We start from the raw sequence: 144,179 nt of genomic DNA, 5'->3' as shown, positions 1-144,179 counted from the left end.
ATCCAAAGATTTAAACCATGAGTAGGACAATTTCTTAGCATCAATTTCATTCTTTCCCAAGATTGCTCAACATGTTCATGCTCAAGTTGCTTAAAATTCATGATTTGTGTTCTAAGGGTAATAATTTCCATGGGTGGAAAATACTTAGTAATAAAAGCATCTTTGCACTTATCCCAAGAATCAATACTATTGCAAGGCAAAGAAGAAAACCAAAATTTTGCACGATCTCACAAAGAAAACGGGAATAATTTCAACTTCACAATATCATTGTCCACATCTTTTTTCTTTTGCATATCGCATAATTCCACGAATGTGTTAAGATGGGACATGACATCCTCATTAGGAGTACTGGAAAATTGATCTTTCATGACAAGATTCAACAAAGCGGCATTAATATCACTATACCCTGCACTAGTGGCAGGAGGAGCAATCGGAGTGCTAATAAAAACATTGTTGTTGGTATTGGAGAAATCACACAACTTGGTGTTCTCTCGAGTCATCGTGACTACACAATAAGACTGCAGTCAAAGACAGATCTGGCGAGAAAACGATGAACGAAAAAGGGGCAAATAAAATGGCAATTTTTTGTGAAGTGGGGGAGATGAAAACGAGAGGCAAATGGCAAATAATGTAAATTGAAAGGAGATGATATTTGTGATTAGGAACCTGATAGATGTTGATATTGTCTCCCGGGCAACGGCACCAGAAATTCCTTTTGATTGCGGCTTGAACATCGGTATTTCCCTAAAGAGGAAGGGATGAGATGGTAGGTATTTCCCTCAGTGATGAGACCAAGACTATCGAACCAGTAGGAGAATCACGCAACACTACGTAAACAGTACCTGCACACAATGAACAAATACTTGCAGCCCGACGTGTTAAAGGGGCTAGCAATCCCTTTTGGGTAACGGTGCCAGAAATTGTCGAGTTGACAGGATAAAAATATGATAGATTGGATAAATAGATCACGAATAAATGCAAAATAAAATAAAGTGCAACAAGGTATTTTTGGGTTTTTGGAAATATATCTGGAAATAAAAGCGAATAAAAATAGATCTCGAAGGCAAATATAATAAAGAAGAGACCCGGGGCCATAGATTTCACTAGTGGCTTCTCTCGAGAAAAATAGCATACGGTGGGTAAACAAATTATTGTTGGGCAATTGATAGAACTTCAAATAATCATGATGATATCTAGGCAATGATCATTATATAGGCATCACGTCCAAGATTAGTAGACCGACTCCTGCCTGCATCTACTACTATTACTCCACTCATCAGGCGCTATCCAGCATTCATCTAGTGTATTAAGTTCATGGAAAACGGAGTAATGCAATAAGAACGATGACATGATGTAGACAAGATCTATTTATGTAAAAATAGACCCCATCTTGTTATCCTTAATAGCAACGATACATACATGTTGTTTCCCCTTCTGTCACTGGGATCGAGCATCGTAAGATCGAACCCATCACAAAGCACCTCTTCCCATAGCAAGAAAAATCAATCTAGTCGGCCTAACTAAACCAAAGATTCGAAGAAGAAATATGAGGCTATAAGTAATCGTGCATATAAGAGATCAAAAAGACTCAAATAATTTTGATGGATAAAAACATTGATCTGATCATAAACTCAAAGTTCATCGGATCCCAACAAACACACCGCAAAAAGAGTTACATCAAATAGATCTCCAAGAGACCATTGTATTGAGAATCAAAAGAAAGAGAGAGAAAGCCATCTAGCTACTAACTATGGACCCGTAGGTCTACAATGAACTACTCACGCATAACCGGAGATGCACCAATGAGGATGATGAACCCCTCTGTGATGGAGTCTAGATTGGATCTGTGGTTTCTGGAACTTGTGGCGGCTGGAATTGATTTTCGTCAACTCCCCTAGGGTTTAGGGAATATTGGGGTATTTATAGAGCAAAGAGGTGGTGCGGCATGCCACCGAGGTGGGCACAACCCACGTGGGTGCGCCTGGGGTGGGTTGTGCTCCCCTCGGAGCCCCCCTCTGGTGCTTCTTTGGCCCAACAGGTGTCTTCTGGTCCATAAAAAATCTCCAAAAAGTTTTGCTGCGTTTGGACTCCGCTTGGTATTGTTTTTCTGCGAAGTAAAAAACAAGCAAAAATAGGAACTAGCACTGGGCACTATGTCAATAGGTCAGTCCCAAAAAATGATATAAAGTTGCTATAAAATGATTGTAAAACATCCAAGAATGATAATATACCTGCAATGGGGTCAGCAAAGATCTAGGGTTCGTGCTCGGGGCCCGGGATGGCTCGGAGTTGGTGCTTTGAGTAGGAGAGGTCAGGCTTGGCCCGGGATGTGCTCGTGGATGATGCTCATGCCCCCTTCATGGGAACGGTGCTCGAGGGTGGTGGTCGTAATATCGTTGTGTCGGTGCATGGATCCCTGGCGGTATCCACAGATATGGTGTTGTGTGAGCTCGCCTCGCCATGGGCTTGGGGCTGGCTCGCAGGCGGCCACCAGCAGTCTCGGACCTGTGTGCCCCCCCAGTCCACCGGGTATTGGATGGGAACACATGTGTGGGTGCCTCCTACGATGGAGGCACCTATCCAGACTCGGGGGATGATGCCGGGCTAGGAGTAGATGGAGTGACGTCTCTCCTCCTACCGTGGTTGGGTGCGGTGAGATGTGTGCGGCCGATGGTATCTCATGACAGAGATGCTGCGGCGGTGGCCCTAGATGGAGGTCCACATGGTTTCTCTTCGGCGGGCATCATTGTTGAAAAGGATCAATATGGTTGACTAGAGGGGGTGAATAGGCAACTACCAATTTTTAGCTTTTCTTAAAAAAAATATGATTAGTGGCAATTAGATTGTCTAGATACGCAACTAGGTGAATAACCAATATGATGCTAACTATCAAAATCGGGGCTCCGCAGACCCAAACAAGGTTCGAACTCTAGGTCGTGTACGAAGGACCCCGTTGGGCTACGGCCTGCTACTCACCGCCTCACGGCCTTGCTTCGTCGTGCTTGAGCGAGTGAATGGCACAAGAACACGAGATTTACCAAGGTTCGGGCCACCTTGCGGTGTAAGACCCTACTCCTACTGCTTTGTGGTGGATTGCCTCGCGAGGAGGATGAGTATGAACTGGTACAGTGGTGAGCTGCCTCGCGAGGGCTCAGAGAGTGACTAGATAGGATCAGAGTCCCTTGTCCCCGGCCTCTCTATGGTGGAGACTAGCCTATAATTATACTAGCCCGGCCCTCTTCCCCAAAGGCTTAGACGGGAAGGGATACCACAACAACCCATTTTGAAGGGGGATGGTAGTACACCCCTCCTGACTAAAGGTGGTCTTCGACTCCAAAGCTTCTGGTTGTGACGTACAGGTGGGCTTGGCGATGACCTCCTTCCTACTGAGCCCGTGGTCTTGGTCCTGTTGTACCGAAGGGGAAAGCTTTGGGGCTACCTTGGGAACCCGCATACGTCCTTGCCTCCTTAGCACGAAAGAGAAAACTATCCTCGACTGCGCCCGCTGGCTCCCTGAGTCATAGCTCATGTCACCACGTGCCTCAGGAGGCGGGGTGAGAGCCTAGGGATGTCCGCCCCTCGGGAGGCGTCCTTAGGAGACCACCCCACGGGAGGCCTAGGTGTAGTTTGCCTCACGAGGCCAGGGGGCCCTCGCGAGGGTCTTGCTCATGAAGTCTTGACGCTGGGCCGTGTCGGGCCATTGATGGAGCCACGCGGAGGGCCACAGGCAGACGGGCCTGGGTACCCCCAGTCACAGAGCCCCGATAGTAGCCCCCGTCCCATGGTGCGCTTGACTTGGCTTCAAGGCGAAGGCGAAGAGGAGAGGGCGAAGTGACGCGGGCCCCAATCGCCCGCGTGTCGGGCTTGATACGTGGGACACGATGGGCGTGGGACGCCCCCACTTCCCCATGACCCCTCAGCAACTGCCCGGGCTGAAAAAAGCGTGGCGCATGACGCGGGGCCATCATTGCTCTGAAGGTGAAGGCGCGCTTGTTGGCCTTCTCCAATTACTTATAAAAGGGCGAAGGGGCGGAGCCCTCGGCCCATCTATGTATTCTTGCCTCTCTGTCTTCAACCCTTGCCACTGCAACTATGGCGCCCGTGAGGAGGTTCTCCGCCCTCGAGAAGGGAAAGGCAGTGCAGGAAGGTTCAGAGCTGCCGCAATCCAAGAGTGGGCACGGCCGCCCCCGCAAGTCTGCGGCTATGCCCATGGTGCTTCCCCGGGGATGTGGGCGCCCTCCATTAGCAGTCTGCGCCAGCTCCGGCAGCAGCGTGCAAAACCCCACTCGTGGATGTGGCCATGGGGGTCGAGGCAGCCGTGGCCGAGGAGGAAGAAATTGGGTGGCTTCCTGGCCACCTCGACCATGGACCCACTCTGCCGACTCGGTCGGTGAGTTCATCGTGTGGATGGAGAGCCTGCCCCGCACTTGGCTCCTGCCGCCGAATTCCTTCATGGAGGAGCTAGCGGCAGACGGACCCATCGGGTTGTGGCTGCAGCTAGATGGCTGCTACAATAGGGCCTCCTGGATGGAGGTTGAGGTCACTCCTTCCGGCTTCGTGTGGCTAACTAGAGGGTTGAAGTTGTTCGCCCGCGCCCGTGGCCTGAAGGGGAGGCACACCCTCCACTTCAAGTTTGATGGGGCGATGACGCTCTTCGTGAAGATCTTCGGGGAGGCCAGCGGATGCCTGGGATGCTGCCCGGAGAGCAACAACAGTGGCAGCGGCCACACCTCCTCCATCGACGATGGCCACAATGGCAGCGACGACGTCCTCGGTGGCGAACTTGCCCTTGGCGGCGGTCATGGTGCCTCTAGCAATGACGACACCTCCTCTAGGGGAAGTGGAAGCGATAATGACTCTGACGAGCCGCCACGCCACCGCGTCAAGGTGGAGGACCACTCCGACTAGACGCCAATGGCATCGGAGTTGGGGCCTTGGGAGCGATGGCCTCCCAAAGGAAGCTTCTTTTGTTTTTCTTTATTTCCTGCATCAGACAATCAAGGGCCCCTCGGGAGCGTGTAAAGAACCGTGGCTCTTACGCCTTTGTCCTAGTGTTTCTAGATTGCATTTTTAAGTTATCCTGGCATTTCTCGCTCGGGCTTATCCCCTCTTTATTTACGATTGCTTAGTGCTCTGCATCACCGGGACCCAGTCCCCAAGAAAGCCTCATATGTCGCTGGTATGCAAGTCGCGATGCATGTGGCAAGGCTATGAGGTGAGGGGCTCGAGGTCCGGTGAGAGCTCCTGAGGCACGATGCTCAGGAGACCCCCCTTGACACGCAAGCGACTCAGGATAGAAAAGGAGTTCTCACCCGTACGAGGTTGCGAAACAAATGGAGAAAGGTTATTGTTAAGACTTGCGTAGGGCACGAGGAGGGCGACTTAGCTCAAGGTGCAGAGCGAGGCGTCCGCGGCTTGTGGGGGGTTCATACTTCATGATGCACACTTCCTTGGGGCCTGATTCCCTGTGTGCCTTTGATCTACGATGAGTCAATACAAGTCCCGCGAGGGGTGCGTGAAAAATCGACATTCTTTTGTGTTTCAAACGATTTCAACACAGCTGGACCGTGTTCCTCTTCTCATATTCCCTCTCGAGGTTTGCCTTTGTTTCCCTCGCTCGCCAAGGTGCTCTACGTCCTCAGGACCCGACCCTCGAGCGATGCTCAGCCGCCGCTCGTATGTTAGGTCGCGATGCCTGGGACAAGGCCAGGGGGTGAGGGCCCGAGAGCCAGTAAGAGCTCCGAAGGCGCGATGCTCAAGAGCTCCCCTTTTAAACGTGCAAGCGACTCACGTGGAAAAGAGGTGGCTTGCCTTATCAGGGTCACGAGGGATGGGACTTCGAGCGATAACAGCGCAGTGTATGAGGCGATTATACTTAGCTTTTTGCAGACCAGCCTGTCACCTGATCGGCACCGGCCCTCTTGAGGCAACAAAGCGTTTCCTAGGCGCCAGGAGGATGTTTATCTCCTGAAAACTCCTGCACATCGATAGATTACGAGGTACGAAAGGCGATGCACACTTGCTGTTCTACTTATGATAGTTTCGTGAGGAGACAGGGCACTAAGGACCTGATAAGGTGACGTGCATGGGGCTGGCCCGCAAGCCAGAGCTCATTCACTTAATATTTTTCGGCGCTACAAGGACGGACACGAGCATAGAGGCCGTGCCACCAGCCCCTGCTCATGGGACATTCGGGAGGAGAGTAGCTGGCGCATGAAGCCTCAAGGGGTGAGACCTCGGATCATAACATGGTTATGGAACGCAAGGTTAATGATCATAGCATCTCGTGAAGGCGTAGCAGGTCTTAGTACATGAGCAAAACGATGCGGCTGCAAGGGAAGGCCCTGACACCCTGAGGATGATGCAACCCATGGGGCACTCTCAATTGAACAAACCAAAAAGTCACCTGGCAATGATGCTGCAGGGGCATCAAGGAAGTCGATGAAGCGTGTCACGGAGCCTTGCTCCTCATGAGTCAGACGGCCCTGAGGCTCGGGAGGCTCGCGAGGCGCAAGGGCCTTGTGAGACAGCAGCGCCAGGCGCCGGACCTCATGAGACGCTGATAACCCAAAAGTATTCAACCCAAATTTATAGATTCGACACAAGGGGAGCCAAAGAATATTTGCTAGTATTAGCAGCTGAGTTGTCAATTCAACCACACCTGGAGATTAAATATCTGCAGCAAAGTAATTAGTAGCATAGTAGTATGATACTTTTGGGTGTAGTGGTAACAGTCATAGTAACGGTAAAAGTGATAGCAGTGATTTTGTAGCAAGTGTAACAGTAACAGCAGCAGTGGTAACTTAGCAAGAACGATACGTAGGAAATTAGTAGGCATTGGATCAGTGGATTCATTGGATGATATTCTTCATATAACAGTCATAACCTAGGGCGATACAAAACTAGCTCCAGTTCATAAATATAATGTAGGCATGTATTCCGTAAATAGCCACACGTGCTTATGGAAAGAACTTGTATGACATCTTTTGTCCTACCCTCCCATGGCAGCAGGGTCCATAAGGAAACTAAGGGATATTAAGAGCCCCTTTTAATAGAGAACCGAAACAAAGCATTAACACATAGTGAATACATGAACCCCTCAAACTACAGTCATCACCAGAAAGTATCCCAATTACGGTCACACTGGGGTTTACGGTCATAACACGTAATAGGTCAATATGGCTTGCAAGATTGGATCTAGAACATAGATATAATGGTCAAAACATAAACGGTTCAGATCTAAAATCATGGCACCCGGGCCCAAAGTGACAAGCATTAAGCATGGCAAAATCGTAATAACATCAATCTCAAAACATAATGGATACTTGGGATCAAGCCCTAACAAAACTAACTCGATTACATGATGAATCTCATCCAACTCCTTACCGACCAGCAAGCCTACAAAGGAATTACTCACTCCCGGTGGCAAGCATCATGGAATTGGCGATGAAGGAAAGGTTGGTGATGACGAAGATCGAAGATCCCCCTCTCCGGAGCCCCAAACGGACTCCAGATCTGGCCACGCGATGAAGAACAGGAGGCGGCGGTGGCTGCATATTATGAAACGCGATGAAACTTCCTCTCTGATTTTTCTCCAAATATGAGTATTTAAGGAGTTGGAATTAGGGTATGCAGGGCCACCAGGTGGGCACAATCCACCTAGGCACGCCTGGAGGGGGGCACTCCCTGGTGGGTTGTGCTCACCCAAGGGGCCCCTCCGGTGGTTCTTGGCTCCAGTATTTTTTATATATTCTGAAATAATTCTTGAAATTTTTTTGTTCGAATTCGAGAACTTTTATTTCTGCAAAAAACAACACCATGGTAGTTCTGCTGAAAACAGCGTCAGTCCGGGTTAGTTTCATTCAAATCATGCAAATTAGAGTCCAAAACAAGAGGAAAAGCATTAGGAAAAGTACATACGACGAAGATGTATCAACTCCCCCAAGCTTAAGCATTTGCTTGTCCTCAAGCAATTCAGTTGATAAAGTGAAAGTGAAAAAGAAAAAACTTTTATAGAACGCTTTGGCTCTTGTTTACATAAATAAACTTAAGTAGCACCTAGGTTTTCAGCAAAGATCATGACTAACCATATCAGCAATAACTCTTAAAAATTGTATTAACTCATATCAATGGCATAATCAACTAGCGAGCAATAACAAGATGTCTCAAATGCCAACACTTTGTCAAAACAATCATGATGTAATATGACAACAGTGGTATCTCGCTAGCCCTTTGTGAGATCACAAAATATAAGTGCAGAGCACCTCCAAAGTTTAAGAAGAGACTAAACATTGTAATTCATGGTAGAGAAGATCCAGTCATGATGCATCCAACATTAACTATACACAATGCATGAGGATGATAATATTGCTCTCAGATCTGGCGCTTATTTGAGAAGGTGATGGCTCAACATAAAATTAAATGGATAGTCCCTTCATAGAGGGGAGCAGGGATTTGAAGAGGTGCCAGAGCTCAAAGTTTTAAAAACAAAGATAATTGAATTTTTGGGAAATGCACCCTTCTTGTTTCCTTCACGACGAAAGTTATCAATATCTTCCATGCTAAACACATTAGTGGCGGTTCCCAAGTGATAAAAAATTTATCCATAAAATGTTTGCCAACAAAACTTCACAAGATTGATAGCAACTACTCATAGAGATGCATAGAGGCCATATCAAGCATTCAAACTACTTAGAACTCTAAGAATTCAAAATGCAAGCTCATCTACAGCAGCACCAGGAGTAGCTAATTATTGAAAATATAATCCTCTAAAGCCAAAACTAATTGGAGCAATGGAGGAGTCACATACCAAGTAGCAATCCACCAAAACAATTTTGGAAATGGAGCTTTGAGCAAAGAGATCGAAATCTGCGGGTTTGAGAGCAAGAACACGAGAGAGAGAGAGAGAGAGGTGAATGAGAGAGAGAGAGAGCAATGGTGATTGAGGGAGTCCTGGATTAGGGGGTGTTCGGATAGCCGAACTATGCCTTCAGCCGGACTCGTGGACTATGAAGATACAAGATTGAAGACTCCGTCCCGTGTCTGGAAGGGACTTTCCTTGGCGTGGAAGGCAAGCTTGGCGATACAGATGCTCAGATCTCCTACCATTGTAACCGACTTTATGTAACCCTAATCCTCTCCGGTGTCTATATAAACCGGAGGGTTTTAGTCCGTAGGACAACATACACATCAACAATCATACCAAAGGCTAGCTTCTAGGGTTTAGCCTCTCTGATCTCGTGGTAGATCAACTCTTGTACTACCCATATCATCAATATTAATCAAGCAGGACGTAGGGTTTTACCTCCATCGAGAGGGCCCGAACCTGGGTAAAACTTCGAGTCCCCTGTCTCCTGTTACCATCCGGCCTAGACGCACAGTTCGGGACCCCCTACCCGAGATATGCCGGTTTTGACACCGACATTGGTGCTTTCATTGAGAGTTCCTCTATGCCGTCGCCGTCAGGCCCGATGGCTCCTACGATCATCAATGGTGATGCAGTCCAGGGTGAGACCTTCCTCCCTGGACAGATCTTCGTCTTTGGCGGCTTTGCACTGCGGGCCGATTCACTTGGCCATCTAGAGCAGATCGAAAGCTACGCCCATGGCCGTCAGGTCAGATTCGGAAGTTTAAACTACACGTCTGACATCCGCGGGGACTTGATCTTCGACGGATTCGAACCACTGCCGAGCGCACCGCACTGTCACGACGAGTATGATCTAGCTCTGCCGCCGAACAGAGCCCTGGCGGCCGCACCCGCATCGGCTCCGACCCCTAGTTCGAAGCCGACCGCGTCGATGGAGGATGGGCGGTTGGACGCCACCTTGGGGGCTGCGATCCCAACGGCGGTTGAGCCGAACACCAGCCCCGTACTCTGCAAGACTCGTGACTCCATGGAGCCAGATTCTTCTCCAGACTCCGAACTCTCCATGCCCCTGCCGAGCGAATCCGATTGGGCGCCGAGCATGGAGTTCACGGCCGCGGACGTCTTTCAGCACTCGCCTTTCGGCGATATCTTGAAATCACTAAAGTCTCTCTCTTTGTCAGGAGAGCCCTGGCCGGATTACGGTCAGCAAGGTTGGGGTACGGACGATGAAGAAATTCAAAACCCACCCACCACCCACTTTGTAGCCACTGTCGACAAATTAACCGACATGCTCGACTTCGACTCCGAAGACATCGATGGTATGGACACCGATGAAGGAGATGATGAAGAACCAGCGCCTACTAGGCCCTGGAAAGCCACCTCGTCATATGACATATACATGGTGGACACCCCAAAAGAGGGAGAGGGCGATGGAACAGCGGAGGATGACCCCTCCAAGAAAAAGCAAAAGCGTCGGCGTCAGCGGCGCCGCTCAAAATCCCGCCAACACAAAAACGGTGATTCAAGCACGGGAGATAATAATACCTCGGAAAGCGCCGAAGAACATCCCTCCGAGCAAGATTTAGCACAGGGGGATGGAGAAACCAGCCCCCATGGGAGAGCGTCTGACAGAGAGGTCGAGGACGATAATCATATGCCTCCCTCTAAAGACGAGGCAAGCCTCGACGACGACGAATTCGTCGTGCCAGAGGATCCCGTCGAACAAGAGCGGCAAGAAGCCTCAAGAAAAAACAGCAATCGCTTAAAGCTGATCAAGATCGGCTAGTCGATAGATGGACTGAAGTCCTTGCGGCCGAAGAGCATAAACCCGAACGCCCCTCCAAGGGCTACCCAAAGCGCAAGTTGCTACCCCGATTAGAGGAGGAAGCACTCGACGCGGACGACAGGCCACCTCGTGGCCGCGACAGAGAGGCCTCATGGCCCTCCACCCAAGCCGCAGCCCGTACCAAGGCACGGGAATATGCACCGGACTTACGTAATATGTTGGAGGAAAAGGCAAGGCAAGCAAGATCGATCTACGGATCGCGTGGGCGCCCCACGGCTCGAGACGGTAACCATCACGCCGGTCACAAATTTGGTAGGGCCGAACACAGTAGACAAAGCTCATTGGAGCTACGTCATGATATAGCCCAGTACAGAGGCGCCGCACACCCATTGTGCTTCACAGACGAAATAATGGATCATCAAATCCCTGAGGGTTTCAAACCTGTAAACATCGAATCATATGATGGCTCAACAGATCCCACGGTATGGATCGAGGATTATCTCCTTCATATCCACATGGCCCGCGGCGATGATTTCCACGCCATCAAATACCTCCCACTCAAGCTTAAAGGACCAGCCCTGCAGTGGCTTAACAGCCTGCCAACAGGGTCAATCAGTTGTTGGGAGGACCTTGAAGCCGCATTCCTCAACAATTTCCAGGGCACTTATGTGCGACACCCAGACGCTGACGACCTAAGCCACGTAATTCAGCAGCCAGAAAAATCGGCCAGGCAATTCTAGACACGGTTCCTAACAAAGAAAAATCAAATACTCGACTGTCCGGACGCAGAGGCCTTAGCAGCCTTCAAGCATAATATCCGTGACGAGTGGCTTGCCCGACACCTAGGACAGGAGAAGCCGAAATCTATGGCAGCACTCACGGCACTCATGACCCACTTTTGCGCGGGAGAAGATAGCTGGCTTGCTCGTAGCAACAATATGACCAAGAACCCTGGTCGTTCGGACACCAGGGACATTAGTGGCAGGTCGCGTCGCAACCAGCAGAAGCGCCGCATCAACGGCGACAATGCTAAGGATACAACAGTTAATGCTGGATTCAGAGGCTCTAAATCCGGTCAGCGGAAAAAGTCATTCAAAAGGAATCCTAGGGGCCCGTCCAGCTTGGACCAAATACTCGACCGCTTGTGCCAAATACGTGGCACCCTCGAAAAGCCGGCCAATCACACCAACACGGACTGTTGGGTGTTCAAGCAGGCAGGCAGATTAAGCGCCGACAATGAGGACAAGGGGCTCCATAGCAATGACGACGAGGAGCCCCGTCCGCCGAACAACAATGGACAGAAGGGTTTTCCCCCACAAGTGCGGACGGTGAACATGATATACGCCACCCACGTCCCCAAGAGGGAGCGGAAGCGCGCGTTAAGGGACGTATACACGGTAGAGCCAGTCGCCCCAAAGTTCAACCCATGGTCCTCCTGCCCGATCACCTTTGATCGAAGAGACCATCCCACTAGCATCCGTCATGGCGGATTCGCCGCATTGGTTCTCGACCCAATTATTGACGGATTTCATCTCACTAGAGTCCTTATGGACGGCGGCAGTAGCCTGAACCTGCTTTACCAGGATACAGTGCAGAAAATGGGCATAGATCCCTCGAGGAATAAGCCCACCAAAACTACCTTTAAAGGCGTAATACTAGGTGTAGAGGCCAGCTGTACAGGCTCAGTCACACTTGAAGTGGTCTTCGGATCTCCGGATAATTTCCGAAGCGAGTTAATCTTCGACATAGTCCCGTTCCGCAGTGGCTATCATGCACTGCTCGGGCGAACCGCATTCGCCAAGTTCAATGCGGTCCTGCACTATGCATTCCTTAAGCTCAAGATGCCAGGCCCTCGAGGAGTCATTACGGTCAATGGAAACACCGAACGCTCCCTCCGAATGGAGGAGCACACGGCGGCACTTGCAGCGGAAGTACAAAGCAGCCTCTCCAGGCAGTTCTCCACTTCGGCCATTAAAAGTCCGGACACCGTCAAGCACGCCCGGAGTAACCTACAACAAGATCGCCTGGCACGTTCCGAGCAGGCGTAGCAATGCGGCCCCAACCCCCGCAAAAAGGCAACGCTAGTACTTCGCGTACATAACTACGCTCTAGAAATACCATGGGCATAGGGGGAGGGGCACCATCACGGCACGCCCAAAACTCGGCTTAAACCGCACCAGGGGCTGCCAATTTTTTTAATATACTTTTCTCTTACTTCCAGGACTCTACTCTTCGGAAGGCCTGTTCGACAGTTCAACTGCCGCACAAAACGATGCAAGGACCAGGGAAGCAGACAAGCCATGCCGCATTACGGAAATCCCAGGTGGTCTCTATCACGAGCAGTATACCTGTTTCGCATACTATTCCGCAGCTTGCCCCTGGAACAGACATGTTAAATAGTCCAACTTTTCGTTTATCGCATTACTTGTATCGTTCTGCTTTGATCGCAGCTATTTTAATGAACAATGCATAGCTTTTATCTATTTTTTGCATTACGCTTTTTTTATATATATGTTGCTTAATGACATGTTGCACCCGTACACTTTGGTACGGCCAAAATACGCCAGGGGCTTCAGTACCCCTCGAGATGGTGTGAGAAGTCCGAACACTTTCACAAGTGCGGCACCCCGAACTTATAGCACTATATGCATCGGCTCCGAATCATGTCTTGGGTCAATAGTTGGGTTTTCCCGGCTCCTATGTTTTGGTGCCTTACGTTCCGCTATATCGGCTAAGGTAGCACTAGGAGAACCACTGCGATTGTGCCCCGGTTGAGCTGGGTCGAGCACCTCAATGGAGAAAGCTAAAACTGACCGCCATGATGAGGCGAGAGCTGGTCGCTGTTCGAGAGGTCTTTTCGAGTCCTTAAAGACTTATGCCGCTTAGGGCGAGGAGTCGGCTCTGTCCGGCCAAGGCAAGGATAGTGCCCCGAACTCGGTCTTCCGAATACTAGGGGCTTCGCTGAAATTTAAAATTATAGAATTCTATGGCTAAGTGAGAGTGTTCATGCATTATAGTCCGATTGCCTCGTTCGTTGGGCTGAGCGCCTCCCTCGAAGGACCCAAATATGGGGAAAAGAGCGCCCAGGTTTATCCCTGAACACCCCAGCACTAGCGGCAAGGGGGCAGAAGCCAATGACTCGCCATCTCTCAGTATTGATAAACAGCCACACAGAAGGTAATATTTTAAATTCAAGCAGCATTGCTTAGCGCATATGAACAAGTTTTCAGCGCACAGGATAACACGAGCGGGTTTTACTCAAAAAATACATCCTTGGTACATTCATCCGCAACAAGGCGGGCACCCTTCAGAACATCCTTATAATAATTCTCAGGCTTGTGATGCTCTTTCCCCGGCGGTGGCCCGTCCTTCACAAGCTTCTCCGCATCCAGCTTGCCCCAGTGCACCTTAGCATGGGCAAGGGCCCTACGGGCACCTTCAATGCAGACGGAGCGCTTGATGTCTGCAAGCCTCAGACAGGCCTCCACCAGCCGCCGCACCAGCCCGAAATAGCTCCCAGGCAGAGCCTCTCCAGGCCACAGCCGAACTAGGAGGCCCTTCATGGCCTGTTCGGCCGCCTTGTGGAGCTCGACCAGTTGCTTCAGCTGGTCGCTCAGGGGCACGGGGTGTCCGGCCTCAGCGTACTAAGACCAGAACACCTTCTCCGTCGAGCTGCCCTCCTCGGCTCGATAGAATGCGGCGGCATCGGATACATTCCGGGGAAGATCTGTGAACGCTCCTGGAGAGCTCCGGATTCGGGTAAGTAACAGGTAACTCACGTTTATGTGTTTGCTTTGCATAAATAATGCTTTACCCACCGCAATCTTCTTCGCCTCATCCAACTCCTGGAGGGTCTTCTGGGATTCGGCCTTGGCAGATTTGGCATTTTCAATAGCCACCGCAAGCTCAGACGCTTGCGTCTTCGAGTCACGCTCTAAACTCTCATGTTTTTCCATGAGAGCCTGAAGCTCTTGCCGCACCTTGCCAACCTCGGCCTCATACTTCACCCGCTCGGTGCGCTCCAAGGCCGAATTCTTCTCGGCCTCATCCAGCGCTTGCTTAAGGGTCGCCACCTCAGACGTGGCCCCTACAATAGCCACGATAATGCTGTCATTTTTCGCAATCGCACCTTTTTTATATATATACTTTCAACAAGGTATTTCTTACCTTCATTGTCCTCGAGCTGCTTCTTGGCACGCTCGAGCTCTTGCTCGCACCTTTCGAGGTCCTGCTTTAGCGCATCCACTTCCGCAGTCAGTGCAGCGGACGAAAGTAGGGTAGCCTGCACATGCATATTGACTCATTTTTGTTAGACTCCTGCGAATTCTATTTGATCCTCTATTCGGCTTTTCTTCCTGAACGCCAAACAGAGCATCAGGGGCTACTGTCTATACGGTACTATTATTTACGCATTCTTTACTTACCTCAAAGCCTGTTAAAAGGCTTGTACAAGCTTCAGTCAGTCCACTTTTGGCGGACTGAACCTTCTGGATCACCGCACTCATAATAGTGTGGTGCCTCTCGTCGATGGAGGCACCTTGGAGCGCCTCCAACATATTGTCCGGTGCCTCCGGTTGGACGGAGGTCACCCGCACGGTAGGCTTGCTCCTCTTGGAAGGAGGTCGCCCGCCGGACTCTGGAACCTTTCAAGATTCCGGAGCTGTGTCCGGCCTTAAGCCGGACTTGGAGCCCTAGGGGGTTTCCTCCCCTTTACTCCTAGATTCCGGGAGGTCGCCTTGCGGCGCCTCCAGGACCACCTCCTCCTTGCTTGGAACCTGTTGGGACAACACTTCGGTGTCGCCCGTAGGGCGGGGGGAGGAAGTCGTCGGAAGCGAGTTCACCTCCGACGAGTCCAGTGAGCCACTCGACGACGCGTCGAGCCGGTCTTTGGGTGGGCTGCATAAACGTATTCGACATAAGGGAAAGTTGTGCAAAAAACGAATACTATGAATTACTCCGGTATCCGGACACTTACGATTTCGCCAGGGACTCCGGTATCCTGAGCCGGTCTTCGTCGTCGTCGGCGTCGGTGGAGCAGTCCGGAGGAAGGGTTTTAGCCTTCTTGGACCCTCCGGCCTCCTTAGAGAGGGCGGCCTTCCTTTTCTTTTCTCCTCCCGCTGGAGGGGGAGAGGTCTCTTCTTCTTCCTCCTCGTCTTCACGAGAGGAAGGCGCTTCGGGACCGTCGGATGACGAATCCGACACCTCCTAGCGCCGGGCACTCTTTCGAGTCCCCGTGGCCCTTTTCATGGCCTTCTTCTCTGGCACCACATAGGGTGCCGGGACTAGCAGCTTCGCTAAGCGAGCGTCCGCTGGGCCTTCGGGCAGAGGAGCCGGATAGTTGATCTGTCCGGACGTCACCACCCAGTCCTATCAAAGATAAGGGAACACAGATCCCGCATAGAGTCAAACTATGAAAAACTGATACCCTGTAAAAGGACAAAAATGGCTTACCGCATGAGCGTGATGCTGAGTACTGAATCCGCGATCCTCGGCAGTGGATGCGGGAGCCTCGGTCCCCTTGAAAAGCATCCTCCAGGCATCTTCGTACGTCGTGTCAAAGAGCCTGTTTAGAGTTTGATGTTGCGCCGGGTTGAACTCCCACAGGTTGAAGGCCCGTCGTTGACACGGGAGGATCAGGCGGATGAGCATAACTTGGACTACGTTGACAAGCTTGACCTTCTTGTCCACCAGGGTTTGGCTGCATGTTTGGAGTCCGGTCGGCTCTCCCTTTTTACCCCACGACAGGTCGGTCTCCTTCCAGGAGGTGAGCCGCGTAGGGGGTCCGGACCGAAACTCGGGGGCTGCGACCCATTCGGGGTCGCACGGCTCGGTGATGTAAAACCACCTTGATTGCCACCCCTTCAGGGTCTCCACAAAGGAGCCCTCGAGCCACAGGACGTTGGCCATCTTGCCAACCATGGCACCGCCGCACTCCGCCTGGCTGCCGCGCACCACCTTCGGCTTGACGTTGAAGGTCTTTAGCCATAAGCCGAAATGAGGGCGGATGCGGAGGAAAGCCTCGCACATGACGATAAATGCTGAGATGTTGAGGACGAAGTTTGGGGCCAGATCGTGGAAATCCAGGCCGTAGTAGAACATGAGCCCCCGGACAAATGGATGCAGAGGGAAGCCTAGTCCGCAGAGGAAATGGGGGAGAAATACCACCCTCTCATGGGGCCTAGGAGTGTGGATGAGCTGCCCCTTCTCGGGGAGTCGGTGCGCGATGTCGCTGGCCAGATATCCGGCCTTCCTCAGCTTTTTTATGTGTCCCTCCGTGACGGAGGAGACCATCCACTTGCCTCCCGCTCTGGACATGACTGGAGAAGGTCAAGGTGGTAGTGCAGACTTGGGCGCTGGAGCTTGAGTGCGCAAGAATGGATAGGCAGAGGAGGAAGAAGGTGTGGGTGAAAAGGTGGATCCTTATCCCCTTATATGGGTGGGTGCGGTTATGTGTCCCCACCAGCCTGGTAAAACTTTCTTATCTCCAAGCGCCGTAATCAAAGGCGCGGTTGGGTTACCCACGCCTGTATTGATGAGAATCCCAAAATGAGGGGACATGATCTCTGCTTCAACAAGACGTGCCAAGGAAACCGCCTCGCACAACGTGCTGAGGTGGGATAATTAAATGGATAATGGCTTGGCCATGGCGTGTCGCACCACGGAATACGTCAGCAAATTAGATTTGTGTTAATATTATTATTCTCTCTATGGCAATATGTGGAAACTTATTTTGCAGAGCCGGACACTATCTTTGTGTTCAAAATCTTCTACGAAGTACTTGGAGGAGGAACCCGCCTTGCAATGCCGAAGACAATTTGCGTGCCGGACTCGTCGTCATTGAAGCCTGGTTCAGGGGCTACTGAGTGAGTCCTGGATTAGGGGGTGTTCGGATAGCTGAACTATGCATTCAGCCGGACTCCTGGACTATGAAGATACAAGATTGAAGACTCCGTCCCGTGTCCGGAAGGGACTTTCCTTGGCGTGGAAGGCAAGCTTGGCGATACGGATGTTCAGATCTCCTACCATTGTAACCGACTTTATGTAACCCTAACCCTCTCCGGTGTCTATATAAACCGGAGGGTTTTAGTCCATAGGACAACATACACATCAGCAATCATACCATAGGCTAGCTTCTAGGGTTTAGCCTCTCTGATCTCGTGGTAGATCAACTCTTGTACTACCCATATCATCAATATTAATCAAGCAGGACGTAGGGTTTTACCTCCATCGAGAGGGCCCGAACCTGGGTAAAACTTCGAGTCCCCTGCCTCCTGTTACCATCCGGCCTAGACGCACAGTTCGGGACCCCCTACCCGAGATATGCCGGTTTTGACACCGACAGTGATTTTCTCTGGAGGTAAGAGATGACATGGGCTAAAGAGATAAGTGAGGTGGCCCATGTGGCAACCACAACCCACCAGGGTGCGCCTGGGGCTGCTGGCGCACCCAGGTGGGTTGTGCCGACCTGGTGAACCCCCCTCTGATGTTATTTGTACTAAAAGTTTAGAAATATTCGGGAAAAATCATATTAAATTTTTAGGGCATTCTGAGCACTTCTATTTTTGGGTCATTTTTTATTGCATGGACAATCCAGAAAATAGGATAAACATGGCATTTTATTTTATTTAACTAAGATAAACAGAAAACAAAAGGTAGGGACAAAAGGTTGTGCCTACTAAATTCATCAACTTCATACCTCTCAAAAATGATCCACTAATAAGGTTGATCAAGTCTTATTGACAACCACCTTCGATTAGCATGAAACCTGTAACGCCCATGATGCGGCTGTATCTCCCACGTGTCGAGGCACGACTTAGAGGCATAACCGCATTGTGGTTTTGTCGCAAGAAGGGTCATCTTCACACAATCCCATGTAATGAACAAGAAAGAGATAAATAAATATTTGTCTTACAATCGCCACGTCACAAAATGAACAAATAATTCATACATCATTCAGAGTACACACATAGTCCGACTACGGACAAATCCAAATGAAAATAAGATAACCCCAAATGCTAGATCCCGATCGTCCCAACTGGGCTCCACTACTAATCATCAGGAAACGATACATAGTAACGACCAAGGTCCTCGTCGAACTCCCACTTGAGTTCGGTAGCATCATCTGCGCTGGTATCATCGGCACCTGCAACTGTTTTGCTAGTACCTGTGAGTCACGTGGACTCAACAATCTCAAAACCCGCGAGATCAAGAGTATTTAAGCTTATGGGTAGGATGTGGTTATGAGATGGAGTTGCAGCAAGCACTAAGCAAATATGGTGGCTAACATATGAGTACGAGAGTAAGATGAGAAACTACGCAACGGACGTAAAGCTAGAAGTGATCACGAAGTGATCCTGAACTACCTACGTTCATACATAACCCAACCGTGTTGACTTCCCGGACTCCGCCGAAAAGTGACCATCACAGTTACACACGTGGTTGATGCATTTTAATTAAGTCAAGTGTCAAGTTCTCTACAACCGAATACTAACAAATTTCCATCTGCCACATAACCGCGGGTGAGGGAGTCCTGGATTAGGGGGTGTTCGGATAGCCGAACTATACCTTCAACCGGACTCTTGGACTATGAAGATATAAGATTGAAGACTCTGTCCCGTGTCCGGAAGGGACTTTCCTTGGCGTGGAAGGCAAGCTTGGCGATATGGATGATCAGATCTCCTACCATTGTAACCGACTTTATGTAACCCTAACCCTCTCCGGTGTCTATATAAACCGGAGTGTTTTAGTCCGTAGGACAACATACACATCAACAATCATACCATAGGCTAGCTCCTAGGGTTTAGCCTCTCCGATCTCGTGGTAGATCAACTCTTGTACTACCCATATCATCAATATTAATCAAGAAGGACATAGGGTTTTACCTCCATCGAGAGGGCCCGAACCTGGGTAAAACTTCATGTCCCCTGCCTCCTGTTACCATCCGGCCTAGACGCACAGTTCGGGACCCCCTACCCGAGATCCGCCGGTTTTGACACCGACATTGGTGCTTTCATTGAGAGTTCCTCTGTGTCGTCGCCATCAGGAAGGATGCCTCACCCCGTCTTTAAAGACGGCACCGTTGCTAAGGGAGCTTTGGCTGTCGGCCAAACCCTCCGGCTAGGTGGTTTTCTTATGACCAACTGTTCGGCTTCTACGCCGACGATGACCTCTCGAGCCATCGAAAACAATCTTCGTGTCAACTCGGAACTTGCCGAGCAGTTAGATCCAATAGACATTTCCTCCATAAACGAGCTCTTGGATCGCTTCGCCCCCTGGGAGTCGCTACGGATTACGACCAGATTGGGCCTAAAACCGATCTGAGAGAGATTAACTCTCCCCAAGCCACCCATCATGTTGCCGTGGTAGAGGGACAGTGCGGCGACCCTTCATCTATCCTAAGGACTCGCTACATTCGGATTCCCGATCCCTCCGAGCCGGATGTCCGCGGAGGGGAGGATATCACTCAAGACCTGAACCTAGAATCAGGCGACGGACTGGATTCATTGGATGACATCCAGGAATCCAAATTTTAGTTCGGAAATTCCTCGGCCTCTGAGCATTAGAAGGGGTAAGGCTCCGGATTCAATTCCACCCACCCACCCGAACATTAGCGATCTATCCCAAATCAGGCAAGAGCCCAAAGAAACAGTACATCATTACTGGGCCAGATTCCTCCTGGTTATGCACAGGATAAAGGGCTGCCGCGAGGAAGACGCAATTTCATCCTTCTGCAATAATTGCACGGACAAGGGAATACTCAACGCCATAAGTCGCCGTGATATTACACGCTTCGTTGACTTAGCGTCCATAGTACGAAAGTACTGTGCGATGGAAAGCGCCCGGAAAACCGAAACAAAATTTTGGGACAATCCGGCCCTTAATGCAAGCCCAGTCCGAAATAAAAGGGTGCATCATCGCCAGACACCCGGGTCAAACACCAAAAGGCAAAAACCCTCTACAGGGCATGGAACCGTACTGGAAGGATGGCTTAATGGACCCTGTAAAATTCATAGTACAGAGGACGCCACACCAACTCACAGCCTTAGAGCATGTTGGATACTCCGGCAGGTGGCCAAAATTGGCGAAAACCTCCTAATCCCGGAGGCCACAGAAAGCCACCCCAGAGACACCAATACGGTATTAACAGTCTTCGAGACCTTCGCATCAAATAATATGCGAAAAAGGACACTCCGCAGCCTTGCCGAAGTCTACCAAGTAGCAACAATAAACCCATGGAGTGACACGGCCATTACCTTCAACGCCAGTGATGAACCTAAATTCCGAACAGCCCGAGCACCAGCCGCATTGGTCCTCAGTCCAATAGTGGACGGCTTTCGTCTCACCAAGGTACTCATGGACGGCGGCAGCGGATTGAACCTCATCTATGAGGAAACTCTCCAAAAAATGGATATAGACTGGAACCGCATCACGCGAAGCAGCACAACCTTTAGAGGAACAATCCCCAGTCGGGAAGTGCACTGTACAGGAAAGATCACACTAGATGTGGTGTTCGGCACGCAGGACAATTACAGGTCCGAAGAAGTCACGTTCCACGTGGCCCCGTTCAGCAGTGGTTATCACGCTTTGCTAGGGCGGGAAGCATTCACAATCTTCCAAGCAATACCCCATTACGGGTACATGAAGCTCAAGATGCTCGGGCCTAACGGGATCGTCACTCTCGCTAGTGATCCGGATGTAGCACTCCGCGCCGAAAACAAGACAAACGCACTGGCCCTCGAGGCACTATCCAAAGCCCTAGCGGCCGAGGAACTGACTGCGCTGTGCTCTACCGTGAATAGGGACGACGTGGTACTCGACAAAAGATCCAAGTCCACCTCCTTTAAACCAGCGGACGAAATAGTCAAATTCCAAGTCCATCCAACGAACCCCAACAAAACAGCTTCCATCGAGGCACAGTTAAACCCTGATGTCGACGCCACATTGCGAGAGTTCCTACGAGAGAACTGGGACATTTTCGCCTGGCATCCTTCAGACATGCCAGGAATCCCACGCAGGCTGGCCGAGCACAACTTAAATATCCAAACAGGATTCAAACCTGTCAAACAGGCACTTCGGCGTTTTTTCGAACCTAAGAGACAGGCTATGGGAGAAGAGCTAGCAAAGCTATTGGAGGCCGGATTCATCAGAGATATAAAACATCCGGACTAGCTAGCAAACCTGGTGATGGTACCAAAGAAGGACAAATCCTGGCGCCTGTGTGTTGATTTTAAAGACCTCAACAAGGCTTGCCCAAAGGATCCCTTCCCTCTCCCCCGCATCGATCAAATTATCGATGCCACCGCAGGACACGATTCGTTGTGTTTCCTTGACGCATATTCTGGCTACCATCAAATCAAGATGGCAGAATCAGACCAAGCCGCAACGGCATTTATCACACCATACGGGCCATTCTGCTTCAACACGATGCCCTTCAGGCTCAAAAACGCCGGCGCAACATATCAGCGCATGATTCAGACATGTCTGGCAAGCCAGATCGGTAAAACAGTGGAGGCATACGTAGATGATGTGGTCGTCAAAACAAGACATGTTGAATCTCTAGTAGACGACTTGAGGCTCACATTTGATAATCTCCGAACATACGACATCAAGCTCAACCCGGAAAAATGCGTTTTCGGCGTTCCAGCCGGAAAGCTCTTGGGCTTCATTGTATCCAGTAGAGGAATTGAAGCAAATCCAGCCAAGATCCGAGCTCTGTCGCAACTGGATATCCCAAAGGACCTCAAACAAATACAAAAGTTAACCGGATGTGTGGCAGCTCTAAGCCGCTTCATCTCCCGCCTGGGAGAAAAGGCCCTTCCCCTTTACCGCCTCCTTCGTTGCACCGAACACTTCAAATGGACGGACGCAGCCACGGCCGGACTCGATGAAATAAAAGCCATACTGGCAACAAACCCAGTCCTGGCCGCGCCAAACACCGGCGAACCAATGCTATTGTACATCACAACAACACATCAGGTTGTAAGCGCAGTGCTCGTCGTCGAACGAGAAGCGGATGGACACAAATTCCCCCTTCAAAGGCCTGTCTATTATGTGTCCACCATCCTCACTCCCTGCAAATCACGATACCCGCATTATCAAAAGATTGCGTACGCGGTATTCATGGCATCCCGAAAGCTACGACACTACTTTCAAGAGTGCTAGATAATAGTAACCTCGGAAGTACCCCTTAACGACATTATAAACAACCGTGACGCAACGGGCCGGATTTCGAAATGGGCCATTGAGCTCCTCCCGTTCGATGTAACTTATAAGCCACGACGAACCATCAAGTCACAAGTTTTGGCCGATTCCGTCGCAGAATGGACGGAGGCCGAACTACCCAAAGAGTACGACACATATTCAAATTGGATCATGCATTTCGACGGCTCCAAAATGTTGGCCGGACTGGGGGCTGGCGTCGTTTTGACGCCCCCCACAGGAGACACAGTTCAATATGTACTACAGATTTTGTACACGGACTCCAACAACGCAGCCGAATATGAGGCCCTTCTACATGGTCTCCGGATGGCAGTATCCATGGGCATCCAACGCCTAGAGGTGCGCGGGGACTCGAACCTCGCAATATCCCAAATAAACAGAGACTTCGATGCCAAGGATCCGAAAATGGCAGCTTACTGCAATGCCGTCCTAAAAATATCAGCTCGGTTCGAGGGACTTGAATTTCACCATATAGCCCGGGAAAATAATCAGGCGGCAGATGTCCTGGCACGCATCGGCGCAAAACGCGATGTAGCCCCCCCCCAACATCTTCTTGGAAAGGCTTTTTAAGCCATCCATGGCATGGGAAGGGGAGCCAAACAATAGCAACCCGGACCCAACCGCACCGCCCGACTCCGAACATTCTGACACAATCGGCGGCTCTGCCATTGAAGTAACACCTTCAGCCCACGTAATAATGGTCGTCATTGCCCCATGGATGGAACCATTCCTCGCCTACCTTACTAGGAAGGTACTCTCCGAGGACCAGAATGAGGCACGCTGCATAGTGCGGCGATCCAAAGCCTACAGAGTCCATGAGGGGGAGCTTTATAAGAAAAGCACTACCAGAGTCCTTCAAAGGTGCATCTCCGAAGAGGAGGGGCGGAATCTCCTGGCTAAAATCCATGCCGGACTCGGCGGTCATCACGCTGCAGCCCGATCCCTGGTAAGCAAGGCCTTCCGTACAGGCTTTTATTGGCTGACGGCCCGGGCAGACGCTCAGGACTTAGTCCAGTGATGTACCGGTTGCCAGCTCTTTGCAAACCAAAACCATATGCCACCAACCGCCCTCCAAACTATCCCCATCACTTGGCCCTTTGCGGTCTGGGGGCTTGATATGGTTGGACCCCTTAAAGGCGGAACCCACAAGCACAAATACCTACTCGTCATGGTGGATAAGTTCACCAAATGGATAGAAGCCAAGCCTGTTAAGACGGCCGAATCCGGACCTGTGATAGACTTCATATCCGGGGTTGTACACCGTTATGGCGTCCCCCACGACATCATCACTGATAATGGCACGAACTTTACGGCCGACGAGGTAAAACTCTGGTGCAAAAACTTGGGCATCAAGCTCGATTACGCTTCTGTCTATCACCCACAGACTAACGGCCAGGTCGAACGTGCAAACGGTCTTATCATGAGCGGCATTAAACCCAGATTAGTACGGTCCCTCAAGGAATCTAACACACACTGGGTAGAGGAGCTCGACTCCGTACTCTGGGGGCTGCGGACCACACCGAATCGCACCACCGGATATACACCATTCTTCATGGTGTACGGCGCTGAGGCAGTTTTGCCTTGCGACATAATTCATGACTCACCTCGAGTGCGCATGTACGAAGAAAGAGAAGCCGAGCTCGATCGGCAGGACAGTTTGGACGCATTAGAGGAGGAGCATGACGTGGCAAAAGCCCGTTCCGCATTTTATCAATAGCAGGCTCGAAGATACCAAAGCAGAGAAGTACGGGCCAAAAATTACAACATTGGCGAATTAGTTCTACGCCTGCCGGACAAGAAAAAGGACAAACTCAAGCCCAAGTGGGAAGGTCCCTTCATCATCGACCAAGTCCTGACTGGTGGTGCGTACCGCCTGCGAAGTGCATCGGATAACCGACTCGAGCCAAACCCATGGAACGCAGCCCGCCTCCGAAGATTCTATGCCTAGCGCCGGATCCTGTGTTCGTCTCCTTACTCTGTCCATTTTTATATATACCTTCTGTCTTACATTTCTCTCCTTCTCTCTCTCTTTCCCTCTTATAGCCTTTAGAGGCTCACAAAGTGACGCGCTATCCGCGCTCAGCAAACCTGGGGGCTTCTTTCAACAGAAGCTTATTTCTACGGGCTTCACGCCCAACACATGTGTCAAACTTCCGCATGTACCTTTTATTCACCACTATATGCATCGATATGACTTAAGTTTTGGCCAAGCTGGGTTGCCTGGCTCCTGTGCTTACCCCTACGTTCCCGATTGTTCGGCTAGGCTGTAAAGGGAGCACCTCTGCGATTGTTACTGCCGGGTCAGCCGGACGTGTACCTCAGACTGGGTGAAGCCGAAAGCTAGCGTTCTTAAGGGAATATTCGGTCGGTGAACTAAAGACGATCTTTTTTATTTTTCCACGTGCCCCCAGATGTTTTTCCTGCGTTTCTCTTCGCAACATGGACATGCACTTTAGGGCATGCCTCCCAGGGAAAGGAACCCCTAACGGAACTATTCTCCTTGGAAGATGTTTCTTACTAACCATATAATATAACATAACTAGTCGGGCACTTGTCTGTTCACGCCATACCCCTACGCCTGGTCTCCACGCATTCCCCGGTTCCTATATAACCGCATGGGAATTCAGACACACTCCGGACCGTCAGGTCCCGAGGCTGAAGCGAAAAGGTCGGTCATGAAAAATGATCTACAATCCGGCTAGAAGGCATTATAAATGTCAATTAAGTTACATAGTCGTTTTGACTGAGTGTACTCCTCTTCAATACCATCTAACAGGCTGTCTAATTTACAGTCCTGCTGGGAATACTTTGCGGCCAACTCTACTTGGCCGTATACTAAGCTCACAGGGATCTCCTTCCCATTGGGCCCTACAGGACCAACCTCGGCCATATGGTTGGGGTCAGCCTGTGAATACCACGTCTTCACCATGGCCCAATCCTCCCTAGTGCCTTGACGGCAGGCTGATATCTTCCACAACTGGAAGCGCCGCCGTGCTCCCCTCAGCTTCTCCGCAAGCTCTCCAAGACTTTCGGGCATGGAGACGGATGGCCACAGGACCTGGGCGACGCCTCGCATCGCCTGCCGAACTCGATCGAGCAATTGCAAGAGCTCGGGAAGAAGGTCACCCGTAGAACTGGGCATCTCCTCTGCAGGATGACCTGTTAACATACCTACGGATATTGCTCTGTTAATCGATGGCACCGCCGAACTTTCTTTTAAAAGGTTCGTTCAAGTACTTACTAAATATGCCGCGCCGAAGCCGTTGATTCTCCTTCACGGAGTCCGACGGCTGGGCACGAACATCTTTTAGCTCGACGCCCAGCCGGGTGTTGGCATCTTGGAGAATGTTCTTCTCCCCCATCACCTTTAATAGCACCCTCTCACCAGCCTTTAGTTGGCGTTCGAGGTGTTGCCTTTCCGGATTCAATCTGGCGCCATCTGCAATTTTATTTGTCAGATTCGCACCAAAGTCGTGCTTCGCCACATACTTATCTTTCGAAATGTATATTACCAGAGGGGGTCTCCTTAGGCTCCCCTGCCGCGGCTAGTGCGGCCTCCAGTTGGGCCTTGCACTCTTCCAGCTCCTGGGACAGTAGGGAATTCTTTTCTGTAAGAACCTGCATTTCAAATGATCCTTAAACCAGTTATTCTAACTGTTTTCAGTCTCGGGGGCTACTGCTACATATATATTTACCAAATTTTTCTTACCCGTATGTCTTTTACATATTGCTCCGTGGCTCTGGCTAGACCATTTTGAGCGGCACGGAGGTGTGCATCTCCCGAATTGAAGGCATCTAATGCCTCTTGGGAGAAGCAAGCGTCGCGAAGAATTGTCCAGCGACGCCTGTGGTTCATGGCACTTTCCACCTCTGAGTTGGTGGCAGATAACCCGTCCGCATCCTCCATCGGAGGAACGTCTGGCACACGCCTTGCATTCGCTTCCGCCCCCGGACCAGGCTTTGGAGCCTGGCTGGTGGAGGCGCGATTAGCAGCCTCTCCGGATATAGTCCGGCGAGGTCTCTTTGTCCTGAAAAGGGCACGAGTGTCAAATGTGCCTCGAAGGTATAACAACTGGGATAAAGGGGCACGCCATACCTTCGCGTTGATGCCTCGGTCCGGACTGCACCTCTTTTCTGCCCATGGGGCCCTGCGGCCCCTGGTTGGCTTGTCGCCGCAGGTTCGGCCTTCTGCCTCAAAAACCTCCCCTGCAAAGTTCGGTTGCAATTAGGAAATTAAACACGCGTGGACGGACCCCTGTCCGGGGTACAGGGACTTCGGTCTCAGGTACCTGGGGTGTTCGGATTAGCCCTGGGTAATCGGCCGTAATGGCCACCAAGGCGTTGTCCTCACTCAACTGATGGAACACTCCATCAATCAGCTCCACAGATATGTCCGAATCCTCTTGAGAGGCGGGGTCGAGAGACCGTCCTGGGTCCTCGGGTTGTGGAGGCGGGCTGCTTATGTCCTTAACGGCCCGGCGCAGTTCCTGTGTTGAAGTCATCAGACTAAGTATTTAACAATGGGAACACTAAATGGATGAGCAAGTAAATGCGACCACTTACCCAGCTTGGGGGATTGTGCATAGAGAATCCACCCTGTGGGTTGACGCGGAGAAATTCCTCCTCTTCTCCCTTGTACAAAGTGGACAAGATCTTTAATAGAGCGGAAACTGAATCTGGCTCTTTGCGGCCGTAGCGGGTGGCGTCGTCCTCCCCGTTGAAATCCCACATGGGGTGGCTTCTGTACTGAAGCGGCTGCACCCCCCGCATGATGCATTCGGCCATAACTCTGATCATGGTTAGTCCGGAATGGGCCAGCAATCTTATTCGGCCAATAAGATAAACGATGTCCCTGTCACTTTCCCTTTGAGGGCTCCGTGGACGCCAGCTTAGGCACTTCTTTAAAGGAGCACTATTGAACTCTGGGAGGCCGATCCGGATAGGATCCGGCAGCGGGACATCTTCTATATAGAACCATTTCGAGGGCCAGTCTTCGGACGCCTTCTTTGGGGTTCCGGACAGATATCCGGTCCCGGCGATGCGCCATACTTCGGCTCCGCCCACTTGATACATTGACCCTTTCTTGGAACGGGGCACGAGGCAAAATAGCTCCTTCCACAGTCCGAAATGATCTTCAATACCCAAGAACATCTCGCAAAGGGCTACAAAGCCCGCGATATGCAATACTAAGGCAGGCGTGAGATGATGTAGCTGGAGGCCGAAGAACTCCAGCAGCCCCCGGAGAAACGGGTGGATGGGAAATCCGAGCCCCCTTATTAAGTAAGGGACAAGGCACACCTGCTCTCCTTTGGATGGATTAGGGGCATTCTCTGCTTGCTCTCTGCCATTGTAGACGGCAAGACCGGCTCAGACCGGGACCATATAGGCCGGGGGGAGAAATCCCTTGGTCTGAAGCGTCACTAGCTCGCTATGCGGAGTAGAACATCTCTCCCAATATCCAGGCTTAGGGCTAGAAGGGCGAGTGGAGGAGTTGCGGCGGCTGGCCATGGTGGAATGGACCTTTGTCGGGTGCGCTCTGATGGACACTCGTGGAGGGGAGAAGGTGTGGATTGGATATAAATCCTCGTCCCCTTAAAAAGGGCAACTCATTTACGCGGCTAGGGGTGTGAACATAAAAACACTCAGACTTTTCATATTCGTTTGACACGTGGAAAACGGCCATTATTGGGCGTAGAAGCCAAGGAGCGCAACATCTACAAGAAACCGGACTTTATTCAAACAGGTACACGGAATTTGGAGGAGAACCCGCCTTGCAATGCCGAAGACAATCGTCATTGAAGCCTGGTTCGGGGGCTACTGAGGGAGTCCTGGATTAGGGGGTGTTCGGATAGCCGAACTATACCTTCAGCCGGACTCCTGGACTATGAAGATATAAGATTGAAGACTCTGTCCCGTGTCTGGAAGGGATTTTCCTTGGCGTGGAAGGCAAGCTTGGCGATACGGATGATCAGATCTCCTACCATTGTAACCGACTTTATGTAACCCTAACCCTCTCCGGTGTCTATATAAACCGGAGGGTTTTAGTCCGTAGGACAACATACACATCAATAATCATACCATAGGCTAGCTTCTAGGGTTTAGCCTCTCTGATCTCGTGGTAGATCAACTCTTGTACTACCCATATCATCAATATTAATCAAGTAGGACGTAGGGTTTTACCTCCATCGAGTGGGCCCGAACCTGGGTAAAACTTCATGTCCCCTGCCTCCTGTTACCATCCGGCCTAGACGCACAGTTCGGGACCCCCTACCCGAGATCCGCCCGTTTTGAAACCGATAGCGGGCATGACTGTCGAAAGTTTATAGCCTGCAGGGATGTCCCAACTTAGCCCATCACAAGCTCTCACGATCAATGAAGGATATTCCTTCTCCCGGAAAGACATGATTAGTCTCGAAATCTCGGTTACAAGACATTTCGGCAATGGTAAAACAAGACCAGCTAGACCGCCCAAATGTGCCAACAAATCCTGATAGGAGCTGCACATATCTCGTTCTTAGGGCACACCGGATGAGACATCCTACGAGTAAAACCAACCCTCAAGTTTCCCCGAGGTGGCCCTGCAGTCTACTTGGTTCGGACCAACACTCAGAGGAGCACTGGCCGGGGGGGGGGGGTGTTGAGTGAAGATGATCCTCGGGTTAATTACTCCCTAGGCAAAATTTTAGGTTATTGTTAGGAAAATGTTAAAACCAAGTTGCTGGAGAAGTTTTATTCAAAGTAAATTTTCAAGGGGGTCCCATAACCCCAACCGCGTAAGGAACACAAAATCAAGGAACATAACACCGGTATGAAGGAAACTAGGGCGACAAGAGTGAAACAAAACACCGAGCAAAAGGCCAAGCCTTCCACCCATTGCCAAGTATATATATGCATTAATTAAAGTAAGAGATAATGTGATATCCCAACATATCCATGTTCCAACATGGAACAACCTGCAAGGCACCTGCAACTAGCAACGCCATAAGAGGGGCTGAGCAAAAGCGGTAACTTAGCCAGACAACGGTTTGCTAGGCAGGTGGGTTAGAGGCTTGACATGGCAATATGGGAGGCATGATAAACAAGTGGTAGGTAGCGCAACATAGCGATAGAATGAACAACTAGCAAGCAAAGATAGAAGTGATATCGGGGGTAATGACCATCTTGCCTGAAATCCCGCTAGGAAGAAGATCGAGTCCAGGAGTTAGACAAACCAACATAGTCGGACGAATCCTCACAATCGCGACATAACCATAACTATGAAGGAGAAGCGCAACCGGAAAGAAGCAAACATCATGGTAATCAACCATCACATAAACATGGCATGATGCACAATCATGTATGATGCATGTCTGTTTTAATGAGGCATGGCATGGCAAAGTGCCACAAACAATACTACAAATTAAGTGGAGCTCAATATGCAACAAGTTGCATATTGACGAAACACCACATTCATATATTTAGTTCTCTCTCGTTTATGTACCCAACAATATTAAATGTTGATTAACATGGCAAGAGGAGAAGCAAAAAGAAACTATCTATTTAGGCAAGTTTAAATGAGGCCGGAACACCAAACAACAATTCCGGTAAATCCCCGTATGCATTTAGCAATTTAAAGCAAACAACAGTTTTAAACATTTTAAATGTTGTTAACATGATGCGGATGACATATGCAAGTTTATACATTTTTTATGAAAATGTTGACATTTAATATTATAGGGAGCATTTTGTCACCATGGCAGAAAGAAAGGGCTGCCACGGCGGGGAATCCGAAAATGCTACCACGGCAACATTTTGGTGATCCGGCAACTCGATTGAGATGCTGGAGAAAGGAACAAGTGTGAGTGCGCGAAACATGCAAGAGTGGCGGGGAGTGATTGATAACCCACAAGTATAGGGGATCACAACAACTTTCGAGGGTAGAGTATTCAACCCAAATTTACTGATTCGACACAAGGGAGCCAAAGAATATTCTCAAGTATTGGTAGCTGAGTTGTCAATTCAACCACACCTGGAAACTTAGTATCTGCAGCAAAGTGTTTAGTAGCAAAGTAATATGATAGTGATGGTAATGGTAACAAAAGAGTAACGAAAGCAAAGTAATGTTTTTGGTATTTTGTAGTGATTGTAACAATAGCAACGGGAATGTAAATAAGCGTAAAGCAGTATATGGAAAGCTCGTAGGCATCGGATCAATGATGGATAATTATGCCGGATGTGGTTCATCATGTAACAGTCATAACATAGGGTGACACAGAACTAGCTCCAATTCGTCAATATAATGTAGGCATGTATTCCAAATATAGTCATACGTGCTTATGGAAAAGAACTTGCATGACATCTTTTGTCCTACCCTCCCGTGGCAGCGGGGTCCTAATGGAAACTAAGGGATATTAAAGCCTCCTTTTAATAGAGAACCAGAACAAAGCATTAGCACATAGTGAATACATGAACTCCTCAAACTACGGTCATCACCGGTAAGTATCCCGATTATTGTCACTTCGGGGTTAATGGATCATAACACATAATAGGTGACTATAGACTTGCAAGATAGGATCAAGAACTCTCATATATTGATGAAAACATAATAGGTTCAGATCTGAAATCATGGCACTCGGGCCCTAGTGACAAGCATTAAGCATAGCAAAGTCATAGCAACATCAATCTCAGAACATAGTGGATACTAGGGATCAAACCCTAACAAAACTAACTCGATTACATGATAAATCTCATCCAACCCATCACCGTCTAGCAAGCCTACGATGGAATTACTCACGCACGGCGGTGATCATCATGAAATTGCTGATGGAGGATGGTTGATGATGACGACGGCGATGAATCCCCCTCTCCGGAGCCCCGAACGGACTCCAGATCAGCCCTCCCGGGAGGTTTTAGGGCTTGGCGGCGGCTCCGTACCGTAAAACGTGATGATTTCTTCTCTCCTATTTTTTCTCTCCCCGAAAGTAGTTATATAGAGTTGGAGTTGGAGTCGGGAGGTCTCCAGGGGGCCCACGAGGTAGGGGCGCGCCATAGGGGGGGCGCCCCCACCCTCATGGCCAGGGTGTGGGCCCCCTGGTCTTCATCTTTGGCGAGGATTTTTTATTATTTATTGTAAGATATTCCGTGGAGTTTCAAGTCATTCCGAGAACTTTTGTTTTCTGCACATAAAACAACATCATGGCAATTCTGCTGAAAACAACGTCAGTCCGGGTTAGTTCCATTCAAATCATACAAGTTAGAGTCCAAAACAAGGGCAAAAGTGTTTGGAAAAGTAGATACGACGGAGACGTATCAACTCCCCCAAGCTGAAACCCTTGCTTGTCCTCAAGCAATTCAGTTGACAAACTGAAAGAAATAAAGAAAAAATTTTACAAACTCTGTTTGCTCTTGTTGTTATAAATATGTCAAGCTAGCATTCAAGTTTTCAGCAAAGATCATAACTAACCACATTTGCAATAATTCTCAGGTCTCATGATTACCCATATCAATAGCATAATCAACTAGCAAGCCATAATAATAAATCTCGGATGACAACACTTTCTCAAAACAATCATAATATGATATAACAAGATGGTATCTCGCTAGCCCTTTATGAGACCGCAAAACATAAATGCAAAGCACCTTTAAAGATCAAGGACTGACTAGACATTGTAATTCATGGTAAAAGAGATCCAATCATAGTCACACCCAATGTAAACTAACAATAATGAATGAAAATGACAGCGGTGCTCTCCAACTAGTGCTTTTAATAAGAGGGTGATGACTCAACATGAAAGTAAATAGATAGGCCCTTCACAGAGGGAAGCAGTGATTTGTAGAGGTGCGAGAGCTCGGTTTTGAAATAGAGGTGAATAACATTTTGAGCGGTATAATTTCATTGTCAACATAACAACCAAGAGATGGCGATATTTTCCATGCTACACACATTATAGGAGGTTCCCAAACAGAATGGTAAAGTTTATACTCCCCGTCCACCAACAAACATCAATCCACTGCTTGCTCGAAACAACGAGTGCCTCCAACATACATCAGGTCCCAGGGGGAGTTTTGTTTTGCAATTATTTTGATTTGGTTTGCATAAAGCATGGGACTGGGCATCCCGGTGACCAGCCATTTTCTCGTGAGTGAGGAGCTGAGTCCACTCCTCTTGAGAATAACCCGCCTAACATGGAAGATACAGGCAGCCCTAGTTGATACCTGAGCTATTCGAGCATACAAAACAGGATGATTATTTGAAGGTTTAGAGTTTGGCACATACAAATTTACTTGGAACGGAAGGTAGATACCGCATATAGGAAGGTATAATGGACTCATCTGGAATAACTTTGGGGTTTAAGGAGTTTGGATGCACATGCAGTATTCCCTCTTAGTACAGGTGAAGGCTAGCAAAAAACTGGGAAGCAACCAACTAGAGAGCGACAACAGCCATGTACATGCATTAAAATTAATAAACATTGGATGCAAGCATGAGTAGGATATAATCCACCATGAACATAAATATCGTGAAGGCTATGTTGATTTTTTTCAACTACATGCGTGAACATGTGCCAAGTTAAGTCACTTAAATCATTCAAAGGAGGATACCACCCCATCATACCACATCACAACCATTTTAATAGCATGTTGGCACGCAAGGTAAACCATTATAACTCATAGCTAATCAAGCATGGCACAAGCAGCTATGATCTCTAATTGTCATTGCAAACATGTTTATTCATAACAAGATGAATCAAGAACGATGAACTCATCATATTTACAAAAACAAAAGGGCTCGAGTTCGTACCAGCTTTTCTCATCTCAGGTAGTCCATCATATATCATCATAATTGTGTTTCACTTGCATGACCGAACGATGTGAATGATAATAAGAGTGCACGTGCATTGGACTAAGCTGGAATCTGCGAGCATTTAATAAACAGGAGAAGACAAGGCAATATGGGCTCTTTTGTCAGATAAAAAATAATGCATATAAGAGCCATTTCAACAATTTAATCATGGTCTTCTCCTACTGACCCCCAAAGAAAAGAAAAGAAATAAAACTATTTACACGGGAAAGCTCCCAACAAGCAAAAGAAGAACAGGAAATATTTTTGGGTTTTCTTTTAATTACTACTACAAGCATGCAAAGTAAATTAATTAAAAGCTACAACTATTTTTTTGGTTTTTTCTTAAGGTTTATTAAACACACAAGAAGAAAGCATAAAAGGAAATAAACTAGCATGGATGATACAATGAAAAAGTATGAGCACCGACATCTAGCAATGAGTGTGTGTGAACATAAATGTAATGTCGGTGAGAAATACGTACTCCCCCAAGCTTAGGCTTTTGGCCTAAGTTGGTTTATGGCCACGGCTGGCCTGGCCGATATCCATAATAATAGTTGGGGTCGTACTGCGATGGGGAAGAAGAAGGCTCCAATTGCCACTGGCTGGCAATCATCTCCGGATCCCACTAATAGTTAGACTGTCGTGAAGGATCAAATTGTGGTTCCGGTTCTGGCTCCTTGGCTGGTGCAGGGTTCCGGTAGGCGTGGATAGCCGTCAACGGAACAAGGTACGTGCCTACAGTCAAATCAAACAAAGAAGGAGCAGGCAAGGTAATAGTCTTAGGATGATGTTTATTAAAGAACAATTGATATTTAGGCTCTCCTGCCCTATTCTTAACAATAAAATCATGTGCCACCATACTTTTATAATCTGAATAAACATGAGGCAGCACTTTTTCTTCCTTCTCAGCATGCCTAATAGGTATGTTAAAATGTGCAGCTAGGCGTGTAGCATAGATGCCTCCAAAGATGGGACCCTTAGTACGGTTCATACTTAACCGTCTAGCAATAATGCCGCCCATACTAAAAGTGTTATCACTGTATAAACCTTGGAGCAAAATAATAATATCAGGGATACTAAGGTTTCCACAGTTTCCGTGACCAATTAAGCAATGACTAGCAAATAATGCAAAGTAACGTACGACGGGAAAATGTATGCTAGTGATTCGTGCATCGGAAACCTTCCTAGTTTCCCCCTACATTGATAGTATTAATAAATCCCTCCACATCATCATGATGTGGTTCTTCTGTCTTACCCTCCAAAGGGACTAAACAAATCCGACAAAAATCATAAAGTGACATCTCCTTATGCTCATCATATAAATGAAACTCCCCCGTAGGTGGTGAGTTCCTAGAATGAAAATGAAAGTTTTTCACAAAGGTATTTGTGAGTAAGAGATACTGATCGCATTGGTCGTGGAGGAAAGCGGTGAGGCCTACATTATGAGCCAACTCATGAAAATCTTCATAAATCCCGGCTGCTCGTAAGAAATCCTCGGAAGGCCATTCACACGCCCGAACCTCCGCGGTGCGCGGCAAATTATACTTAGGCTTCGGTGCCTTTTCCTTCGAGCTTTGGCTCGATGAGCCCCTCAATAATCTCCTCATCATTTTCTGAAAAATTCTGAAATTTTTAGTAACTTCAAAATAAAAGTAAACCAAACTCAATAATATTGATAGCAACTACTCCTACAAGCGCCTAGAGCCTATATCATGCATCAAAACTACTTTTGACCATATAAATTTGACATGCAAGCTCAAGAACAGGGTCATCTAAGCAACACAAATTTGCAATGAATGAAGCACTAGAACAAAAACTAATTGGACCAATGGAGGAGTCACGTACCAAGGAACAATCTCCCCAAGCAGTTTTGTGAGAGGTGCTTTGAGCAAGGAGATCGAAAATGGCAGCAAAGAGGGCTGGAACTCGTGCTTGAGTTGGTTTTTCGTGTTTGTGGGAGGAAGAAGAAGAAGAGGATGGGTGCATGAATAAGTGGAGGAGGGCCACCGTGGGCCCACGAGGCAGGGGGCGCGCCCTCCATCCTCGTGGCAAGGTGGTTGGCCCCCCTGGTGTGATTTTTGCACCATAAATCCTCAAATATTCTAGAAAAAATCATATTTAATTTTCAGGGCATTTGGAGAACTTTTATTTTCGAGGTATTTTTATATTGCATGGATATTCAGATAACAGACAGGAAATTGTTTATTTTTACTTTATTTCAACTAAATAACAGAAAGTATAGAGAGGGTACAGAAGGTTGTGCTTCTAGTTTCATCCATCTTATGCTCATCAAAAGGAATCCACTAACAAGGTTGATCAAGTCTTGTTAACAAACTCATTCCGATTAACATGAAACTAGAGAAATTTCAAATAACACTAGGTTACCTCAACAGGGATATGCACATCCCCAATAATAAGTATATCATATTTCTTCTTGACAGTAGGAAGAGGAAATCAAAACCTCCAAATATAATCGATGGAATTTTTTCGATAGAATTGATACTATGACCTTGAGGTTGTTTCCTCGGAAAGTGTACCGTATGCTCATTACCATTAACATGAAAAGTGACATTGCCTTTGTTGCAATCAATAACAGCCCCTAGAGTATTAAGAAAAGGTCTTCCAAGAATAATAGACATACTATCGTCCTCGGGAATATCAAGAATAACAAAGTCCGTTAACATAGTAACGTTTGCAACCACAACAGGCACATCCTCACAAATACCGACAGGTATAGCAGTTGATTTATCTTCCATTTGCAAAGATATTTCAGTAGGTGTCAACTTATTCAAGTCAAGTCTATGATATAAAGAGAGAGGCATAACACTAACACCGGCTCCAAGATCACATAAAGCAGTTTTAACATAGTTTCTTTTAATGGAGCATGGTATAGTAGGTACTCTTGGATCTCCAAGTTTCTTTGGTATTCCACCCTTAAAAGTATAATTAGCAAGCATGGTAGAAATTTCAGCTTCTGGTATCTTTCTTTTATTTGTAACAATATCTTTCATGTACTTAGCATAAGGATTCATTTTGAGCATATCAGTCAATCGCATACACAAAAAGATAGGTCTAATCATTTCAGCAAAGCGCTCAAAATCCTCATCATCCTTTTTGTTGGATTGTTTGGGAGGAAAAGGCATGGGTTTCTGAACCCAAGGCTCTTTTTCTTTACCATGTTTCCTAGCAACAAAGTCTTTCTTATCATAACATTGATTCTTTGATTGTGGGTTATCAAGATCAACAGCAGGTTCAATTTCTACATCATTATCATTACTAGTTTGAGTATCATTATGAACATCATCATTAACATTTTCATTAGGTTCATGTTCATTTCCAAATTGTGTTTCAGCATCAGACATAGAGATATCATTTGGATTATCAGGTGGTTCAGCAATAGGTTCACTAGAAGTTTGCACAGTTCTATCATTTTTCTTTTTCTTCCTTTTAGAAAAACTAGGTGCATCAATATTATTTCTCTGAGAATCTTTCTCAATTCTCTTAGGGCGGCCTTCAGGATACAAAGGTTCCTAAGTCATTCTACCAGTTCTAATAGCCACTTTAACAGCATAATCATTTTTCTTATTGTTCATCTCACTGAGCAATTCTTTTTGAGCTTTAAGTACTTGTTCTACTTGAGTGGTAACCATAGAAGCATGTTTGCTAACAAGTTTAAGTTCACCTCTAATATTAGCCATATAATCACCCAGGTATTTAATCATATCAGCATCTTGTTTTAATTATCTACCAAAATAAGCATTGAAGCCTTCTTGTTTAAACATAAAATTATCAAACTCATCCAAGAACTGACTAGCAATTTTAGTAGGAGGGATTTCAGCTTTATCATATCTATAGAGAGAATTTACCTTTACTACCTGTGTCGGGTTATCGAGGTCTGGAGGTTCTTCAATAAGTAAAGGATTAAGATCATATGTTTCTTCGGTAGGTGGTAAATTAAGACCATGTATTTCTTCAATAGGAGGTAAATTCTTAACATCTTCAGCTTTAATACCCTTTTCTTTCATAGATTTCTTTGCCTCTTGCATATCTTCGGGACTGAAAAATAGAACACCTCTCTTCTTCGGAGTTGGTTTAGGAATAGGATCATTAATTGGAGCAGGAGCTGGCTCAGGAGGTGCCCAATTATTTTCATTTGTCAACATATTATTCAATAAGATTTCAGCTTCATCCGATGTTCTTTCCGTGAAAAGAGAACCAGCACAACTATCCAGGTAATCTCTGGAGGCATCGGTTAGTCCATTATAAAAGATATCAAGTATTTCATTTTTCTTAAGAGGGTGATCAGGCAAAGCATTAAGTAACTTGAGAAGCCTCCCCCAAGATTGTGGGAGACTCTCTCCTTTAATTTGCACAAAGTTGTATATTTCCTTTAAAATAGCTTGTTTTTTATGAGCAGGGAAATATTTGGCAGAGAAGTAGTAAATCATATCCTAGGGACTACGCACACAACCAGGATCAAGAGAATTAAACCATATCTTAGCATCACCTTTAATGAGAACGGAAATATTTTAAGGATATAAAAGTAGCGAGATCTCTCATCATTAGTGAACAGGGTGGCTATATCATTTAATTTAGTAAGATGTGCCACAACAGTTTTAGATTCATAGCCATGAAAAGGATCAGATTCAACCAAAGTAATTATATTAGGATCAATAGAGAATTCATAATCCTTATCAGTAACACAGATAGGTGAAGTAGCAAAAGCAGGGTCAGGTCTCATCCTAGCATTTAGAGATTGCTTATTCCATTTAGCTAATAACCTTTTGAGTTCATATCTATCTTTGCAAGCTAAAATAGCTAAAGAAGCTTCTTGATCAAATAAATAACCCTCAGGAATAACAAGTGATTCTTCATCATCACTTTCATCATTATAATCAGATTCAATATTTTCAATCTCTCTAGCCCTAGCAAGTCATTCCTCGAGAAAATCACCAAGTGGCACAGTAGTATCAAGCATAGAAGTAGTTTCATCATAAGTATCATGTATAGCAGAAGTAGCATCATCAATAACATGCGACATATCTGAACGAATAGCAGAAGCAGGTTTAGGTGTCGCAAGCTTACTCATAACAGAAGGTGAATCAAGTGCAGAGCTAGATGGTAGTTCCTTACCTCCCCTCGTAGTTGAGGGATAGATTGTTGTCTTAGCATCTTTCAAATTCTTCATAGTGTCCAGCAGATATAAATCCCAAGTGACTCAAGGAATAGAACTATGCTCCCCGGCAACGGCGCCAGAAATTAGTCTTGATAACCCACAAGAATAGGGGATCGCAACAACTTTCGAGGGTAGAGTATTCAACCCAAATTTATTGATTCGACACAAGGGGAGCCAAAGAATATTCTCAAGTATTGGCAGCTGAGTTGTCAATTCAACCACACCTGGAAACTTAGTATCTGCAGCAAAGTGTTTAGTATCAAAGTAATATGATAGTGATGGTAACGGTAACAAAAGAGTAACAAAAGCAAAGTAATGTTTTTGGTATTTTGTAGTGATTGTAACAATAGCAACGGGAAAGTAAATAAGCGTAAACCAGTATATGGAAAGCTCGTAGGCATCGGATCAATGATGGATAATTATGCCGGATGTGGTTCATCATGTAACAGTCATAACATAGGGTGACATAGAACTAGCTCCAATTCGTCAATGTAATGTAGGCATGTATTCCGAATATAGTCATACGTGCTTATGGAAAAGAACTTGCATGACATCTTTTGTCCTACCCTCCCGTGGCAGCGGGGTCCTAATGAAAACTAAGGGATATTAAAGCCTCCTTTTAATAGAGAACCGGAACAAAGCATTAGCACATAGTGAATACATGAACTCCTCAAACTACGGTCATCACCGGTAAGTATCCCGATTATTGTCACTTCGGGGTTAACGGATCATAACACATAATAGGTGACTATAGACTTGCAAGATAGGATCAAGAACTCACATATATTGATGAAAACATAATAGGTTCAGATCTGAAATCATGGCACTCGGGCCCTAGTGACAAGCATTAAGCATAGGAAAGTCATAGCAACATCAATCTCAGAACATAGTGGATACTAGGGATCAAACCCTAACAAAACTAACTCGATTACATGATAAATCTCATCCAACCCATCACCGTCCAGCAAGCCTACGATGGAATTACTCACGCATGGCGGTGAGCATCATGAAATTGGTGATGGAGGATGGTTGATGATGACGATGGCGACGAATCCCCCTCTCCGGAGCCCCGAACGGGCGGCTCCGTATTGTAAAACGCAATGATTTCTTCTCTCCTATTTTTTCTCTCCCTGAAAGCAGTTATATAGAGTTGGAGTTGGAGTCGAGAGGTCTCCAGGGGGCCCACGAGGTAGGGGGCGCGCCCTAGGGGGGGGGGGCGTCCCCCACCCTCGTGGCAAGGGTGTGGGCCCCCTGGTCTTCATCTTTGGCGAGGATTTTTTATAATTTATTGTAAGATATTCCGTGGAGTTTCAGGTCATTCCGAGAACTTTTGTTTTCTGCACATAAAACAACTTCATGGCGATTCTGCTGAAAACAGCGTCAGTCCGGGTTAGTTCCATTCAAATCATACAAGTTGGAGGCCAAAACAAGGGCAAAAGTGTTTGGAAAAGTAGATACGACGAAGACGTATCTGTGATCCTGGATACCGGGTGTCCCACATGTAGGTGGCATGGCTTACGGCGAACGTGCAAGTAACAATTCGAACACGGTGCAAACATAGGGTGCATCTCATGCAATACATGCATTCAGTCCACGGGCGATCATCTCGGCGTTATACCTTCGAAGCATGCATTTTGGGGTGGATCGATTTCGTAGTGGAAGCAGTCGTTCTCGCAACGGTAGTGGAAGTAGTGATACACGTTTCGTAGATGTTCGGGGTCACGGCGAGGAACTTGACGTCCATGGGGTCTTCGGGGGTCGACGATAGTGGTACACACGAAGGTAGTCGAACTTGACGGTTCCGGTACACTTTTCTTCGGCGACGGTAGTGGTACACACGTTGTCGGGGTACTTGTCGGTCCTGGCGGTGTAGATGTAGACATGGTCGGGGTATTTGTCGCACTCCGGTTGTGTAGTCGTACTAGACATCGGTGCAGTGTACTTGGCGATCCAAAACGAAGCAGAATAGAGGTCCCGGTTGCGGTCATGTTTTTTGGACTTGGTGGACATCCGAGTCTCGCGGGTATCTTGTCGGTGTTGGGGGTACTTGGAGCTGTGGGCATAAGACAAACAGGGACTTGGCACCTAGTGCAACCGGCGATCTACGAGGCGGAGATGGAGCAGGTCCGGCAAGAGGAGGCGCAGGGTGCCGGAGCAGGGGACTTCAAGGGTCAACGCTGCACTTGGCGTGCCACTTCTGAAGGTAACCAGAGGCGAGTTGACGAAGGTGTTCACCACACAGATGCATCGAGGGTGCTCGAAGGCAGCAGCAGGGCAGGAGGAAGACGAGGTCACCCAGCGGCACTAGAACGAGGCAGAGCTGTGGGCGAGTCAACAGGGCGGCGCTCGCCGGAGTCGGGGCTGAGAAGGGTACGGATCGAGGGGCTCCTCCCCTGGCTACGGAGCTAACGAGGCGATGGCGCCGGGTAGATGAGGAGGCGGGCGAGGAGGTCCTGTGTGCGGCAGCGCGCGATGTCGGGGCGTCAAAGGAGGACAGTTCCGGGCCGGAGGTGTCCGGCGGCGGCCAGCAACGGCTCCGGTGGCCGGCACGGTCGAGGGGGAAGCCGAATAGGAGCGGCTCCATGGCGAGGTGGCAACGCAGAGAAGGGCCGGTGAGGCGAAGCAGGGCTGGCGGGAAGGAGAGGCGAGGACGAGGTCGCGGGGGTAGGAGATCCTGTGGGGGCACGAGGGCGCAGGGCGTCGGGGTGGCTGGGCAAGGTGGAGTAGCAGGCAGAGGGGATCGGGGACGATCCCGATTGGGACAAGTGTCTGGCGGCGCTGCGGGATCAAGAGGGAGAGATCAAGAGGACGGGGGTCGGAGCTAGGTTTAGGAAGGGCTTAGGTGGGCTTGGGAGTTTGGCCCAATGGAGAGGGAGGCTGCTGGGCTCTCCACTCCCTCGCTCATATTTTCCAAAACAGAAAAAAGGAAGAAAGTAAAGAGAGAAAGGAAAAGGTTAGAGAAGGAACTTTGGCTTGCAGATAATTTTCCTGGACTCGCAAAAATGTGCATGTGCACAGAAAAAATAGAAGTGGCATGATTACAGAAATTAAATTCAAACTCATTTGAATTTAATTCAAATGGTTTGAATTAGGATGAGGTTTTAGGAGCGTCCAAAAATGTTGAAATTTTTTGGAGGAACCTCGATAAAAGTGATAAGAATTGTTGCCAAGGTTTGGAGGTGAAACTTGAAGTGGAATAGGCATGGGAATTATTTTGTAAGCGTGTTCCGGTTAATTCCAAACAAATGGAATATTTATAATAGCTCCATAATATTTGGAGGATAAGTTATAGAGAGAAATCACCATCTGAATTCCCTCGATTTAAATAGATCAAAAGATCTATGCATTTTATCTGGTCGAGTTTTAAAAACTAAATGACATACTGGCATGATGGCATGATGCAATGCAAAAATAAATAGAGCAAGCACAAATGAAACACACGGAGATTATGACTCTCCCACACTAACAAAGGATCTTGACCCGAGATCCTAGGGATGGCACCAGAGAGAAACAGAAAAGGAAGAGGTAAAACAAAGTTGCATCTCCGACAAGCGAGTGAAACCAACAAACCTTGGGAGGTTGAACAACTTGAAAGAAAGAATACAATGGAGATGAACGAAATTGCAAACACTTCGTTAGCAAAGAGGATCAAGAAACATTACGAGAACCTTTTAGGTTGCAAGGTCATGAACCAAGAGCTCGAGGATCACGAAAGAATATAAAAACCTCTCTGGTTAAACTAAGATAGAGAAGGAATAAGAACGAAAGAATTCGGATAGCACTCCGACTGAAAATGGAAGGAATTAACATGAACTTGAGAAGATTGGATGATACTTGACGAAATGTAACGCCCACGATCCAGCTATATCTCCCATGTGTCGAGGCATGATTTAGAGGCATAACCGCATGGTGGTTTTGTCGCAAGAGGGGTAATCTTCACACGATCCCATGTACTGAATAAGAAAGGGATAAAGAGTTGGCTTACAATCGCCACTTCACACAAACATACATCATCCAGAATGCAATCAAGGTCCGACTACGGAACCAAAATAAAAGAAGACAACCCCAAATGCTAGATCCCGGATCGTCCCAACTGGGCTCCACTACTGATCATGAGGAAACGAAACATAGTAACTTCCAAGATCCTCATCGAACTCCCTCTTGAGTCCGGTAGCATCACCTGCACTGGTATCATCGGCACCTGCAACTATTTCGAAGTATCTGTGAGTCACGAGGACTCAGCAATGTCACACCCACGGGATCAAGACTATTTAAGCTTATGGGTAGGATGTGGTAATGAGGTGGAGCTGCAACAAGCGCTAAGCAAAATATGGTGGCTAACATACGCAAATAAGAGTAAGATGAGAACTACGCAATTGTCGTGAAGCTAGAAGTGATCAAGAAGTGATCCTGAAACTACCTACGTTCAAACATAACACAAACCGTGTTCACTTCCCGGACTCTGCCGAAAAGAGACCATCATGGCTACACACGTTGTTGATTCATTTTAATTAAGTCAAGTGTCAAGTTGTCTACAATCGGATATTAACAAATTCCCATCTGCCACATAACCGCGGGCATGGCTCTCGAAAGTTTATACCCTACAGGGGTGTCCCAACTTAGCCCATCACAAGCTCATAATCCGCAGAGACAATCCTCCATCATGGGACACCCGATCAGACTCGGAATCCCGGTGCACAAGACATTTCGACAATGGTAAAACTAAACCAGCAAGACCGCCCGACTGTGCCGACAAATCCCGATAGGAGCTGCACATATCTCGTTCTCAGGGCACACCGGATGGGAAAAAATATGAGTAAAACCAGCCCTCAAGTTTCCCCAAGGTGGCCCCGCAGGCTGCCCGTTTCGGACCAACACTCAGAGGAGCACTGGCCCGGGGGGGTTAAAATAAAGATGACCCTCGGGTTTGCAACCCTAAGGAAAAGTTATAGGTGGTTAGGCAAATGTAAAACGAAGGTTGGGCCTTGTTGGAGGAGTTTTATTCAAAGGGAACTGTCAAGAGGGTCCCATACCCCTCATCGTGTTAGGGACGCAAAATCAAGGAACATAACACCGGTATGACGGAAACTAGGGCGGCAAGAGTGGAACAAAACACCAGGCATAAGGTTCAGCCTTCCATCCATTACCAAGTGTATAGACGCATTAATTAAATAAGAGATAATATGATATCCCAACATATCCATGTTCCAACATGGAACAATCTTCAAGTTCACCTACAACTAACAACGCAATAAGAGGGGCTGAGCAAAAGCAGTAACATAGCCAAACAACGATTTGCTAGGAACGTGGGTTAGAGGCTTGACATGGCAATATGGGAGGCATGATAAACAAGTGGTAGGTAGCGCGACATAGCGATAGAGCGAACAACTAGCAAGCAAAGATAGAAGTGATATCGAGGGTATGGTCATCTTGCCAGAGATCCCGCAAGGAAGAAGAACGAGTCCATGAATAAGACAAACGGACGTAGTCGAACGGATCCTCACAAACGCAACGTAACCGGAACTATCGAGAAGAAGCACAACCGGAAAGAAGCAAACAACATAGTAAACAACCATCACATAAACATGGCCTGATGCACAACCAAGTATGATGCATGTGTGATTTAATGTAACATGGCATGGCAAAGTGCACAAACAAAACTACAAGTTAAGTGGAGCTCAATATGCAACGAGTTGCATATTGACGAAACACCGCATGACTTATTTAGTTCTCTACCGTTTATGTACTCAACAATATTAAATGTTGGTTAGCATGGAAAGGGGTGAATCATAATAAAACTACCTATCTAGGCAAGTTTAAATGAGGCCGGAACAACAAGCAACAAGTCCGGAAAAATCCTCATATGCGTATTATGAATTTGGTACTGTTCTGCCCTAAACCATATTATAGAGTTGTTAAACATGCAAGATGAGTGCATCATGTTAAAGTAGGCATTTTTCTACCCCATTTGCATATATAATTTATTTAAAACCGAGCTACGATTAATTAGTTATGAATTATACCATTTTAGCTTGTCATTAGAGCAAATTTAAACAAACATCATTTTAAACATTTTTAACATGGTTAAAAGTTGCATATTACGAAACTAGAAGAAATTCTAAGCATTTTACAAATATAAGTTGTCTTAAACCGATGCATGGTTGTTTAGTTATTAAGTGCGTGAGCTTGAAGGACTTTTCTGCAAAAACTGCACACTCTGGAAAAACAGTAAATCGTTGCGTAGGAAAAAAATACCATGGGCCGAAACTGCTGGGCCAAAGTGCATAGGAGAGGGGCTGGAGGGGATCTGCTCACTTTGGGCCTGGCCCGGTCAGACGGAGAGGGAGGCCTGCAGGGGAATCTAGCAACAGGTGGCTGGGCCTTGGCGCGGCCCATGAGCGCATGGGAGGATGGCCAGTTGCACGACGAGGAGGGGCGCGGTCAACGCGCACGGTCGCGCAAGGGTCAAGCAGTTCGATCTGGCATCGGCATGAAGCAGAGGAGTCCATGGCGCGGCGAGGGACTTGGCGGCGGGCGGCAAAGCGGACGGGCAGATCCGGGTGAGGGCGACCGCGAGGCACCGGATCTGAAGCAGAACGTGATGGTGGCAGAGCTGCTCGAAGTGCTCCCATGGAGCTCCTGCGGGGAAGAACACAGAGAGATGGAGCGAGATGTGAGACGAGGAGAAAGGGGAAACGAAGGAAGAAGAAGGCGCAGACTCATCTCCGACAAGAGGGCTCCGGCGGCTTCGCTCACCGGCGACGACTGGTCGCCAGAGGAGCTCCTCGCAGCTGCGGTGGCGGGGTCGAGCGGGGGGGACTCGAGAGGAGCGGGGCGACGGGCAGTGGCGGGCAAGGGCTTTGTCCAGGCCTAGATCAACCCGGGGCGGGCCACGGATAGGCTCCAAGGGCCGCGACGAAGTAGGGAAGGCAAGGTTGACGTGGGAGCGCAGGATTGGAGGCGAACAGCAGCTCAGGTGGTTCCCGGTGGCAGCGCGGCGATTGGGGCGGTGACAAGTGGCAACGGGGAGTGGGCAGGCATGGAATTTGAGGAGGGAGGTGGAAGAAGGCCAGATTTGCCATGGAGAGGTGTTTAATATAGTAGGGGCTAGGGTTTGAGGGTTTTCGGATCCTCCGATGACGATCGGATGGCTCCGGGCGGAGGAGAAGGGTAGTTGGGCTTAGGTGGGGCTAGAGGGTTGTGTAGGAGAGGCCTCGGGCTGAGAGGAAAGAAGAGAAAGCGGCCTTGCATGGGTTTTCGGAGACCGAAATGTCCGACGCTTGACCGACTATAATGCTGCTATAGTTATCCGTTGGTGCATCAAACGGACTCCGAATGCGATGAAATTTGGCAGGCGGTCTACCGACAACATAACAACACCGCATGCCAACTTTCATCCCATTCCGAAAACATTTTCCTACCACTTAGAAAATAATATTTCAGACGTGTTGCGGGCGCGTGCAAGTGTATTTGGACTCAGAACGGACAACGGAAGGAACTAGAAGACCCGGACGGATGCAAGTTTTGAAAACATGCAGATGCAATGCGGATGATGACATGGCAAAATGCAACACGCAAGAAGAAAGACATGGAAATGATGGCGAATAAAAGGGATACACCTAGCGCATCGGTCTCGGGGCGTCACAACACTCCTCCACTTATAAGATATCTCGTCCCGAGATTTAAGGATGGCACCGGATAGAAGCGGAAGAGCAAGAGGTAAAACAAAGTTGCTTCTTTGACAAAATAGTGAAACCAATGAACCTTGAGAGGTTAAACAAATTGAAAGAAGGAATCCAACAAAGATGCAAGAAGTTGAAAACACTTCGTTATAAAAGAGGAACAAGGAACATTACAAGAACCTTGTAGGTTGAAAGACATAAGAAAAGGGTTACAATGGACAAGAAGTACATGCAAGCACTCCAGTTGAAATGAGATGTACAAGGAACAATAAGAAAAATTACGAAAACACTCCGGTTGGAAATGGAAGGCAAAGAATATGAACTTGGCAAAATGAAAGCACTTGGATGAGAGTCCGGTTAGAAGAGGAATGATAGACACAACACTCCAGTTAAAACAAGATAGATAAGTAATAAGAATGATATAATTTGGACAGCACTCCGACTGTAAATGGAAGGAATTTAACATGAACTTGACAAGATGAGAGGATACTAGATGAAATCAACAACACACTGCCTCCGGAACTATTGAAAGAATGGCACAAGGGGTAAGAAAGATTTCAGACAGCACACCGGTTGAGAAGGGAGGCAAAACTTGATAAGATGAGAGAACTTGAATGGAGGACATGACACTCTGGTTGAATGGATAAGCAAAGGAAAGAACATGATCTTTGACAAAAATGGGATGATGGGTCGAAGAGTGCAACATCACAATGCCTCCGGAAGAAAGAATAGAAGATAGATCATTGGAATAAAAGAATGGAGAAGAAAATGCCAACTTCTGCCACAAATGGGCCTCGAAAGCACCCTTCCAAGAAGGTTAAAACGGAGTTGTTGGAAAACCAACAACGAAACGAGTAAGCTTGTAGTGGGCTTATGGAAAACATCTCAAAACTGAGGTGAAATTCTGCCACTAACGGAAACAATAGATTGGATTGATTTCCACAAGGAGACGAGAAACTTATTTCACCGGGAGGATAAATGAATAACTTGGGTCATTTATAAGCACCATAAATAGCAACAATCCTTAGGGAAAGCTTTAGGTGAAATATAACCCAAGATGACTCCAATGAAGAGATGATGACTTGCAAAGGATCTCATGAATGAATTGAAAATGATGGGTTTAAAATATATCGTTCCGGACAACTTGTGAATCATGAAACACAAAGGGAAATTGTCAAGAGTGACATAACACCATCTCAAAAGATAAGGTAGAAAGAATTGCACTTCAAAATGCAAGATGAAGAATGTTTGAACTCCTCAACACAAAACATGTGTTGGGCACCATGTTTATTTTAGAGTATAGCTTGGCGGATCTTCGCTTCGAGAGAAATCTTGAAGAGCAATTAAAGAATGAAAGAATCCTTGACGAACCACCATGAAGAACCTCCCTAAAGAACTCCGGTATGGTAATAAATGATTGGAAGGAGGTGATGGTTGAAAAGAACAAGATGAAGCCTTGCGATGATTTGGATGGAGCTTTGCGATGATATAATGCAGAAAACTTGGAACTCCGGAAAAGAAAAAGATGAAACACTAGAACCAAGAATGTGATATGATGAACAACTCCAGGAAGAAAGATGAATCACTATCAAGAATTTACTCATCATGAACAATGTCCGGAAGAAAAGAATTGAATCACCTCGAGGAAATAAGAATAAGATTTATTGTATGCTTATCCTTCATCAAATTAAATTGATGACGAGCAATGGATTTTTGGCATACTACTAATTCTCATCGAAAAGGATTAAGGAGAGATATAGCATAAACTTGAGAAAGGTCTTCAATGATCCACCAGTAGGATTTGGAAACAACGAATGAATTGATATGATAACAAAGGAAGAGAAATCTTGAACGAACCACCGTAAGAATTGAAAATGAATGTAGCAAAGGCACAATTCACTAGGAAGAATTAGAAAATGAACAAAGATACTTGGGGAAATTCATATACAAGAGAATGAAGAGATCAGGAGCCGACTAAGGAATACTTGAGCGATGCACCGGTTAGATTTGGAGAACGAGAGCTGAAAGCTGAGAATGAATAATTCTGAGATGATGGGCTCCAGAGAATTAAACTGAAAAGACTCCTGAATTGCTCTGAATGGGTGAAAAGGATTCTCACAATCGAAAACAATTATGAGAGGATGGCATAAAGCTAGAACCATGAATCTTCAAGAGAACGGATATGATTTGGAGAAAACTCTTCTTCGGTCTTCAATGCTGAGAATGACGACGAGAAACACCATCAAAATTATTGAGACGCTCCGGAACAATGAAAAATATTAATGTTGGACCAAAGATGAAAAGAATTTGAAAGAAATCTCAGAGAAGGCAATTGACTGATGAAAATTCATTCTTACGTCAAACTATGAAAAGAATTTGGGAATAGCCCCGGGAAAATTAGAAGAGTCAGGTAAGATCCTGGGAAAACACCTATGGGTTAGGGCCCACTCAAAAGAAACACCGCTGGAAAAGATTGCTTAGGAAAAAATAATGCACCGGAAGAATTGCTTGTATGAGATAACAACCTCAAAATACCTTGAACGGATTGAGAATGGAAACGAATATTCTGAGATATCTATAGCACTCCGGAGAAGAAATAGAGGGAGATGAATAAATAGGAGAGCCTTGGATAGAACTTCCAACATGACAAAGCGTTTAAAAAAAGGAAGGGATATGATCAACACTGAAACTTGAATTGAATCCACATGAGAAGAAAAAGAATGAAGAATGATGAACTTGAAGCTTCCTTAGTATCTTCCTGAGAATCACCGGATAAGAACATTGACGGAAAAGGATGGAGAGACTTCCCATCAATAAAAAGGAAACTTGGTTAAGAAATCTGAGTTCTTGAATAAAAGGGTGGGAAGGCGGGAAAACAAAGACAACTTGGGGACGGATGAAACAAACAATGTTGGGAAAACTAATAAGTGTTCTTGCAAATGGGGAAAATGATAGGATCATCTTGACGAGAAGTGAACCGGTCGGAAAAGAATTGACATGACAATCTCGATAAACAAGAAGGATTGCTATTCACATAGGAATATGAGAACACCGCTTAGGAAAGGTATGGAATCCACACTTGACTTTGAAGCAACTTGAATACCACAACTCAAAACAAAACAAAGGATTGGCTTAGAAAATAAGCCGGAACAAACATATGATATACCCCATATCGTATCATGTGTCTGCTGGAAAGAATACCTACGTGATACTTGAATTCCCACCTAAAAACTCTCGAAACTTTCTGGTTATGCAATCTGGTGTTGGGGATACAGGGAGGCACAATATATATCACACAACTGACAAGCCCTACGCTCCAACTGTATCCATCTGTCAACACATAACCAAGAAAACTCTGGAAATCGTGTACCTCAACCTTCAAAAAGCATCTGTTATACGAGCTATGGCAATACTCCCGAACTCCTGCCCCAATACTGGGTGGTGTCGAGGTTATCTCATCAAAAACTACATAAAATAGATTTTGGATGTCGGGGAACTCAGGTATTCCAGAACTGCAACGATAAAATTGTGACGACAACACCTCGGAGCTCAACTCCTTGGGACACTGCCACAACCCCTAAATGTCAGGAGGCACCAAGAACAATGTTTTCCTCACAAGAATTTCAGAACGATCCCAAGATACCCGCGTGATCCTAAAAAAATTCATGAAATTTGAGGAGAGGAAAGTCAAAACATCTACGCCAGGAGGACTCACCAGAGCGACGAAGGGACTCAGGAGTAAAAAGAATCCTACTCTCTGATATATATATAATCCTAAGACTCAAAATATTTTTGTTCTAGACTCAACAACGTCAGCGATTCGATCAAGCAGGGGGCTCCTAAGTCGGGGATGGCTCTAATACCAACTTGTAACGCCAACGATGCGGCTATATCTCCCACGTGTCGAGGCACGACTTAGAGCCATAACCGCATGGTGGTTTTGTCGCAAGAGGGGTAATCTTCACACAGTCCCATGTACTGAATAAGAAAGGGATAAAGAGTTGGATTACAATCGCCACTTCACACAAATAACAAGTTAAAAATACATCATCCAGAATGCAATCAAGGTCCGACTGCGGAACCAAAATGAAACAAGACAACCCCAAATGCTAGATCCCCGAGCGTCCCAACTGGGCTCCACTACTAATCATGAGGAAACGAAACATAGTAATGACCAAGGTCCTCGTCGAACTCCCTCTTGAGTTCGGTAGCATCACCTGCACTGTTATCATCGACACCTGCAACTGTTTGGAAGTATGCATGAGTCACGAGGACTCAGTAAGCTCACACCCGCGGGATCAAGACTATTTAAGCCTATGGGTGGGATGTGGTAATGAGGTGGAGCTGCAGCAAGTGCTAAGCAAAATATGGTGGCCAACATATGCAAATAAGAGTAAGATGAGAAGCTACGCAGCGGTCATGAAGCTAGAAGTGATAAAGAAGTGATCCTGAAACTACTTACGTTCAAACATAACACAAACCATGTTCACTTCTCGGACTCCACTGAAAAGAGACCATTATGGCTACACACGCGGTTGATCCATTTTAATTAAGTCAAGTGTCAAGTTGTCTACAACCGGATATTAACAAATTCCCATCTGCCACATAACCGCAGGCACGGCTCTCGAAAGTTTATACCCTGCAGGGATGTCCCATCTTAGCCCATCACAAGCTCACGATCCACAGAGACAATCTTCCATCATGGGACACCCGGTCAAACTCGGAATCCCGGTGCACAAGACATTTCGAAAATGTTAAAACTAAACCAGCAAGACCGCCCGACTGTGCCGACAAATCCCGATAGGAGCTGCACATATCTCGTTCTCAGGGCACACCGGATGGGACAAACTATGAGTAAAACCAGCCCTCAAGTTTCCCCGAGGTGGCCCCGCAGGCTGCCCATTTCGGACCAACACTCAGAGAAGCACTAGCCCGGGGGGGTTAAAATAAAGATGACCCTCGGGTTTGCAACCCCAAGGGAAAGTTATAGGTTGTTAGGCAAATGTAAAACCAAGGTTAGGCCCTGCTGTAGGAGTTTTATTCAAAGCAAACTGTCAAGAGGGTCTGATACTTCCATTCTGCATCATGCTTTTATATCGATATTTATCGCATTATGGACTGTTATTTCACCTTATGTCACAATACTATGGCTATTCTCTCTTATTTTACAAGGTTTACATAAGGAGGGAGAATGCCGGCAGCTGGAATTCTGGGCTGGAAAAGGAGCAAATATTAGAGACCTATTCTGCGCAACTCCAAAAGTCCTGAAACTTCACGGAACATCTTAAAATAAATAAAGAAAAATCCTCGCCGAAGATAAACGCCAGGGGGCCCACACCCTTCTCACGAGGGTGGGGGCGCCCCCCCCCTCCTAGGGCGCGCCCCCTACCTTGTGGGCCCCCTGGTGGCTCTCCGACGTCCATCTTCTCCTATATGAGGTCTTTCGATGAGAAAAAAAATAAGAAGGAACTTTTCGGGACGAGACTCCGCCGCCACGAGGGGAACCTTGGCGGATCCAATCTAGAGCTTCGGTAGAGCTGTTCTACCGGGGAAACTTCCCTCCGGGAGGGGGAAATCATCACCATCGTCATCACCAATGCTCCTCTCATCAGGAGAGGGCAATCTCCATCAACATCTTCACCAGCACCATCTCATCTCCAAACCCTAGTTCGTCTCTTGTATCCAACTCTTGTCTCAAAGTCCAGGATTGGTGCTAGTAGGTTGCTAGTAGTGTTGATTACTCCTTGTAGTTGATGCTAGTTAGTTTATTTGGTGGAAGATCATATGTTCAGATCCTATATGCATATTATTACCCCTCCGATTATGAACATGAATATGCTTTGTGAGTAATTACGTTCGTTCCTGAGGATAAGGGAGAAGTCTTGCTATGAGTACTCATGTGAATTTGGTATTCGTTTGATATTTTGATAAGATGTATGTTGTCTAGCCTTTAGTGGTGTTATGTGAACGTCGACTACATAACACTTCACCATTATTCGGGCCTAGAGGAAGGCATTGGGAAGTAATAAGTAGATGATGGGTTGCTAGAGTGATAGAAGCTTAAACCCTAGTTTATGCGTTGCTTCATAAGGGGCTGATTTGGATCCATATGTTTCATACTATGGTTAGGTTTGCCTTAATACTTTTGTTGTAGTTGCGGATGCTTGCAATAGAGGTTAATCATAAGTGGGATGCTTGTTCAAGTAAGAACAGCATCCAATCACCGGTCCACCCACATATCAAATTATCAAAGTATCGAACGCGAATCATATGAACGTGATGAAAACTAGCTTGACAAAATTCCCATGTGTCCTCGGGAGCGCTTTTCCTATTATAAGAGTTTGCTCCGTCTTGTCCTTTGCAACAAAAGGATTGGGCCACCTTGCTGCACTTTATTTACTTTTGTTACTTGTTGCTCGTTACAACCTATCTTATCACAAAACTGTCTGTTACCACTTATTTTAGTACTTGCAAAGAATACCTTGCTGAAAACCGCTTATCATTTCCTTCTGCTCCTCGTTGGGTTCGACACTCTTACTTATTGAAAGGACTATGATAGATCCCCTATACTTGTGGGTCATCAAGACTCTTTTCTGGCGCCGTTGCCGGGGAGTGTAGCGCCTTTGGTAGGTGGAATTTGGTAAGGAAAAATTTATATAGTGTGCTGAAATTTACTGTCACTTGTTACTATGGAAAGTAATTCTCTGAGGGGCTTGTTCGGGGTATCTTCACCCCATCCAGTAGAGCAAAGAGTTGCTCCTCAACCTACTGAACCTATTGAAAATGAAACTCCTTTTAAATTTCCTTCGGGTATGATGGAAAAACTGCTAGCTAACCCTTTTACAGGAGATGGAACAAAGCATCCTGATGAGCACTTAATATATGTGGATGAAGTTTGTGGATTATTTAAGCTTGCAGGTATACCCGATGATGTTGCTAAGAAGAAGGTCTTCCCTTTATCTTTGAAGGGAGACGCATTGATATGGTATAGGCTATGTGATGATATGAGATCATGGGACTATAAAAGATTGAAGCTGGAATTTCATCAAAAGTATTACCCTATGCATCTTGTTCATCGTGGTCGCAATTATATATATAATTTCTAGCCTCGCGAAGGAGAAAGCATCATTCAAGCTTGGGGGAGGCTTAAATCAATGTTATATTCATGCCCCAATCATGAGCTCTCGAGAGAAATAATTATGCAAAGTTTTTATGCTTGGCTTTCTGATAATAATCGCACCATGCTTCATACTTCTTGTGCTGGCTCTTTTATGATGAAGACTATTGAATTCAGATGGAATTTATTGGATAGAATTAAACGCGACTCTGAAGATTGGGACCTCGACAAAGGTAAGGAGTCAGGTATGACACCTAAGTTTGATTGTGTTAAATCTTTTATGGACACCGATATTTTCCGCAAGTTTAGCACTAAATATGGACTTGACTCTGAGATAGTAGCTTCTTTTTGTGAATCTTTTGCTACTTATGTTGATCTCCCTAAGGAGAAGTGGTTTAAATATCATCCTCCCATAAAAGTAAAAGTAGCTGCACCTATTAAAGTTGAAGAAAAGACTGTCGCTTATAATGATCCTATTGTTCCTACTTCTTATATTGAGAAACCACCTTTCCCTGTTAGAATAAAGGATCATGCTAAAGCTTCAACTGTTGTTCGTAAAAGCAATATTAGAACTTATACGCCTCCTGAGCAAGTTAAAGTAGAACCTAATATTGCTATTGTTAAAGATCTCTTGTCTGATAATATTGATGGGCATGTTATTCAGTTCGAAGGTGAAACTGCTAGAATTGCTAAACCTTGTGCTAAAGATAAACATAGACCTGTGGTAGGCGTGCCTGTTATTTCTGTTAAAATAAGAGATCATTGTTATCATGGCTTATGTGATACGGGTGCTAGTGCTAGTGTAATACCTATTGACTTATACGAAGAAATTAAGAATGAAATTGCACCTGTTGAGTTAGAAGATATTGATGTTACTATTAAACTTGCTAATAGAGATACTATTGCACCAATTGGAATTGTTAGAGATGTTGAAGTCTTGTGTGGGAAAACTAAATATACTGCTGATTTTCTTGTTCTTACTTCTCCGCAAGATAGCTTTTGTCCCATTATATTTGGTAGACCCTTTTTAAATACTTTCAATGCTACCATAGATTGCATAAAGAATGTTGTTACTGTTGGCTTGGATGATATGGTTCATGAGTTTAATTTCTCTAAATTTACTAAACAACATCGTGAGGAAGAATTATCTAGTAAGGATGAAATTATTGTCTTGCTTCTATTGCCGTACCTCCTAGTGATCCTTTAGAACACTATTTGCTAGACCATGAAAATGATATGTTCATGAATGAAAGAAGGGAAATAGATGAAGTATTCTTTAAACAGGAACCTATTCTGCAACACAATTTGCCTGTTGAAATCTTAGGGGATCCTCCTCCACCCAAGGGTGATCCCGTGTTTGAGCTTAAACCTTTGCTTGATAATCTTAAATATGCTTATCTTGATGAAAAGAAGATATATCCTGTTATTATTAGTGCTAACCTTTCAGAGCATGAAGAAGAAAGATTATTGAAAACTCTGAAGAAGCATCGTGCTGCTATTGGATATACTCTTGATGATCTTAAGGGCATTAGTCCCACTCTATGTCAACATAAAATAAATTTGGAAGCAGATGCCAAACCAGTTCGTGATCCTCAACGACGTCTGAATCCTAAAATGAAAGAAGTGGTAAGAAAAGAAATACTAAAGCTTCTGGAGGCAGGTATAATCTATCCCGTTGCTGATAGTGAGTGGGTAAGTCCTGTCCATTGTGTCCCTAAGAAGGGAGGTATTACTGTTGTTCCTAATGATAAAGATGAATTGATTCCACAAAGAATTATCACAGGTTATAGGATGGTAATTGATTTCCGCAAATTAAATAAAGCTACTAAGAAAGATCATTACCCCTTACCTTTTATTGATCAAATGCTAGAAAGATTATGCAAACATACACACTATTGCTTTCTAGATGGTTATTCTGGTTTCTCTCAAATACCTGTGTCGGCTAGAGATCAATCAAAGACTACTTTTACATGCCCTTTTGGTACTTTTGCTTATAGACGTATGCCTTTTGGTTTATGTAATGCACCTGCTACCTTTCAAAGATGCATGATGGCTATATTCTCTGACTTCTGTGAAAAGATTTGTGAGGTTTTCATGGACGACTTTTCCGTCTATGGTTCCTCTTTTGATGATTGCTTGAGCAATCTTGATCGAGTTTTGCAGAGATGTGAAGAAACTAATCTTGTCTTGAATTGGGAAAAGTGCCACTTTATGGTTAATGAAGGTATTGTCTTGGGGCACAAAGTTTCTGAAAGAGGTATTGAAGTTGATGAAGCCAAGGTTGATGCTATTGAAAAGATGCCATGTCCCAAGGACATCAAAGGTATAAGAAGTTTCCTTGGTCACGCTGGATTTTACAGGAGGTTCATTAAGGACTTCTCAAACATTTGTCGGCCTCTGACTAATTTATTGCAAAAAGATATACCATTTGTCTTTGATGATGATTGTGTAGAAGCATTTGAAATACTTAAGAAAGCATTAGTCACTGCACCTGTTGTTCAGCCACCTGATTGGAACCTACCCTTTGAAATTATGTGTGATGCTAGTGATTATGCTGTATGTGCTGTTCTAGGGCAAAGAATTGATAAGAAATTAAATGTTATTCATTATGCTAGTAATACTCTAGACAATGCTCAAAGGAATTATGCTACTACTGAAAAAGAGCTTTTAGCAGTTGTATTTGCTCGTGATATGTTCAGATCTTATATTGTTGATTCTAAAATAACTATTCAAACTGATCATGTTGCTATTAAATATCTTATGGAAAAGAAAGATGCTAAACCTAGACTTATTAGATGGGTTCTCTTGCTACAAGAATTTCATTTGCATATTGTTGATAGAAAGGGAGCTGAGAACCCCGTTGCAGACAACTTGTCTAGGTTAGAAAATATTCTTGATGACCCACTACCTATTAATGATAGCTTTCCTGATGAACAATTAAATGTTATAAGTACTTCCCGTAGTACTCCATGGTATGCTGATTATGCTAATTATATTGTTGCTAAATTTATACCACCTAGCTTCACATACCAACAAAAGAAAAAGTTTTTCTATGATTTAAGACATTACTTTTGGGATGACCCACATCTTTATAAAGAAGGAGTAGATGGTGTTATTAGACGTTGTGTACCTGAGCATGAACAGGAACAGATCCTACGCAAGTGTCATTCCGAGTCTTATGGAGGACACCACGCTGGAGATAGAACTGCACATAAGGTATTGCAATCTGGTTTTTATTGGCCTACTCTCTTCAAGGGTGCCCGTAAGTTTTTCTTGTCTTGTGATGAATGTCAAAGAATTGGTAATATTAGTAGACGTCAAGAAATGCCTATGAATTATTCTCTTGTTATTGAACCATTTGATGTTTGGGGCTTTGATTATATGGGACCTTTTCCTGCCTCTAATGGATACACACATATTCTAGTTGCTGTTGATTATGTTACTAAGTGGGTAGAAGATATTCCAACTAGTAGTGCTGATCATAACACTTCTATTAAAATGCTTAAAGAAGTTATTTTTCCGAGGTTTGGAGTCCCTAGATATTTAATGACTGATGGTGGTTCACACTTTATTCATGGTGCTTTCTGTAAAATGCTTGCTAAATATGATGTTAATCATAGAATTGCATCTCCTTATCACTCACGGTCTAGTGGTCAAGTAGAGTTGAGCAATAGAGAGCTCAAATTAATTTTGCAAAAGACTGTTAATAGGTCTAGAAAGAATTGGTCCAAGAAACTTGATGATGCATTATGGGCTTATAGAACTGCATATAAAAATCCTATGGGTATGTCTCCGTATAAAATGGTTTATGGAAAAGCATGTCAGTTACCTCTCGAACTAGAACATAAGGCATATTGGGCTATTAAAGAGCTTAACTATGATTTTAAACTTGCTGGTGAAAAGAGGTTATTTGATATTAGCTCACTTGATGAATGGAGAACCCAAGCTTATGAAAATGCTAAGTTGTTTAAAGAAAAAGTTAAAAGGTGGCATGACAAGAGGATACAAAAGCGTGAGTTTAATGTAGGTGATTATGTATTGCTATACAACTCTCATTTAAGATTTTTTGCAGGAAAACTTCTCTCTAAATGGGAAGGCCCCTATGTTATCGAAGAGGTCTATCGTTTCGGTGCCATAAAAATCAACAACTTCAAGGGCACAAATCCGAAAGTGGTAAACGGTCAAAGAATCAAACATTATATCGCAGGTAATCCCATAAATGTTGAAACCAATATTATTGAAACCGTAACCCCGGAGGAATACATAAGAGACACTTTCCGGAACGTTTCAGACTCCGAAAAGGAATAGGTATGTGGTACAGTAAGTAAACCGACTCCAAAACAATTTTAAGGCAATATTTCTCCGTTTTGGAATATTTAGAAAAATAGAAAATTAAGTAGCAGTCCGGGAAGGACACAAGGGCCCCACGAGGGTGGTGGGCGCCCCCTACCTCGTGAGCACCTCGTGTGCTTTCCGGACTCCATTTTCTTGCACGATACGTATTTTGGTCGGTAAAAATTCATTATATATTCTCCCGAAGGTTTTGACTCCTGTATCACGCAAACCTCCTCTGTTCTTGTTTCGAGCTGTTTTCTGTCAGGGTTTTTCAGGCTAGGCATCATGTCGTCTCCCTCCTCCAACAATGGTGACAACGATGCTTGGCTAATGAAGATAGATCTGAAGAAGGAAGAACCCACGAGGGTCAACAATGATGAAAGGATTAAGAAGTCCACGGAGGATCAAGCTCCAGCGGCAAAAGACACCCTTCAAATTGATCATAACCTTCTTACCCCAACTGAGATTGAAGCTTTCAAGATGATTGAGTTAGCTCGTGTTCAAAACAAGTATCTCACACAAGAAAATATTTTGTTGAAGGAGCATATTGTTGCACTTAAGGGCATTATTCGCAAGCTGGAGGACCTCTTACGCTCGATGAGCGATTATCCGTCACCGCCACCTTCTTCACCAACCAAGGAGACATAATCACATGGGTATGGGCACTCCCCTTGGCAACTGCCAACCTTGGGGGAGGTGCCCCGGTATCGTATCACAATCACAACTCATATCTTTATCGTTTTTCTTAGTTCGATCTTATTAGTAGTATCTTGATCTAGTAGAATAAAGTTTATGGCATGATCTAGTTTTGAGTTTTGCTTTATGATCCCTCTATGTAATCGAGTCCGTGAGTTATATAAAATAAAGATTAGTGTTGAGTCAAGGGCTTGATTATTTTTCCATGATCTTGGGTGAATAAAAGAAAAGAGAAAAAGAATAAAAAGAAACAAAGAGTTCATATTGATCTTATTGAGAGTAATGACTTCACATAGAAAGAGTATGATCATTAAAAGTTGTTGGGAGTTGGTAGACATAGCTTTGGTCATTGTTGAAATTAATAGGAAGTAATAAGGAAAGAGAGGTTTTCACATATAGATATATTATCATTGACATCTTTTATGATTGGGAGCACTCATTAAAATATGACATGCTAAAGAGTTGATGTTGGACAAGGAAGACAACGTAATGAGTTATGTATTTCTTATATCTGAGATAAAGTATGTTGTCATGGATCCTCTAACTTGTTGAGCTTGCCTTTCCCCCTCATGCTAGCCAAATTCTCAGCACCAAGTAGAAATACTACTTGTGCTTCCAAATACCCTTAAACCAGTTTTGCCATGAGAGTCCACCATATCTACCTATGGATTGAGTAAGATCCTTCAAGTAAGTTGTCATCGGTGCAAAGCAATAAAAATTGCTCTAAATATGTATGATTGATTGGTGTGGGAGAAATAAGCTTTATATGATCTTGTGATGTGGAAGTAATAAAAGCGACGGACTGCATAATAAAGATTCATATCACAAGGGGCAATATAAAGTGACGTTCTTTCGCATTGAGATTTTATATATCCAACCATAAAAGCGGATGGCAACCTCTGCTTCCCTCTGCGAGGGGCCTATCCTTTATTATTATCTTCTACCTTATGCAAGAGTCATGGTGATCTTCACCTTTTCTTTTTCATTTTATCCTTTGGCAAGCTCAGCATGTTGGAAAACATGATATATATATCTAATTGGATGTAGGGGAGCATGAACCATTATTGTCGACATTACCCTTGAGGTAAAAGGTTGTGGGGCAAAACTATAAGCCCCTATCTTTCTCTGTGTCCGATTAAAACTCCGTAACCACAAGTATCGCGTGAGTGTTAGTAATTATGGAGGACTAAATGATAGTTGAGTATGTGGACTTGCTTTTTAGCTCTGACATAGACTCTTTCCGATGTTATGATAAATTGCCATTTCTTTAATGACTGAGATTATAGTTTGTCAGAGCCCAATAAGGTTTATGATTTATACTTTTGCATTGTGAATAGATCATCACTTGAACATAAGTAATCATATGACAAAATCTATATATGTTGCTGTTATGAGAATAATCATGATGCCTTCATGTCCGTATCTTATTTTTTATCGATGCCTCTACCTCTAAACATGAGGACATATTTATTGTTATCGGCTTTTCGCTTGAGGACAAGCGAGGTCTAAGCTTGGGGGAGTTGATACGTCCATTCTGCATCATGCTTTTATATCGATATTTATCGCATTATGGACTGTTATTTCACTTTATGTCACAATACTTATGGCCATTCTCTCTTATTTTACAAGGTTTACATAAGGAGGGAGAATGCCGGCAGCTGGAATTCTGGGCTGGAAAAGGAGCAAATATTAGAGACCTATTCTGCGCAACTCCAAAAGTCCTGAAACTTCATGGAACATCTTAAAATAAATAAAGAAAAATCCTCGCCAAAGATGAAGGCCAGGGGGGCCCACACCCTTCTCACGAGGGTGGGGGGCGCCCCCCCCTAGGGCGCGCCCCCCTATCTCATGGGCCCCCTGGTGGCTCTCCGACGTCCATCTTCTCCTATATGAGGTCTTTCGATGAGAAAAAAATAAGAAGGAACTTTTCGGGACGAGACTCCGCCGCCACGAGGCGAAACCTTGGCGGATCCAATCTAGAGCTCCGGCAGAGCTGTTCTGCCGGGGAAACTTCCCTCCGGGAGGGGGAAATCATCACCATCGTCATCACCAACGCTCCTCTAATCGGGAGAGGGCAATCTCCATCAACATCTTCACCAGCACCATCTCATCTCCAAACCCTAGTTCATCTCTTGTATCCAATTCTTGTCTCAAAGTCCGGGATTTGTGCTAGTAGGTTGCTAGTAGTGTTGATTACTCCTTGTAGTTGATGCTAGTTGGTTTATTTGGTGGAAGATCATATGTTCAGATCCTATATGCATATTATTACCCCTCAGATTATGAGCATGAATATGCTTTGTGAGTAATTACGTTCGTTCCTGGGGATAAGGGAGAAGTCTTGCTATGAGTAGTCATGTGAATTTGGTATTCGTTCGATATTTTGGTAAGATGTATGTTGTCTAGCCTCTAGTGGTGTTATGTGAACGTCGACTACATAACACTTCACCATTATTTGGGCCTAGAGGAAGGCATTGGGAAGTAATAAGTAGATGATGGGTTGCTAGAGTGACAGAAGCTTAAACCCTAGTTTATGCGTTGCTTCGTAAGGGGCTGATTTGGATCCATATGTTTCATACTATGGTTAGGTTTACCTTAATACTTTTGTTGTAGTTGCGGATGCTTGCAATAGAGGTTAATCATAAGTGGGATGCTTGTTCAAGTGAGAACAGCACCCAAGCACTGGTCCACCCACATATCAAATTATCAAAGTATCGAACGTGAATCATATGAACGTGATGAAAACTAGCTTGACGATATTCCCATGTGTCCTCGGGGGCGCTTTTCCTATTATAAGAGTTTGTTCCGGCTTGTCCTTTGCTACAAAAGGATTGGGCCACCTTTCTGCACTTTATTTACTTTTGTTACTTGTTGCTCGTTACAACCTATCTTATCACAAAACTGCCTGTTACCACTTATTTCAGTACTTGTAGAGAATACCTTGCTGAAAACCGCTTATCATTTCCTTCTGCTCCTCGTTGGGTTCGACACTCTTACTTATCGAAAGGACTACGATAGATCTCCTATACTTGTGGGTCATCAGGGTCCCATACCCCTCATCATGTTAGGGACGCAAAATCAAGGAACATAACACCGGTATGACGGAAACTAGGGCGGCAAGAGTGGAACAAAACACCAGACATAAGGCCGAGACTTCCACCCTTTACCAAGTGTATAGATGCATTAATTAAATAAGAGATAATATGATATCCCAACATATCCATGTTCTAACATGGAACAATCTTCAACTTCACCTGCAACTAACAAAGCTATAAGAGGGGCTGAGCAAAAGCGGTAACATAGCCAAACAATGGTTTGCTAGGAATGTGGGTTAGAGGCTTGACATGGTAATATGGGAGGCATGATAAACAAGTGGTAGGTAGTGCGACATAGCAATAGAGTGAACAACTAGCAAGCAAAGATAGAAGTGATATCGAGGGTATGGTCATCTTGCCTGAGATCCTGCAAGGAAGAAGAACGAGTCCATGAAGAAGACAAACGGACGTAGTCGAACGGATCCTCACAAACGCAACGTAATCGGAACTATCGAGAAGAAGCACAACCGGAAAGAAGCAAACAACATAGTAAACAACCATCACATAAACATGGCATGATGCACAACCAAGTATGATGCATGTCTGATTTAATGAAACATGGCATGGCAAAGTGCACAAACAAAACTACAAGTTAGGTGGAGCTCAATATGCAACGAGTTTCATATTGAAGAAACACCGCATGACTTATTTAGTTCTCTACCGTTTATGTACTCAACAATATTAAATGTTGGTTAGCATGGCAAGGGGTGAAGCATAATAAAACTACCTATCTAGGCAAGTTTAAATGAGGCCGGAACAACAAGCAACAAGTCCGGAAAAATCCTCATATGCATATTATGAATTTGGTACTGTTCTGCCCTAAACCATATTATATTGTTAAACATGCAAGATGAGTGCATCATGTTAAAGTAGGCATTTTTCTACCCCATTTGCATATATAATTTATTTAAAATCGAGCTACGGTTAATTAGTTATGAATTATACCATTTTAGCTTGTCATTAGAGCAAATTTAAACAAACATCATTTTAAACATTTTTAACATGGTTAAAAGTTGCATATTATGAAACTAGAAGAAATTCTAAGCATTTTACATATATAAGTTGTTTTAAACCGATGCATGGTTGTTTAGTTATTAAGTGCATGAGCTTGATGGACTTTTCTGCAAAAAACTGCACACTCTGGAAAAACAGTAAATCGCAGCGCAGGAAAAAAATACCATGGGCCGAAACTGCCGGGCCAAAGTGCACAAGAGAGGGGCTAGAGGGGATCTGCTCACTTTGGGCCTGGCCCGGTCGGACGGATAGGGAGGCCTATAGGGGAATCTAGCAGCGGGTGGCTGCGCCTTGGCGCGGCCCATGAGCACGTGGGAGGCTGGCCAGTTGCACGACGAGGAGGGGCGTGGTCAACACGCATGGTCGCGCGGGGCTCGAGCAGTTCGAGCTTGCGGTGGCGCGAAGCAGAAGAGTCCATGGTGCGGCAGGGACTTGGCGGCGGGCGGCAAAGTGGACGGACAGATCTGGGCGAGGGCAACCGCGAGGCACCGGATCTGAAGCAGAACGCGACAGCGGCAGAGCTGCTCGAAGTGCTCCCATGGGGCTCCTGCGGGGAAGAACACACAGAGAGAGGGAGTGAGATGTGAGACAAGGAGAAAGGGGAAATGAAGGAAGAAGAAGGCGCGGACTCATCTCTGGCGTCTTCTCTCACCGGCGGCGACTAGTCGGCGGAGGAGCTCCTCGGAGCTGCGGTGGCGTGGTCGAGCGGGAGGGGGGAGCCGGGAGGAGCGGGGCGACGGGCAGCGTCGCGCACGAGCTCCGTCCGGGCCCAGATCGTCCCAGGAAGGGCCACAGATGGGCTCCGAGGGCCGCAACGAAGTGGGGAAGGCAAGGGTGACGTGGCAGCGCAGGATTGGAGGCGAACGGTGGCTCAGGTGGTTTCCAGTGGTGGCGCGGAGATTGGGGCGGCGACAAGTGGCGGCAGGGGAGCGGGAAGGCACGGAATTTGAGGAGGAAGGTGGAAGAAGGCCAGATTTGGCATGGAGAGGTGTTTAAATAGAGTAGAGGCTAGGGTTTGAGGGTTTTTGGATCCTCCAATGACGATCGGATGGCTCCAGACGGAGGAGAAGGGTAGTTGGGCTTAGGTGGGGCTAGAGGGTTGTGTAGGAGAGGTCTCGGGCTGAGAGGAAAGAAGATAAAGCGGCCCGACATGGGTTTTCGGAGACCGAAAACATCCAACGCTTGAGCGACTATAATGCAGCTATAGTTATCCGTTGGGGCGTCAAACGGACTCCGAATGCGATGAAATTTGGCAGGCGGTCTACCGACAACATAACAACACTGCATGCCAACTTTCATCCCATTCCGAAAACTTTTTCTGGCCACTTATAAAATAATATTTCGGACGCGTTGCGGGCGCTTGCAAGTGTGTCTGGACTCAGAACAGACAACGGAAAGAACTGGAAGACCCGAACGGATGCAAGTTTTGAAAACATGCAGATGAAATGCGGATGATGACATGGCAAAATGCAACACCCAAGCAGAAAGACATGGCAACAACGGCGAATAACAGGGATACACCTGGCGCATCACTCTCGGGGCGTCACACGAAATCAACAACACACTGCCTCCAAAACAATTAAAAGAATGGCAGAAGGGGTAAGAAAGATTTCAGACGGCACTCCAGTTGAGAAGGGAGGCAAACTTGATAAGATGAGAGAACTTGAATGGAGAAGACAACACTCCGGTTGAATGAATAACTAAAGGAAAGATCATGATCTTTGACAAAAATGGGATGATGGGTCGAAGAGTGCAACATCACAAAGCCTCTGGAATGAAAGAATAGAAGCTAGATCATTAGGGAAGAAAGGAAGTATAAGAAAATGATAACTTCTACCACCAATGAATTTGAAAGCATCCTTAGAAAGAAGGATTGAATGGAGTTGTTGGAAAACCAACAGGGAAAAAATAAGCTTGTTGAATTATGAGGTGACAACCGGCCACCAACGGAAACAATTGCTTGCTTGAGAGAAACGAATAGATGAAAACTTCTTTCACCGTGAGAATAGGAGGAAACTTGGATTATCGATAGACCCACAATTAGCAACATTCCTTAGGGAAGGCTTTAAGTGAAATTAGTACCAAGATAACACTAACGAAGAGATTGATGGATTTAAAATATCTCATTCTTGACAATATGTGAATCATGAAACACGAACTCAAATTGTCAAGAATGACATAACACCATCTCAAAAGACAAGATAGAAAAAAACTGCACTTCGGAATGCAAGATGAAGAATACTTGAGCTCCTCCAACAAGTATCTTGAAGAACACTTCGAGAATGAATTAAATTGTAACATCCCAAAATTATAAATTTTGGAATGTTATATTAAATAAATAGTTTTGATTGATTGTTTGGTTGTGGAGTGGTTGCTTGAGTGAAACTGAGTGAAATTTGAAAACTTTTTACAAGTTAAATGAGAGGGAATAAAAGGACTTCCCCAAACTTTCATCTTGCATTTATGATCTCCATGAATTCAAATTCATTTCATCACAAAACCCTAGAGAGAAGATGACATGACTTCTTCCATTTAAATAAATGAAAAGGGTTATTTGAAAAGGTTTGAATTTCATTTGGAAATATTTCAAATTCAGAAACTTTAAGCAACTCAATGATTTTCATGAGAGAAGATAAAATGACTTCTTCAAAACATGTGAAATATTAGTTGGAAGTTTAAAAGAATCAAATTTAAAGTCCCATTGAAATTATTTTCAATTTGGAGTTATTTGGGTTTTATTCTAATTATTTTTCTCCAAAAATAAAATAAATGGAAAATAGGGTAAAATGATTCCCTACATCAAAAAATTGGATAGAAATAAATTTGAAATCATTTTGGTATTTTTTAAATGATTTTTATTGGGTTTTATTGCATCAGTAGCACTCTTTGCTTTATATAAAATTTTGTATATTTTATTTGACATTAGTAAAATGTTCATGTCGTAGAAAATCTTTTTCTGAAAATTTTGACATATAATATGCCTAGATAAAATTTTAATTTATTTTTGTTATCCGATTTTCCTTCTATTTCTATTTTAAAAAACTGTATGTACGGCCCATAATTATTTGTCGCCCACACGCGTAGCATAGTGGAAGCGGGCATCTCATCTTATTTTTTTCTCCTAAATGGGCCAGGCCCAGGCAGCCTTTTTTTTATTTGACCGAATATTGTTTTAAAAAAAACTACGGCGCGGCCGGGCTTAACATTTAGCCTATAATATTTTTCAAATTTCATCTACATACATATATGTTTAGTCCCACATTGCCCAGCATTTGATCTCTAAACCTCTTTTCCACCTATAAATATAGACCCACAGAGCCTCCAAAAATCATCCGATTCGGGTTAAATCAATATTTTGGTTTGACTAGATTCATTAAAGAAAAAAAATATTTTTCTCCTCTCCAGCGGGACTTTTGGAAATTGTCTTCTCTCTTCGAAGTCCTTTTTTTCTTTACCATCTTCATATTTTTTTATAATCCGTAGCCTATTACTTCTAGACTAGTACGGTAGGATAATTTGATTATCAATTAGTTTCAGTATTTATACATTAGACCTAGAATTCTTTTAGCCGTAGCTATTTTTCTTCCGTAAAACAATTTGGCCCTGATTTTTCAAATAGCCATAACTTTTTACTTGTTCATCCAAATTAGATGAAACCAACGCCTATAGTTTTGTCTTATTTTCACCTATCCAGTGAACCTGTCACATCAACTTTTTGAAATTTTCAAATTTTTAAATTTCTTCAGATTCATATTCAAACTTGTTTTTGATCATAACTTGAGTTTCGTAACTCCGATTGAGTTGATTCTTTTTGCAAATCGAAGCTCTTGACCTAAACTTTATGATAAGGCCAAATTCACCCAATTTTGGTAAGGTTTTGTTTTCTGTTGCAAGAGTTATTTGTCTGTTTTCGAAGTTTTTTCCGATATCTTTTCTTTGATTCTTTTGCATGAGTGCTTATGTATGCAATTGCTTGCTTACGATAGATTAACCAGAGTGTGACGAGTAGAACTATCAGGAGTTATGAGTGCGAATCATCTTCATCAACAGTACGAGGTAAGTTCACACTTTGATCATATCCCTTTTACCCAGTTTTTATGCATTAGTTTCAACCCTCAAACATTGCATGAGTAGGATTTGTTAACTTGTGGGTATTGGGAAGTAGATGATTAGGTAGGAACCTATTGCCCTTTTATTCAAACCTTGGGAGTTACTTCTACGTTATGCTTATACTTCTATGCTATGATCGTAGACGTGGATTGGTTTGAGAGAATTCATGAAAGATGTGAGAGATTATTGTTAACTAAGGTTTAACTTAAGGTGGCTACTTTAATACACATCTGGGTGGATTGTTAGGGGCACCCTGGGGATATACTAGTGGACTTGCCCGGGCACCTTGAGAACCCAGTGCTTGCCCAAGGGGATCCCGGAGGACCCGTGTGATCACCCTATGGATTGCCACCCAGGCTCAAAGGGATCATAAGATTATTCATGCTGGAAACTTCCGTGTGCAGCCACAAGATATTATGGGCTCTAGCATAGTGGAGTAAGTTGCATGACCTCTTCCAGTGGTAGGCTAGCAAATGTAGGGGATGTAGGTTGGTACTGTCTACCCAGGGTTAGAGTTAATGCTTCTGAAAGACTGTGTCTCGGTCATCCGTTTCTCAAACACCCTGTAGTGCGAGAAATCCAACGGAGGAGATCGAGTCTTGTGGGGAAAGGTGTGCAAACCTTTGAAGAGTGTACAAACTAATCATGATTAGCCGTGTCCCCGACTATTATTCATCATTATCCTATGGTGTGAATTTCCCAGTACATTCAATATACTGACCCTTTGTGGCTGCAACGTCTCATGTTGCAGGAATCTTACGACGAGTAAGTGATACGTTAGGGTTACAATTTCTGCACTCAACTTTGTCATTGGTGTTGATGGGAATCCTCAACCTTGTTGTTACTTCCGCTATTTGGATTGAGGTAATAGTATTTACATTACTTTATACATGTGATTTACCTCTGTTATAAATCCTCGAGTACTGTGTGTGTCAGCATACTGATCCAGGGATGACACTTAAGCACAGAGACTTGATCCATTCGGGTCAGGTCACTACATAAATCCTTGATGAACCATCATGAAGAACTCTGGTAACAAAAGGATGATGAGATAGAATTGAAGGATGAACAGAATAAGATTAAAGCCTTGTGGTGATTTAGATGGAGGTTCCGACAAGATGGCCTTGGAAACTTGGAACTCCGGAAAACAAAATACAAACAACTTAGAACCGAGAAATTATTCATCATGAACAATCTCCGAAGGAAGGAATTACTTCACCATGATGAAATAAGAATAAGAATTACGTTATGCTTATCATCATCAAATTTAATTGATGACAAACGGATTTGGCATGCAAAGTATTCCTCTTGAAAAGGATTGAGGAGAGATATAGCGCAAACTCAACAGACCACCGGTAGGATTGGAAAAACGAATGAATTGATATGATAAGAATGGAAGTGAAAATCTTGAATGAACCACCGTAAGAATTGAAAATGAACATAGCAAAGACACAATTCCCCGGGAAGAATTAGAAAACGAATAAAGATCCTTGACGAAATTTAGATACATGAGAACAAAGAGATCACGAACTGACTAGAGAATACTTGAACGATCCATCGGTAAGATTTGGAGAACAAGATATGAAAGCTGAGAATGAATAATTCTGAGATGATGGCATCCGGAGAATCAAACTGAAAAGGCTCCTGAATTGCTCTGGATGGGTGAAAAGAATTCTCACAATCGAAAACAATTATGAGAGGATGGCAGCAAGCTTGAACTACGCATCTTTGGAAGAACGGATAAGATTGAAGAGAAACTCCTCTTCGGTCTTCAAATCCGAGAATGATGATGAGAAACACCACAAAAATTGTTGAGATACTCCGAGAGAATGAAAAGCGAAGAGGTTGAGCAAACAATGAAAATAATTTGAAAGCGAGCTTGAAAGAGACATTTGACCGATGAGGATTTATACTTATGTCAAATTTCAAAAAGAACTTGAGAATAACTCTTGGAAAAAATAGAAGAGTCAGGTAAGATCCTGGGAAAAGACCTGTGGATTAGGGCCCACGCTCAAGAGAAACACTGTTGAAATGATTTGAAGAGAGATTGCATCGGTTGAATTAAATGGCTTGAATGAGATAACAACCTCGAAATAGCTTGAACGGATCTTGAATGAAAAGACGAGCCTTCTGAGATATCTTTTGTACTCCGAAACAAATGAATAAAGAGAAGTGAATGATTATGAGATGCTTAGATAAGAGCTTCCAACATGGAAATCATGTGAAACAAGAGGAAGAGATATGATCAACAATGAAGCTTGATTTTAGACCACCGAAGAAGAAAGAGAACGAAGAATGATGAACTTGAAGCTTCCTTAGTATCTTCCTGAGAATCACCGGATAAGAACATTGATAGAAAAGAATGGAGAGACTTCCCATCAATAAAAAGTATACTTGATTAATAAATCTGAGTCCTTGAAGAAAAATGGTGGGAGGGCGGGAAAATAAAGGCAACTTGGGGACGGATGAAACAGACAACGTTGTGAAAACTTAGAATTGATCTTGCAAAAATTAAAAGGATAGGGTTAACTTCAAGAGAAGCACATCGGTTGGAAAAGAATTGTGAAGACAATCTCGATGGTTAAGAAGGATTGGAATTCACATAGAAGTATGAGAACACCAGTTAGGGATGGTATGGAATCAACACTTGACATAGAAGCAACTCACAACTCAAAACAAAACAAAGGATTTGGCTTGCAGAATAAGCCGAAAACAAACATATGATAGATCCCATATCGTATCATGTGTCTGTTGGAAAGATATCCTACGTGATACTTGAATTCCCACCTAAAAACTCCCGTAACTTTCTGGTTATGCAATCTGGTGTTGGGGATATAGGGAGGCACAATATATATCGCACAACTAACAAGCCCTACGCTCCAACTGTATCCATCCGTCAACACATAACCAAGAAAACTCCGGAAATCGTGTACCTCAACCTTCAAAAAGCATCCGTTATACGAGCTATGGCAATACTCCTGAACTCCCTCCCCAGTACTGGGTGGCGTCGTGGTCATCTCAGCACTAACTACATAAAAGAGATTTTCGATGTCGGCGAGCTCAGGTATTCCAGAACTACAACGATAGAATTGTGATGACAACACCTTGGAGCTCAACTCCCCGGGACACTGCCACAACCCCTAAATGTCAGGAGGCACAAATAACAATGTTCTCGTCACAAGAATATCAGAACGATTCCAAGATACATGCGTGATCCTAAAAAAATCGTGAAATTTGAGGAGAGAAAAGACAAAACATCTACGTCAGGAGGCGTCACCAGAGCGATGAAGGGGACTGGGGAGTAAAAAGAATCCTACTCTCTGATATATATAATCCTAAGACTCAAAACATTTTTGTTCAAGACTCAACAACTTCAGCGATTCGATCAAGCAGGGGGCTCCTAAGTCGGGGATGGCTCTGATTACCAACTTGTAATGCCCACGATGTGGCTATATCTCCCATGTGTCGAGGCACAACTTAGAGGCATAACTGCATTGTGGTTTTGTCGCAAGAAGGGTCATCTTCACACAATCCCATGTAATGAACAAGAAAGAGATAAATAGATAGGCGGCTTACAATCGCCATGTCACACAATGATCAAATAATTCATACATCATTTAGAGTACACACATAGTCCGAATACGGACAAGTCCAAATGAAAAGAAGATAACCCCAAATGCTAGATCCCGATCATCCCAACTGGGCTCCACTACTGATCATCAGGAAATGATACATAGAAACGACCAAGGTCCCTGTCGAACTCCCACTTGAGTTCGGTAGCATCTCCCTGCGCTGGTATCATCGGCACCTACAACTATTTTGTAGTATCTGTGAGTCACGAGGACTCAAAAATCTCAAAACCCGCGAGATCAAGACTATTTAAGCTTATGGGTAGGATGTGGTTACGCAACAGATGTAAAGCTAGAAGTGATCACGAAGTGATCCTGAACTACTTACGTTCGTACATAACCCAACCGTGTTCACTTCCTGGACTCCGCCGAAAAGAGACCATCACGGTTACACACGCAGTTGATGCATTTTAATTAAGTCAAGTGTCAAGTTCTCTACAACCGGATATTAACAAATTCTCATCTGCCACATAACCACGGGCACGACTCTCGAAAGTTTATACCCTTCAGGGGTGTCCCAACTTAGCCCATCACAAGATCTCACGATAACGAAGGATATTCCTTCTCTTGGAAAGACCCGATCAGTCTCAGAATCCTGATTACAAGACATTTTGGCAATGGTAAAACAAGATCAGCAAGACCGCCCGAATGTGCCGACAAATCCCGATAGGAGCTGCACATATCTCGTTCTCAAGGAACACCGAAAGAGACATCCTACGAGTAAAACCAAACCTCAAGTTTCCCCGAGGTGGCCCCGCAGTCTACTTGGTTCAGACCAACACTCAGAGGAGCACTGGCCCGGGGGGGTTGAATAAAGATGATCCTCGCGTTACTTACTCCCTAGGCAAAATTTTAGGTTGTTGTTAGGCAAATGTTAAAACCAAGGTTGGGCCTTGCTGGAGGAGTTTTATTCAAAGCAGACTGTCAAGGGGGTCCCATAACCCCAACCGCGTAAGGAACGCAAAATATAGGAACATAACACCGGTATGACGGAAACTAGGGTGGCAAGAGTGGAACAAAGCACCAAGCAAAAGGCCAAGCCTTCCACCCTTTGTCAAGTATATAGATGCATTAATTAAAATAAGAGATAATGTGATATCCCAACATATCCATGTTCCAACATGGAACAACCTGCAAGGCACCTGCAACTAGCAACGCTACAAGAGGGGCTGAGCAAAAGTGATAACTTAGCCAGACAACGGTTTGCTAGGAAGGTGGGTTAGAGGCTTGACATGGCAATATGGAAGGCATGATAAACAAGTGGTAGGTAGCGCGACATAGCGATAGAACGAACAACTAGCAAGCAAAGATAGAAGCGATATCGGGGGTAATGATCATCTTGCCTGAAATCCCGCTAGGAAGAAGTCTGAGTCCATGAGTTAGAAGAACCAACGTAGTCGAACGAATCCTCACAACATAACCGTAACTATGAAGGAGAAGTGCAACCGGAAAGAAGCAAACATCATGGTAAACAACCATCACATAAATATGGCATGATGCACAATTATGTATGATGCATGTTCATTTTAAGGAGGCATGGCATGGCAAAGTTCAACAAACAATACTACAAATTAAGTGGAGCTCAATATGCAACGGGTTGCATATTGACGAAACACCACATTCATATATTTGGTTCTCTCTCGTTTATGTACCATTTAATGTTGATTAACATGGCAAGAGGAGAAGCATAAAGAAACTATCTATTTAGGCAAGTTCAAATGAGGCCAGAACACCAAACTACAATTCCGGTAAATCCCCATATGCATTTAGCAATTTAAAGCAAACAACAGTTTTAAACATTTTAAATGTTGTTAACATGATGCAGATGACATATGCAAGTTTATACATTTTTTATGAAAATGTTTTCATTTAATATGATAGGGAGAATTTTGTCGCCATGGCGGAAAGAAATGGGTGCCATGGCGGGGAATCCGAAAATGTTACCACGGCAATATTCCGGTGATCCGGTAACTCGATTGAGATGATGGTGCAAAGGAACAAGTATGGGTGCTCGAAACGTGCAAGACTGACGGGGAGTGATCCCGGATACCGGGTGTCCCACATGTTGGTGGCATGGCTTACGGCGAACGTGCAAGGAACAATTCGGACACGGTGCAAACCTAGGGTGCATCTCATGCAACACATGCATTTGGTCCACGGGCGATCATCTCAGCGTTATACCTTCGAAGCATGCATTTTGGGGCGGATCGAGTTCGTAGTGGAAGTAGTCATTCACGTGACGGTAGTGGAAGTAGTGGTACACGTTTCGTAGATGTTCGGGGTCACGGCGAGGAACTTGACATCCACGGGGTCTTCGGGGGTCGACGGTAGTGGTACACACGAAGGTAGTCGAACTTGACGGTTCTGGTACACGGGTCTTCGGCGACGGTATGGTAGTGGTACACACTTTGTCGGGGTACTTGTCGGTCCGGTCTTGGCGGTGTAGATGTACACGTGGCCGGGGTATTTGTCGCACTCTGGTTGTGTAGTCGTACTAGGCATCGGCGCGGTGTACTTGGCGATCGAAATCGAAGTAGAACAGAGGTCCCGGTTGCGGTCGTGTTTTTTGGACTTGGTGGACATTCGAGTCTCGCGGGTATATTATCGGCGATGGTGGTACTTGGAGCTGCGGGCATAAGACAAACAGGGACTTGGCGGCTGGTGCAACCGGCGACCGACGAGGCGGAGATGGAGCAGGCCCGACAAGGTGAGGCGCAGGGTGTCGGGGTAGGGGACTTCAAGGGTCAATGTTGCACTTAGTGTGCCACTTATGAAGGTGACCAGAGGCGAGTTGACGAAGGTGTTCACCAGACAAATGCATCATGGGTGCTCGAAGGCAGTAGTAGGGTAGGAGGAAGACATGGTCACCCGGCGGCACTCGGACGATGCAGAGCTGTGGGCGAGTCAGCGGGGTAGCGCTTGCCAGAGTCAGGGCCAAAGGGGACAGATCGAGGGGCTCCTCCCCTGGCGACGGAGTTGACTAGGCGATGGTGCCGGGTAGATGAGGAGGCGGGCGAGGAGGTCCTGGGTGCGGCAGCGCGCGAGGTCGGGGCAGCAAAGGAGGATGGTTCCGGGCCGGAGGCGGCCAGCAACGGCTCCGGTGGCCGGCACGGTTGAGGGAGAAGGTGAACGGGCGTGGCTCCATGGCGAGGCGGCGACGTAGAGAAGGGCCGGCGATGCGAAGCAGGGCTTGCGGGAAGGAGAGGTGAGGACGAGGTCATGGGGGAAGGAGGTCCGGCGGGGGCATGAGGGTGTAGGGCGTCGGGGTGGCCGGGCGAGGTGGAGTAGCAGGCAGAGCGGATCGGGGACGATCCCGATTGGGACTAGTGGCTGGCGGCGCTACGGGATCGAGAGGGAGAGATCGAGAGGACGGGGGTCGGGGCTAGGTTTAGGAAGGTCTTAGGTGGGCTTGGGAGTTTGGCGCAATGGAGAGGGAGGCTGCTGGGCTCTCCACTCCCTCTCTCATATTTTCCAAATCAGAAAAAATGAAGAAAGTAAAGAGAGAAAGGAAAAGGTTAGAGAAGGAACTTTGGCATGCGGATTATTTTCCTTGACTCGCAAAAATGTGCATGTACACAGAAAAAATAGAAGTGTCATGATTGCAGAAATTAAATTAAAGCGCATTTGAATTTAATTCAAATGGTTTGAACTAGGACGAGGTTTTAGGAGTGTCCAAAAATGTTAAGAATTTTTGGAGGAACCTCGATAAAAGTGATAAGAATTATTGCCAAGGTTTGGAGGTGAAACTTGAAGTGGAATAGACATGGGAATTCTTTTGTAAGTGTGTTCCGGTTAATTCCAAACAAATGGAACATTTATAATAGCTCCATAATATTGGGAGGATAAGTTATAGAGAGAAATCACCATGTGAATTCCCTCGATCTAAATAGAGAAAAATATATATGCAATTTATTTAGTTGAGTTTTAAAAATTAAATGACATGCTGGCATGATGCAATACAAAAATAAATAGAGCAAGCACAAATGAAACACATGGAGGTCGTGAAAAAATGGAAGTATTCTGGAGCGTCAGTCTTGGGGCGTCACAAAACCGAAGAACTTTCATAAAACACTAAGGTACCTTCACGGGGTTATGCATGTCCCCAACAATAAGTATATCATATTCCTTTTGGGGAGTAGGTAGGGGTAGTTGAAAACTTCCAATAGTGTTTGTCGGAGATTTTTCAATAACATTAATACCATCCACTTGGAACTGTTTCTACGGAAAGTGCACCTTATGCTCATTACCAATGATATGAATAGTGACCTTGCTTTTATTCCAATCAATAACAGCCCCTGAAGTATTCAAAAAGGGTCTACCAAGGATAGTCGATATGTTGTCGTCCTCAAGCATCTCAAGTATAACAAAGTCTGTTAAGATAGTAACATTGGTGACAACAACGGGCACATTCTCACAAATACCGATAGGTATGGTAGTTGATGTATCAACCATTTGCAAAGATATTTCAGTAGGTGTGAGTTTATTCAAATCAAGTCTTTTATATAAAGAGAACGACATAACACTAACACCTTCTCCTAAATCACACAAAGCAGTTCTAACATAATTTCTTTTGATGGAGCAAGGTATAGTTGGTATTCCCAGATCAACAAGTTTTTTAGGTACTCCATCCTTAAAAGAATAATTAGCAAGCATGATGGAGATTTCAGCTTCTGGTATCTTTCTTTTATTAGAGATTATGTCTTTCATGTATTTAGCATAAGGGGGCATCTTTAAAATATCAGTCAAGCGAGTGCAGACTGGCCTAAGCATTTCAGCAAAGCGTTCAAATTCTTCATCATCTTTCTTCTTAGTTGGTTTAGGTGGAAAGGGCATGGGTTTTTGAACCCATGGTTCTCTTTCTTTATCATGTTTTCTATCCACAAAAGTCTCTTTTATCATATCTTTTATTTTTAGGTTGTGGGTTATCAATATCAATAGCAGGTTCTATCTCAACATCATTATCTGGTTCTTTATCATTGTTTTGTTGAGTGTCTTCATGAACATCACCATTATCTTTTTCATTATCACTAGGTGAATGTTCATTACCAGATTGAGTTTCAGCATCAGAGATAGAAACATCATTATTATATTCAGGAGGTTTTTCTATTTCAGGTTGACTAGAGGTATGCAAAGTCCTATCATTTTTCCTTTTCTTTTTCTTTCTAGAAGGACTAGGTGCATCAGTATTAATTCTTTGATAGTCCTTTTCAATTATTTTTAGGGTGTCCCTTAGGATAAAGTGGTTCTTGAGTCATTCTACGTCCTCTAGTCATTACTCTAACAACATGATCATTGATATTATTGTTCATTTCATCAAGTAATTCTCTTTGATATTTAGCAACTTGTTCTAACTGAGTATGAACCATAGAGGCATGTTTTCCTACACCTCTAACAACATTAGAGATTCTAAATAACAAGTCACTCAAGTGAGCAATCATATCAGAATTGTTTTTCAATTGTTTCATAAAATTTTCATTGAAGTGATCTTGTTATCTAATGTAGTTATCAAACTCATAAAGGCATTGACTAGGGTGCATATTATAAGGGTTGTCCCTCTCATCAAATTCCATTAAAGAGTTTACCTCCACCACCTTTGGTGGTGGTGTATCAAGTCCATGTATTTCTTCAATAGGAGGTAAATTTTTAACATCCTCTGCTTTAATACTTTTTCCTTCATACATTTCTTTGCCTCTTGCATATCTCCAGGACAGATATAAGATACCCCTCTTCTTCGGAGTGGGTTTAGGTGGTGGTTCAGGAAGAGTCCAATTATCATAATTTTTCAATATGTTATTCAATAATTCCTCATCTTGTTTAATAGCTCGTTCCCTGAAAACACAACTAGCACAACTATCTAGGAAGTCCCTAGAAGCATCGGTTAGTCCATTATAGAAGATATCAAGTATTTCATTTTTCTTAAGAGGATGGTCAGGAAAAGCATTAAGCAGTTGGAGAAGCCTCCCCAAGCTTGTTTCTTATGAGTAGGAAAATATTTTTCAAATAAGTAATAAATCATATCCTGGAGACAACACACACAACTAGGAGCAAGAGTATTGTACCATATCTTAGTATAACCCTTTAATGAGAACGGAAATAATTTCAGGATATAGTAGTAGCGAATTTTCTCATCTTGGGAAAAAAGGGTGGATATATCATTTAATTTAGTAAGGTGTACCACAACAGTTTTAGTTTCATAGCCATGGAAAGGATTGGATTCAACCAAACTAATTAACTATGGGTCGACAGAGAATTCATAGTCCTTATCAGCAACAAAGATAGGTGAAGTAGTAAACTTAGGATCACATTTCATTCTAGCATTCAAAGATTTTTCTTTCAGTTTGCATCATAATTTCTTAAGATCATCTCTATCAGTGCAAGCAAGAAAGTCTCTAGCTATCTCCTCATCTATAAAATAACCTTGAGGTATCAATACGTCCATTTAGAATCATGTTTCCTACAGTTATTTACAATATTGTTATGCATAATAATGCTTTATGGAATAATTCTAATGCATTTTTCCCTCATAATATGCAAGGTTTACACAAAGAGGGAGAATGCTGGCAGCTGGAATTCTGGTCCTGAAAAAGCTACGTCAGAGTCACCTATTCTGCACATCTCCAAATGAGGTTAAAATTTACAGAGAATTGTTTTGGAATATATGAGGAATATTGGAGCAAATAACTACCAGAGGGGGCCCACCAGATGGGCACAACCCACCTGGGCGTGCCAGGCTGCCCAAGCATGCCATGGTGGGTTGTGCCATCCTCGGCCCACCTCCTATGCCCCTCTTCTTGTATATATGTCATTTTGACCTAGGAAAAAAATAAGGGGAGGACTTTTGGGATGGAACATCGCTGTCTCGAGGCGGAACTTGGGCAGGAGCAGTTTTGCCCTTTGGCGGAGTGATTCCGCCGGAGGAACTTCTCACACGGAGGTGGAAATCATTGTCATCATCATCACCAACAACCCTCTCATCATTGGGAGGCCAATCTTCATCAACATCTTCAACAACACCATCTCCTCTCAAACCCTAGTTCATCTCTTGTGTTCAATCTTTGTACCGGAACCTGAGATTGGTACCTGTGGGTGACTAGTAGTGTTGATTACTATATGATTTATTTGGTGGAAGATTATATGTTCAGATCCATTGTTCTATTTAATACCCCTCTGATCTTGAGCATGATTATGATTTGTGAGTAGTTACTTTTTTCTCTTGAGGTGACGGGAGAAGTCATGTGGCAAGTAACCATGTGAACTTGATGTGTGTTCGATATTTGATGATATGCATGTTGTGATACCCTTAGTGGTGCCATGTGAACGTTGACTACATGGCACTTCACCATATTTGAGCCTAAGGGAATGCATTGTGGAGTAGTTATTAGATGATGGGTTGCTAGAGTGACAGAAGCTTAAACCCTAGTTTATGCGCTATTTCGTAAGGGACTGATTTAGATCCAAAAGTTTAATGCTATGGTTATATTTTATCTTAATACTTTTCTTGTAGTTGCGGATGCTTGCGAGGGGGTTAATCATAAGTAGGAGGTTTGTTCAAGTAAGAACATCACCTAAGCACCGGTCCACCCACATATCAAATTATAAAAGTAGCGAACACGAATCAAAACAACATGATGAAAGTGACTAGATGAAATTCCCGTGTACCCTCAAGAATGCTTTGCTTATTATAAGAGACCATTTTGGCCTGTCCTTTGCAACAAAAGGATTGGGCTACCTTGTTGCACTTTATTTACTGTTACCATTACTTGCTCGTTACAAATTACCTTGCTATCAAACTACTCGTTACCTACAATTTCAGTGCTTGCAGAGATTACCTTGCTGAAAACCACTTGTCATTTCCTTTTGCTCCTCGTTGGGTTTGACACTCTTACTTTTCAAAAGGATTACAATTGATCCTCTATACTTATGGGTCATCAAGGCTCTTTCCTGTCGCCGTTGCCGGGGAGTGAAGCGCTCTTGGTAAGGAAAAATTATTACTGCGTGCTGGAATTTATTGTCACTTGTTACTATGGAGAACCACCCTTTGAGGGGTTTGTTCGGGGTATCTTCACCTCAACTGGAACCACAATTAGTTTCCCCTCAACCTAGTACACCTACTGAAAATACTTGTTATGAAATTCCTTCAGGTATGATACAACAACTGCTATCTAATCCTTATGCAAGAGATGGAACTGAAAATCCTGATATGCACTTGATATATGTGGATGAAATTTGTGAATTATTTAAGCTTGCAGGTTTATCCGGAGATGAAACTAGGAAGAAGTTTTTCCCTTTATCCTTGAAGGGAAAAGCACTGACATGGTATAGGCTATGCGATGATATTGGATCTTGGATTGGAATCGATTAAAATTGGAATTTCACCAAAAAAATTATCCTTTGCATCTGGTTCATCGTGATCATAATTACATATATAATTTTTGGCCTCGTGAAGGAGAAAGTATCGCTCTAGCTTGCAGGATGCTTAAGGCAATGTTATATTCATGCCCCAATCATCAGTTCTCAAGAGAAATTACCATTCAGAACTTCTATGCTCGACTTTCTTGTGATGATCAATCCATGCTCGATACTTCTTGTACTGGTTCTTTTATGAAGAATATTGAATTCAGGTGGGATCTTTTGCAAACAATTAAATGCAACTCTGAAGATTGGGAACTCGAAGAAGGTAAAGAGTCAGGTATTAAGCTTGAGTTTGATTGTGTTAATTCTTTTATGAATACCGATGTTTAGCACTAAATATGGACTTGACTCTGAGATAGTAGCCTCTTTTTGTGAATCATTTTCTACTCATGTTGATCTCCCCAAGGAGAAGTGGTTTAAATACCACCCCCTATTAAAGAAGAAATTAAAGAACAGGTTGTAGTTAAAGATGAAACTATTATTTACAATTTTGATCCAGTTGTGCCTACTGCTTATATGGAAAACCCACTTTTCCTTGTTAGGATAAAGGAACATGCTAACGTTTCAACTGTGGTTCGCAAAAGTAATATTAGAGCACGCAAACCCGCTAAACAAATCAAAGTGGAACCTAGTGCTGCTATGGTTAAAGATCTCCTGGTAGAAAACATAGATGGGTATGTTATTTATTTCTATGATGAAGCTGCTAGAATTGCCAAACCCGATGAAAAAGATAAACATAGACCTGTTCTTGGCATGCCTGTTGTCTCAGTCAAAATAGGAGACCATTCTTATCATGGTTTATGTGATTTAGGTGCTAGTGTGACTGTTATTCCTTTTACCTTATACCAAGAAATTATGAATGCCATAGCACCCGCTGAAAAAGAAGATAACGATGTTACTATTAAGCTTGCTAATAGAGACACCATCACACCACTTGGGATTGTTAGATATGTTGAAGTCTTGTGTGGGAAAATAAAATATCCTCCTGATTTTCTTGTCCTTGGTTCCCCACAAGATGACTTTTGTCCCATTATCTTTGGTAGACCTCTCTTGAACATTGTCAATGATACTATAGATTGTCATAAACAAACTGTCAGTGTTAGCTTTGGTGATGAGTCTCATGAATTTAATTTCTCCAAGTTTAATAGACAACCTCATAAGAAAGAATTACCTAGTAAGGATGAAATAATTGGTCTTGCTTGTATTGTCGTGCCTCCTACTGATCCACTAGAACAATATTTGCTAGACCATGAAAATGATATGCATATGCATGGAAGAAGTAAATAGATAAAATCTTCTTTGAACAACGACCTCTGCTTAAACACAATTTGCCTATTGAAACTCTAGGAGGTCTTCCTCCACCTAAAGGTGGTCCTGTGTTTGAATTAAAACAATTGCCTGACACTCTGAAATATGCTTATCTTGATGAGAAAAATATATATCATGTTATTATTAGTGCTAACCATTCAGAACATGAAGAACAAAGATTATTGAAATTTCTGAAGAAGCACCGAGCTGCTATTGGATATACTCTTGATGATATTAAGGGCATTAGTCCCACTCTCTATCAGCATAAGATTAATATGGAACCTGATGCTAAACCCGTTGTTGATCATCAATGATGTTTGAATCCTAAGATGAAAGAAGTGGTAAGAACTGAAATACTAAAATTTCTGGAAGCAGGTATAATTTGTCCCATAGCTGATAGTAGATGGGTAAGCCATGTTCAGTGTGTCCCTAAGAAGGGAGGTCTTACTGTTGTTCCTAATGATAAAAATGAAGTTATTCCACAAAGAATTGTTACTGGCTATAGAATGGTAATTGATTTACAAAATTAAATAAAGCAACTAGAAAAGATCATTACCCTTTGCCTTTTATTGATCAAATGCTAGAAAGACTATCTAAGCATACACATTTTTATTTTCTTGATGGATATTCTGGTTTTTCTCAAATACTGATGTCTACTACACAACCTTCTTCTTGTAGACATTGTTGGGCCTCCAAGTGCAGAGGTTTGTAGGACAGTAGCAAATTTCCCTCAAGTGGATGACCTAAGGTTTATCAATCCGTAGGAGGCGTAGGATGAAGATGGTCTCTCTCAAGCAACCCTGCAACCAAATAACAAAGAGTCTCTTGTGTCCCCAACACACCCAATACAATGGTAAATTGTATAGGTGCACTAGTTCGGCGAAGAGATGGTGATACAAGTGGTATATGGATAGTAAATAATAGTATTTGTAATTGAAACAATAAAAACAGCAAGGTATCAAGTGATAAAAGTGAGCGTAAACGGTATTGCAATGATAGGAAATAAGGCCTAGGGTTCATAGTTTCACTAGTGTAAGTTCCCTCAACAATACTAACATAATTGGATCACATAACTATCCCTCAACATGCAACAAAGAGTCACTCCAAAGTCACTAATAGCGGAGAACGAACGAAGAGATTATGGTAGGGTACGGAACCACCTCAAAGTTATTCTTTCCAATCAATCCATTGGGCTATTCCTATAGGTGTCACAAACAGCCCTAGAGTTCGTACTAGAATAACACCTTAAGACACAAATCAACCAAAAGCCTAATGTCACCTAGATACTCCAATGTCACCTCAAGTATCCGTGGGTATGATTATACTATATGCATCACACAATCTCAGATTCATCTATTCAACCAACACGAAGGACCTCAAAGAGTGCCCCAAAGTTCTACCAGAGAATCACGACGAAAACGTGTGCCAACCCCTATGCATAGGTTCATGGGCGGAAACCGCAAGTTGATCACCAAAACATACATCAAGTGAATCACGTGATATCCCATTGTCACCACAGATATCCACGACAAGACATACATTAAGTGTTCTCAAATCTTTAAAGACTCAAACCGATAAGATAACTTCAAAGGGGAAACTCAATCCATTACAATAGAGTAGAGGGGGGAAGTAACATCATAGGATCCAAATATAATAACAAAGCTCGCGATACATCAAGATCATACCATCTCAAGAACACGAGAGAGAGAGAGAGAGATCAAACACATAGCTACTAGTACATACCCTCAGCCCCGAGGGAGAACTACTCCCTCCTTGTCATGGAGAGCACCGGGATGATCAAGATGGCCACCGAAGAAGGATTCCCCCTCCGACAGGGTGCCGGAACGGGTCTAGATTGGCTTTCGGTGGCTATAGAGGCTTCTGGCAGCGGAACTCCCGATCTATCATGCTCCCGGATGTTTTTAGGGTATATGGAAATATATAGGCGGAAGAAGTACATCAGGGGGCCACGAGGGGCTCACGAGGGTGGAGGGCGCGCCCCCTGCCTCATGACCTCCTCGCAGATCCCCCGATGTGCACTCCAAGTCTTCTGGGCTTCTTTCCTTCAAAAAATGAGTTCCGTGAAGTTTCAGGTCAATTGGACTCCGTTTGGTTTCCTTTTCTTCAAAACCCTAAAACAGGGTAAAAACAGAAACTGGCACTGGGCTCTGGGTTAATAGGTTAGTCCCCAAAATGATATAAAAGTGTATAATAAAGCCCATAAACATTCAAAACAGTAGATAATATAGCATGGAGCAATCAAAAATTATAGATACGTTGGAGACGTATCAAATACCTGTTTCACAACCCAATCAAGAGAAAATCACCTTTACTTGCCCTTTTGGAACTTATGCTTATAGACGTATGCCTTTTGGTTTATGCAATGCACCTGCTACCTTTCAAAGATGCATGACTGCTATATTCTCTGATTTTTGTGAAAATATTGTTGAGGTTTTCATGGATGATTTTTCTATTTACAGAACTTCTTTTGATGATTGCTTAAGCAACCTTGATCAAGTTTTGCAGAGATGTGAGCAAACTAATCTTGTCTTGAATTGGCAGAAGTGCCACTTTATGGTTAATGAAGGTATTGTCTTGGGACATCAAATTTCTGAACGAGGAATAGAGGTGGATAAAGCTAAAGTTGATGCAATTGAGAAATCCCATGTCCTAAAGATATTAAAGGTATTCGTACTTTTATCGGTCATGCTGGTTTCTATAGGAGGTTTATTAAGGACTTATCTAAAATTTCTAGGCCTCTTACAAATCTTTTACAAAAGGATGTTCCATTTGTTTTTGATGATGATTGTGTAGAAGCCTCTGAAACACTTACGAAAGCCTTAACTTCTGCACCTATTGTTCAACCACATGATTGGAACTTACCTTTTGAAATTATGTGTGATGCTAGAGATTATGTTGTTGGTGCTGTTCTAGGACAAAGAGTTGATAAGAAATTAAATGTTATCCATTATGCTAGTAAAACTCAAGATAGTGCCCAAAGAAATTATCCTACTACTGAAAAAGAATTTTTAGCAGTAGTGTTTGCCTATGATAAATTTAGATCTTATATTGTTGATTCCAAAGTTATTGTTCACACTGATCATGCCCCTATAAAATATCTTATGAAAAAGAAAGATGCTAAACCTAGACTTATTAGGTGGGTTCTATTGCTACAAGAATTTGATTTACATATTACTGATAGAAGGGGAGCTGAGAACCCCGTAGTTGACAATTTGTCTAGGTTAGAAAGTATTCTTGATGACCCACAACCTATTGATGATACTTTTCCTGATGAACAATTAGCTGCAATAAATGTTTCTCATAAAACTCCTTGGTATGCTGACCATGCTAATTATACTATTGCTAAATACTTACCACCTAGTTTCACATACCAACAAAATAAAAAATTCTTTTATGATTTAAGACATTACTTTTGGGACAAATCCTATGGAAATGTCACTCCAAAGCTTATGGAGGACATCGTGTGGGAGATAGAATTGCTCACAAGGTATTACAATCGGGTTTTATCGGCCTATATCTCTTCAAGGATGCCCGTAAGTTTGTTTTATCTTGTGATGAATGTCAAGAATTGGTAATATTGATAAACGTCAGGAAATGCCTATGAATTATTCACTTACTATTGAACCATTTGATGTTTGGGGTTTTAATTATATGGGACCTTTTCCTTCCTCTAATGGGTATACACATATTTTGGTTGCTGTGGATTATGTTACTAAGTGGGTAGAACCTATTGCAACTAGTAGTGTGGATCATAATACTTATATTAAAATGCTTAAATAAGTTGTTTTTCCGAGGTTTGGAGTCCCTAGATATTTAATGACTAATGGTGGTTCACACTTTATTCATGGTGCTTTCTATAAAATGCTTGCTAAATATGATGTCAACCGTAGAATTGTGTTACCCTATCATCCTCAGTCTAGTGGTCAAGTTGAACTTAGCAATAGAGATATAAAGTTAATATTACAAAAAATTGTCAATAGGTCTCGAAAGAATTGGTCTAAGAAATTGGATGATGCACTTTGTACCTATAGAATAGATTATAAAAACGGGTCAATTCCATTTTCCCCTAATCTTGCCCCAGTCTCATCTTTACCCCTAAAAACATGTGCTCAACTTTGCCCCTCTTCCGTCTGGTGCTGTTTCAGAAATACCCCTCCACGCCGTTCCCACCTAGTCAAAGTGGTTTGACCGTTTTCGGGACAATTTTGGGACAAGTTTGCCCCTACTTACATGTGGGGCTCACCAAACAGTTATCTCTCTCGGTTTTCTTCTTCCTCCCAATGCTAAGAACAGAGTGTAGGAGGATGCTGCCGCACTGGCGATTTCAGCGGCTTAGTGCTAGAGAGCTAGGAAATGAAGATGGCATCCATGTCCTTGACGGCTCAGTGCTCGGTGACTTCAGCCGCGGAACACAAGGTTAGTAAAGTCTGCATATTTGGGGATTTGAGATCTAGGGTTTGTGCAGATTTGGGATTTTTTATCCATGTGAATCTGATTTCGTTTGTAGGTGGATGGTTGTGGCATTGTGCAGTATAGTTAAGAGTATTTCATTCCCAATCCCATCTCTTGTGGCCTTGAGGAGCGCTCAGAGCGTAGTTGCCCAGGGCATGGGCTAGTTCCGGCTCGCCGTGTAGCTTGGGGAGGAGAAAGCACTGGTAGACGTTTTTTGGGTTGTCCACTTGATGTAAGTGTAGATTTCCCTCAGTATGATATATTTTTCTGTTGAGTTGATGCTAAGGTTTTAGTTTAACATTATTTTTGAACTATGCTTTTGCAGCTTCCTGATGAATGTGATTGGGTTATATGGTTTGACCCCCCTCCTACTGACTATGTTGGGCTTGCTTTCAGGATTTACATGCTGCCCTTGAACACAGTTGGATCAAAGCAAGCAATCTGGAGAGGAGGGTTATAGATCTTACCACTAAAACAAGAAGCTGAAGCAAAAAGTAAGTTGAAGAAAAAGAATGAGCTGATGGAAACAATTTGCTTTGTCATTGTTCTTAGCATAAGCATTGTGGCTAGTCTTGTTTCCATGTGGTCAAATTAAGCTAATTAAGTGTTTGCTGATCTAGGTTACCTAGTTATGTTCTCGAGCCTTTATGTAATGGAGCCTTTATATAATGGTGTGAACTATGAAATTGTAGTAGATGTAATGTACTGATGGTTAATGTGGTTTAAATCCTTTATGAATGCACATTGAGGTACTTTTGGCTAGAGTCTTGTTTCCATGTGGTAAATATGAGCACAGATATATATCAATCTAGGGGAAATATGAGCACACGAGTGTAGCACAGGGACAAATATGAGCACATGAGTGTAGCACAGGGACAAATATGAGCACACGAGTGTAGCACCGGGACAAATATGAGCACACAGGTGTAGAGGGACAACATTGGCACATTACACAGGAGTTCACAACAGTTTGACAACATGCAAAGCAACCAACATCAGTTAACACATTACATCTAACATAGAAGTTCATCACTCTAGTTGAACAGAACCAACATAAGCTGATCACACTAGTTTGGACCTCTTGCTCCTAGTGTTGGCAGCAGGATTTGCATCTTTGCTCCTTGCGCTGACATCACTTTTTCCACCTTTCGCCTTCTTCTGTGGTGACCCCCACCTAGTTCCTCGCTCAGCAGCTCTTTTAGTATTTTTATTTGGACTGAGAAGCATGTAAACAATCAAGATGAGTATGAAATAATGAAGTTACACAATGAATGCATGAACATGTAGTAGAAAACATACCTGATAAGTGCTGGTGGAGAGCTTGGAACTGGTGGAGAGCTTGGAGCTAGTGGTGAGCTTGTAGCAGTTGGTGTGGAGCTTGGAGCATTTGCAAGAGCATTTTCTGCACCTGATACGTCTCCAACGTATCTATAATTTTTGATTATTCCATGCTATTATATTATCTGTTTTGGATGTTTTATATGCATTAATATGCTATTTTATATGATTTTTGGGACTAACCTATTAACCTAGAGCGCAGTGCTAGTTTCTGTTTTTCCTTGTTTTAGAGTTTCACAGAAAAGGAATACCAAACAGAGTCCAAACGGAATAAAACTTCCGTGATGATTTTTCTTGGACCAAAAGGCACCCAGGAGACTTGGAGTGCAAGTCAGAAGAGCCACGAAGCGGCCACAAGGGTGGAGGGCGCGCCCAGGGGGATGGGGCGCGCCTCCCAACCTTGTGGGCCCCTCGGTGGCCTCCTGACCTAGATCTTCCTCTTATATATACTCTTATACCCTGAAAACTTCCAGGGGAGCCACGAAACCAATTTTCCACCTCCGCAACCTTCTGTACCCGTGAGAACCCATCTTGGGGCCTTTTTCGGCATCATGTCGGAGGCAGATTCGATCACGTAGGGCTTCTACATCAACACCATTGCCTCTCCGATGAAGTGTGAGTATTTTACCACAGACCTACGGGTCCATAGCTAGTAGCCAGATGGCTTCTTCTCTCTCTTTGATTCTCAATACAAAGTTCTCCTCGATGTTCTTGGAGATCTATTCGATGTAATACTATTTTGCGGTGTGTTTGACGAGATCTGATGAATTGTGGATTTATGATCAGCTTATCTATGAATATTATTTTCATTTCTAACAAAAGCACGGTAAAATACTGATTTTTTTAAGAGGATTTACAAACAAATTGTCTAGGACTTCCTAATTTCTCAGGATTTTTAGTGTTACATAAGTATCTGAAAATCTCCAGATTTCTACAGACTATTTTGTTTTTGACAGATTCTATTTTTCGTGTGTTGTTTGCTTATTTTGATGCATCTATGGCTCATATTAGGGGGTATGAACCATGGAAAAGTTGGAATACAGTAGATATTACACCAATATTAATAAATAATGAGTTCACAACAGTACCAAAAGTGGTGATTTATTTTCTTATACTAACGGAGCTTACGAGATTTTCTGTTGAAGTTTTGTGTTGTGAAGTTTTCAAATTTTGGGTAAGAATTTGATGGAATATGGAATAAGGAGTGGCAAGAGCCTAATCTTGGTGATGACCAAGGCACCCCAAGGTAATATTCAAGGATGTCAAAAAGCCTAAGCTTGGGGATGCCCAGGGTAGGCATCCCCTCTTTCGTCTTCGTATATCGGTAATTTTAGTTGAGGCTATATTTTTATTCACCACATGGTATGTGTTTTGTTTGGAGCGTCTTGTATGATTTGAGTCTTTGCTTTTTAGTTTTCCACAATTATCCTTGCTATACACACCTTTTGGGAGAGACACGCATGAATCGTGATTTATTAGAATACTCTATGTGCTTCACTTATATCTTTTGAGCTAGGCAATTTTGCTCTAGTACTTCACTTATATCTTTTTAGAGCACGGCGGTGGTTTTATTTTATAGAAATTGATGAACTCTCGTACTTCACTTATAATATTTTCAGAGTCTTTAGAACAGCATGGTAATTTGCTTTGGTTATAAAATTAGTCCTAATATGATAGGCATCCAAGAGGGATATAATAAAACTTTCATATAGAGTGCATTGAATACTATGAGAAGTTTGATTCCTTATGATTGTTTTGAGATATGAAGATGGTGATATTAGAGTCATGCTAATAAGTAGTTATGAATTTGAGACATACTTGTGTTGAGGTTTTTGAGTCCCATAGCATGCACATATTGTGAACCGTTATGTAACGAAGTTGGAGCATCAGATGTTTTTTGATTGTCTTCCTTATGAGTGGCGGTTGGGGACGAGCGATGGTCGTTTCCTACCAATCTATCCCCTAGGAGCACGCGCGTAGTACTTTGTTTCGATGACTAACAAATTTTTGCAATAAGTACGTGAGTTCTTTATGACGAATGTTGAGTCCATGGATTATACGCACTCTCACCTTTCCGCCATTGCTAGCCTCTCTAGTACTGCACAACTTTCGCCGGCACCATAAACCCACCACATATCCTTCCTCAAAACAGCCACCATACCTACCTATTATGGCATTTCCATAGCCATTCCGAGATATATTGCCATGCAAATTTCCACCGTTCCATTTATTATGACATGCATCATCATTGTCATATTGCTTTGCATGATCATGTAGTTGACATCATATTTGTGACAAAGCCACCATTCATCATTTTTATACATGTCACTCTTGATTCATTGCACATCCCGGTACACCGCCATAGGCATTCACATAGAGTCATATTTTTGTTCTAGTATCGAGTTGTAATTCTTGAGTAGTAAGTAAATAGAAGTGTGATGATTTTCATTATTAGAGCATTGTCCCATGTGAGGAAAAAAAGATAAAGGCCAAAAAAGAGAGAGAAGACCCAAAAAAGAGAAAGAAAAAAAAGAGAAAGGAAAAAAATGAAAGAAAAAGAGAGAAGGGACAATGTTACTATCCTTTTTGCCACACTTGTGTTTCAAAGTAGCACTATGATCTTCATGATAGAGAGTCTCCTATGTTATCACTTTCATATACTAGTGGGATTTTTTCATTATAGAACTTCGCTTGTATATTCCAATGATGGGCTTCCTCAAATGCCCTAGGTCTTCATGAGCAAGCAAGTTGGATGTACACCCACTTAGTTTTCTTTTTGAGCTTTCATAAACTTATAGCTCTAGTGCATCCGTTGCATGGCAATCCCTACTCACTCACATTGATATCTGTTAATGGGCATCTCCATAGCCCGTTGATACGCCTAGTTGATGTGAGACTATCTCCTTCTTCTTCTTTTTCTTCACAACCACCGTCTATTCCACCTATAGTGCTATGTCCATGGCTCACGCTCATGCATTGCGTGAAAGTTGAAAAGGTTTGAGAACATCAAAAGCATGAAACAATTGTTTGCTTGTCATCGGGGTTGTGCATGATTTGAATATTTTGTGTGATGAAGATGGAGCATAGCCACACTATATGATTTTGTATGGATAAGCTTTCTTTGGCCATGTTATTTTGAGAAGACATAATTATTTTGTTAGTATGCTAGCTTGAAGTATTATTCTTTTATGTCAATATTAAAACTTTGTTTTGAATCTTACAGATCTGAACATTCATGCCACAATAAAGAGAATTACATGGATAAATATGTTAGGTAGCATTCCACATCAAAAAATCTATTTTTATCATTTACGTACTTGAGGAGGAGCAGGAATTAAACTTGGGGATGCTTGATACGTCTCCAACGTATCTATAATTTTTTATTGTTCCATGATATTATATTATCTATTTTGGATGTTTTATAAGCATTAATATGCTATTTTGCATGATTTTTGGGGCTGACCTATTAACCTAGAGCCCAGTGCCAGTTTTTTTTGTTTTCCTTGTTTTAGAGTTTCGCAGAAAAGGAATACCAAACGGAGTCCAAACGGAATAAAACATTTGCGATGATTTTTCTTGGACCAGAAGACACCCAGGAGACTTGGAGTGCAAGTCAGAAGAGCCATGAGGTGGCCACAAGGGTGGAGGGCGCGCCCAGGGGCTGGGGCGTGCCCCAACCTTGTGGGCCCCTCGGTGGCCTCCTGGCCTAGATCTTCCTCCTATATATACTCTTATACCTTGAAAACTTCCAGGGGAGCCATGAAACCACTTTTCCACCACCGCAACCTTCTGTACCCGTGATATTCCATCTTGGGACCTTTTCCAGCATCCTGCCAGAGGGGGATTCGATCACGGAGGGCTTCTACATCAACACTACCATTGCCTCTCCGATAAAGCGTGGGTAGTTTACCACAGACCTACGGGTACATAGCTAGTAGCTAGATGGCTTCTTCTCTCTCTTTGATTCTCAATACAAAGTTATCCTCGATGTTCTTGGAGATCTATTCGATGTAATACTCTTTTGCGGTGTGTTTGTCGAGATCCGATGAATTGTGGATTTATGATCAGCTTATCTATGAATATTATTTGAATCTCCTATAAATTATTTTATGCATGATTTGATATCTTTGCAAGTCTCTTCAAACTATGGGTTTTTCTTGCAATGGGAGAAGTGCTTAGCTGTGGGTTCAATCTTGCAGTGTCCTTTCCCAGGACAGTAGGGGCAGCAAGGCACTTATTGTATTGTTGCCATCGAGGACAAAAAAATGGGGTTTTCATCATATTGTTTGAGTTAATTCCTCTACATCATGTCGTCTTGCTTAAGGCGTTACTCCGTTCTTTATGAACTTAATACTCTAGATGCATGCTGGATAGAGGTCGATGTGTGGAGTAATAGTAGTAGATGCAGGATCGTTTCGGTCTACTTGACACGGACGTGATGCCTATATTCATGATCATTGCCTTAGATATCGTCATAACTTTGCGCTTTTCTATCAATTGATCGGCAGTAATTTGTTCACCCACCATAATATTTTCTATCTTGAGAGAAGTATCTAGTTAAACCTATGGCCCCCGAGTCTATTTTCCATCATATAAGTTTCTGATCTACAATTCTAGTTTCCTATTTACTTTCTTTTAAAATCTTTTACTTTCCGTTCCATAAACCAAAAATACCAAAAATATTACTTTACTGTTTATCCATCTCTATCATATCTCACTTTGCGAATATGACGCCCGGATAATTAAGCTACAGTAACTCTCTACTGATGATGCCACATCACCATGATCACTATTGATAAACTCGCGTTGACTCAAACTCCATTCAAATTCAAATTTAAAATCAAGACAAACTATAAAAGTTTTCAAATGTCAAAACTGAAATGTTCATGGTGTGGAAAATAATCCATGGATATTTACCATGTCGAAACCCATATTTTAAAAGGTTTTTATATGACCTTAAATGATTTAAACAGTAGCAAAAGCAAATACTAAAATGCCTTTGGTATTTTATAAAATACTAAACTATTTTATATCAGGGTAAAACCTTTTATACTTGTGGATTGTTCTGAAACATTATTTCAGGGGTTATAGTCATATTTTACTAAACTAAAATTAGCATGTAACTAAAATAAAACAGAAAAGAAAAATAACAAAAAGTAAAACTAAATCAAACAAACAAAACCAAACCCTCCCCAGGGGCCAACCGGCCCAGCTGGCCACTGGACTAACCAGGCTACCCAGCCGGCTCACCCCACTCCCCCATATCCCCCTGTTGGTGGAAAACCTAGATCGAACCCCCCAGTCACCCACTCCCTCCCCACGATTTCCTCCCCCTCGCCTCTGCCCCTGCCCCCGATCCAGTTCAGGGCACGTCCCCGGCGCCACCACGCCACCGTCGCCGGTCCTCTCCGTCGCCCGAAGCCGCACCCGCTCGTCGTCGCCGTGCGCCGCCACCGCCGCCCGAAGGCCTCGTCGTCACCGAACCTCCCCGCCGGACTTCCTTCCCGTCTCCGTCGACGCCATCGTCCCCGTCCCCCACCCCGAGCACCACTGCCCGTGCCCAACAAACCCCCCGTGAGCACCATCCATCCATCCCCGTCTTCCCGCTCGTGCCGCCTGTGCTCCGGCCTGCCACCATGCCACCGCCGCATTGCTCGCCCTACTCCCGGCAGACCTGCCACGGCCTGCCGCCGACAACACTGTAACCGCCGGCGCCCGGCCTCGCACTTTCCCGCAGTCGCCATCGATGCTCCTGCCGCTGCTCGACCACCGTCACACGTGCTCTCCAGCGTCCCCTTTCGCCCCACCGCACCCGCCTACATGTGCGGCCATGCCTGCCTCTAGCCGCTGCTGTTCGCGCGCCACACCTTGCCTTCGTCCTCAGTTGCGCGCACCTCGTCCCGGCCAGCCGCCGCCCCGCCTAACCTCGCCGCGGCCTCGCCACTACTATCGCCGCAAACCCAGCACCCGCCGGCGCCCGGCAGACCGCTCCCACTTGCCGTTAATCGCTACCGCACTGCCCCTGGCCGCCTCCCTGCCCCCACCGGGCACGTCGCTGGCCGCACCCGAGGCCAGCGCCTGGGCTCGCCCCGGTGGGCGCTCATGGCCGCGCCCATTTCCCTGTTAGCCCCCTTGCCAATGACATAAGGGCCTAGCCCCCATATCGATTTTATAAAGAAAAAAGATTAAATAAAAAAATTAATTAATTAACTTAATTAATCCAGTTTAATTAACTTAATTAGCTAATTAACTATTGTTAATAAGCTAAACAGTCCATGATAGTGGGACCCATGTGTCAGTTTGACCGATCAATGGTCAGAGTTAACCGCTGATGTCATGCTGACGTCATAAATGTATTTTTGAATTAAATAATTATGTTAGTTCTAGAAAATGATTAAATCCATTAAAATTAATATAAAATAAACCATAGCTCGAATGGAAAAACTTTGTACATGAAAGTTGCTCGAAACGACGAGACGAATCCGGATACACAACCCGTTCGTCCACCGCGCATCCCTAGCATCGCGAACACGCAACTTCCCCTCCGGTCCATCTGTCCGAAAACGCGAAACACCGGGAATACTTTCCCAGATGTCCCCCCCCCTTTGCCGGTATCACCTACTACCGTGTTAGGTCACCCCTAGCACCATGTATTGCCATGTTACGATTTGTGTTGATTTGTTTGCTCTGTTATTTATTGTGTTCTTCCTCTGTTATTTCTTTCCGGTAGACCCTAAGACCGCTGCTGATGCCCTCGTGATCAACTACATCGACGATGACCCCTCCTTGCCAGAGCAACCTGGCAAGCCCCCCCCCCTTTGATCACCAGATATCGCCTATTCTTCTCTCTACTGCTTGCGTTAGAGTAGTGTAGCATGTTACTGCTTTCCGATAATCCTATTCTGATGCATAGCCTGTCTTTGCTACTACTGTTGTTACCTTTACCCGCAATCCTAAATGCTTAGTATAGGATGCTAGTATTCCATCAGTGGCCCTACATTCTTGTCCATCTGCCATGCTATACTATCGGGCCGTGATCACTCGGGAGTTGATCACGGGTATATACATGCATACATACTATACAGGTGGTGACTAAAGTCGGGCCGGCTCATAGAGTACTCGCAAGTGATTCCGGTGTGGGGGCTGAAGGGGCAGGTGGTTCCATCCAGGTAGTGGTGGGCCTGGGTTCCCGACGGCCCCCAACTGTTACTTTGTGGCAGAGCGACAGGGTAGGTTGAGACCACCTAGGAGAGAGGTGGGTCTGGCCCTGGTCGGCGTCCGCGGTTAATTCAATTAACACGCTTAACGAGATCTGGGTATTTGATCTGAGTCTGGCCACTGGCCTATACACACTAACCAACAACGCGGGAACAGTTATGGGCACTCGACGTCGTGGTATCAGCCGAAGCCTTCATGACGTCAGCGACTGATCGGCGCGCGCCGGGTTGGACCGTGTAACGTAACTTCCTTTGTAATGGAGGTTGCTAGGTCTGCTCACCGGCCGCGTACGCAACGTGCAGGTGTGCAATGGGCGATGGGCCCAGACCCCTGCGCCATAGAATTTAGACCGGCATGCTGGCCTCTTTGTTGTGCCTAGGTAGGGCCACGACGTGTTGATCCTTCGAGGCCGGGCATGACCCAGGAATGTGTGTCCGGCCAAAGGGGATCGACCGTGTTGGGAAATGTGGTGCACCCCTGCAGGGAAGTTTATCTATTCGAATAGAGGTGTCCCTCGGTAAAAGGACGACCCGGAGTTGTACCTTGACCTTATGACAACTAGAACCGGATACTTAATAAAACACCCCTTCCAAGTGCCAGATACAACCGGTGATCGCTCTCTCGCAGGGCGAAGAGGTGAGGATCACCGGGTAGGATTATGCTAAGTGATGTTACTTGGTGAACTTACCATCTACTCTCTTCTACATGCTGCAAGATGGAGGCGGCCAGAAGCGTAGTCTTCTATAGGACTAGCTATCCCCCTCTTATTCTGGCATTCTGTAGTTCAGTTCACATATACTACCCCCTTTCATTGATACCAATGCATATGTAGTGTAGCTCCTTGCTTGCGAGTACTTTGGATGAGTACTCACGATTGCCTTGCTCCCCTTTTCCCCCTTTCTATATCCGATTGTTGCGACCAGATGTTGGAGTCCAGGAGCCAGACGCCACTGTTGATGACGACTGCTACTACTCGGGAGGTGCCTACTACTACATGCAGGCCGCTGACGACGACCAAGAGTAGTTTAGGAGGATCCCAGGCAGGAGGCCTGCGCCTCTTTCGATCTGTATCCCTGTTTGTGCTAGCCTTCTTAAGGCAAACTTGTTTAACTTATGTCTGTACTCGGATATTGTTGCTTCCGCTGACTCGTCTATGATTGAGCTCTTGTATTCTAGCCCTCGAGGCCCCTGGCTTGTAATATGATGCTTGTATGACTTATTTTATTTGTAGAGTGGTGTTGTGATATCTTCCCGTGAGTCGTTGATCTTGATCGTACACGTTTGCGTGTATGATTAGTGTACGGTCAAATTGGGGCGTCACAAGTTGGTATCAGAGCCAACTGCCTGTAGGAATCCCCTTCCACACTCCTTGGCCGAAGTCGAGTCTAGATATTGCTAAAGTTTTACTAACATGATTGTGTGCCTTACGGGTCCAAATTGCCATGGGTGGTATTAGGATCTTTTATTCCTCGTCTATACTCTAGGATTCTGATCTCTCTTCTATTCGGGTGAAACGATTTTTACTAACTCTAACATTAGGGTCTCGTGATCACATCCACCTGGAGAGCCCCTTGTTACAGATGATCGTCTGCTGTACCGAAGGATTCCGAAGATACTCTCCGTTGTTCTCTCGAGACTTTGTGCCCATTGCTTTTGCCATCCCCTACCACTGGAATATCCCTATGGATAAATACCTACACCTGTCATCCTTACTTTTATTCCCAGTTAATCTTGTTATTACAAGATACCCTGAAATGCTCTCTATTGTTCCGAAAATACCCTGGGCCCACTGCCCTTGCAGTTCTTTGGTGAATACCCCTATGAATAATTTCTCGCACTTATCAAGTATCCGCTCATCCCTAGTGGATACATGTATTTCACAAAAGTCTTCGAAATACCATCCGATCTCCGAAAATCCTCAACAGCCTATTGCTCTTGAAATTCTTGCTTTCTTGCATTATGGTTAATCCCATAAGTCTTGTAGTCTTATTGGCATCCCTTGTCATTATCATTTTGAGTCCGTTGATTCAATATGTTTGCGAATGCCCGCGATCATCATTGATCCCTATAAATTACCTTTCCGGCTGAGCTGCCATTCTTTTAACTGGAATTGGTTCTCGACCAATCAAATTATCGTCGATTGTACCCCTAAGGATATTCAACTTATCCATCCCTAATCAGAGCATTGATTATGATCCCTTGATTTGGAAATCATAAAATTTCTTTGCATTAAGCTTTGAATTAGTCAATTGATTCTATAATCCGATGCCTTGATATTCCTTCTTCCTCTGATTGAGTACCGATACTCACATCAGCCCCGTTGTGGACCGCCATACCCATTTTCGGGTTATTATCCGATAGTGTCCTTCACAACCAAAATTCTTGTGAGTTCTTTACCTGATACATAATGCCTTTGGTAAATTGTATCCTCTACTTTTGTCAACCATGATCCACTTTCGAGCTTGTATTATTTACTCCTGAAGTTTGTGGTATATGTTTCTACGATGCCCAGATGGGTTGAACCTATGCCTTCCTTAATTTGTGTGAACCCGAAAGATTTCACAGGCCATACTTATCTGGTATTGCACCAGGTAAAACTTTCAACAACTAATGTCATTTTCTAAAAGCGAGCGGTGAATGGGAGGTTATACATTGAAGAAGTGGGAGTCGACCTTGAACTTGTGTTCATGCCCATGGACATGATGTAGATCCTATCATGGAAGCTTCTTGTAAATAATTGTTTCCTTGATATAATATTATCTGGTATCTGTGAATTGATCCTTTGCAATCGTGGTTCCGACCATATTTTCTACTTGATCCCATTTCTCAAGAAAGTGAAAACACTTGTCTTCTGCGGATCAATACATCTCCGCAACCCCTATGTCGATCTTCCTTCGAGTAATACCCTCCAGTATCTCGAGAATATCAAAGAACTGTGTTGCTTCCTATGAGTCTTCATCTAGTATTACTTCTCACCGATTTCAGATTTCCCCCGGGTTCTGAGTTATTTCACTCGAGAACACCGAGAAGTGAATCAATTCCGCACTCCGATTCAATAACTCTAGGTAATTTTCATTGCTTACGAGTTTAATAATCCTTCAAGTCATTCCTAGCCTGATCGGCAATATCATTATTGTGCTAAATTTTAACTGTGCTATCCGGTCCTTCTTTCCGGAGCACAAATTTTGACAATGAGCTAACTTATGTCAATTTTTCTCATCATATAATTTCACCTTAAACAGAAAGCTTGACTTCAAGTTTGTGTCATACCCTTGGTTCCAATAACCTTTTGCTTCATCATTCCTTTGACTTGATGTCATCGCTGATCAATTACATCTTCATGAAATCTCACAACAAAGGTGTCGTGATCATCATCAACATTTTGGGTTCTTCCGAGATCTCTATCGAATTCCTGATGATAAATACCCTCCTTGCCCCTCGATGATTTGTGTTATCATCGGCAACTTTATTGCCTTCCCTCCAATACAAACTTGTTCATGTCTCGTGTAGTACCTTGAGTTCCTTTATATCCAGCTGGTGTTATGATCTACCTTGGAGTATTACCATCTATTATGTCAAGAATGTTGTGAGAATTGCTCCACCTCTTAAGAGTTCCTGGTATAGTGATACTTCTCATCATCACCATTAATTCTTGGCCCCGTGTCGATTCTAACCGGGACACCAACAGGTGAACGGTACTATTTGGATTCTGCCCTTCTAGCAGCCCTATTGATTTGAAGTTAACGATCTATAGTTTCATTCTAAGTCTATTGCTTATTGAATCATCATTCAAACATTGATCGTGCTACCCAGTCCAGATTTCGGGGTGCACCCTTCTATCATTGTTAAATTGTGTATGTTTTCCTCGAGCATACATCATTTTACCATTTGATCTGACAAATGTTATCTCCTTGTTCACATGATTGTGGAAATCCATCTTTTTGGAAATCTCAATGAGTTGGCCCTGAGTCCATCATTCACCTCCTCACCCTCTCCTTGATTTAATGATGAACTCTTGTTTCGAAACTCACCTCCATAGTTCATCTCCCGAGGATCTTACAATGTCATCTTGTCAATTTGTGTTGCACCTTTTATTCTCAGGCATCTTGAGTCCGAGGTATCCTAACACCAATCAGATCTGAATCTCGGTCAGATATGATCGTTGGAACATATTTCCGAGAGTTATAACATTGGTCTTAGTATAACTGGTAAGGTGATGTCATGCCTAGCACACCTGGCCGGGGGTCCTATTCTTATAGTTCTTCCTTTTTGGCAAGGTTATCCATTCTTCCATGAGAAAATTCTAAGACTTATTCTACGAGTTGTTCCTGATGGATCCTTTGTGTATCCAAAGTCTGACCTTTGCCTGAAGACCATGTCAATGCTATCTCGAAGCATGTCTGTGGTACTCCGTTCATCAACAAGAACATTTGAAGCGCAATGCTAAATTCTCTTATCAATTATCCTAACACCATTGTATGAGTAATGTCATGAAATTCCTCTCCCATTACCTAAACGGTTTTCTACATTATATCATGTCATGGATATCATGCTCTGCTTGTCCTTGGGAAGGATATACCCGTGAAATATGTGTTTAATCACATTTTCCTTTCCATTCTTCTGTTTAATCTGAGAATCACATTTTCCTTTCCATTGTTTTGTTTAACCTTTCTTGTGATCTATATGATATAAGCAATAATATTTCCCTGCTTATGTAACCACCTCGGTGTACAACCTTGTCAAGTATAACCCTATTACTATTGTTGATGACATTCCAGTAACCACCGATGGACGAGAACCTTGCCTATTGGTCCGCCTCTTTCAACGAGCAGGAAAATGGTTCTCTTCTTCCCTCACCCTTGGTACCTACGTTGTTGCCGACATAACCGACATGTTATCCTTTTACATGCCTTGCTATCATGACCGTGGAAGATGTCAGTGCTCTTCCTAAATTTTTATCCCACATGGTGGGCCCATAACCCACAGTTCCACAGGATCGAAACCTGACTCCTGTACATCCCTGTTTCCAAAGATTGTTCCTCGCGCTTGGCTTTGTATGTAATTCATGAGCCACGATCTATTCTGGTATCAGACACAAAACTAATTCTCGTTGCTCTGAACCCCTTTCACAGGCTGTTTCAGGCAACGACGATTGTCTATCCGCTTGAAACTTCTTATGGTACCTTCTTACTTTGCTCTCGATGTGTTTCATTTGTTCAACTCGAGAGATACTCATGTGTTCATTCTTGGGATACCCCCAGATGATTTTCCCTTATAACATCCTATCGTTGTAGAGCTACCCCCTACCTATTCGTAGAAACGCTGGAGTTCCTCGAAGAAAGGACAACAACTTCATCATGATGCATTGGAATAGACAATTGAAGACATCAACGAAAGGGATTAACTTCTTCAACAAGAGCAGCCAAGACCGAGAAGATCCGTTGGAATATCGTAACCAGACCTTTTCCCCTTACCCTACCTCTTAAATCTCGGGACGAGATTTATTGTAGTGGAGGAGAATTGTGACGCACAGATAATTGAGCTACAGTAACTCTCTACTAATGATGCCACATCACCACGATCACTGTTGATAAATTCGCGTTGATTCAAACTCCGTTCAAATTCAAATTTAAAATCAAGACAAACTATAAAAGTTCTCAAATGTCAAAACTAAAATGCTCATGGTGTGGAAAATAATCCCTGGATATTTACCATGTTGAAAACCATATTTTAAAAGGTTTTTATATGACCTTAAATGATTTAAACAGTAGCAAAAGCAACTATTTAAACGCCTTTAGTATTTTATAAAATACTAAACTATTTTATATCAGGGTAAAACTTTTTATACTTGTGGATTGTTCTCAAACATTATTTTAGGGGTTATAGTCATATTTTACTAAACTAAAATTAGCATGTAACTAAAATAAAACAGAAAAGAAAAATAAAAAAGTAAAACTAAATCAAACAAAAAAACCAAATCCTCCCCCGGGGCCAACAGCCCAGCTGGCCACAGGGCTAGCCAGGCCGGCCCAGCCGGCTCACCCCACTCCCCCATATCCCCCCCCCCCCGTCGGTGGAAAACCTAGATTGAACCCCCCACTCACCCACTCCCTTCCCATGATTTCCTCCCCCTCGCCTCTGCCCCTGCCCCCGATCCAGTTCGGGGCGCGTCCCCGGCACCACCACGCCACCATCGCCGGACCTCGCCGTCGCCCGAAGCCGCCCCCGACGCCGCCGGAACTCTCCGTCGCCTGAAGCCGCACCCGCTCGTCGTCGCTGTGCGCCACCACCGCTGCCCGAAGGCCTCGCCGTCGCCGAACCTCCCCGCCGGACTTCCTTCCCGTCTCCGTCAACGCCACCGTCCCCGTCCCCCACCCCGAGCACCACTGCCCGTGCCCAACGAACCCCATGTGAGCGTCCCATCCATCCATTCCCGTCTTACCGCTCGCGCCGCCTGCGCTCCGGTCGGCCACCGTGCCACCGCCGCATCGCTCACCCTACTCCCGGAAGACCTGCCACAGCCTGTCGCCGACCGCACTGTAACCGTCGGCGCCCGGCCTCGCGCTTGCCCACAGCCGCCATCGATGCTCCTGCCGCTGCTCGACCATCGTCGCGCGTGCTCGCCAGCACCCCCTTTTGCCCCACCGCGCCCACCTGCACACGCGGCCATGCCATGCCTCTAGCCGCCGTTGTTCGCGCGCCGCACCCCGCCTTCGTCCCCGGTTGCGCGCACCTCGTCCCGGCCAGCCGCCGCCCCGCCTAACCTCGCCGCGGCCTCGCCACTGCTGCCGCCGCAAACCCCACGCCCGCCGGCGCCCGGCAGGCCGCTCCCATTTCCCGCTGCTCGCTACCGCGCTGACCCTGGCCGCCTCCCTGCCGCCACCAGTTGCGTCGCTGGCCGTGCCCGAGGCTAGTGCCCGGGCTCGCCCCGGCGGGCGCTCATGGCCGCGCCCGTTTGCCTGTTAGCCCCCCTGCCAATGACATGTGGGGCCTAGCCCCCAGAACGAGTTTATAAAGAAAAAAAGATTAAGTAATAATAATAAATTTAATTAATTAACTTAATTAACTTAATTAATCCCATTTAACTAACCCAATTAGCTAATTAACTATTGCTAATTAGCTAAACAGTCCATGACAGTGGGACCCACGTGTCAGTTTGACCGGTCAACGGCCAGAGTTGCCCGCTGATGTCATGCTGACGTCAGAAATGCATTTTTGAATTAAATTCAATGTTGAGGATATCGCTAATCGTTATCGTCTCGGTTAGCTAGGGATTAGAGATTAATCGGAAACTTGCCAATTAATCGATTTTATCGGTCGACAATTAATCAAATATTTTTTTGCAAATCTCAAGTTCCCAACACTAAAATACGCTATATTCAACCACAAAACAATATTTGATAGAAGTGTTACCTTGATTTCTAGCCTTTGAATCCTCGTATAAGGACAAACAAAATAGGACAATAGTACATATTCTGTAACAAGGTCTACAAAACATAAATGAACATAGGTTTTGCAAACATAGTGCTATGAATAGGTCTGATTTATCGGTAGATTCCCGATAAATCGCTTGTCAGAATGATAAATCGGTCGAAACGATAAATGACATAGATAAGGCATAATCTTATCGGTCACCCCTCGATTAGCGATAAATCAAAAGATTAATCGGTGAATCGGAAGATTTCTTGAACAGTGATTAATTAGTTCTGTTAGTTCTAAAAAAATGATAAAATCCTTTAAAATTAATATAAAATAAACCATAGCTCGGATGGAAAAACTTTTTACATGAAAGTTGCTCCAAACAACGAGACGAATCCGGATATGCAGCACGTTCGTCCACCACACATCGCTAGCATAGAAAACACGCAACTTTCCCCCTTCGGTCCATATGTTCGAAAACGCGAAACACCGGGAATACTTTCCCGGATGTTTCCCCCCTTTGCCGGTATCACCTACTACCGTGTTAGGTCACCCCTAGCACCGCGTATTGCCATGTTATGCTTTCCATTGATTTGATTGCTCTGTTATTTATTGTGTTCTTCCTCTGTTACTTCCTTCCGGTAGACCCTGAGACCTCTGCCGATACCCTCGTGATCGATTACATCGACAACGACCCCTCCTTCTTGCCAGAGCAACCAGGCAAGCCCCCCCCTTTGGTCACCAGATATCGCATGTTCTTCTCTCTACTACTTGCATTAGAGTAGTGTAGCATGTTACTGCTTTCTGATAATCCTATTCTAATGCATAGCCTGTCTTTGCAACTACTGTTGTTACCTATACCTGCAATCCTAAATGCTTAGTATAGGATGCTAGTATTCCATCAGTGGCCCTACATTCTTGTCCGTCTGCCATGGTATACTATCGGGCCGTGATCACTCGGGAGTTGATCACGGGTATATACATGCATACATACTATACAGGTGGTGACTAAAGTCGGGTCGGCTCGTAGAGTACCCGCAAGTGATTCCAATGTGGGGGCTGAAGGGGCAGGTGGTTCCATCCAGGTAGTGGTGGGCCTGGGTTCCCGACGGCCCCCAACTATTACTTTGTGGCGGAGCGACAGGGTAGGTTGAGACCACCTAGGAGAGAGGTGGGCCTGGCCCTGGTCGGCGCCCGCGGTTAATTCAATTAACACGCTTAACGAGATCTGGGTATTTGATCAGAGTCTGGCCACTGGCCTATACGCACTAACCAACTACGTGAGAACAATTATGGGCACTCGACGTCGTGGAATCAGCCGAAGCCTTCGTGACGTCAGCGACTGAGCGACGTGCGCCGGGTTGGACCGCGTAACGCAACTTCCTTTGTAATGGAGGTTGCTAGGTCTGCTCACCGGCCGCGTACGCAACGTGCAGGTGTGCAATGGGTGATGGGCCCAGACCCCTGCGCCATAGGATTTAGACCGGCGTGCTGGCCTCTCTGTTGTGCCTAGGTAGGGCTGCGATGTGTTGATCTTCCGAGGCCGGGCATGACCCAGGAAAGTGTGTCCAACCAAAGGGGATCGAGCGTGTTGGGAAATGTGGTGCACCCCTACATGGAAGTTTATCTATTCGAATAGGCGTGTCCCTCGGTAAAAGGACGACCCGGAGTTGTACCTTGACCTTATGACAACTAGAACCAGATACTTAATAAAACACACCCTTCCAAGTGCCAGATACAACCGGTGATCGCTCTCTCACAGGGCAACGAGGGGAGGATCACCGGGTAAGATTATGCTAAGCGATGTTACTTGGTGAACTTACCATCTACTCTCTTGTACATGCTGCAAGATGGAGGCGGCCAGAAGCGTAGTCTTCTATAGGACTAGCTATCCCCCTCTTATTCTGGCATTCTGAAGTTCAGTCCACATATACTACCCCCTTTCATTGATACCAATGCATATGTAGTGTAGCTCCTTGCTTGCGAGTACTTTGGATGAGTACTCACGGTTGCCTTGCTCCCCTTTTCCCCCTTTATATATCCGATTGTTGCGACCAGACATTGGAGTCCAGGAGCCAGACGCCATTGTCGATGACGACTGCTACTACTCGGGAGGTGCCTACTACTACGTGCAGGCTGCTGACGATGACCAAGAGTAGTTTAGGAGGATCCCAGGCAGGAGGCCTGCGCCTCTTTCGACCTGTATCCCAATTTGTGCTAGCCTTCTTAAGGGAAACTTGTTTAACTTATGTCTGTAGTCGGATATTGTTGCTTCCGCTGGCTCGTCTATGATCGAGCTCTTGTATTCGAGCCCTCGAGGCCCCTGGCTTGTAATATGATGCTTGTATGACTTATTTTATTTGTAGAGTTGTGTTGTGATATCTTCCCATGAGTTCCTGATCTTGATCGTACACATTTGCGTGTATGATTAGTGTACAGTCAAATCGGGGGCGTCACAAGTTGGTATCAGAGCCAACTACCTGTAGGAATCCCCTTCCACACTCCTTGGCCGAAGTCGAGTCTAGATATTGCTATAGTTTTACTAACATGGTTGTGTGCCTTACGGGCCCACATTGCCATTGGGTGGTATTAGGATCTTTTATTCCTCGTCTATACTCTGGGATTCTGATCTCTCTTCTATTCAGGTGAAATGATTTTTACTAACTCTAACATTAGGGTCTCGTGATCACATCCACCCGAAGACCCCCTTGTTACAGACGATCGCCTCCTGTACCAAAGGATAACGAAGATACTCTCTGTTGTTCTCTCGAGACTTTGTGCCCATTGCTTTTGCCATCCCCTACCACCGGAATATCCCTATGGATAAATACCTACACCTGTCATCCTTACTTTTATTCCCAGTTAATCTTGTTATTACAAGATACCCCGAAATTCTCTCTATTGTTCCGAAAATACCTTGGGCCCACTGCCCTTGCAGTTCTTTGCAACCTGAATACCCCTACGAATAATTTCTCACACTTATCAAGTATCCGCTCATCCCTAGTGGATACATGTATTTCACAAAAGTCTTCAAAATACTTACGCTACTTTGCTGCATCGCCCTTTCCTATTCAAGGGAAAACCAACGCAAGATCAAGAGCTAGCTGCACCCCAATGCTCATCTTCTCCAAATGCAAGATCAATTAACTCTTTGCAATGGGTGCCTCTGTGAACAAGTCTTCCACATCTACTGCATTTCTTTTGCCTTCCTCCAAGACCCTTTCTTTCTGTCTGTGCCCTTATCCTGGTCTTCCAGGTGGTCTATTCTGCACTTGTGCACACAGTTTAAACCAAGTATCAACAATGTCCCACTGCTGCTTCCCCTCCATTGCAGGCAAATTCTCTGCATAAGTAAGATTGAATATTTGCACAGAGTAAAATTCATGCACTTACCGATCAATCTCACTTGCTGGACCCCTGAGTGAAGTAATGAAATATAATGCATGAATGCAAGGTTGTCCAGTGATTTGCCATTTTGTGCAGCAACAAGTTTATGCTTGCAGATCAACAGGATAGCGCCACCCTCTCTTCTCTTTATCAATTGCAGTCACCTCTGCCTCATGAGTACTTCTCTTAACAATGCTCATTTCTAAGCCCTTTGATTTTGCCATTAACTGTTTCATTACTTTGGGGACTATGATATGCCCTCCATAAGTGCTAGCAGAAATGCTTTGCCTTAGATCAAATTTCTCCATTAAGACTTGCCTGATTTTGTCTAGCAGGTCTACAATATGTAGTCCTTTCCATTTCCCAATTTTGGAATTGGAGGAATCTGCAAGGTTATTATTCACATAATCTGAGTTGCACTTATCATTGAACAGTGCCTTGGCCCATATCTTGCTATGATGTTCATCCAGATAATCCTTGACATCTGGCTTGCTATACAACTATCTGCGATGGTAATTTTATTTCTTTAAGCTAAATGTTAGGGAACAGGGCCACAAGTTCTCATCAAAAAAATTCCCTTTAAACTTCTTAGAGAAGTTTGCAGCTAAGTGCCTCATGCATTCTCTATGCTCTACTCTAGGAAAAACACCATCTACAGCTGCCTCTAATCCTTTACAAGATCAGCATCTGCTTGTTTGCTACAGCTAGGACCTGGTTCATGCACTGAAGTAGTTTCTGAATTTCTTCTTCCACCTGAACTACCTCCGCCACCTAAATTCCCTCTTGCACCTGAACTCCCTCTTGCACCTGAACTCCCTCGTCCTCTTGTTTGACTGTACCTATCTTGAGAACTATGAGCTTGAGATAGTGAGCATAGCAGTCGCGCGGGTAAGCTAATGGTGACTGTGCAAAGACACTTACCCCATTGGAACAGTCGGTGTGGTCACCGTTGTGGTGTGAAAGATCTCAGCTCTGCCACTGCCGGCGCCGCTTCCACGAACGACAGCCATCCAGGAAAACTCCCGGTGAAGAGGAGCGGTGGGTCAGATCCAGCGACCGTGCATCTCAATCCCCGTGCTATCCCTCCACGACGGCCGACGGCGGACGGAATCGTGGGCGGTCTAGGGTTAGGGTTCTAGTCACTAGAGAGAAGAGAAGAGAGGAGAGGAGAGGAGATTTGCGAGTGAGTGTAACTGTCTGAAGGGCCCCACATGTAAGTATCAGGGGTAAATTGTCCCAAATGTGTCACCAGCACGGTCAAATCTCTTTGACTGGACAGAAAGGGTACAAAGGGGTATTTCTAAAACGGCACCCGACGGAAGAGGGGAAAAGTTGAGCACATGTTTCTTTTAGGGGTAAAGATGAGACTAGGGCAATATTGGGGGGGGGGGGATGTAAATGTGATGCCCCAAGACCGGCGCCCTTCTATGTTTGCGTGTCAGCTTTGTTGTTTATTTGTTTGTTGCATTCTTTTTTTTGCATCATGTCATCTTGCAACCATTTTAAAAACTCAACTAAATAAATTACATGGGTCTTCGGTCCATTTAAATCGAGGGAATTCACATGATGATTCTCTTTATAACATATCCTCCCAATATATTAGGGAGCTATATCAAATATTTCATTATTTTGGAATTCACCATAACACACTTGCAAAAATCCCAATGCCTTGTTTATCACAACTCTTGGCCTCTAACTTTACCATATATCCTTTCTTCATTTTCTGAAGCTCCACCTAAATTCTCAACATTTTTGGGCACTTCGAAAACCTGTCCTAGTTCAAACCTTTTGAATTAAATTCGAAGGAATTTGAATTTAATCTTTCAATCATGACCTTTTCTATTTTCTCGGAACAAACATATTTTTGTGAGCCCGGGAAAATAATCCCATGCCCAAACTCTTTAACCTTTCCTTCACTCCTTTTTCTTTCTTTGCATTTGTTTTTCTCCTATGAAAAATAAGAGAAGAGAGGAGAGAGGAGCCAGCTCAGCCGGCCTCGTAGGCCTGACCGACTAGGCCTCCCTTGGCCCAACTCCCCTTCTCTGTTTTTTTTCCTTTCTTTGCACTTTAGCCCACAATCAGGTGAGCCCGTTTGGCCCATCCCACAGCCCATCTCTCTCTCGATCCCCTGCCTAACCCTAGCCGTACCCTGCTTGTTCCCCATCTCCCTCGATTCCTTCCTCCACCGCTGCTCCTTCCCTTCGGCTGCCTCTAGCGCCGCACGCGCACGCAGCCACCCTCTCCTCTCGATCTGTCTCCCTCACCCTCTCCCTCGTTCCCCTGCTTGCGCCTGCCGCCTGATGCCTGCTGCGCCTCGATCCCCGGTCGCCAAAGACCTCGAGCCCGAGGGCCTCGCCGACCACCATCACCTCCAGGTTGTGCACCGGAGTTCCACCTCGTCGGAGCAGCCCAGCGGACCAGGACGCCCCTGCCGCACCTCTCCTTTCTTCCCCTGGTTCCCTTTCTCTTTGACTCTCTCTCTCTCTCCCTACTCAAATCGCTCTCTCTCTCTCGTCTCTATAACAGGAAGCCCTGAGGAGCTGCGCTCGTCCCCGACGCCAGCACGCTCGCAACCGCCATGGATCCCGCGCCCGAGCAGAGGAGGCTGCGTCCTCGAGCTCCTTCTGGTTCCCGTGCCTCCGACAACCAGTGCCTGGCGGCGAGCGCCCCGTCTAACAAAGGTGCCCCGCCAGGATCTCCGAGCCGCTACAACGCCCTCGTCTCGTCTCCCTCTCTTCTCCTGCACCTCGTTCCCGGCGCCGAAAACATTGCGGCCGCGCCATGGCCTCCCTCCTCCCATGCCCTGCTTCTCGCCGGTGACCATGATCAGCCTCGACCACCTGCGACCCTTCCTCCACTAAACGTCCCCGGACAGGAGCAATTTTGAACTACAAAGTACCCTTGGATTCGTCAAGACCGCCAAGTGCCACAACCCGCAAGACCAACGACGCCCGAACGAGTGCTCCCGACCGAGACATTTGTGCTGCTACGTTTTGGACACACCAAGTCCCTCGGGTCGGATGCGTCAATACCGCCCCGGTTGTTGCGAAGTACCACGATGCCCGGAGTCCTCGGACCCGTCAAATTCCACTATGAGATGTACAACTACCGGCGACTCCGAAGACCTCGGATTCACCAAGTTCTCACGACGACTTAAGTGTACCCCATCGGATCGCCAAGTTCGGTTACCGTCGCAACCATGTACAACTACTTCCACGATGATACGAGAACAACTACCACTGTTGAAGGCTATTGAGTGAACAAACTACCGACGATGTGTACGACTACTTCGTGAACGTGTACCACTACTGGCGAGGACCGATAGTACCACTACTTCTACTATCATCGTGGAACGACTACTTCCTCTACATCCCTCGACGAACTCGAACCGTCCCAATTGCACGCTTTGAAGGTATAACCCCGAGACGATGCCTGTGAACGAATGAATGCATGTTGTATGAGATGCACCCTTATTCGCCTCGAGTCCGAACTGTCGGTGCATGTTGCCCCTCTTTTGCCTTGTCACCGACATGTGGACACCCGGTTACCGGGATCACCCCACCATCCTTGCATGACATGCTCCCGTCGCTTTTTATTTTGCACCGACATCTCGATGAGTTGTCGGATCATCGGAATGTTGCCATGCATCATTTTCCGTTGTCGTTGCTGTGGCACCCCTTTCTTTCTGGTGACGTAAATGCTCCACATCTTATAACTTGCCAACATCTTCATAAAATTGCATATAACTTGCATATGTCATCCACATCATGATAATAACATTTAAATTTTTTAAAATTGTTGTTGAATTTTTGTTTGATATTTCCGGCCTCATTTAAAATGCCTAACTATGTATTTTACTCAGGTTTCACCCCTTGCCATGTTTAATGACATTTAATATTGTTGGGTACATAACCGGGGGAGAACTAAATAAATGTATGTGGTGTTTCGTCGATATGCAACTCGTTGCATATTGAACTCCACTTAATTTGTAGCATTGTTTGTTGCACTTTGCCATGCCATGCCTCTTTAAGCCAGACATGCATCATGCTTGATTGTGCATCATGCCATGTTTACGCTTGGTTGTTTACCATGTTGTTTGCTCCTTTCCGGTGTTGCTTTTTCTTATTAGTTCCGGTAACGTCGCGTTTGTGATGATCCGTTCGACTACGTTGGTTCATCTTCTTGATGGACTCGTTCTTCTTCCTTGCGGGATCTCAGGCACGATGACCATACCCTCAAAATCACTTCTATCTTTGCTTGCTAGTTGTTCGCTCTACCGCTATGTCGCGCTACCTACCACTTGTTATATCATGCCTCCCATATTGACATGTGAAGCCTCTAACCCACCATCCTAGCAAACTGTTGTTTGGCTAAATTACCGCTTTTGCTCAGCCCCTCTTATAGCATTTTTAGTTGCAGGTGAAGCTGAAGTTTGTTTCATATTGGAACATGGATATGTTGGGATATCACAATATCTCTTATTTTAATTAATGCATTTATATACTTGGTGAAGGGTGGAAGGCTCGGCCTTATGCCCGGTGTTTTGTTCCACTCTTGCCGCCCTAGTTTCCGTCATACCGGTGTTATGTTCCTTGATTTTATGTTCCTTAGCAGTTGGGTGTTATGGGAACCCCTTGACAGTTCGCTTTGAATAAAACTTCTCCAGCAAGGCCCAACCTTGGTTTTACATTTACCACCTAAGCATTTTTCCCTTGGGTTCTGCAGACTCAAGGGTCATCTTTATTTTAAACCCCCGGGCCAGTGCTCCTCTAATTATTGGTCCAAAGTAGAGCATCGTGCGGGACCGTCCCTTGGCAACTTGGGTTATATTAGTACCTGTACGCTATGCTTATTCGGTGTGCCATAAGAACGAGATATGTGCAGCTCCTATCGGGATTTGTCGGCACAGTCGGGTGGTCTTGCTGGTCTTGTTTTACCATTGTCGAAATGTCTTGTAACCGGGATTCCAAGACTGATCGGGTCTTTCCGGGAGAAGGAATATCCTTCGTTGACCGCGAGATCTTGCGATGGGCTAAGTTGGGACACCCCTGCAGAGTATAAACTTTTGAGAGACGTGCTCGCGGTTATGTGGCAGATGGGAATTTGTTAATATCCGGTTGTAGAGAACTTGAAACTTAATTTTACTAAAATGAATCAACCGCGTGTGTAGCCGTGATGGTCTCTTTTTAGTGGAGTCCGGGAAGTGAACACGGTCTTGTGTTATGCTTGAACGTAAGTACTTTCAGGATCACTTCTTGATCACTTCTAGCTTCTCGACTGTTGTGTTGCTTCTCTTCTCGCTCTCATTTGCGTATGTTAGCCACCATATATGCTAGTGCTTGCTGCAGCTCCACCTCACTACCTTCTCCTACCCATAAGCTTAAATAGTCTTGATCTCGCGGGTGTGAGATTGCTGAGTCCTCGTGACTCACAGATACTTCCAAACAGTTGCAGGTGCCGAGGATACCAGTACAGGCGATGCTACCAAGATCAAGTGGGAGTTCGACGAAGACTTGGGTCGTTATTATGTTTCTTTTCCTGATGATCAGTAGTGGAGCCCAGTTGGGACGATCGGGGATCTAGCATTTGGGGTTGTCTTCCTTTATTTTGGTTCTATAGTCGGACCTTTGATTGTACTTTGGATGATGTATGGATTATTTATGTATTGTGTGAAGTGGTGATTGTAAGCCAACTCTTTATCCCTTTCTTATTCAGTACATGGGATGTGTGAAGATTACCCCTCTTGCGACAAGCCTACCATGCGGCTATGCCTCTAAGTCGTGCCCGACACGTGGGAGATATAGCCGCATTGTGGGTGTTACAGTAAATGACCCTATAAAAATCATATGGGTATGTCTCCTTATAAAATGGTTTATGGAAAGGCTTGTCATTTGCCTCTTGAGTTAGAACATAAAGCATATTGGGCAACCAAAGAACTCAACTATGATTTCAAACTTGCTGGTGAAAAGAGGTTATTTGATATTAGCTCACTAGATAATTGGAGAATCCAAGCTTATGAAAATGCCAAACTATTCAAAGAAAATGTTAAAAGATGGCATGACAAAAGAATCCAAAAGCAGGAATTCAAAGTGGGACGGTGAATATGTTCTTTTGTACAACTCTCATTTCAGATTCTTTGCAGGAAAACTTCTCTCCAAATGGCAAGTACCATATATTACCAAAGAGGTTTATCTCTCTGGAGCTGTGAAAACAAATAATTTCGAAGGTATTAACCTAAAGGTTGTCAATGGTTAAGAGTCAAACATTATATCTCAGGTACGCCTATTAATGTTGAAAGCAATATTATTCAAACCATAACACCGGAGGAACACATAAAAGAAACCTTCCGGAACACTCCAGAATCGTGAAAAAAGAGGAGGCACGTGATATGGTAAGTTAACGGACTCCAAAAAATCCGCAAAAATATTTTCTGTCAGTTTTGGAATATTACAAAAATTAGGAAAATAAGAAACAACCAGGAAGGCAACCCTGGTGGGAACAACACATCAGGGCGCGCTTGGCGCGCCTAGGTGGGTTATGCCCACTAGGGTTGCCTTTGGGACTCTGTTTTTCTCCCGTTTGCTTGTCCCCCAAGATAAAAAAAATCTTTATATACCCCCCAAATGTATTGACCACCGTATCGCATATAAATCTTCTGTTCTTCTTTCTTGTTGTTTTCTGACAGATCTGAAATTATGTCGTGCCAAGATTCAGAGGAGGAGAGCTATGTTTCTCACCAACCTCTGGATCCCAGTGTCTTTAAGAAGACCTTCCCATATTTCTAGTTCTCATATGAGGAGGAAGATACCAATTCAGAGGATATACCTCCCGGATTTTGGTAGGATAGCAAAGCAACATTATGCAAGAAGATCTTGATGCTTGAGCTAGAGAATGAGGATCTTAGGAATGACAACTTCAGCCTCCGACATAAGCTGGAGGACAAGCTTGCTACTACCTCATCACCACCACCACCTTCTTCACCACCAAAGGAGACTTGAGTTCATGGTATGGGCACTCCCCTTGTCTTGTGCCAAGCTTGGGGAAGGTGCCCTAGTATCGTATCACCACCATTATATTTGCCTTTATTTTATCTTAGTTCGATCTTTAGTTATCTTTTGAATTAGTTGAATAAAATTTTAGTTTGATCTTTCTTCGAGCGCTTGCTTAGTGATCTATATTTGTAATCATGTGCGAAATATATATTATAAAGAGTACTTTGAGTTTTGTTTTCTTTACTTTCATGTTCCAATAAAAAGAAAGGAAAATAAATGAAAAAGATCATATGCTAATCTTATGGTAAGTAATCACATCACATAAGGAAACTATAAGTGATAAAATTTATTGGAGACTGACAAACATAGCATTGGTCAATGATGCAATTCATGAAAAAATTAATAAGAGAAGAGAAGAGACACATGCAAATTCACTATCTTGGACATCTTTTATGATTGTGAGGCCCCATCAAAATATTATATGCCAAAATTGTTGACGTTGGACAAGGAAGACAACGTAATGATTTATGTTTGTTCATATTCACATAGAAGTTATATTGTCATAGATCCTTTAACTTGTGGTGCTTGCTCCCTACCTTTGCTAGCCAAAAATTCCACACTAAGTAGAGATACTAGTGCATCCAAAAACCCTTAAACCCAAAATCTTGTTTTGAGAGTCCACCATACCTACCTATGGTTTGAGTAAGATCTTTCAATTAAGTTGTCATCAGTGCAATAAGGAAATAAAAAATGCTTCTAAATGTGTTAGATCATTAAGTGTAAGATAAAATTGAGCATTGTATGAACTTGTGATGGCAAAATAATAAAAGGGACATACTGCATAATAAAGGTTGCTATCACAAGGGGCAATATAACGTGACGTTCTTTTGCACTAAGAGATTGAGCATGCAAACAAAAAGTGCATGGCAACCTCTGCTTCCCTTTGCGAAGGGCCTATCTTTTACTTTTATGTATTTACTTTTATGCAGGAGTCAAAGTATTCTTCCCTATTCCTTTTTTATTTTATCTTTTTGCGAGCATCATGTGGTGAGGAAAGATCCAGTCACATATATCTAGTTGGATATGGGTGAGCATGAGTTATTTTTGTTGACATCACCCTTGAGGTGAATACGTTGGGAGGAAAAAACTTTAATCCCCTATCTATCTAGCTGTCCGGTTGAAACTTTTTGCTCATGTGTATGCGGTGAGTGTTAGCAATCATTGAAGACGATATGATGGTTGAGTATGTGGACTTGCCAAAAGGCTCCAATACGAGACCCTTCCTAAAAAGATGATGGATTATAGTCGCAAAGTTGATTGAGAACATAGTTTGTTGGTTTCCAATAGAGTTTATGCTTTTACTTCGATGTTGTGATGAATTGTTACTTGCTTGTGAGAAGTTATATGATAAAAGTTATGGGATAAAGTTTTACGATTAAAGTTTGTTGTTGTTATAATAATATGCATGATGCTTTTATGTCCGTATTTTGTTTTTATCGACACCTCTCTCTAAGCATGTTGACATGTTTTTCGATTTTGGTTTTCACTTGAGGACAAGCGAGGTTTAAGCTTGGGGGAGTTGATACGTCCATTTTGCATCATGTTTTCCTACTATTATTTACAATGATTTTATGCATAATAATGCTTTATGGAGTAATTCTAATGCCTTTCCTATCATAATATGCAAGGTTTACACAAAGAGGGAGAATGCTGGCAGCTGGAATTCTGGACCTGAAAAAGCTACGTCAGAGTCATGTATTCTACACATCTCCAAATGAGCTGAAAATTTTCCGAGAATTGTTTTGGAATATATGAGGAATATTGGAGCAAATAACTACCAGTGGGGCCCCACCAGGTGGGCACAACCCACCTGGGCGCGCCAGGCAGCCCAGGCGCGCCCTAGTGGGTTGTGCCCTCCTCGAGCCACCTCTGGATCCCCTCTTCTGGTATATAAGTCATTTTGACCTAGAAAAAAAATAAGGGGAGGACTTTCGGGATGGAGCACTGCAGTCTCGAGGCGGAACTTGGGTAGGAGCACTTTTGCCCTCCGGCAGGGCGATTCCGCTGGAGGAACTTCCCTCCCGGAGGGGGAAATCATCATCATCACCAACAACCCTCTCATCTATGGGAGGCCAATCTTCATCAACCTCTTCAACAGCACCATCTCCTCTCAAACCCTAGTTCATCTCTTGTGTTCAATCTTTGTACCGGAACCTCATATTGGTACCTGTGGGTGACTAGTAGTGTTGATTACATCTTGTAGTTGATTACTATATGGTTTATTTGGTCGAAGATTGTATGTTCAAATCCATTATGCTATTTAATACCCCTCTGATCTTGAGCATGATTATCAATTGTGAGTAGTTACTTTTGTTGTTGAGGTCACGGGAGAAGTCATGTTGCAAGTAATCATGTGAACTTGATATGTGTTCGATATTTTGATGATGTGTATGTTGTGATTCCCTTAATGTGTCATGTGAACATCGACTACATGGCACTTCACCATATTTGGGCCTAAGGGAATGCATTGTGGAGTAGTTATTAGATGATGGGTTGCTAGAGTGACAGAAGCTTAAACTCTACTTTATACGCTATTTCGTAAGGGACTGATTTGGATCCAAAAGTCTAATGCTATGGTTAGATTTTATCTTATTACTTTTCTTGTAGTTGTGGATGCTTGCGAGGGGGTTAATCATAAGTAGGAGGTTTTTTTCAAGTAAGAACAGCACCTAAGCACCGGTCCACCCACATATCGAATTATCAAAGTAGCGAACACGAATCAAACCAACATGATGAAAGTGACTAGATGAAATTCCTGTGTATCATCAAGAACACATTGCTTATTATAAGAGGCCGTTTTGGCTTGTCCTTTGCCACAAAAGGATTGGGCTACCTTGTTGCACTTTATTTACTGTTACCTTTACTTGCTCGTTACAAATTACCTTGCTATCAAACTACTCATTACTGACAATTTCAGTGCTTGTAGAGATTACCTTGCTGAAAACCACTTGCCATTTCCTTTTGCTCCTTGTTGGGTTCGACACTCTTACTTATCGAAAGAACTATGATTGATCCCCTATACTTGTGGGTCATCAGGTATCTTAGGCATTTCATATCTAGGAGGTCTAGGTCTAATAGGTGTTTCAAGATTTTCAGTTTCAAGTACTTCATCAGTTTCAACATGCTCAATATTTTTAGCTCTAGCAATTTGTTGATCAAGAAATTCACCTAGTGGCACATCATCATCAAGCAAGGTACTAGCATTATCATGGGTATCATTCATAGCAGAAGTAGCATCATCAATAACTTGGGACATATCAGGATTAAGAGCATGTGGTGGTGTTGCAAGTCTACTCAAAACAGAAGGTGAATCAAGTGCAAAGTGTGATGGCAGTTCCTTACCTCCCCTTGTCCTAGAGGGAACGATCTTGGTTTTAGTATCCTCCAGATTCTTCATAGTGATAAATAGATAATATTCCCAAGTAACGGTAACAGTGATAGCAGTGATTTTGTAGCAAGTGTAACAGTAACAGTAGCAGTAGTAACTTAGCAAGAACAATATGTAGGAAATTTATAGGCATTGGATCAGTGGATTCGTTGGATGATATTCATCACACAACAGTCATAACCTAGGGTGATACAAAAGTAGCTCCAGTTCATAAATATAATGTAGGCATGTATTCCGTAAATAGTCATACGTGCTTATGGAAAGAACTTGTATGACATCTTTTGTCCTACTCTGCCATGGCAGCAGGGTCCATAAGGAAACTAAGAGATATTAAGGCCTCCTTTTAATAGAGAACTGGAACAAAGCATTAACACACAGTGAATACATGAACTCCTCAAACTATGGTCATCAATGGAAATTATCCCAGTTACTGTCACACTAGGGTTTACAAATCATAACACATAATAGGTGAATATGACTTCCAAGATCGGATCCAGAACATAGATATAATGGTGAAAGCATAAACCGTTCAGATCTGAAATCATGGCACCCGGGCCCAAAGTGACAAGCATTAAGCATGGCAAAGTCATAACAACATCAATCTCAGAACATAATGGATACTAGGGATCAAGCCCTAACAAAACTAACTCGTTTACTTGATCAATATCATCCAACTCCTCACCGACCAGCGAGCCTTCGAAGGAATTACTCACTCCTGGTGGGGAGCATCATGGAATTGGCGATGAAGGAGGGTTGGTGATGACGAAGATCGAAGATCCCCCTCTCCGGAGCCCCAAACGGACTCCAGATCCGGCCTCCCGATGAAGGACAGGAGGTGGCAGCGGCTCCGTATCGTGAAACGCGATGAAACTTCCTCTCTGATTTTTTTCTCCAAATATTGGTATTAAGGAATTGGAATGAGGGTCTGCGGGGCCACCAGGTGGGCGCAACCCACCTGGGCGTGCCTGGAGGGGCCACGCGTCCTGGTGGGTTGTGCTCAACCAGGGGGCACCCTCCGGTGGTTCTTGCCTCCAGTACTTTTTATATATTCTGAAATAATTCTCCAAAAAGTTCCATTCCAATCCAAGAACTTTTATTTCTGCACAAAAAACAACACCATGGTAGTTCTGCCAAAAACAACGTCAGTCCAGGTTAGTTTCATTCAAATCATGCAAATCAGAGTCGAAAACAAGAGGAAAAGCGTTAGGAAAAGTGGATATGACAGAGATGTATCAGACGCCAGCGCAAGCAGCGCGAACCGCTGGTATGTGGCGCCTGCATTGAGCAGGCCAAAGGGCATGCAGATGTAGTTGCAAGGGCAGCCCCCGCTCCAACGGACGTGTGACGGCCCAACGAGGTCTTGAGAAGCGGTCATGTTGAGGCCCTGAATGTTGACGCAAACTCGCAGCCCATCGCCCATGTTGGGGACGGCAGCTGCACTGGTAGGGTGCACAGGGCGGCTTTTGTCGTGCATGGCATGTGCTTCCTGAAGTTCCTCGATTGCCTTGGTGATGAACTCTTGTGCTCCTGGCGCCTCGCCCCTCGTTCCTTGCTTGTGGGGGCGCGGTTAGAAGCACGCCTCCAAGTGGTGCCCGAACACCTCCCTCGTTGCACTGGTTAGGTCAGACGCTCTCCAGATGGAAGCCCCCAGGCCCGCCGTTAGGGAAGCATCGGGTGCGCCTTCCTATGCAGGAGGAAGGGGTGCCCCGGCAGCAGGCATGGAGCATGTGGCTTCGGCGGCGGGTTTCTTTGCCTCAGGACGGCCCTTGGGGAGGAGTTGCTTCTTCTTCACGGGGGCAGCCACATGAGGCACAGCGTCACCTTCACCGTTAGAGTTCTCGATCGCTGCGGCTCGGTAGGCGTGCTCGAGGGAGCAGACCGCATCCTTCTCATCGCAAGCAACAGTGATGACGCCCCTGCAGCCAAGCATGTTGAGGACGTTGTAGCCATGGTGGGTGGCCGCCATGAACTTGGCGAGGGCAGGGTACCCCAGGATGGCGTTGTACAGGAGGCTAATGTGGGCTATGTTGAAGTCGACTAGCTCATTAAGGTAGTTGTCGCGCTTGCCGAAGGTGATATGGAGGCACACCTGCCCCAGGGGAGTGGTGGAGCCGCCAGTTGATACGTCTCCAACATATCTATAATTTTTTATTGTTCCATGCTATTATATTATTTGTTTTGGATGTTTTATATGCATTAATATGCTATTTTATATTACTTTTGGGACTAACTTATTAACCCAGAGCCTAGTGTCAGTTTTTGTTTTTTTCCTTATTTTCGAGTTTTACGAAAAAGGAATATCAAACAGAGTCCAAACGGAATAAAACTTCCGCGATGATTTTTCTTGGACTTGAAGACATCCACGGAACATGGAGATGAAGTCAGAAGAGTCCCGAGGGCTCCACAAGCCCTTAGGGCGCGCCCTAGGGGGGGGGCTGGCTTATGGGCCCCGGGAGTCCACCGACCTCCCTCTCAGCTCTATAAATTCCCAAATATTCCCAAACGACCAGAAGCGTCCACCAAAATACTTTTCTGCTGCCGTAACCTTCTATACCCATGAGATCCTATCTAGGGACCTTTTCTAGCACCCTGACGGAGGGAGATTCGATCACAAAGGGCTTCCACATCAACTCTGTTGCCCTTCCGATGAAGCGTGAGTAGTTTACCACAGAACTACGGGTCCATAGCTAGTAGCTATATGGCTTCTTCTCTCTCTTTGATCCTCAATACCATGTTCTCCTTGATGTTCTTGGAGATATGTCTGATGTAATATTCCTTTGCGGTGTGTTTGTCGAGATCCAATGAATTATGGATTTATGATTAGTTTATCTATGAATATTATTTGAATCTGCTCTGAATTCGTATATGCATGATTTGATATCTTTGTATTTTTGTTCGAATTATCGGTTTGGTTTGGCCAGCTAGATTAGATTTTCTTGCAATGGGAGAGGTGCTTAGTTTTGGGTTCAATCTTGCGGTGATCTCACCCAGTGATAAAGTAGGGGTAGCGAGACACGTATTGTATTGTTGCCATCAAGGGTAAAAAGGTGGGGTTTTCATCATATTGCTTGAGTTTATCCCTCTACATCATGTCATCTTGCTTAAGGCGTTACTCCGTTCTTATGAACTTAATACTCTAGATGCATACTGGATAGCGGGCGATGTGTGGAGTAATAGTAGTAGATGCAGGCATGAGTCCATCTACTTGACATGGACGTGATGCCTATATTCATAATCATTGCCTTGGATATCGTCATAACTTTGCGCTTTTGTATCAATTGCTCGACAGTAATTTGTTCACTCACCCTGCTATTTTCCTTCAAGAGAGAAGCCTCTAGTGAAACCTATGGCCCCTGGGTCTATTTTCCATTATATATTTTTCAGATCTCTGAACCAAAACACCCAAAAATACCTCACTGCAATTTATTTACTTTTACTTTGTTTTATGTTTTAGTAATCTTTTATATCTATCTCTATCAGACCTCACCTTTGCAAGTGACCGTGAAGGGATTGACAACCCCTTTATCGCGCTGGGTGCAAGTGTTTGATTGTTTGTGCTAGTACATAGATTGGAGAGTTGCGTGTATCTCCTACTGGATTGATACATTGGTTCTCAAAGTTGAGGGAAATACTTATCTCTACTTTGCTGCATCACCCTTTCCTCTTCAAGGGAAAAACCAATGCAAGCTCAAGAAGTAGCACCAATCACCCCCGAGAATGGCCTGGTGGGCATGAGCTGGTCATAAGGCACTTGAAGCATCTCGAATGTCTCCGCAGAGAGGATGTTTAGGCCGGCGCCGCCATTGATGAGGGTCTTGGTGACTGAAACATTGATGATGGTGGGCGTGCACAACATGGGGAGTGCCTGCGATGGCCGAACACCTGAGGTGATCCTTGGAGTCAATCGTGATTGTAAGTGCATCTAGTGCCACCCCTAGTTGGTTTTGGAGTATTGACGACAAACCTAGTTGAGGGACTAATGTGTTTGTGAGAATTGCAGGATAACACAGGTAGAAGTCCCTCATTGATTCGGTTTTACTACCAGAGATGACCCCTAAAAATGTATGAAGACATTGAAGTCAAAGGTGGTATATGAAGATATTCACATTGAAGACTATGACAAGAGAAGACACGATATGAAGCCTATGGAGCTCGAAGACTTAGATCTTTCGTAGTTCTTTTTCTTTTTGTGTTGAGTCATAGGAACCACCGTACTGTTAAGTGGGGTCCAGGAGAACCAGTCAGAATGACTGAAGTGATGCCTAAATCAAAAACCTATGTCTTCGAGTGAAGACTATGAAAGCGAATCTTGTCCAGAGTCGGACAAGTCAGCTTTGCTTCTAGCCCAAGTAAAGTTGCCGTGTGAGTTTGAAATCTGACCGTTGGGACACGTGTCAGTTCCTTAGTGACCCAGGGTCATTTCGGACAAATCAGGTCGGGTTGCCAAGTGGCTATAAATAGCCCACCCCCTACAACCATAAACGGTTGGCTGCTCAGATAGAAAGTACGGCTTTTGTCGTTTGAGAGCAACCCACCTCGAAGCCTTTGAGAGAGAATTCCTTGTGAGGATAAAAGCCCTAACCACTAGAGCCAGAGAGAATTGGGCATCACTTAAGTCTTCTTGTCTATGTGATCTGAAGACTTTTTACACTTGAGGACTGTGCATCCTCCAGCCGGTTAGGCGTCGCGTTCTGAGCTTCCAAGAGACATTGTGGATTGCCAGTGAACGAAGTCTGTGAAGGTTTGGGAGTCTACCTTGAAGACTTACCAGAGTGATTGGGCGAGGTCTATGTGACCTTAGCTCAAGGAGAATACGGTGAGGACTGGGTGTCCTGAGCTGCGTGTTCAGGACTGGGTGTCCGGGACTGTGTGTCCTAAGGTTTAAATACCTAGCCGCTCCAACCAGACATATAGTTATCACAGCAACTGGAACTGGTCCAACACATCATTGTCTTCAACGAGTCACTGGTTTCATCTTCACTTCCTTTTACTTACTGATTACTCATTGTGAAGTCATTGCATGTCTGTTCTATCTTTTGTCTTCACAACGTGAGTGTATGATCTGTTTGGCTTCATAATATCTTCCTACCTGATCCTTATTACACTACAACTATTTGTCACTGTGCTTTCACTCTGTTGATACTTGACCATGGCTTGCCTAGTGTAGTCTAACTTCCGCTGCATAGTAATAGGCATATCTCTACTATTTGTCTTCTTAACTTCCACGTTTTGAAGACTTTCATAAAAATCGCCTATTCACCCCCCCTCTAGTCGATATAACGCACTTTCAGTGATGGCGTACTGCGACCACTTATGCACAACCTCGAACCTTAGGAGGGCCGCGTTCACCTCACGAGAGAATTGCTTGAAGATGCAGTTCGAGGCAGGCACCTGAGCACCGCCGAGGATGCATGCAAACGCGCGAGGCTTGTGGGAGCCCCCAGCCCCCTTGTCTCGCTGGTTATCTTCATTCCTCCTGGAGGGCGGTGGCAGAGGATGGAGGCCAGCGTTGCCCTGAGGACGGGCCTCGCGAGGCAGATCGCGCTAGGCACTGTCCCGAGGCTGATCGTGCCAGCCACCCTCGCGAGGCTGGTCGTGCCAGCGTCTACGGGGGTTGCCGTTGTCCCATCGGCCTCCTACACGGCCTCCTCCATGGCCGAAGCCACGGTTACCACGCTCGGGGCGATGGCCCAGGTGCTCGTCTCGGAGCGCCCTGAGCTCCTGACTGTCATCGGTGTCATGGGAGTGCACGTTGTGGAAGACATAGAACGAGCAGACATCCTTGGTGGGTTCGTCATAGTCATGGACGCGCTTCAGCTCAGGCTCTGCTGCCAGCATGGTGGGCCCCTTGCACTTCACTTCCTTGGCCTTGTCTTTCTTGCCTTCGGGGTCGACGTCCGGGTGCTTGAGGTGGGAGAGGCGGCCTTCTTCAGCTTTGGCACACTTGTCAGCCAGATTGAATAGCTCTAGCACCAAGCACATGTCATCGTTGATGGCGAGCTCCTCGCTCATCCTGAAGTCTGTGATGCCTTCCGTGAAAGCCGAGATGATGGCTTCGTCTGAGGCCTTCGGGATCTTGAGGTGAACATGGGTGAAGCCTTGAATGTACTTGCGGAGAGTCACGTATGGGTGCTGCTTCATGCGTCGTAGGTCATTGATGGTGAGAGCACGGTTGCGGGTGCCTTGGAAGTTGCCGATGAACCGCTTGCAGAGTTCATCCCACGAAGAGATCAACCCTTCTAGGAGGTGCATGAGCCACGAGCGCGCGCCGTCCTTGAGGGCCATTGGGAACAAGTTCGCCATGACCTTGTCGTCACCGTTTGCCACCTCCGTGCTCAGCGTGTAGAGCTGGAGGAACTCCGTAGGGTCAGGGATGCCGTCGTAGCGTGGGGGTAGCTCTGGCTTGAATTTGACGAGAAAGACAACACAGCGTAGCTCACGAGTGAAGGTGCGGCAACCCGCCGCGCTCACAGGCATGGCCCACGCTGGAGGTGCGCAGTCCTGGCACCCATGCGCCGTAGCTTCCAGAGCGGCCCGATCTGGGTGCTAACATGGCTGTGCCTGAAGCGCACGTGTGTCGTACTGCGGCTGCTGCACGACCTGGTAGCTGGCCTTGTCCTGCGCCGGCGCCGGCACCCCATGTGGAGGGTCGCGCGGCCGCGCCTCGTGCCTTGGCCCGACGTCGTCACTGCATAGGGGAGGAGGCGGAGGTGCCCCGTGCGCCACGTCGCCCGGGTGAGGCGGCGCTGGGTGGAGCCAAGTGGGAATGCGTCGGGGCCTCGCCCGCGGCGTTGACGAGCTCGGTCAGGCGGCCCAACCAGGTGTCATAGCCTTCGTTGGTGGGGCGGTAGCGAAGCAGCTCACGCGCCATGAGCAGTGCAGCCTGCACGTTTGCCAGCCCGCGGCGAGCGTGGGAGGACAAAGCCATGGCTGGAGTGAGGGAAGGCGTGGCGGTGCGGCCATCACGCTGCACAGAGGGTGGCAGCGAAGAGTCCTGCTGCTCATGAGCGGCAGGGTCGGTGGCGGCGTTGGCCGTGGGAGAAGCGGAGTGGCGAGGGGCGCCGCGGCTTACTGGTGTCGTCTTGGCGACACGGGCAGCCCGACGCTCGGCACGAACACCACGAGCATCGGCCACGAGGGTGGTGAAGCAAAGATGGAGTGAGGCAGAAGAACTTCGAAACACCCCTACCTGGTGCATAAAATGCCGGAATCGGGGCTCCACGGACCCAAACAAGGTTCGAACTCTAGAACATGTACGAATGACCCCATTGGGCTACGGCCTGCTTCTCACCGCCTCACGGCCTTGCTCCGTCGTGCTTAAGTGAGCGAACGGGACAAGAACACAAGATTTACCCAGGTTTGGGCCACCTTGCGGTGTAAGACCCTACTCTTGCCTTGTGGTGGATTGCCTTGCGAGGAGGATGAGTATGAACTGCTACAAGGGTAAGCTGCCTCACGAGGGCTCAGAGAGTGAGTGGATCGGATCAGAGTCCCTTGTCCCTGACCTCTCTACAGTGGAGACTAGCCTATATTTATAATAGTGCGGTCCTCTTCCCCTAAGGCTTAGGCGGGAAGGGATACCATAGTGGCCAATTTTCAAGGCGGATAGCAGTACACACTATCCTGACTAAAGGTGGTCTTCGCCAGCAAAGATTCTAGTCATGACGTACAGGTGGGCTCGGTGTTGACCTCTGTCCTATCGATCTCGTGGTTCTGGTCCTATTGCACCAAAGGGGAAAGCTTTGGGGCTGCCTAGGGAACCCGCGTACATCCTTGCCTCCTTGACACGAAAGAGGAAACTAGCCTCGCCTGCACCCGCTGCCGCTCTTCTGGCTTCCTTCATCATGGCTTGCATCACCATGCGCCTCGCGGGACGGGGTGCGAGCCTAGGGATGTCCGCACCTCGGGAGGCGGCCTTAGGAGACCACCCCACGGGATGCCCTGGTGTAGTTGGCCTCTCAAGGGTCTTGCTCACAAGGTCTTGACGCTGAGCCGTGTCGGGCCTTTGATGGATCCACGCGGTGGGCCGCAAGTAGACGTGCCTGGGTGCCCTAGTCCCAAAGCCCCAACACTAGCAATGACAAAAACAAAAGCAAGCAAGATACACAACACAAGTAAAGCTTGCAAAAAGTAAAGATAAGAGATGACCACAAGTGGAGCCGGTGGCGACGAGGATGTGTTACCAAAATTCCTTCCCTTTGAGAGGAAGTATGTCTCCGTTGGAGCGGTGTGGAGGCACAATGCTCCCCAAGAAGCCACTAGGGCCACCATATTCTCCTCACGCCCTCACACAATGTGAGATTCTGTGATTCCACTAGTGGTTCCCTTGAAGGCGGTGACCGAACCTTTACAAACAAGGTTGGGGCAATCACCACAACCGAATTGGAGGCTCCCAACACCACCACGGAGCTTCAACACAATGGAATGTGGCTCCGAGGTGACCTCGACAGTCTAGGGTGCTCAAACACCCAAGAGTAACAAGATCCGCAAGGGATTAGTGGGGGGAATCAAATTTCTCTTATCAGAAGTGTAGATCGGGGCCTTCTCAACCAATCCCTAGAAAATCAACAAGTTTGATTGGCTGCGGAGAGAGATCGGGCGAAAATGAGCTCTGGAGCAATAATGGAGTATGGGGAGGAAGAGTTGGGTCTTCTTGGGAAGAAGACCCCCTTTATATAGTGGGGGACACACATTTCCGAAGCGGACCCCCTCTTGATAGTACAGTTTTCCTACGGCTCAAGTCCACCGAAAAAGAAATGTAGGAAAAAACTCGTCTTCACTCTAAACTCCGAGGGGCTCGAATTGTCTTGTGCCATATGATCAAATATCTGAAATTCTCAATGCACACAATTAGTCCGCAAAAGCATTGTCATCAATCACTGAAACCACTAAGGGAGAAATATGCCCTGACAATCTCCCCCTTTTTGGTGGATTGATGACAACACGGGATTTGCACAAGCATAAACCCATGATAGTATGCAAACCCAATCCTACAAAATATTGATGGTCTCCCCCTAGATATGTGCACTAATTAAGTATGATTTTGGAATGCAAAGTACACACATTAGGATCAACACTCCCCCTATTTTTTATAGACTGGAAAAACTTGAATCAATAATATAAGAAAGATAATGAAGGATGCACTGAATAGCATGAGCATAAAGATAGTGCACAAGATAAGCATGATATCTCATAAGCTAACACAATGCTAGACATAGAGGATAATAAGGGTAGCATATGGCTCACACCATATGTCTCGGTTTCCAGGTTTCACAAACACAAACCAAAGCAATATGATAAAAGAGTTCACGAAAGAGAAAAGCAAACAAATAAGACACACCTGTGACTCGAGAAATCCCTAAACTCTCTCACCCTTTGGCATCGAGACACCCCAAGGGAAAAGGGCACCACTAAGACAAAGGTGGTAGCAACACTCCACGGCATCACCAATCATGCTCCTCCTCCTCCTCAGACTCCTGTGCAGCATGAGACGGACAATCATCTTCCTTATTTGAATTAAACCACATGCAGTTCTAAGAGATCCAAGCCTCCTCATCTGTGATCTTGTGCTCAGAGCTACTAGAGATTTCAAGGCCAATCTGCCTCATAATGGCCTTGTCTCTACTGCGGGCCTTCTTAGCAGCCACATGTGCCCTGTACTGACCCTTAGCCTCAAAGCAAAACAACTTCTTCATCTTCTGACTAAGCTTTTTAGCCCAAGATGGCTCCTTAGTCGATGGCTCAAAGTCTGGCCCATCATCATCATCATCCTCAGACCTAACAGTCTCAATCTCTGGAGGAACCGATGTGGTAGAACCCCATTTTTACTGCTGCCTCAGCTGAACAACATCATGGGATACCAACTGCCCAGTGAGTAGCGCCTCCATAGGGAACACATTATTCCATGTGTCCTCAGTGAGGTGCATCAAGTAAGGGCCATAGATCGGGCACTTACGCTCCATCACGACAGAGTGAAGCTCTGACCACATAACATGGGAAATGTACAACACCATTGAAAGGATCGATATAGTTGACTAGAGGGGGGTGAATAGGCAACTAACAATTTTTAACTTTTCTTTACCAAATTAAACTTTGCATCGAAGCAGGTTGTCTAGACATGCAACTATGTGAGCAACCTATATGATGCAACAATGACAAGCACACAAGCAAGGAAGGGAAATAACACAAATAAGCTTGCACAAGTAAAGGTACGAGATAACCAAGAGTGGAGACGGTGGAGACAAGGATGTGTTACCGAAGTTCCTTCCTTTTGAGGGGAAGTACGTCTCCGTTGGAGCGGTGTGGAGGCACAATGCTCCCCAAGAAGCCACTAGGGCCACCATATTCTCCTCACGCCCTCACACAATGCGAGGTGCTGTGATTCCACTATTGGTGCCCTTGGAGGCGACGACCGCACCTTTACAAACAAGGTTGGGGCAATCTGCACAACTTAATCGAAGGCTCCCAACAACACCACGAAGCTTCACCACAATGCAATATGGCTCCGCGGTGACCTCAACCGTCTAGGGTGCTCAAACACCCAAGATTAACAAGATCCGCAAGGGATTAGTGAGGGGAATCGAATTTCTCTTGGTGGAAGTGTAGATCGAGGCCTTCTCAACCAATCCCTAGAAAATCAACAAGTTTGATTGGCTAGGGAGAGAGATCGGGCGAAAATGAAGCTTGGAGCAACAATGGAGCTTAGGGTTGGAAGAGGTGGTCAACTCGGAGAAGAAGATACCCCTTATATAGTGGAGAGAGAAATCCAACTGTTATCCACTTAACCAGCCCGCGATAAGTGGTACTACCGCGCCAGCCAAGCGGTACTACCGCAAGGCCTTACGGTGCTACCGCAAGGCAGGGTTGGACCAGCCTGGGAAGGCCATGGACAGATAAACGTTCGTGGCTAGTTCCGCTGATTTCCAAGAAGTGCAAAGAGTCTGACACGGTACTACCGCTGAAGGCAAGTGGTACTACCGAGCGGGGAGCGGATGTAAAAAATTACATCCGCTCCTACTTCCGCTACTGGTGCTGTGTCGGACCAGGGCTCACGGTACTACGTCTCCCAAGGAGCGGTACTACCATGACCACCTGCGGTACTACCGCAAAGGCATGTGGTACTACCTCAGTGACCTGTGGTACTACTGCTCCGAAGAGCAGTACTACCGCAAGCCTCAGAACGACAACAGATAGGAAGACTTCTTTTTGCACAAATAAGAAGAAATGAAGGATGCTCCAAGGTGCTAAAGGAAAGGTGGTGCAAAGACGAGTAAACGTGTACGTGACGATTACACCCAAACCTTTCCAAAGTGGACCCCCTCTTAATAGTACGGCTTTCCTACGACTCAAACCCACCTAAAAAGAACCATAGAAAAACACCATCTTCAATAATCTTCGAGGGGCTCCTAACCGTCTCATGCCTAGTCATGAAATATCTGAAATACTCGAGACACACGATTAGTCCGCAAATGCATTGTCATCAATCACCAAAACACCTTTGGGATAAATATGCCCTTACAATCTCCCCCTTTTTGGTGGATTGATGACAATACGAGATTTGCACAAGGGAGAAAGAATAGAACATGAGCAAACCATACATCTCTAAAATATAGACGGGCTCCCCCTAGATGTGTGCTAGTTAGATTAGTGCTTTGGACTACACGCCACACATACTAGGATCAACACCCCCCTGTATTTTATAGACATGGCATATCTTGCAATAACAATGCTAACACTAAGCATGATAGTAAATAAGAGCATGAACTAAGAAGCACAATATATCATAAGCTCAGTAGGGTGCGATAGATAGAGTGCATATGTCTTACACCATATGATCGATAAGTCTCACACGCTCAAATAAAATCAAACCAAACCAAAGCAAACAAGGTTCAACAAAACAAGCGAAGCAAACACGACACGACACGACATGACAAATCCCTACACTCTCTGCCCCTTTGGCATCGAGACGCCAAAAAGGCAGAGAGGACACCTACAACACAAGTGGTGGCTCAAGCGGAGTAGTCGCTCGCACGCTCCTTGTCGGACTCGGCAACGGGAATGTGCTCCTCCTCAGAATCAGTCCACCTATAGCCTTGTATTGCCATCCATTCAGCCTCTGGAGTGATGTGCTCCTCAGAGCCGCCAGAAACATCCTCTCCAAAAACCCTCATGATCTTCTTGTCGCGGCGGCGACTCTCCTTGGAGGCCACGTGAGTCCGATACTGCCCCTTGGCCTGCATGCAGAACAAGGCCTTCATCTTGGCCTTCAGCTTCTTCACCCATGAGGGCTCAGTGTAGAGAGGTGCATATCCCGCAGAGCTGTCCTTAGCTGCACTCTCCTCCTCAATCTCCTCCTCATCAGCTGCCCACTTAGCAGTCTGAGCCTCGGCACGAGTAGTAATGTTAGCCCACTGGGGCTTGATGCGGAGTCTGATGGAGTCATGACAGATCCAGTCAGGGGCCAGAAACTCCTCATTGGGATAGATCTTCTCCCAAGTCTTGCAGATCAGGAGGAACATATATGGACCATAGATGGGAACCTTGCGGGTGAAAGCCGCGAACCGAAGCTCACACCACATGATATGTGAGACATCAAGTGCTTGAGTCTGAGACACTCGGGCCTCCTCACAAATGAGCAACATGTCCACAAGAAAGGCATGCACCTTGTCCTTGTCCCCAATGCGAGGAAAGAGGGAGTGGCGGAAGATCCGGTGCATGATGTCAACGAACGGGTTGAGCACCCATGTCGACTAGCCACTGGCTAGTTTCTTCTCAACATAGAACATCATAAGCTTGTCCTTGTTAGCTGACTCGGCGTTGGCATGAGGGCGAACACCAACCGGCGTGTGGAGCCCCTCATCAGGCACTCTGAGCAAATCCATGAACTCCTTCCAAGTAGCAGTCAACTGACGTCCATTGGTCATCCAGGTCATCCTCCGATCCTCCCTAGAGTGGAAGTGGACTGAGGCAAAGAACTGGGCCACCAGCTCGGGGTCATAGTCCAGATGAAAAGAGATCACATCCTCAATGGCAAACAGCTCCACAAGGTCCAAGGCCTCACCAAAGTAGTGACGATGCTTATCCTCCCTCATGTGATGCATGTCGATCCAGTGCACATCCACATACAGATTCTGCTTGGCCTTGATCACATCCAAGTAAATGAGATTCTGCTGCTTGGTCCAAAACAGTTCATTCCCTCTGAAGTTTGCACGAGGATGCGCATAGGGGTTGATCTTCCTGAGAGAGACAAACTCAGCAAGAGGTATCTCATCCATGTCCCTTGTTGGTTCCTTGACCTTGCTAGCAGTGGTCTTGACATTGCGCTTGGGGGCATTGGAGCCCTCTGGAACATCCTCTTGGTTGCACAGACACTTGGAACCCGTGTCTCGGCTTGGATTGGAACGACGAGCAGGGACACCGGAGCCACCACCTGAGACACACACAAAACACAAACACACACGAGAAGCGAGACGAGTCAAAACAAAGACCACATCAACACACAGGAAACCAGTAGAAAATGCATATGGTAATTGCCATGAAGAAGGTTTGACAGCAGCGGTAGTACGGCCTGGTCACGCGGTCCTAAAAAATTAGTGTCGCTCCTAGTCGCGGTAGTACCGCGTGGTGGCACGGTAGTACCAGGGCTCGGAGCGGCAGTAGAGCTTTAGTACCGCGGCCCGTGCGGTAGTACCGTACAAGCGGTAGTACCGCACCTGCTAGTCGGTAGTACAGACAACAAGGACCAACCACGAGAACCTCTCCCAGGAGAGGGCGGTGGCTGGAGCCACCTATGTTTGAGTCAATTGGTATGGCACCGCGAAGAATTATCCTTGGGCCCATGACCAAAACTTGTCTTTGAAGCACAAGTGCCATCAAAAATGGCTAATGTGAAAGAGTTGATCAATTTATGCATAATGGGGGGAGGGAGAGTTCATTGAGAGAACAACACTCCCCCTATGTCCATTCCTACACCTAAACAAGATAACAAGTTGAGTATGGTGGGGTGTGCACGGGTTCAAGCAACATTGCTCGAATCAATGATATTTAGCTCATGCCTTAACTCATGAAATCTTGCTTCATCCAAGGGCTTCGTGAAGATGTCTGCAAGGTTATCAAGAGTGTTGACATAGTTGAGCTCGATCTCTCCTCGCCTAATATGATCCCAGATGAAGTGATACCGGATCTCAATATGCTTCGTCTTGAAGTGTTGCACCGGGTTGAGAGAAATCTTGATTGCACTTTCATTGTCACACCAAAGAGGTACTTTGTCACAAATGACACCTTAATCCTTTAAAGTTTGCCTCATCCATAAGAGTTGTGCACACAACTACCGGCCGCCACATACACTGCTTCGGTGGACGAGAGAGACACACAACTTTGCTTCTTGGAAGACCAACTCACCAAACAAAAACCAAGAAATTGGCACCCTCCAGAAGTGGACTTCCTATCCACTTTGTCACCCGCCCAATCTAAGTCTGAATAACCTACAAGCTTGAAGTTTTCTCCTCTTGGGTACCATAGGCCAAAGTTTGGGGTATGAGCCAAATATCGAAAGATTTGCTTGACTGCCACAAAGTGACTTTCCTTAGGTGCGGCTTGAAACCGTGCACAAATTCTCACACTCAACATGATATCCGGTCTAGATGCACAAAGGTAAAGCAAAGAGCCAATCATGGAGCGATATACCTTTTGATCCACCGCTTTACCATTGGGATCTATGTCAAGTTGGCATTTGACGGACATAGGAGTGGATGCCGGCTTGACATCACTTAGCTTGAATCTCTTGAGCATGTCTTGAGTGTATTTGGCTGGGTTAATGAAGGTTCCTTCTCTTCTTTGCTTCACTTCGAACACGAGAAAGAACTTCAACTCTCCCATGGAAGACATCTCGAACTTTGAGGTCATGAGAGCGGCAAATTCCTCATTGAAAGCTTTGTTAGGGGAACCAAAGATAACATCATCAACATATAATTGGCACACAAACAACTCCCCTTTGACCTTCTTAGTAAAAAGAGTGGGGTCGATTAGCCCAACTTCAAAACCATGGTCTTGTAACAACTCAGTAAGGTGGTCATACCACACATGTGGGGCTTGTTTAAGGCCATAGAGTGCCTTATCGAGTTGATACACATGATCAGGAAAGTAGGGATCCTCAAACCCGGGGGGTTGCTTGACATAAACCAACTCATTAATGGGACCATTAAGAAAAGCACTCTTCACATCCATTTGTTGTAACTTAAAGTTATGATGAGAAGCATATGCAATCAACATGCGAATGGATTCAAGACGAGCAATGGGGGCAAAGGTTTCACCGTAGTCGATACCCTCGACTTGGGAGTATCCTTATGCTACCAACCGAGCCTTGTTGCGAATGATAATCCCATGAGCATCTTGCTTGTTCTTTAATATCCACTTGGCTCCAATGACAATGTGGTTCCCCGTTGGCCTTGGCACCAATCTCCACACCTTGTTGCGCTCGAAGTTGTTGAGTTCTTCATGCATGGCATTGAGCTAATCCGGATCTTCGAGCGCCTCATAGACCTTTTGGGGTTCAACACAAGAGACAAACACGTGATGTTCACAATAGTTTGCTAATTGTCTACAAGTGCTTTCCCCCTTTCTTAAGCTTCCAAGCACATTTGTCATGAGATGATCCTTCGTGGAGAGCCTGGAAGCAATCTTGGTGGCACGACGCTCCAATCCCTCCTCGGGGGTGAGACGAGGAGTGGTCACTTGATCATCTTGAGCGCCGTCTTGAGCTTGTTCTTGATCTCGAAGAAGCTCTTGATCTTGAAGTTGCTCAGAGGAGAGAACTTGACCTTGGGCATCACTTGATGTTACAACACCATCTTGAGATTGACCTTGCCCTTGGTCTTGTTCTTGAGGTTGAGGGCCTTCACTTTGTTCTTCGGAAGCATGTGGGTCTTGGGTTGGTGATGGATCCACAAGAGTGGAGCATTGTCCTTCTCCTTCGGCCACAAGGGGTTCCTCAATGGGTAGGATAAAACCAACACCCATTCTTCTTATGGCTTGGGGAGGAATTTCATCACCTACATCACAAGTGCCACTTTGCTCCACTTGGGAGCCGTTATTCTCATCAAACTCCACGTTACATGTCTCCTCAATAAGTCCCATGGAATTATTGAGGACACGGTAAGCATGTGAGTTTGTAGCATAAGCAACAAAATATGCCCTCATGAGCTCTAGCCTCAAATTTAGACAAACGAACACCTTTCTTGAGAATGAAACACTTACACCCGAACACCCGGAAGTACTTGAGGTTGGGCTTGTTCCTGATGAGTATCTCATATGGAGTCTTGTTCAAGCCTTTGCGGATGTAGAGCCGATTTGATGCATGACACGCGGTGTTGATGGCTTCGGCTCAAAAGTTGTACGGAGACTTGAACTCCGCCATCATGGTCCTTGCCGCATCCATCAACGTCCGGTTCTTCCTCTCCGCTACACCATTTTGTTGAGGGGTGTATGGTGCGTAATATTGATGCTTCATCCCCTCATCACTAAGAAACTCATCCAAGGTGTAGTTCTTGAACTCGGCGCCGTTGTCACTTCTTATTGTCAAGATCTTTGCATTCTGTTGACGTTGAACCTCACTTGCAAAGTCGATGATGGTTTGTTAGGTCTCACTCTTTGTCGGTGTCAAAACCGGCGGATCTCGGGTAGGGGGTCCTGAACTATGCGTCTAAGGCGGATGGTAACAGGAGGTAGGGGACATGACGTTTTACCCAGGTTCGTGCCCTCTTGATGGAGGTAAAACCCTACGTCCTGCTTGATTTATTCTTGATGATATGGGTATTACAAGAGTTAATCTACCACGAGATCGGAGAGGCTAAACCCTAGAAGCTAGCCTATGGTATGATTGTATGTTGTCCTACGGACTAAAACCCTCCGGTTTATATAGACACCGGAAAGGGCTAGGGTTACACAAGGTCGGTTACAAAGGAGGAGATATACATATCCGTATTGCCTAGCTTTCCCTCCACGCCAAGTAGAGTCCCATCCGGACACGAGACGAAGTCTTCAATCTTGTATCTTCATAGTATAACAGTCCGGCCAAAGGATATAGTCCGGCTGTCCGGAGACCCCCTAATCCAGGACTCCCTCAGTAGCCCCTGAACCAAGCTTCAATGACGATGAGTCTGACGCGCAGTATTGTCTTCGGCATTGCAAGGCGGGTTCCTCCTCCGAATACACCATGGAAGAATTTGAATACAAGGATAGTGTCCGACCCTGCAAAATAAGTTCCACATACCACCGTAGAGAGAATAATATTTCCACAAATCTAATTTGCTGACTTGTTTTGGCAACACGACATTATGCCATGGCCCAGTGATTATTCGAACCGTTTCCTTTAACTAGCCCGCACATAACGCGAGGCAGTTTTTTGACACATCTTGTCAAAGCAGAGATCATGTCCCCCTTATTGCGGGATTCTCATCAATACGGGCGTGGGTAACACAACCGCACCATCGATTATGGCGCTTGGGGGATAAGCGAGTTTTACCAAGCTAGTGGGGGCGCATAGTTTCGGCCGCCCTTATAAAGGGACAAGGTTTAACCTTTTTCTACCCACACCTTCTTCCTCCTTGCTCATCTACTCTTGCGCACTTGAGCTCCAACGCCCAAGCCCGCATCCTTCCCCTCAACCTTCTCCAATCATGTCCGGAGCGGGAGGAAAATGGATGGCTTCCTCCATTATGGAGGGACACATCAAGAAGCTGCGCGGAGCCGGATACTTGGCCGCGAATATCGCGCATCGGCTGCCCGCAGCGGGGCAGATCATTCCTACCCTTGAACCTCACGAGAGGGTAGTCTTCCTCCACCACTTCCTCCGCGGACTGGGGTTTCCCCTCCATCCATTCGTTCATGGTCTCATGTTCTACTACGGGATGGACTTCCATGATCTGGCCCCGAACTTCGTCCTCAACATTTCGGTGTTCATCGTCGTGTGTGAGGCTTTCCTCCACATCCGGCCCCACTTTGGCCTGTGGTTAAAGACCTTCAATATCAAGCCGAAGGTGGTGGGCGGCCAACAAGCAGAATGCGGCGGAGCCATGGTGGGCAAGATGCCCAACGTTATATGGCTTGAAGGCTCCTTCGTGGAGACCATAAAGGGGTGGCAATCAGCGTGGTTCTACATCACCGAGCCGCGCGACGCCAAATGGGTGGCTGCCCCCAAGTTTCGATCCGGAATCCCCACGCGGCTCACCTCCTAGAAAGAGAAGGTCCTGTCCTGGGGATCATCGGTAGAGCTGGACGGACTCCAGAAATGTATCCGGAATATGGCCGGCAAGAAGCTCAAGCTTGTCAATATAGTCCAGGTCATGCTCATCCGCCGGATCCTCCCGTGCCAACAACGAGACTTCAACTTGTTGGAGTTCGACCCGGCCCAGCACCAGACTCTGAGCGAGCTCTTCGACATGACGCACAAGGACGTCTGGAAGGTGCTGTTCAAGGGCGCTGAGGTCCCTCCCTCCCTCACCGAGGACCGCGGGCTAAGCGCGAAGCGCCAAGTGCATTCGGTGAGTTCTATACATCTGGTAGGACATTTATTTCCCCTAGCTTAACCATGTGCGGGGTCTGAGCTCCATGCCTTTGACAGGACTGGGTGGAGATGTTGGGGCAGATTAACTATCCGGCCCCTCTGCCCGAAGACACTGCGGACGCTCTCCTGACGGAGATGCTGACTCCGGCTCCTTACAAGGTGTCGGAGAAGACCAAGAAGGCCAAGGGAACCCGAAAGAGTTCCCGACGCCAGGCGTTATCGGACTTATCGTCCGATAACTCTGCGACGCACTCCTCCCCCGAAGACGAGGAGGAAGATGAAGATGCTCCCCCTCCAGTCGGAGGAGACAAGAAAAGGAAGGCCGCCCCAACCAAGGGGGCCGAAGGGTCCAAGAAGGGAAGGACTCTCCTTCCGGACTTCTCCACCACCGCCGCCGAAGGCGAAGATGAGTGGCTACTTAGGGCCAAGCCCCTGGCGAAGTCGTAAGTATTTGGATGCCAGAGTAACTCATAGCATACCTTTGTCGCACTGCCTCTCCTAACGCCGAATTATGACTATGCAGACCGCCACGAGCCTGTATCGACGTATCGTCGGACGGCTCCCTAGGCTCATCGGATATGGATAGTGATCCACTTCTGACCGCCACCTCCCTTGCCCTACGGACAACGCCGAGGTATTGTCTCAAGAGGCACCAGGTCGAGGGGAGATAGTCCCGGAGGCACCTCAAGGCGACCTTCCGGACTCCGGGAGCAGAGGGAGCAAGGGTCCCGAGGGCTCCGAGTTCGGCCCTCAGCTGAACACCGCGCCGGAACCCCCAGTGGTTCCAGACTCGGGCAGACGGCTTCCTTCCAAAAGGGGCAAGACGCCTGTGCCGGTGACCTCTGTCCATCCAGAGGCACCGGACAATCTGCTGGGAGCGCTTCGCAGCGCTTCCATCGATGAAGAGCACCGCACTATTATGAGTGCGGTGGTCCAGAAGGTTCAGTCTGCCAAGAGCGGACTGACTGAAGCCTGTGCCAGCCTTCTAACAGGCTTTGAGGTAAGTTTTTGAAATATGGGGAAAATATTACCGCATAGACAGTAGCCCCCGATGCTCTGTTTGGTGTTCACAAAGAAAAGCCGAACAGAGGATCAAACAATATTGCAGGAGTCTAATATAAGTATGTCAATATGCGTATGCAGGCTTCGCTGCTGGCATCTGCCGCACTGACTGCGGAGGTCGCCGCACTGAAGCAGGACCTTAAAGGGTCCAAGGACGAGCTCGGCCTTGCCAAGAGGCAGCTCGAGGAGAACAAAGGTAAGTAGTACCTAGTCTATGGATATGTATAAAAAGAATGCGATTGCAAAATGACAGGATCATCGTAAATTTGCCAGGGGCCACGACCGAGGTGGCGACCCTGAAGCAAGCGCTATCCGAGGCCGAAAACAAAGCGGCCAAGGAGCGCACTGAGCGGAAAAGGCATGAGGCACGGGTGGGCGAGGTGCAACAAGAGCTCCACGCTCTCGTGACGAAGCACGAGGCGTTGGAGCTTGACTTGAAGACGCGAGAGTCTGAGCTTGCCGCGGCCCTCGAGAGCGCAAAGAGTGCCAAGGCCGAAGCCCAAAAGGCCCTCCAGGAGATTGATGCGATGAAGAAGATAGCGGCGGGTAAGGCATTCTATATGCAAAGCAAGCATGTGAAAGTAAATTACTTGTTACTTACCCGAATCCGGAGCTCTCCAGGAGCATTCGCAGATTTGCCCCCCGGCGTGTCGGATGCCGCAACATTTTACCAGGCCGAGGAGGGAAGCTCAACGGAGAAGTTACTCTAGGCCCAATATACTAGGACCGAACACCCAGTGCCTATGAGCGACCAGCTAAAGCAGCTGGTCGAGCTACACAAGGCGGCCGAACAGGCCATGAAGGGCTTCATAGTCCGGCTGTGGCCTGGCGACGCCCTTCCGAATAGCTACTTCGGCCTGGTGAGGCGGCTTGTGGATGCTTGTCCATGGCTGGAAGTCGTCAAGCGGTCCATCTGCATCGAAGGTGCACGCCGGGCTTTCGCCCGTGTGAAGGTGCAATGGGCCAAGCTGGACGCCGTGTAGCTAATTAAGGAAGGGCCACCAGAGGGCAAGGAGCATCGCCACCCTGAGATGTACTATGAGGGTGTCCTGAAGGGTGCTCGTCTCGTAGTGGACGAGTGTACGAAAGATATAATATTCGAGTGAACTCGCTCGTGTAATCATGTAGTTATGAAAACTTGTTCATATGCGCTATGCAACGCTTGTTTGAATTTAAAATATTACCTTCTGTTCGGCTGTTTATCAAATCTGAGAGATGGCTAGTCGTCGGCTTCTGCCCCCGCGCCATGAGTGCTGGGGTGTTCGGGATAAACCTGAGCACTCTTGTTCCCATTGTTGGGTCCTTCGAGGGAGGTGCTCAGCACAACGAACAAGGCAATCGGACTATAATGCGTTATCACTCTCACTTAGCCATAGAATTCTATAATTTTAAATTTCGGCGAAGCCCCTAGTGTTCGGAAGGCCGAACTCGGGGCGCGATACATGCCTTAAGCCGGACAGGGCCGACTCCTCGCTCTAAGCAACATAAGTCTTTAAGGACTCGAAAACCTCTCGAACAGCGACCAGTCTCTCACCTTATCATGACAGTCAGTTTTAGCTTTCTCTACTGAGGTGCTTAGCCCAGCAGAACCGGGGCACAATCGCAGTAGTTCTCCCAGTGCTACCTTAGCCGATATAGCGGAACGTAAGGTACCAAAACATGGGAGCCGGGCAAACCCAACTATTGACCCAAGACATGATTCGGAGCTGATGCATATAATGCTATAAGTTCGGGGTGCCGCACTGTTGAAAGTGTCCGGACTTCTCACGCCGTATTGTGGGGTATGCTTAAGCCCCTAGCGTATTGGCCGTACCAGAGTGTACGGGTGCTGGATGTCATGAATGAACATATATATATATAAAAAGAAGAATGCAATAATAGTCTTAATGCTATGCATTGTTTATTCAAAAAGGTGCGTTAAAGCAGAATGATACATGCAGTGCAATAAGCAAAAAGTAGGACTATGTCCCCTCCAAGGGGCGAGCTGAAGAATAGTATTAAGGCAAGTATTACACTCGTTATCGTAATCCACCTGGGAGTTCCATGGTGTGACGTAGCTTTCTGCCTTCTTGGTTGCTGCATCATATGTTCGGCAATCATGCTGCCGGACCGGGTTTCCAGAGATTAAAGTCCTGAAAAGAAAAAAAGTAACAAAACGGGAAGCCCCTAGTGCGGTTTAAGCCGCGTCTTGGGGCGTGCCGTAGTCATGCCCCCCTCCCCGCCTGTGCCCATGGTATTTTTAATGCGTAATTATGTACGCGTGGCACGAATTTCGCCGTTTGGCTTGGGCCGGGGTGGGGGCCGCATTGCTATGCGAGCTCGGAACATGCCAGGCGGTCCTGTTGCTGATTACTCCGGGCGTGCTTGAAGGTGTTTGGGTCCTTAAACGCCGAACTAGTGGATTGCCTTAAGAGGCTGCTTTGCGCTTCCGCTGCGAGGGCCGCAGTGTGCTCCTCCGTTCGGAGAGAGCGCTCTGTGTTTCCGTTAACTGTAATGACCCCCTGAGGTCCTGGCATCTTGAGCTTGAGGTATGCATAATGCGGTACCGCATTGAATCTCGCAAATGCGGTTCGCCCGAGCAGTGCATGATAACCACTGCGGAACGGGACTATATCGAAGATTAACTCTTCGCTTCGGAAGTTATCCGGGGATCCGAAGACCACTTCCAGTGTGACTGAGCCTGTGCAATGGGCCTCTACACCTGGTATGACGCCTTTAAAGGTCGTTTTTGTGGGTTTGATCCTTGAGGGGTCTATACCCATTTTGCGCACTGTGTCCTGGTAAAGCAGGTTCAGGCTGCTGCCGCCATCCATAAGGACTCGAGTGAGGTGAAATCCGTCAATGATTGGGTCTAGGACCAGTGCGGCGAATCCGCCATGACGGATACTAGTGGGGTGGTCCCTGCGATCGAAGGTGATCGGACAGGAGGACCATGGGTTGAACTTTGGGGCGACTGGCTCCAACGCATATACGTCCCTGAGCGCACGCTTCCGCTCCCTCTTGGGGATGTGGGTTGCGTATATCATGTTCGGAACCTCTTCTGTCCTCCGGTGTTCGGCTGCCGGGGCTCTTCCTCGTCATCGCTATGTGGCCCCTTATCTTTGTTTTCGGCATTTAACTTGCCGGCCTGCTTGAATACCCAACAATCCCTATTGGTGTGGTTGGCTGACTTGTCGGGGGTGCCGTGTATTTGACACGAGCGATCGAGTATGCGGTCCAAACTGGACGGGCCCGGAGTGCTTCTATTAAATGGCTTTTTCCGCTGACCGGCTTTAGAGCCTTTGAATCCGGCATTGACTGTCGCATCCTTGGTATTGTCGCTGTTAATGCGGCGCTTATGTTTGTTGCGACATGACCTGCCATTGCCGTCCTTGGTATCCGAAGTACCACGGTTCTTTGATATGTTATTACTATGAGCCAGCCAGCTGTCTTCTCCCGCACAAAAGCGGGTCATGAGTGTCATTAGGGCTGCCATAGATTTCGGCTTTTCCTGTCCAAGGTGACGGGCAAGCCACTCATCGCGGATGTTATGCTTGAAAGCTGCTAGGGCCTCTGCATCCGGACAGTCGACAATTTGATTTTTCTTAGTTAGGAACCGTGTCCAGAATTGCCTGGCCGATTCCTCTGGCTGTTGAATTATGTGGCTCAAGTCATCGGCGTCTGGTGGTCGCACATAAGTGCCCTGAAAGTTGTCGAGGAATGCGGCTTTTAGATCTTCCCAACAGCCAATGGACTCTGCTGGCAAGCTGTTGAGCCAATGCCGAGCTGGTCCTTTAAGTTTGAGTGGGAGGTATTTGATTGCGTGTAGGTCATCACTGCAGGCCATGTGGATGTGCAAGAGGAAATCCTCGATCCATACCGCAGGATCTGTCGTGCTGTCGTATGATTCTTTGTTTACGGGTTTGAAACCCTCTGGGATTTGATGATCCATTACTTCATCTGTGAAGCATAAGGGGTGTGTGGCACCTCTGTACTGGGCTAATCGCGACGCAGCTCCAATGAGTCTTTCCCGCTGTGTTCGGCCCAGCCGGATTTACTTTTACTGTATCCGGCGTGACGTTTACCGTCTCGCATAGTGGCTCGCCCTCATGATCTGTAGATCGATCTTGCATGTTTTGCTTTGTCCTCCAATATGTCTCGCAGGTTTGGCGTATATCCCCATGTGTTTTTATTTGAATGGCGTCGAGGTGCAGGCTGAGCTTTTGGCTGGAATGCCTCTCTATCACGGCCACGAGGTGGCCGATCAGCCACGTCATACGCTTCTTCCTCTAGTCTGGGTAGCAACCTGCATTTTGGGTAACTCTTGGAGGGGCGTTCGAGTTTATATTCCTCGGCCGTGAGGACTTCAGTCCATCTGTCAGCTAGCAGATCTTGATCAGCTTGAAGTTGTTGCTGCTTTTTCTTAAGGCTATTTGCCGTGGCTATAAGCCGGCGCTTGAAGCGCTCTTGTTCGACGGGATCCTCTGGCACGACAAATTCGTCATTGTCGAGGCTTGCCTCGTCTTCGGAGGGGGGGATGTAATTATCATCCTCCGCCTTTCCATCTGCCGCTCTCTCTGGAGGGCTGGCCTCTCCATCCTCCTATCCTAGATCGTGCTGGAGGGGATTGTTGCCATCTTCGGCACTATCCGGAGTGTTATTATCTCCTGTGCCGGTATCACCACTTTTGCTTTGGCGGGACTTAGAGCGGCGCCGCTGGCGCTTTGGTTGCTTCTTGGAGGGGTCATCCTCCGATGTCTCGTTGCCATTGTCTTCTTTGGGTGTGTCCACCATGTATATATCGTATGATGAGGTGGCTGTCCAGTGCCCTGCGGGCAGTGGTTCCTCTTCGTCTCCCACATCGTCGTCCATACCGTCGATGTCTTCGGAGTCGAAGTCGAGCATGTCGGTTAAGTCATCGACATTGTCTACTAAGTGGGTGGTGGGTGGGCAGCGAATTTCTTCGTCATCTGCATCCAATCCTGCCGGACATAGTTCGGCCAGGATCCTCCTGACAAGGAGAGAGACCTTAATGAGTTCAGTATGTCGCCAAAGGGCGAGTGCTGAAAAATATCCGTGGAGGTAAACTCCATGATCGGCGCCCAATCGGATTCGCTAGGAACGGGCGTAGGCGGTTCGTAGTCCGTGGCCGGAGAAGGATCCGGCAGTCTGACAACACGGCTCTCCTGCAGGATAAGGTCGATGTTTGGCTCGATCGCTGCTGAGGGTAAGGCCTCCGTGGCAGGGTCCATCCACCCATCCATGGGCATCAACTAGCTCCGAATTGAGGGTCGGAGCGGCTGCCGGTGCAATCTCCTGAACACTGTCTGATGGTAGAGCTAAATCATACTCATCGTGACTGCATGACGCACAAGGCAGAGGCTCGAATCCGTTGAAGATCAAGTCTCCGCGGATATCGGCCGTGTAGTTTAAGCTTCTGAACCTGACCTGGTGGCCAGGGGCGTAACTTTCGATCTGCTCCAGATGGCCAAGCGAGTTGGCCCGCAGTGCGAAGCCGCCGAACACAAAGATCTGTCCGGGGAGAAAAGTCTCAACCTGGACTACATCGCTATCGATGATCGTAGGAGCCATCAAGCCTAACGGCGACGACACAGAGGAACTCTCAATGAAAGCACCAATGTCGGTGTCAAAACTGGCGGATCTCGGGTAGGGGGTCCCGAACTGTGCGTCTAAGGCGGATGGTAACAGGAGGCAGGGGACACGATGTTTTACCCAGGTTCGGGCCCTCTTGATGGAGGTAAAACCCTACGTCCTGCTTGATTTATTCTTTATGATATGGGTATTACAAGAGTTGATCTACCACGAGATCGGAGAGGCTAAACCCTAGAAGCTAGCCTATGGTACGATTGTATGTTGTCCTACGGACTAAAACCCTCCGGTTTATATAGACACCGGAAAGGGCTAGGGTTACACAAGGTCGGTTACAAAGGAGGAGATATACATATCCGTATTGCCTAGCTTGCCTTCCACGCCAAGTAGAGTCCCATCCGGACACGAGACGAAGTCTTCAATCTTGTATCTTCATAGTCTAACAGTCCGGCCAAAGGAAATAGTCCGGCTGTCCGGAGACCCCCTAATCCAGGACTCCCTCACTCTTCCTCTTGAAGAAATATACCCAAGTGTATCTTGAATAATCATTCACAATCACCAAGCTATAATTCCTACCCCCAAGACTATCAAAAGATGGAGGCCCAAAGAGATCCATGTGAAGGAGCTCCAAAGGCCTCTTCGAGAAAATGATAGTCGTGGGAGGTTGAGTCTTTTCATGTAGCTTTCCTTCGATACAAGCACTGCAAGCACGATCTTTGGCAAAACTAACATTTGTTAGTCCACGGACATGGTCCCCCTTGAGAAGAATTTGCAAAGATCTCATATTGACATGGGCTAGACGGCGATGCCAAAGCCATCCCACATCAACTTTAGCCATTAGGCATGTCACGGTCTTAGTGAGTCGCTCCGAAAAGTTGATCACATAGAGACCGTTTTCGACATGCCCAACAAAGGCTGCTTTAAGAGTCTTGCTCCACAAGAGGGCCACGATATCAACATCAAAGAAGGTGGCAAAACCCATGAGTGCTAGTTGACGAACGGAAAGTAAATTGTATGCAAGGGACTCAACAAGCATGACCTTCTCGATCGTAAGATCATGAGAAATGACAACCTTGCCGAGTCCCAATACCTTAGAGGACGAGGCATCACCCCACTTGATGTTGGTGGGCATGGATGGAATCTTTTGCACATCCACCACCAAGTCCTTGCTTCCGGTCATATTATTAGTAGCTCCACTATCGAGCAACCATGAACCCCCACTGGAAGCAAACACCTACAAGAGATCAATGCTTGGTTTTAGGTACCCATTTTGTAATGGGTCCTTTGATGTTAGTAACAAGGGTCTTAGGAACCCAAATAGACCATTCAATGCACTCATAAGGAGAACCAACAAATTTCGCATAAACATGCCCATCTCTAGCACGGACAACACATAAGAAGGGTTAAAGTCGCCGGCTTTGTTGGGAAGGGAAGAGTTGCCCTTCTTTGCATCACTACCCTCACGGTGTTCTTCTCCTTCTCCTTAGTAGCACCCTCTCCCTCCTTTGCAAAGTTTTGCTTTAGAGGAGGAGGTCATTTGGCCTTGTCATTCTTCTTCTTGTTCTTGGACTTGGGCACGTACCCAATCCCTTCCTTGGCCACAACTCCATTTTGGTTGGTCAAAAGGTCGTTGAGGTTCTTCTCGCCTTGTATGCAATACACAAGACCTTTCTCAAGTTGCTCCTTTAACTTAGCGTTCTCCTCAACAAGATGCACATGCTCACAACATGGGTTAGTAGCATTTGCATTATCAATTAACATCATATGAGGAAAAGTGGCTTTCTCCTTGTTTATCTTTACTTGAAGTTGATCATGAGACTCTTTGAGGCTAGCATGAGAACCCTTCAATACCTTGTGAGCCTTGTCAAGTAGGTCAAAATCCCCTTTGAGTCTAGCAAGATCAACCCCAAGCTTGGCCTTCTCGGAGTTTAGCACACGAGAAACAACAAGAGCATGATCAAAATCTTTCTTTAACTTAGCGTGATCAACGTTGTGTGACTCCTCAAGAGCCAAACGAAGACCACGCTCTTCCTCAAGAGCATTGGAAAGATCCGAAATCTCATCAACATAGTCATGACTATGCCCCTCCATCTTGGAGATAGTATCTTCGTGAGCCTCGATCATGTCATTGGCTTCACCAAGTTGTTCCAAGAGAGCAACGAAATGCTTCTTGGATTTACCCTTGAGTTTACCCATAAAGGACTCAAACTCATTTTCCTCCACACTAGATCCCTCATATTCATCAATGCAATCCGTCAAGGAAGGATTATTAATGATGGTAGTTTTGATGTTGGGGGTTACCTTGTTGGTGGCTTTAGCCATGAGGCAATTGGCGGTGATGTTCTCATTGGGTGAGTCAAAGAGAGTCACTCGTGGAGTTGTTGCAATGGAAACGGAAGCCATGGCATCCGACTCACCATCTTCTTCTTCATCATCATCATCCTCATGGTACTCTTCCTGAACCACCAACGCCTTGTGAGGGGTCTTCTTGGTGAAGTTGCTCTTGTTTGGGAAAGACTTGGCTTTGTCCTTTCGGATGAGCTTGCCACCATTGTCTTCCCTCTTCTCATACGGGCACTCCGCAACAAAATGGCTCACATTGCCACAATTATAGCAAGTCCTCACACGTTGCTTGCTCTTCATTCCACTTGAGATGTTCTTGTTGAAGTTAGGCCTTGAGTTTTCTTGCTCCAAAATTGCCTTGAAGCAAGTGCCATGTGTTCATGATAGGCATACTTTGTATCTTCGGGGTTGCTTTCCTCTTCTTCCTCTTCTTCTTCTTCTTCAACACAAACCTTGGCTTCAATGCAATGTTGGGCTTCTTTGCCCTTTGAGAGCGAAGCACCGCATTATCGGTGGTCTTGTCCAAGATGCTCATAGCCACAAACTCATCCAACACTTCACTTGAGGACAAGGTGTGGAAGTTCGGCCTTTGACGAATGACGGAGGACACAGCCTTGTGGTAAGGCATCATTGCCTTGAGGAATTTGCGCTCGATCCAATTGTCATCCGTGTCCTTGCTCCCATGATCTCAGAGTGAAACCGCGAGCTTGGTTACTCTTCGATAAAGCTCACGAGGTTCTCCATCTTCCTTCATAGAAAACTCATCGGCTTCATCTTGCACCACTTCATAGTTTGAGCGTTGAATGATTGCGCTTCCCCAGTAGAGTGAACCAACTTGGTGCCATGCATCTTTGGCTATGGCGTAGGGCCAGAGGTGAGGAAGATCTTCGGGTGGAATTGCATCTTGGATGATGAAGAGAGCATTCTCATTGAATTGATTATCCGCGGCTTCTCTTGGGGTGAAGTTGCTTCGGTCATGTGGATAGAAACCTTGTTCAATGATTCTCCAAAGAATAGTATTCACATGATTTAAATGACGCTTAAACCTATAGACCCAAGAATCAAAGTCCTCTTTTTCACAATCTTAGGGGGAGGACCGGCATGATTCAAATGAGTGGAAGGAATCGGTCCACCATAAATAAGTGGAGGTTCCACATGGGCAAAGATGCCGGTGCCATTTTTACCACTAGAGGAAGGAGCCTTTTCACTAGTAGCTTCCCCCTTGTCGGAGTTAGCATCCGTCACCTTGTTAGTGGGATCACCCACTTTCAACGGTGCGGTGGATAATTTAAGCCCTTCAATGAATTTAGTAAACATGCTTTCAACCTCGGTCGTCATGGAGGTTTTCAATGTCTCCAAGGCCACATTGAATTCCTCACGAGAGACCGAGGTTCCCCCATCTCCCGTAGATGAGATTGGATTCACACCGGAGTGCTCGTCCACACCATCTATGGTGTCAACCATACTCTTCAGACGGCGAAGTCCTTAGTAAAGAGACGAGGCTCTGATACCAATTGAAATGATCGATAAGTTGACTAGAGAGGGGGGGGAGTGAATAGGCAACTAACAATTTTTAACTTTTCTTTACCAAATTAAACTTTGCATCAAAGTAGGTTGTCTAGACATGCAACTATGTGAGCAACTTATATGATGCAACAACGACAAGCACACAAGCAAGCAAGGGAAATAACACAAATAAGCTTGCACAAGTAAAGGTACGAGATAACCAAGAATGGAGCCGGTGGAGACGAGGATGTGTTACCGAAGTTCCTTCCTTTTGAGGGGAAGTACGTCTCCGTTGGAGCGGTGTGAAGGCACAATGCTCCCCAAGAAGCCACTAGGGCCATCGTATTATCCTCACGCCCTCACACAATGCGAGATGCCGTGATTCCAATATTGGTGCCCATGGAGGCAACGACCGGACCTTAACAAACAAGGTTGGGGCAATCTCCACAACTTAATCGGAGGCTCCCAACACCACCACGAAGCTTCACCACAATGGAATATGGCTCCACGATGACCTCAACCGTCTAGGGTGCTCAAACACCCAAGAGTAACAAGATCCGCAAGGGATTAGTGATGGA

The 144,179-nt window shown here is 45.6% G+C and overlaps 1 long non-coding RNA gene across 1 annotated transcript; it reads left to right on the top strand.

Annotated features, from left to right (window-relative positions):
- The first annotated feature begins 106,279 nt into the window (after positions 1-106,279).
- On the top strand, positions 106,280-107,364 carry LOC123130574 (uncharacterized). The gene is made up of 2 exons (XR_006463877.1): positions 106,280-106,474; positions 106,626-107,364. It is a non-coding gene; the product is annotated as an uncharacterized lncRNA (long non-coding RNA).
- The last annotated feature ends 36,815 nt before the right edge of the window (positions 107,365-144,179 follow it).

The sequence above is a fragment of the Triticum aestivum genome, chromosome 6A, assembly GCF_018294505.1.
Source record: "Triticum aestivum cultivar Chinese Spring chromosome 6A, IWGSC CS RefSeq v2.1, whole genome shotgun sequence".
Taxonomy (NCBI): domain Eukaryota; kingdom Viridiplantae; phylum Streptophyta; class Magnoliopsida; order Poales; family Poaceae; genus Triticum; species Triticum aestivum.
Note: the sequence above shows the minus strand (reverse complement) of the source record. Positions and strands in the feature narration are given on the sequence as shown.